Consider the following 138,254-nt stretch of genomic DNA (forward strand, 5'->3'; position numbering starts at 1 on the left):
TTGCAAATTATTCGTAAGTTGTCTGATATGTCCAGTAATGCCTCATAACCTCGTTCCGATAACGGTTTGGGGTTAGGGGGTGTTACACATAAAGATGATATTTCAAATACTTTGGTGAGTAAAGCTTAAATATGAAATAGTATGAAATCGAGACAAGTTGTTATGAAAATATATTTAAATTATCTGTAAGTGTTTTGTACTCCTCGGTAATGCCTCGTACTCTGTTCCAACGACGAATACGGGTAGGGGGTGTTACAATTCATTTGGATAATTAACTAGTTTTAATCTTATGAAGAGACATGAGACTTTTTATAAATAGGAAGAAAATTATATTTGTATGACACACCCAAAAGCTTAGAAACAAAGTTTTTTTTTTTTCCATTATCCTATCATATTTTATATTTCTAAATTGGTTTATAAAAAAAATACTACAAATTTTTTTATAAAAATTAATATTCTTTCTATACTCCGTTCAATGTTCAATGAATTGTTTTCGTCAATGCAAAGCGTAGACGGCCAAAGGTTTCATTGTATCATCAAGGTTCATTTGTAATAACTCTTTTATATACCATAATATAAGTAAGGAGAAAAAGAATCTTAAAAGAAAGTTATTTTGATACAAGCCTTAAAACCCTTCATTAATTTCTGATAAGTTACTTTCTATCCCACACACCAATAAATATGAGAAAGGATTATAGATATGAAATTGAAACTGAAATTTGTTTGTGTGCAAATATATTGATTTGACAGTTGGCCACAGTTCAATGGGAAATTGTATTTTTAATCGTAAAATTGATTCGTCACTGTTCAATGGAAGGTTATATTTTAAACCTTAAAATGGATCAATAAAAATCTATCTAAAAGAAAAAAAAATTAACGAATAACATCAATGCTTTAAAAATGGAATCCATGATTAGATCGTTTTAACGATACTTAAATAAATAATAAAGAATTTATAAAATAAAAATATTAAAAAATTATATATCAATTGGGTAAACTACAAAAATAATCACTTTTATTTGCCTCAGATTTCATTTTAGTCACTTATATTTGAAATGTTACGTTTTAGTCACTTATATTATCATTTTGTTACGAAGCGGTTACTCTACTATTAAACTCCGTTTCTTCCTTAACAGCAATCCTATATAATAGTCCAAATAAGTTTTAGATGCCAATTTGGATGTCCATTTGCTGAGATAAAAATATGTTTTTAATTAAATAAATTTAATTTGAACTATCATATAGGACTGTCGATAGATAAGTAATAGAGTTTAACAAGAGAGTAATTATTTTATAACAAAATACAATATAAATAACTAAAATATAATATTTTAAACATAAATCATTAAAATATAATTTAAAACAAATAAAATGACTATTTTTATAATTTATGATGAAATAATTCAATCCTCAATTTTTATTGGTTGGCCCAACGGGTCTAACATGCTGGTAAATGTAAACTAAACCTATCAAAGTTTTGTGTCTAATTACATTGAAATCCGCGGTTAAATGTAAACTAAAACTAAATCGTGCCGTGTTGCCACAACTGGAGACATTGTAGATGTCGCCCAATCTGAATGAACCCAAGGGTTCAACCATGATTCATAACGAAGCTTAGTACTGCAATGAACGACTCCCTTTCAGTCTTTAGCCACTCTCACCCACTCTCCTAAAGCCTGTTTCCGAAAGCAAAGAAATTGGTTCAAGCTCACAGTGTTTCCTTTATTTACTCCTCAAACCCATAAAAAAAACTTGAAAACGAAATGCATTCTTTCGCTGCCCAATCCCATCTCCTTCCCTCTTCCATCCGCCGGCAATGGCCTGCTTCTTCCTCCTGCGCTTCCCCACGCCCCACCAACCTTAAATGTCTCCTCCCTTCTCGAAACCCTGAACCCCAGAAGCCCACTTCCCTCTTCAGACCTCTCGCGCTTGCCTCCTCTTCCGCTGCCACTCTCTTTATCCGCATCACTCCCATTTCCACCCTTCTCAGTGTAGGCGGCGGGGGATACAATTTTGGCGGAACCGGCGGTGGAGGAGGTGGAGGTGGTGATTCTGGTGGCGGTGATGGAAGCAGCGGCAACTTTTGGGAAAAGTTCTTTGCGCCTTCGCCGGCAATTGCGGACGATAATAACCAATCCCAAGAATGGGATTCTCATGGATTACCAGCCAACATAGTAGTTCAACTTAACAAGCTCAGCGGGTTCAAAAAGTACAAGCTTTCAGATATTTCATTCTTCGACCGACGGCGATGGACCACGGTTGGAACTGAAGATTCGTTCTTTGAAATGGTTTCGTTGAGACCAGGAGGGATCTACACAAAAACCCAATTACAAAAAGAGCTTGAAACTTTAGCAACTTGTGGAATGTTCGAGAAAGTTGATGTGGAAGGCAATACTAACCCAGATGGAACCTTGGGATTAACCATTTCTTTTACAGAAAGCACTTGGCAATCAGCTGATAGGTTTAGGTGTATAAATGTGGGGCTAATGGCTCAATCCAAGCCTATTGAAATGGACCCTGATATGACAGATAAGGAGAAATTGGAGTATTATAAGAGCCAAGAGAAGGACTATAAGAGAAGGATTGAGAGAGCTAGGCCTTGTCTGTTGCCGATGCAAGTGCATAAAGAAGTGTTGCAGATGTTGAGGGACCAGGGGAAAGTGAGCGCTAGGTTGTTGCAGAAGATAAGGGATAGGGTTCAGAAATGGTACCATGATGAAGGGTATGCTTGTGCTCAGGTTGTCAACTTTGGGAACCTGAATACTAAGGAAGTGGTTTGTGAGGTTGTGGAAGGGGATATTACACAGCTTGTGATTCAATTCCAGGATAAGCTTGGGAATGTTGTTGAAGGGAACACCCAGCTTCCTGTTGTCAGGAGAGAGTTGCCTAGACAGGTAGAGTTGATGGCTATTGCTTGGTTTTTATTTTCTTCCTGTTTTGAATGTTTTAAGGGTAGTTTCTGAGCCACTAAGAAACTATTGAAGGGTCACATTTTGCACTCTGATAGTTGTTATGGTTTTTTACCTTCAATGCTAGTTGTATTAGGTTTGATCTTTGCTCTTCAATTATATAATTCTAGAAGCATATATTTAAATTTTTTTCTATATTCAGAAGCTGCCAAAAATCAGAGAAGAAAACTTGATATAGCTGAACAGAAAATAGCAGATCAAATGTAGACGCGCTAGGATTTATTTTCATAATAAAGTGAAATATGTCAATTTTTTTTTCCAAAATTATCTAATACAAAATAAATCTTCGACAGGAGGTTGATCGGTTAATTCAATAAGAAATGGGGGTTAGCGCTCGATTTCGTTGGTCCCATCCAATTCAAGTGCATGCAATTGGATTGGGAGGGGGGATAAGAATTATGTGAATAACAAGTAAAGCACTGGCTTTGCTGCTCATGAATAGGCTCTCTGAAACTATAGATTTGCTGATAAGATATGTGTCTTCATTTCAACTAGTAATGAGCGATCTTTTGTTGATTGGAGTGTTCAGTTTCGCACTCCTGTGGATGGATTGCTAGTTTATACCTTCAGTTATAGAGTTGCTAAATATGCCTGCTTATTCAGTGCCTGAAATATTGTATTCTTGGTTCCTCTTTTAAATTTTCACTGTTGAAGGTGATTAATTGTTGATTTATGTCTGTGCTTTTGATTACAGCTTCGACAAGGCAACGTCTTTAATATTGAAGCTGGGAAACAAGCCCTGAGGAACGTTAACTCACTTGCTTTGTTTTCAAATATCGAAGTGAACCCACGACCTGACGAGAAGAATGAGGGAGGCATCATTGTTGAGATAAAGCTCAAAGAGCTGGATCAAAAATCAGCTGAAGTCAGTACAGAGTGGAGTATTGTACCTGGACGTGGGGGTCATCCCACATTGGTATGCGATTCTAGTTATATTTTTTTACTCTGTGATTCCACACATAGATGATAAGCTATTGTGGCTTAAACTAAAAAGCTCTGACTTAAGTTGTTTGCATACTATGCTTTCGTTTTCTGTTCAGGCTTCACTTCAACCTGGTGGAACTGTCTCTTTTGAGCACCGAAATCTCAAAGGTCTTAACAGATCCATTCTTGGTTCATTAACCACCAGCAACTTTTTTAATCCTCAGGTGATTTCTCCTGAATATTCATGTTGTCCTCTCTCTCTAGGTTGAGGTTTTTTTAATTGAGTAGTTCACCTGTGATTAGTGGAAAATTTTCATCCTAGGGTGTTCCGCTTATTCTTTTCTTTTTTCAGGATGATCTTGCTTTCAAGCTAGAATATGTGCATCCTTATTTAGATAGTGTTTATAATCCACGCAACCGGACCCTTCGTGCAAGCTGCTTCAACAGCAGGAAACTGAGCCCAGTTTTCACTGGTGGCCCTGGAGTTGATGAAGTCCCACCAATATGGGTTGACAGAGCTGGTGTTAAAGCTAACATTACCGAGGTAATCTGCTATATCAATAACAGTTCCAGAAGTGATTTTTGGATTATATGTACCATTGAATCAGTTGTACTCAATCTGACTCTCGCAGAATTTCACCCGTCAAAGTAAATTCACTTATGGACTTGTGATGGAAGAGATAACAATGCGAGATGAAAGCAGTCATATTGCCTCAAATGGTCAAAGGGTGCTGCCAAGTGGTGGCATCAGTGCAGATGGACCTCCTACTACCCTCAGTGGTACTGGTGTTGATAGAATGGCATTTCTACAGGCAAATATCACACGTGATAATACTAAGTTCATAAATGGAGCTATAGTTGGTGAAAGGAATGTGTTCCAGGTTAGCCCATATATTTATATTGTAAATCTTTTGAGTGAACTAGGTAGTCTCTCGTCTCTCTTGGCTGATATTTTTCAATGTTGGGAATGAGGTGACAGCTTTGATAGTATAACACATTTCCTTGAAACATGTTGGTAAATGGACCTTAATATATCAGATTTATTCTTAGACAGGTAACAACATTTTAGCATTATAGCGATTCCTTATGGAATAAGCATAATTGCCCCAGTTTTCTGGTTGTTGGATATTGGCATTTTGAAATTGCTCAAATTTATCTCAGAAGTGACCTATTACCTACAAAAGTCGTCTATTCAAAATCTACTTTCATCTTTGCTTAAAATTTTGCTTCCAAGCTTATTGCTGGCATTTATTTACTCAATGCAGGTGGATCAAGGACTTGGTATTGGCAGTAAGTTTCCATTCTTTAACCGCCACCAATTAACACTTACTAGATTTCTCCAACTAAAGCAAGTGGAAGAAGGTGCTGATAAACCCCCACCACCTGTTCTAGTCCTTCATGGCCATTATGGAGGCTGTGTGGGCGACCTTCCAAGTTATGATGCTTTTACTCTTGGGGGCCCCTATTCTGTGAGAGGTTATAACATGGGTGAATTAGGTGCAGCCAGAAACATTCTTGAGGTATAATGCTTTCCTAATCTCTTCTTTATCTTTTGATGTCTTGATCCAGTGTTTTTCATGGGAAAATGTGAGCTGAAGGGGAGGATTCTGATAACAAAAGAACCGTGGGGGAGCTAGTTAACTATTTACATCACATGAAATGACTGTATTTATCTGAAATCCCTTTCCTGATGTTACCTGCAGCTTGGAGCCGAGATCAGAATACCAGTGAGAAATACACATGTTTATGCATTTGCAGAGCATGGGAATGATCTAGGAAGTTCAAAGGATGTAAAGGGGAACCCAACAGAGGTATACAGGCGAATGGGCCATGGTTCATCATATGGTGTTGGAGTCAAGCTAGGTCAAGTTCGAGCTGAGTATGCTGTTGACCATAACACCGGAACTGGTGCAGTCTTCTTCAGATTCGGAGAAAGACATTAATATGAGATTTAGGGTCAAATTTTGCAATGAGATGCAGGGAACTAGGTATACCATTTAATCGGCTTTCTTGTTTGAAATAATAATTTCTAGTTTTAGATCACAAGGAAATTGTTGGTTTGTGAGTAACACTTCCCATAATTCCCGAAGCCCCCTTTACCTATTATATGTATATATCTTCCAAAAGCAAACTCAGTAGAACTTGTCCATGGTGTGCTGTCATGGACTAAGTTTTGTCTCGATCCCCTTGTGTATTTGATTTGAATTTGTGATCTTGAATATCTTCTCAAGTAATAAGCAAGTCACAAGTTGGCCCAGAAAACCGCTCCCTGTTTTATCGAATTGCTTTACCTTTCTGTTATTTGCTTCTACTACTTCATCTATGCTGAGCTGTTTCTTCAGAAATTCCTCTTCAATAGCTTGCCAAGGCTGAATTCAACTAGTTAAGCAGGACTGTTCATTCTTGATATTTGATCAGAGGATCAAAGACGTATGAATTTGTAATCCACATAATTTACAGTGAACCAAAATTTTTAATCATATATTGGTACTGCAAAACACGATAACATCATGTGATAATTTCCTCTCCCAAGCTTTTTGGCTTCATGTGATAATTTCCTCTCCCAAGCTTTTTGGCTTTTCTCGTCAAGACACTACATAAATCGAATCAAAGTCAAGTCCAGTTAAAAAAAAATTGACAATCCATTTTTCTTTTTTTTAATATAAACGAATCGACTTTTTTCTTTTAAATGAAGTTTATCCGTATCCAAGAATAACAGAAATAAGCTCAACTCGTAGCAACTGATGGCAAAACATATAAACCGTGATCTTTGGATGCAAAGTGCTCTTGCTTTGGTTTGTAAGAGAAGTGAATGGCTTGAACCAAAAAAGAAAAACTGAAGTGATGGTGGAAGGTGGTCCATGGCTTGTAATAGCTTATATCAACGGTTCACTAAGGTTGTCTAATGTCTCCTTAGACGGTAAGGAATAAAACCCAAAATACCAAAGCACTCAATTATCCATATTTTTAAGTCCTAAAAAGATAGTTCTTTTGTACTAGGGACCAAGAACGCCGGCCATGGCGTCGATTTCTAAGATTTGTCTGTATAAACCCTTCTCTTTGTCCTTTTCTGGTTCTGTTAAAGATCAAACCTTGCTTCAAAGATGTAACTTTCCAGCAACATGCATATTAAGAGAACAAGTTCCGTTAAAGAATGAATGCAGGGTATTTGCTCGAATGCCTGAAAGAACTGGTACTGGTGTGTCAGCATATATTCGTGAAACTGGAACTGGGGAAAATGGTGATTATGCTAGAAATGATTTGGACATTAGTCATTTGATTAGCGTTCTAAAGTTTTGTGGTGGTGAAGGATGTTTAGAATTTGGAAGGACTTACCATGGTCTGATTGCAAAGACTGGACTTGATGGGGATGAGTTTGTAAATACCAGCCTTATTGATATGTATGCTAAATGTGGAGACATAGATAGTGCAGTTATGGTATTTAATCAGATGCCTCGTCTAGATGTTGCTTCATGTAATTGTTTGATTTCTGGTTATGCTAATTGTGGATTATTTGAAGAAGCTTTTAGGGTGTTCATGAATTATGAAAGCTGGGGTAACAGGCCTAATTCTTATACATACTCAAGTATGCTAGCAATTTGTGGAATCCTTTCGGCTATTGAAGAAGGAAAACAGCTTCATGCCCAAGTTGTGAAGATGCAGTATTTATCAGAAACAGCTGTGAGTAATGCACTTTTGACAATGTATTGCAAGTGCGAGACGATGGCGGATGCTGAATCACTGTTTGAACGGCTTCCGCAAAGGAATATTGTTTCGTGGACTGCAATCATTAATGGATTGTACCAACATGAGGGTTTTGAGAAAGCTATGAGGTTGTTCTGCTTGATGAGGGAGAGTGGGATTGAACCAAATGAATACACATTTACAATTGCCCTTGCATCTTGTGGAAATATGAAGAATATTGATTACTGCCGTTTACTTCATGCTTTAGTTATTAAAAAGGGGATGGCTTTAGGTGAATTTGTAGGGACCGCACTCATAGATATGTACTCTGAGCTCAGAGAAACAGATGATGCTGAAAAACAGTTCAAAGAGATGGGAAATTTGACCTCTAAAGTATCAAGAAATGCACTAATCAAAGGGTTAGTTCAGAATGGGAAAGCCAATGAAGCTTTGGATGCTTTTAGTGAACTGGTACGAAAAGATGCAGCATGTGATGAGTTTACCTTTTCCCCCATTCTGAGAGCTTGTGCTTCCTTGCCATCATTCATGAGTTGCCAGCAGATACATGCTCAGGTAGTCAAAGCTAACTTTGACAAGAACACACATGTCGGAAGCTCATTGATAGAAGCTTATACTAGATGTGGGAGTGTAGAAGATGCGGAGAAAGTATTCAGTCGTATTTCAGCACCAGATGTTGTATCATGGAACTCAGTGATCAAAGCTTACTCGAAGAATGGCAATCCAAGAAGGGCTATATCACTATTTAGAAGGATGATTATGAAAGGATTTAGACCAACAGGTTCTACTTTCCTTGCTGTTCTTTCAGCATGTAGCCACTCTGGCAAAACCCAAGATGGCCTAGAAATTTTCCAATCAATGATAAATGAATTTGGTGTCTCACCAGAAGAAGCACATTATAGTTGCATGGTGGACTTATTGGGTAGATCTGGACAAATAGAGAAGGCACTAGATTTCATAAACAACACTCCCATCAAGCCTACATCTTCAATATGGAGACCTCTACTTGCTGCTTGCCGGTGCCACAACAATCTACGAATTGCGGAATTTGCTGCAAAGCACATACTAGCTATAGACCCAAATGATGCAACCGTGTATGTTACCCTCTCAAATATGTATACTGAAGCAGGACTACTGGAAAACGCAGAAAACCAGAGAGAGCTGATGAAACTGAAGGAGATTACAAAAGAACCAGGATGCAGCTGGATAGAAGTGAACAACAAGATACACAAATTCTTTTCGCGTGATAGAACACACCCCGAATCTGAAAAAATATACGATAAGTTGAAGCAAATAATGATGCTAATAAAAGGCACTGCATATTCTACTAACGCAGATTCACTGCAGGTGAAGGAAGATTTTTGTTTATACCACAGTGAAAAACTTGCAGTTTGCTTTGGCCTTATAAGCTTGGCAGCAGGGAAGCCAGTTCGAATTTTCAAGAACCTCAGAGTTTGCACTGATTGTCATATGTTTATGAAGTTTGCATCTATGATTACAGACAGAGTTATAATATTAAGCGACAATTATAGGTTTCATCACTTTAATAAAGGTGGCTGTTCATGTGGAGACTACTGGTAATGGAAACGTTCTCAGTGCATTGTCATTGCTTCGTTGTATGCTTCTACTCCAGTTCATCCAAGTCAGTGCTATTATCAAAGTTCAAGCGGCTCATATCAATTAGATTCTGCGTAGTACGTAATAGGTCCCACTTCATGTCGAAGTATAAGTAATGTATATGATTGTCCGATCATTTTTTGTTTAATTTTAACGTTTGAGATTGTATTACCCAAGTGGATTAGGGGCTACATGGTTAAACCCTTAGAACGCATCTGCCCTTTTACCGTCTTTACAGGATATTGACGGCAAAGCATTTGTTCGGAACCTACGTATAGAAACATAGGCTGAATATCAAGAACAAACTCAGAAAATTTATTTAGAGGGCTGGAAATTAAATTGTAATTTTTACTATCATAAAAATATAATTTTTAAAGAGTTAAATCAAAATTTTATCATTTTAGAGAGTCAAAGTAAAATTTTACCTTTATTAAGTAAAAATTTTAAAAATTTAAAAAAGCTAAAATGATTTTTATTTTATTTTAGGGGGATCGGGGCTCTTATCAGCCCCTAAATTCGCCCCTGATCGAATGGTAAAATCATGAAGACTAACCCAGCTGCACCTGATCATCGATGGGTTGGCCCCTTTGATTTAGTTTGCCTCCAAAGTTCTTAACTTTTTAGCGGTTTGGCAGAACATCAGATGCCCATAAACTGTTGGATAAAATTCTGAAAACAAACGTCTACCGTCGGTGTCCCTCGTGCTCTAGTAAAGCATGTGAACGTCACATATTGTACTGACGGTGGCTGGTCTTCCTAGTGCTCTATATTATGGTTTTCTCAAGCTCGCTTGCCTCCCTTATCACCTGTTTGGCTTCGTGCATACAACTCATCCATGCCTTCCATTCACATGTTAAGGTATGATTGGAAGCTAAAGCAGAGCGCGAAGTCAATGCTTCTACTGGTTTCTTTAAGTGCATTTTATTTCAGTTGAGTTGCTCTGTTTGTAATCTGCTTTGTACAACTTGCATCCAGTTGCTACATTTACTTGAAAAAGCTTGATATTGCCACAAACTAAGTTCCATATGAAACTTGGGGATTCTCAATCATACCCATAAAAAAGGTAGAATAAAGTTATTCAGGATATCGAGTATCCATCATCCATATGTGTGGAGGGGACCATATAAAATGCCTGAGGATGTGCAGACACTCCAATGAACCAAGAAACTTTGAACTGTGGATAAGTCCAAAGGTACACATACTATCATCTCGGGAATAAAGTAGCTGAAATCTCAAACCAACAAAACTACATAAAACAATGGTATAAAGTACCCAAGCTCGATTTGTTAAATTCTTCATTGCTAAAAGTTTGGGTAGAAACACAAGTTGGAGGTTGGAGTGACCACTGGCAGAAATTCCTCATGTGGCATTTCTACTCCAGCAAAAGCGGCGGATCAACATGTGCTCCTTCCGCTATCCTTGTTTGGCACCAAGCTGTATAACTGGATAAACACAACCTCCTGCCACAAATTCCCCAAAATAGGAATATTAACAAAGAAACGGGAACTTGCCCAAAGTAAATCTATGCGATCCATGCCCAATAAGTCCACACAACTCGTAACTTTTGTATGTTTTCATAAATCTATGAATAGTGACTGAACACCAAGCAGATCAAAAGTTTTCTGAATCTACAAAAGAATAAAATCCATGATTGATTTTATAAATGCAACGGTTTAATCAAAATTCTGAAAACATAAGAAAGAGAGAAAGAAAGAAACAATAAAAAAGAGCTCCGCACATTTACTAAGATACAGGGGATGTTTATGGTTTTACCACCAGTATAGTCAAAGAGGAACCTGAAACAAACCAACTAAAGTTATTGAACCAATCCGGCTACGCTAACAGGGGAGAAAAAAGAGAGGCTCAAAGACGGTGCTGAGGCAAAGACAAGCTTCGATACAAACAGGAGGGGGTCAAACTATCACGCAAGTCGAGATTCTAGACTTTACCAACTAAACACTACACCCTACTTACTGTAACCTAAAAACAAAAGTGATTCCTTTCTTCTATTCGAGTGCAAATGCGAAATTATTGCTTCTTAATTCTGTTCTGCTTTAAATCATATATCTCTTTCCATTTCGTTTCAGGGAAAATAAACCAGTCAAGTTTGGGAACGAACAGTATCATATATCAGGGTATATCGCAAGATTACTTGACTTCGAAGAGGATGAAAATTCATATTATAAAAATGATATAAAAGAAAAGGACTGAACTTGGAACAAAAATAGAACTAATTTAACTTTTCACGGGGAGCTATATGATGGGGATACGACACTACTGACCAATCTCTCTGCTGCATCATCCCATACGAATTGGCTTCGTATCCATTCTGAGGATGATGATTTCCTCCTTGATGAACAGGTCCATACATCGGCATCGGCATTGGAATCATTGATGCCCCATAAGCCATCGGTAGAGTCATTCCGACATGCCCATTACTATTCACGCTACCACCACCGACACCAATTCCTCCTCCTCCTCCGACGCCGGCTCCATTCGCATGCATACTCTGCGGCACCGGCGTTGATGCAAACAGCTGATCGGAAGCTGATGGGCCTTCGTTGCTTAATCCTTGCATTCTTTTCAAGTAAAGACGATATTTTTGCAAATGACTGGCCACGTTCTCGCGGGTCAAGCCTTCTACGTTCATTAACTGCATGATTGTTTTGGGAACCGCGTTTTTTATCCCTAAATGGGCCACCACATCCACGAATCTCTTATGCAGTTGCGGTGTCCACACCAAACGCTGTCGTTTCACTGTCTTCCCTGATGGGTCGTCCGAATTCTCCGCCGTCCTAACCGCTGAATCCGCCTCCTCTGCAATCTCCATCATCCTCATTTTCTTCGGGTCCGACCCGGAACCCGAACCCGAGCCGTCCCCTTCCGATTCAACTACCATCGGATCATCAAAAGAACGGAAATTGTTATTATTGTTGTTGTTGTTATTGTTATTAGTAGTGGAAGAGTGGGCTCCGGTGGAGCGGAGGGAGGAGAGGGTATCCTGAGAAGCACGGTTAACGTCAAGAGCGGTCCGACGAGGCTCCGGAGAGATGCTGAAAACGGAGGCGAGCTCCGGTGGTACTAACAATTGAGATAACGGAGTTAAATCATCGGAGTTAGGCAATCCCATCTCCCATTCAAGAACTCTTTCGTTAACATCATCCTCTTCGTCAACGACGGCGTCTGTGGCTGTTGCGATGGCTTCATCGTCTCGGCCGTTAGCTTCAAATACACCAATCTTCACTTCTCCTCCCATACTTATTTTCAGCTTTTGACCTTAAAATTAGAGATTTTTAAAATTTTTGGAACAATTTTTCGGGTGTTATTTAGAACAGAAAGGAGGGTGAAAGCAGAAGATATTTTGTGCTAAAATGAGGGCTGTTTGTCAGGGAAGAAAAAAAAAAAGGGGGAAAGGAGAGAGATAAAAAAGTGCAATATCTTTCCAGATTAGTCTAGCGGTAGTGCCAACGTGGACGACTTAGCCAGATATATTTGATCTGCTAAATATGAAGGATCTACATCCTAATAAGTATCAAAATCAGGATCCTCCAATTAAATTCTGACACGCAAGTGATTTGTGGGTGGTACCAATTAAGTCGGTGACGCCGGATCGTCTGTCTTTTATTACCGAAATGGACATGGTTGGATTGGAAGAGAAGTGGCCAAGTAAGCAAAGTAGTTGCAGTTTCAAGGATGTTTTGGGGAATACGGTTTTGCCATTCGTTCTTTATTTTTAATCCGACTAACCAAGGGGAGAAGAAAATCTTGGTGGAACGTATTTGGAGAGAGACATGGATATGCATATGGGAGGAACATCGTGGAAGCCTGTGGACTGTTGGATGGAAAACGACGAACAATCCAATGGTGATAACATAGGATGTATACGAGAGTAACAGGGTCTACAACTTGAAGACAAACAAATGTCGATCATAACTTGGGATAAAAGAAAGAATGGCAGTATAAAATAAAAGAAAGGGTAAATGTCATTGAACATAAAGAGCTCTTCACAACATGCCAAGATTTTGTACAGTCACGTTATATTCATATAAACTACATTACCATTTTAGAAAATTTTTACACCTTTTAAGAAACTCGTATAAAATCTTTAATTTACTCTGGCCGGGGGGCAGGGGCATCATCAGTTGTATTTCAACAGCTGAAACTCTCAGCTTTGGCTCCATTTCTATGTATAAACCCTTAAGCTACACAATGTACAGTTCTTTTTCCTGGTACAAGGCAAGCAACACCTTTATTTTCATACAGTTCTTACTTACCTGTCTAAGAAGATAGGTAGAAGAACCATGGCCCTACATACGGGGGGAAGAAGGGAAAGCTTCACATAGATTCTGTTAGCTGTACAAACATGTTTCTTTCCTACACCGATTTAAGAAGGGTGCACAGACTGAGCAGCAATTCTCCTCTCTGAAAATAATGCAAAATCCTGTATTAGAAGACTTCGATGTACAGAGAAAAGAAGATGAAAGAAAAAGTTACGACAGCAAGGAATAAATTCTTGTTGATCAACACGAATGGGGAATGTTTAAGTTTTGCAGTAACCAAGGAGTCTAGAAGGCAACTTTGGAAGAGTGCTGAAAATTTTCGTATTGGAGCTGCTATAATAAGAAATTTACAGCAATAAGTGAACAGACCATGAAAGACAAGAAAGAATTAGTACCTCCAGCAGCAACAAGTTTCTCTACACGCGCAACAATATGCTTCCCATATGTGTACTTCTTCAATGCGTTTAAATGGACCTTAATTCGAGAAAGAATCAGCTCGCGTTGCTGGTCATCACAAGTCTCCAGTACTTTCTGTACAACGTAGTTTGCAAACTGATCCTTCATCATTGCCTGGGATGGAACAACAGCTGTCAGTAAATATGACATTGGATTACATGAATTCTACAGGAACTATTTCTAGAAACAATTAACTAAAGCTAAATCCTGAACACAATGCAATCAATTTAATACATACACTTATAATATATATCCTGGTCACAAAATATGACATGACAACATCCATGAGATAAGCACAAGTTTAAAGTTTCCAGAAACTTTAGCAGAAGTCCCAACCATGCAGGAAAGGTGATCGATCCCTCAAGCAAAATACACACTCAGATCACGATATGAATGTTCTCACCAACAAAAAGATCACCATAATCAGCCAAACCAAAACACAAATGAAGGCATCTTGGTTCATGACTTTTCTCCAAAGATTTAAAACCATATGGTATTCCTATTCAAATGATATATGGGCAGAAAAGACAAACCTGAAGAGGCTCATTCTCATCAGTAGAACCAAGCATTTCATTCACCAATAACTGACGTTCAGCAGGGCCACCAAAAGTTAAGCACTTCTCGACAACATTAGATGCAAACTTCTGCTGACTCATCTGGACAATCTTTCCAGCTAGCTCCTTAATGATAATTGACCGTTCATGAGGTTTTCCATGCTCCAGCACATGCTGTCGGGGTCAGTTAAAGTGCCAATCAGTACAGCAAATAATATAGACATGCTTAATAGACCTGTAAAAACATAAACATATACTACAAATATTGCAGACAGTATTTTAATAGACCTGAATTCAAAAGAGTGAAGACCCTCGATCAGGTTAATCCTAGAATATACAAACTATAAATTCCAAAAAAGAATGACAAACCTGGACAACGTAATTGCCATACTGGTCTTGGGCCAACAGGCTAACAGATCTTAAAATCTCATCCATAACCTTACTCTGTGTCTTTTGGTCCTCGCAGTGCTCCAATATTCTCTGCAGAGTTATAATAATAATAATACAGAACAGTAACACATTGCTCATTTACATGGAACAGTTCCAGAGGTCAAAATATAAGCCAAAAGGAAAAAATGTTCCTGAACCTGTATAACTCGGCACCCATAAGGATGAGTGGAAAGTGTCACAACTTGATCAAAAAATGTTGAGACTATAAATTGAATGTTTTCCTCAGGAACACATTCGATACATTTCTGGATGACATGGTTGCCGTTCTGGTCTCGTACACAACGTATAACACTACCATCAAGCTCATGCACCATGTTAATCTTCTGATCCAGATCAACAACCTCTATGGCCTTGAATGTTAAACAAAGCATATACATAATTGTCAGAATGCTGGGCAGTATTCTTCTTGTAACCATTCAAATAGCATGAGTGCTTTTAGGAAATCTATATACAACCAAGATAAGGCGATAACAAAGTTAAGCACAATTACCATGATTGAAGCATAGTTGACACATATTCACGATACAAACATATTTATATATGACTTGTAGAAGTTTTATACAAAATGGAAACCATAGCTCGACCAATGTGAACTTTTTCACTTAATCAATTATAAATTGGGCTCATGTTATTTAGAAAGAAACTGCAAAATAATTATGAGAAGAGTTTGATGAATGAAAAAACTCAACAGGAGAAGTTCAACAATGCAACTTAATGATTATGAAATGAAGTGTAGAAGAATAGCAACCATATACCTTCTGAATCACTCGGCAACCATACATTTGAAGACTGAGTGATAAAACATGACCTAAAAGCTTGCAAGCAAGTTCTCTTCTCTGAGCTGGAAGTCCATGCTCAAAAAACTGTAGCAGAAACATATTTACTTGGTAAATTAAAAAAATTAAATTATACAACTAAGCAGATGTGCAATGGATTAAGAAGCAGATACCTTTTGAATGACATAATTACCAAACACATCAGTCATCAAAGCAAGAGCTTGAGGCATGATTTCCTCATAAACCATATTTTTCTCTTCAGGTGTAGCAGTTTCAAGTTTTTGCTGAATAAAACGGCTTCCATACTGATCCGCACTATTCATAAGAAGAATAAAATTGTCAGGGCAACAATATGCAACGTAAAACATGATTTAAGTCAAGTAAATACCTGAACTCAACAACATGACCAGAAATTTCTGAAAGCTCAAAACACTTTGTTTTATTGCTCTTAAACTCTTCAAGTAGGGAGGAGGCAAAGCTCTCATCCAGGTTATATCCTGCATCCAAATGCCAGGTTCCCGTGACACCCCCAGGAAGATTCCTCGTCCCAGAAGGAAATCGCATATTCAGGTCAGTGTGTCTGATAGGACTACCAAGTCCAACTGGAGAGTTTGGAATAAACGTATTTGCTAAGGGACTTCCAGGATATGACATGCCAGCTCCAAAGGTGGAATTTCCATAAAAACCATGAATATTAGAACCACCAGATTTTGTTCCCAATGGAACACCATACTGAGATTTCTGTGGTGATAGCAGAGACCCGAAGTATGCCTTCTGCAGCTCAAGCAAGTTCATGTAGGAATCACCTAGGAAGTTCCTATCCATACAGGGATCATTAAAAGCTGGAAGCTGTGCTGCAGGATAATCAGATGTCCTCAAATACTGAAGATACATAGGATCAACAAAAGGTGCCTGCAGAGCATTCCCAGCTATTTGGCTTCCAATTCTCCCCAGATTAAGCGACTCAGATGCAGCACTTGAAATGTTCTGTCCAGAACCCAAATCTCCCCCAAACACTCTTGAGTCCATCCCAGGGACTGGTATAGTTGATCCAGCTGGCAGATTACCAGTCCCAAGTTGGCTAGCCATCATAGAGGCTAAACCAGGATTTAAAGAGAAACCACTTATTCCATAGTTTGGAAATGATGACTTTGCACCATCACCATGCTGATACTGAGCAGGTAAGCTGCCTCCGCCATTGAGAGTGGAAGTAGGAGATCCTTTCAAGTAAGAATTGTTTGAGGAGGCAGCAGATTTCTGGAACTCAGCTCGCCTATTATTCTTAGCCAAAGGCATATCTAAATGGCCAGATTCAGACTTCTTCAAGTATGCCTGCTGTTTGATATAATTCTGACCATCTTGCAAACTGAACAAATAATTTTGGCTATTTTCAGCATCTTGTTCAGTCTGGGATGGTAACCTATTATCTTCATCTGGTGCACCATTTGATGACAGGGTCATGCCTGACAAAGCAACAACCAGATCTGCAGACTCACTGACACCAGATGAGACACCACCAAACGTGCTTGGACTATTTAAGTTTCTTTTGTCTGAGTTACCGACTCTGCCTCCTCCAATTGGTGTCAAACAAGGACTAGGAGCCCTTGCAACAAGTTGGGGATCAGGAGTTGTACTCCTAGACAAGGAAGTGCCTACTGCAGCAGCATAAGTGTAAGAAGAAGGTGGCCCGGTGATATGGACTGCAGATGAACCTTGAACACTCACACTTGACCTTAAAGCATCCACAGAAGCTAGTTCATGGCGCAAATGAGCCAGATCAGATTCAGCAGAACCAAAATTCTCGCAGTTCTCATCAAAAGCATTACGACTAGAAGGACGAGACGGTATTCTTGTGACAGGAGTAGAGTGTCCCAAATCAGCCTGCAAAGATACTAAATGTTAGATCATTGCAGCAGCAGCCTATGAGTTATGGTTCATGAGTAGCTACTCATGAACCAGCGGCAAATTTGATAAAAAATATGCCTAATGAGTTTAGCACATGGTGATATAGCTACCTTAGGAATAGAAGAATGACAAATAATTGTATGTCATGCATATGATCATTTTACAACTACATGCAAATACAAACATTGAGACAACCGAAACATAAATGCTAACCGTGGACTTAAAAGAATTGACCCATGGAACTATAAAAACAACCACATTGACTGCTGAAACTTAGACACGGTTAAAGAAATCATGCTAATGAAATAACTTCCATTGTTCAGGGCTTAAGAAAGTAGACAAAATTAAAAAGGATGCTGTTATTGGCTTCTGCTGCCCAATTTACTTTCCTTCTTAAATATTCTTGTTCAACTAGAAGACAAATCATCACCAATTCAACAAGCCGAGAAGTCAACTACCTCTAACTCCACTCACATTTCCAACGAAATTAATGAAGTCCATACAACAGCATCAATGGGCAAACCAGTTATGAGCAAAAGACAAACAAGTCAATTTTCAACAACAATTAAAATTAGCATCTAAAAAAAAACAGCAAGGCGGCTGGCCACAATTTTTACCAATAGTAGAATTTCCTCATGCCATTTGCTATTTACATGAAAAAGACAAGCCGTATAGTGCACTTAGTACTCTCCAAACTCCACAAATGTCATTATGTAGATTTTCAATCCAAAGGCAGCATGTAGTCTAAGGACATGCCAAATTACAGCATGAAGGGGGAAAAGGTCACTACAAATAATCCATAAAGCAAGAACCATTGGATAAGCAAACTGTTACCACTTATCAGCAGCAAAAGGCAGAGACAAAAAGAAATAAATAAATAAATAAACATTAGAACAAGTGGCACTATGATTAAGATTAACCTGAAAATTTTCAGCGAGGCTTTTCTGTTTGCTTCCAAGTCCTATACCAGACAAACCAATCAGTCCATCACCACCCCAGTTTGCTGAGTTATGCACTTTCTCTGCTTCTATTTCATTCTCTAGTTTCCTGGAATCAAACCCTGGTGGCATCGAAAACAGCGACCTACCGCTACCATTATCAGCCCTATTCACTTTCCTCCTATCTCCAATCCCCCCTATCACTGAACTCCCTCCTTTCAACCTTTGTGCAAACTTCCAATCCTCCTTGGAAAGCAAAGGAGGTGGGAGCCTCGGGTTGAGATTCACATTTGAGTAATAGTATGAATGATAAGCTGGATCAGACCTAAGCTCTTCCTCAGATGCAAAACCATTTCCATTTTTAGCTCCAGCAAAAGCTGAAAAAGCAGTAGCCCCAGTACCAGCAGCAGTACCAGCAGCGATAGTGGCTCCACCCCCAAACAACCCGCCGACTGCACTCAGTGAACCCTCCACGGTAGGAGGTGCAGAGCCACTTCTATACAAATTCAGCTCTCGTTCGAGATCATCAGCGTCTTGCTTACTACGCTGTTCACGGAGCAATAGCCCCATCTCCGCCTCCAAATCATCCCCAAATGATCCTTCGCCACTTCCTAACATTGGTCTCCTACCCAATTCAGATAGCATTCTCAAATTCCTAATTGATCATTAACCTTTATCAGAACTCCCAAAAATGAGCACTACCCAAAATCAACAATTAGATATTGAACCGGGAAAACCAAAACTTTTCTACACTAATTCACCTAAAACCCATATTTACAAACTTCAAAGATGCTAACTTTAAGCTATCAAAAGGGTCAAAGGTCAAATTTTTAATCACCTTGAACTCATAAATAGCAAAAAGAACTCATTCCCCAATGTATCGGAACTAAGAAATCAAAAGCACCCAAAAATTAAAATTTCTTCAAGCTTGGCAACATAAAATTAATCAACAAAAAACAGATAAGAACACCATGTTTTCCAAGTAAAACCAGAAACAACAATAATTAAAAATAAAGTAGGATAGTTCGGAAAGGAGGAAATTTTGTTTTTGAAGCTCAGATCAAAGAAAAGAGTGAAAAGAAACGTGAAATATAGAGAGAAAGAGTTAACGGTTGAGATCAAATCCGGCGGCGGCTATTGGTTCTTACAAGAACCCTTTTAGGGTTTTTTACAATTAAAGGAAGCTGAGATTAAATACAGTGGGATAGTAACATGGAAAAAATGTTTTTCCTTCTTTTATTTCTGGAAATTGATTATATAACTGGTTTATAATTCCTAAAAATAAGGGATAATTGACCAAATGATAACTGACTGATGTAGGTGAAAATTTTTATTTTTGTTTACCTTGTGTTCCAGAAACAGCAATCTGTAACTGACACCTCAACACTTTAGATTCGATGCCACTTTAAGTTGTCTTAAAATTTTGACATTTGATGAACAAAATAAAAATTTGCATTTATGTCTGTAATTATCTTTAATTGTTTTATTTTCAGTGCAGGTAAAAAAGTCTTGGTTAAATATCAGAATTTACCATTTTGTTTACTTTTATTTTTACAATGGAGCTTTTACTTTTTTTCCCCTCCGATTACATTAACTCCTTCAGATTCCCCCCCCCCCCCCCAAAATCTTTAGCTAATGAAACTTTTCCACTTCAAAAACTCTTAAAGAACATACCAATCAAATCATACGTTTTCTTCGTTTCTTGTTTTAATCTGGAAATTGCTAGTTTTGAGCCAAATTTGCACTAAAATGCAAAAGATTAAAACATATTTCTTGTTTAAAAAATTTTCCATAATCCCAAATAAGGTTGGGTTAGGCCTAAGCAGAAGCAAAACCTTTTCAAATAACAAATTGAGAGTTGAAAAACAAGGTGTCGATTTATTCTTGAATGTAGAGAAAGATTGATTTGGCTGAATAAAATGACGATATGACCAATTTGACAAAAAAGTCTTCAATAAACTGCCACTTTGTATTCTTCTGGTAGTCAAATAAGTAATATGCATATGCATTAATGTGATGTTCATTTTATGTGGTTTGTCTATAAATATCCCATAGGATCGATATGTTATTTTGGGCTTCAATAAGTTCACTATATATATCGCGGGCTTTAAGAAATGAAAATGAGGGTATAGGTTGGTCGTGCTTAGCCTTCTAAAAAATTCCATATGATCTCATATACCATATATGTGTGTATTAAGTCATTTGTTCCTTTTGGATAGATTTGTAGCTTTATTTTCCTTTTCTTATTCCATCCAGCAGAACTCTTTATTCTACTTTTATATCAATTTCCTTATCCCATCTTAGTGCATGAATTAAAGAATTATGGTGGTGATTATGGAAGATCTGTCTTTACTTACAACATTAATTCATCACGTCACATATTCCATATTCTAACAGCATACACTTTTTTTTCTATGCTTAATCAGATGTGTTTGACATCCAACAAATTCAGGCTTAGGTAAAAGAAAAAACTCTGAGAATCAGCTATGATATTTATAAGATGTTCTGGAGAATAAAACTACAAGACTTTTGGACTAGAATATATAATAGCTTGCAATAAAATAATACCAGGTGATCTTGTCTCTCAGCACGAACTAGTAAAAAAGTTGTTTGAAGATAAGATTAATAGACGAACCCATGGAAAAAAGGGTCGGGGGTGGTGGAGCCTAGCCCGAATCCAATCCAGTCACTGCTGCCATTGACATATTGGCTTGAAAATGACGCCAAACCAGATAAACAAATTGATCGTTAATTTGTGTAGTACAATACTACAATCTTTGGAAAGTCAATGCTGTACTGCAAATCCGGAAGTGGCCAGCAAATCCATCGTTAATATATATAATTTTCTCTTCTCCGCGTTTAGAAGGGATAGATATATTCATTAACTCTATATCCATGGCTATAATTTCCACCACCGCAAAATTTAAGTCAACATCCTTGTTTATTATTCTTCTTCTCTTGCAGTTCTCCATAACGAAAGGTCATGGTGGAGACGATCACGACGAGAACAACGGCGACCATACAAACTTGCATGACAAAGGCTTAATCTTGGTGAAAACATGGTGTTTGATCATTCTTTTAGTAACCACTTTTGCAGGTGGAGTCTCCCCTTATTTCTTTCGATGGGACGAAAGTTTCCTCCTCTTAGGCACACAGTTTGCCGGTGGGGTTTTCCTGGCCACCGCCTTGATCCATTTCTTGAGCGATTCTAATGAAACTTTCGGTGATCTCACAACCAAAACCTACCCTTTCGCCTTCATGTTGGCATCGGTGGGGTATCTTCTCACCATGCTTGGTGATTGCATAATCGTTAGTGTTACATCGAGTAGTAAAAGAGAAGTTAGGGTGCAAGTGCAAGTGCAAGTGGAAGAAGGTAGGACAGCTGATGACGAGCATTCCAAAGATGTGGGAATGGATTCGAATAATCCAGTTTTCTTTAAGACATCGTCTTTTGGGGATACGTTACTCCTTATTCTCGCCTTGTGTTTTCACTCAATTTTCGAGGGCATTGCCATTGGTGTTGCAGGTAAGTTAATTTCTGTACCTTCCAATCAACAAAGAAGCAACGATGTTACCTGTACCTATTTCAATAAGTTTTTGTTTTTTTAAGGTACTAAGGGAGATGCATGGAGGAATCTTTGGACAATTTCACTGCACAAGATTTTTGCAGCCATTGCTATGGGGATTGCACTGCTGAGGATGATACCAAAGCGGCCGTTTTTGTTAACCTGTGGTTACTCTTTCGCCTTTGCAGTTTCTAGTCCCATAGGTGTAGGGATTGGCATCGCCATTGATGCCACAACGCAAGGTCATGTTGCTGACTGGATTTACGCAATCTCAATGGGACTTGCTTGTGGGGTTTTCATTTATGTTGCCATCAATCATCTCATCGCCAAGGGCTTTAAACCACAAGCTAAATGTTACATTGACACTCCTTCCTTCAAGTTTCTTGCTGTACTTCTTGGAGTTGCTGTTATAGCAGTTGTTATGATCTGGGACTGATAATTGTAGCCCTGTTGGTATAAAATTTGTTGCTTTTTAATCAATTGCTACCTATGTAATTCCAAGAATTATCTATATTGGAGTCTATTATGTACTTTATCATATCAATAATTGAAAAATATACATACAAGGTTGTTCATCAACAAAATGGTTTACAATGACTGCAAGTCTGCAACATCAAATATGAAAAATACCAAGCAATCAATTACAAGGATTTGTAAAATTACTCTTCATTTTTCATCAAAACCATATGTACTTATCCCACTGAGATTTTCTGGAAAGTGATCATCTATCTTAAAGGCAAATTTTGGTAACTTTTTATATAGTTTGGTAACCTTTGAGATAATTTTAATTGGTAATAACTTTGAAACATTAATTTTAAAAAACATTGATCCAACTTTGTTTGTGTAGCAGTTCATCTGCATTTGGATAAATAGAAAATTCAATACTATTTTGCCCCCCAATTTGACATTTCCAGTCAGGCTGGAAAACTGCGTCACCATCGCCTTAAAAATCATATCTCGAGATTCAAAACTCGGAAACTGGTTTCGTAAATTTTCCCTGAATTTAGACTCATATATCCATCCATGGATTTATTTCTAGAATTTTTGGTCGGGCCAATTGGTACAGTTTATTAGTTAAAGTCACCCATGTTACAGGGATCGACTGCTCTGACCTTCACGCGTTATAACTTGAATATCTCTCTGTACAGGGCTTTAATACTGGTGCCGTTTGTTTCTAATGAAACTAGACTCAAAATGGAATCTGTACATATAAGGCATGACTCCTAATTCTTTCTGGATAATTTATAGTAAATTTTTAAAGTTACGATATCCAAAAAGAAACTTCGATACAACTTTACACCAAAAAAGAACCATCTAATATAAATTTACAAAAAATCAAATATATATTTAATTGTAAATTACATATAATAAGTTAAACAATATTGAGATATTATATCATTCATGTTTAAAGCAAATGTACCATAAAATTAGAAAAAAAAAAAAGAATAAAAGTTTGCATTGGCAATAAGAATGAGACACATCATAGATTGATGGAGCAGCAGGTGGCCTAGTATGTAACTTGTTGATTTGCTGTTTCTTGAGTGACCAGTGATGAAACAGGAAAGTGATCATGCATATCTAAGAATGATAAAACACGGAAATTTTTATAACATCTTTAATAGTTTATTTAACAGTAACTTACGATTCTGTATCTGATAAGACATATACTCTATTGTTGAGTTTAATGATGATAATGATCAATTGATCATACAATGTTTCAAAATCCAGACTTTATGGAAAAAGTTGCCGTGTTACCTACTGGTTATCCAAAGATAAGATTGCTAAACTTAGTATTTTCTTATATTCCCCAAAAGTCTTTTCTGTCATTTGTTCTCAACCTCCCTGCTTTGATCCTGTTTTGGCTAAAATCCTTGATTTGGGTATATTTTCTGAATGCTCCACAAGATTTTGAGTTCCTACAAATGGACTTACCAAATTCCTTTCATTTTCTTATATATTCCGTCGTCGAGATTGTTGTTGGTCCTGCAGTAGTCAATCTATCCGTCTGGCCGATAAAATCAAACAGTTTGGAGGGGCCTTGTTCATAAGGTATGATTCTTACTAATTTCTTTTTGTATACCAAGTTTGCTTTTTAGAAAAAAGTTGTTTTGGTTGGTCTTTTTGCTTATATCTCTGACAAAATGCATAGGATTTTAAATTTGTTAATTCTAGATTCTCAAAGTGTATATACCACAGAATAAGATCTTAGTTTAGTTGAAATGATTTGAGAGCTTTTATAGCTTTTTTAAATTGTTTGACCCTCACAGTTACTTATACTAGTCTTTTCTCCTCGTAGACTTATAGATATAAAAGCTCAGGAGTCAAATGCTCTTTCAGGTTAGATCCTTATATTAAATGTCAGTTGCTTCCAGCTCTGTCAATGGTGGTTTACTTATGGTAATCACTTTTATGTTGAGCCCAGTTTATTTTTGGATAGCAAGAATATATCAATAATCTAATGGTTGGCTTTTCATGTAGAACCTTAATGTAAAAAATAAAACATCAGTATTGCCGAAGATGAAGTTGCAGGCTTGCAGCAATGGTGCTAAGAAGTTAGAAACATAATGAAAAACATATTAGTCTACTGTTATTAGACAGATATATCTCTGTGTTTGACAGTCATGTCGGATATATATTGGATTTGCGTACTGGAATATGATTCTCTAAGAACCCTTCAAAAAGAAAGAAAAAGAAAACTAACATACCCTATCCAACATTAGCACCAAAATTTGAGAAAATTTTATGTGAAACTAAGCTTTGGGGAGCTTCATTCCATTCAACTTGCTATTTCCTTAATGCTATTAGAACCAGAACACAACTTACAAATTTACTGTCGTAGACATAGTTGTGGTATCCCCTTGTTTTGAAGAATCAGAAGGCTAATAATATATTCATAGTGTCAGAAATTTTAGCTTAAGAAAAATGCTACTATTTGGTGAAGGCTGGAACTGAACTGATGCAAGCATGATGGAACAACATATGATTAATGACTATAATACATGCATCTCAGACACAATTCTTGATCCAAGTGTGTTTTTTTTTAGTTTAAAAATACTTTTTCTTGTAATTTGTTTCTCACGTTAAGAAGGCTTAGCAGTCAGGATTTGCTGCTCCTTCCAATTAAGTTTTAAAAGAAATGTTTTTCACTGATTCTCATGCTTATCATTCATCATTTTGTCTACGTTTGAAGAAATCAAATCCAACCCTCCAATGCCTGAAAATTTTAGAGAAAAAAAATTAAATATACCCTTGTCTAACACACACCGAGTCCGAGTATCTTATAGTCATTGCTACCCCAATTTGAAGTTCTTAGCACTAAGCCTGGATTGAAAAGAAAGATCCCACAAAGTAAGTTTTAGCTCCTCAACAAAAACCAGTTTCAGGGTTGAACTAAAAGGAAACGACCTAGACCCTAATTTAAGGATCAATCCATGGTTTTTGCCTCAACACTTTCAGCAGAACACTCATTTCCTACCTCTTTTTTTTCTGAAAGGGCAAAAAGATGGTTTTTCATTCCCAATGCAGATCCAATATCCAATGATTTCCTATTATTATAATGGTAGCTGCAACAGATGAAAGGAATCTCTGTACCATCAATCAACACACAAGAAAAGAAAGAAAATAGGAACAAAAAATGAAAAAAATACCAACCAAAAGCCACTGCAAAAGGATCAATTTTAAGTAGGCCTCCTGGTTTTTGAGATCTGCTTTGATTAAGATCTAAAGGGGAAAAAAAAGAATCACAGAGTTGGAAATGGAGGAAGAAATTATTATGAAAATACAAGAAAGACTTTGCTAGTTTAAGATTTGACAGAAATCTATTTGTTGATATAGTCTTTTCTTACAACTATAAAACTTCGTAGCAGCTCTTCTCATTTTATAATTACAAACTAAACTGAACTAATTAGAAAATGAAGGTAAGCAAGAAAAACTCGGTGACATTTATTTGTTCTTGATGCAATGGATGTAAAAATCCATGAGTTCAAGACAAACAAATCCAAAGAACCCATCCTGCATAAACGAGTGGAGAAAAGGGGAAGGAACCTTAATTCCCTACTGATCTATATATGATCGTATCTCCATTGATCTCTTTTGTTTTCCTTCAAGAATCTCCATGTTTATGCCAGCAAACAAGCATGGCAACACACCGCCTCATAATGTAGAACCTTGCCTTCTGCTCCTTGGCTAAGCTACTGCATTTACGGGAAATGGAAGTCTTTTGTGAATAACTTCTTGGTAGTGCACATTTAGATGATGATGAAGATGATGAAGAGGAACATGAGTTCTTCTGTGAAGAACTCCTAAGAAGAGGAGACTTGGAAGAAATACTCTTTGTTGAAAAACTCCTTGGAAGTGAGAACTTTGAAGAACTTGAACAATGGGTACCCGAAGCTTCCTTCTTAGATAGCTTCCACTTCTCATCCATGTAATAAGCTTGGAAGCTTCAACACTAGAGATAATGGAGCTCTCACCTCACCTCAGAGTGTGATCTCTTTAACTTAAAACTTGATAACCTCTTTGTCTGCGCGTGGGGAGAGATGAAGAAAGAAAAAGAGAAGTTTAGAATGAGATTTGACTGAGAAGGATTCTCAGGGCTGCAGACAGTAGTGGGGCTATATGTTGTAATATATATAGTAAAGTAGGGCCTCTTTCCTTAGAATTTGAGCTTTCTTAGTTTGATCTGATCAATGTTTATTTAGCATTTAAAGTGCCAATTCTCAACTCTCCCTGGGGGTTTAGAACTGAGTTTTGCATGTCATATTATAGCCTATAGGTACCGTTGTTGCTGGCCTGGCATTATAAAATTGGTCGGTTGATGAGGATTTGGGAAGTCCTCCTCATTCTTGCTGATATATTAAGATTTTGCCTGATTTATGAATCTCCTCACTCTGGGAGATCCATCATTTCTTTTTTTTTCTAGACACTATTGTCGTAGGGGGCTCCATAATCATGTCAGTATTTTAAGTTTACATCACAAAAAAACACACACATGAGAGTGAGAGAGAAGAACAAAAGGGGAAGGAGGGGTGGTGGGGTGGGGTCACTCTATTGTTAGCTGCTTCTTGTGATAAGGAGTGTGTCCCATTGTTGACAGGGTTTTTGAGGTTTAAATTTTCAAATACCCCCCCCTTTTTTTTTTTCCTTTTCTTTTTTGCAGTTTAGTGAATGGAACATACACTTTATACAGTGCCATTTTGATTCTTGATTGAGTTCCACAAACTATAAATGGGGGTTGAGGGGGGGCCTCTTTTGGTCTTCTCTCCACAGTTCCATGTTTGAGGCTCAAATTCTACATATACCTTTCCTGGTCGTAGTTGTAACACTTCTTTGTATTGTACCACAACTTCACTTTACTAAGCTGGACTCGTACACTTAGCAGACCCAACAGTTGAGAAGCTTCCAAGATATTAAGTTCCCATATTAAGTTCCCAATCCGAGTAGATACCGAAACCCACTATCATTCATTTGGTTATTCTTTGTCCTTAAAACACTTTGATGTTCTACTGATTTAAGTATCGAAGCACGCTTTAGAGGCATTTCTCCCAACATATGACAAGTACAGGAGTTTATTCAGTAAGTCTTCCATTACCAAATATTTTTATCTCAAGGATATATTAACTTTTAGCCTCACAACACATTGCATAAATGATCCTAAGAGACCCCATGTACTCGATTAATGTTGATGCCGATACATAAGATTTCTTAACTTCATTGATTCTCAATTTAATTAAAGAAGAGCAATCAGTGTAGTGAAGCAGAGAATCTCTTGCAATCCAATTTTTTTCTGGTCTGATTTCATTGTGTAACTTAGTAGATATTGTCATTTCTCCTTCCACAATGTTAGGTAAAGCAAAGAGCCTTTACCCCTTTTCTCTATAAAGTTTCCCGCAATGTGCAGGCATGATTACAAAGAGGATGTCAATTCATGTTGTGGTATTTCTTCTCCTTTTAATGAGAAATATTTGGCCCTTAGACACTTGATTGATGCATGAATGAAATTCGGATTTGAATCCCTTAAGCCAACATATAAATATATATACATATGTAGTCCCACACTTTTTTACCTTTTCATACATCAGAAAACAACGGTTGAAAAGTCTGATAAATGTGTCCTACTGACCAAACCCATTCAATCATAAAAACTTTGGGGCTTTTCAACTTGAAATTTTGGTCAGAAACACTTAAGATTATTTATAGTTGATATTCTAAATGACTAGTATATATTAAGGATCATAACAGCTGAATTAAAAGCATAAAATTATCTATGGGAATTAGGGATTCACATGCACATGCAACCTTCTGGATCAGCAAACACAAGCTTGAAATTTTCAAATATATATAAATAAAAAGATTATTCTTCAATATAAAAATAAATACACATCCTCATATTTAACTACTGTGCCCTGCAGAACTTCACCATGTGATGAAATTGATTTCTGCAATAATGCTTCTTCTGGTATGGGGACAACCTGCAAAGATTTTTCAACAAAAAAAAGGAGATTGCTAATCCTAAACACTTTCCATAACAATTTTCATTCACTTTGCTATTTATTATCTTAATTATACATACTACCTAGTTTTTAGTTTACAAAGGAATTACTATCTTAAAGACTAATATTATGCAGTTTGGGATAGAAAGAATTGAAGTCTTGCTTTTTAAGGTTTAAGTTTTTGGTGTTGGTCTAATTACAGAGTATGCAGTGTTTGCAATTTGCATTAAACTTTGATTGTTTTCCTTAAAAAGTGGTATTGACTGTCCAGAAGACTATAATCTGAAACAAAAGAAAATAATGGGGGAATCTGGAGAAAGTAGAGAAACAACATATTTTGTTAATGAGACAATTTGACTGCTCGATGTTTTTATAATGCAAGTTTTAGTCTTTTGCTTTCATATGTTTTCAAATCAATGCTGCCTTTAATTGCTGTCTATATTGGTATTTACAAAACTTAACATGTTATTGAAAATTAGTTATTAAAAAGATCATTCTTCTTTTTAATCCTATTGTATTTATTAAATGAATTATACTCGTATCCTATTTTTGTATTATATCTACAAACTACTAACCTAATTTCCTTTTTCTTTTACTTTATATTTCTTTTTTCTTTTACAGCCTTATGGCACTCATAATGTATGTGTAAAAAAATTGTAACAACCATATTTATTTAAAATATATAAAAAAATTAAATGATATTTTAATTGAAATGATAAAGCACATGAAAATTTTAATCTAAATTTCACGATATATAATTTTTATTGATTTATAAAACTATAAAATCAGGGTTATATTATAAAAAGAAAACCATTTATGTATACATATAAACTGTAGATTTGATTGGTCAACAAATTGTAAGGATGGGTCAAAATCAAATCACATGGTATGTTGTGGATGCAATATAATGCATCTTTTTAAACTTTTTTTTTTTTTGTTTTGTTTTAGTCTATTTAGGGTTTAGCTAAGTTTTTTTCCACTTTATTTTTATTTTTCCTAAATGATCATGTGGGCTTGAGAATATCACCATTTGGAGCCCCACATGAGAACATGTGAGCTGCATAAGAATGGGCAGAGGAAAGCCTGTTAATACCCTTCAATTTATTTATTTGAAAAAAAAACATCATGGGACCCTTTTTGTACCACAAGTGAATTAAAAAGAAAAAACAGGTCAAAAAAGTCATAAATTTATGTCATAAAGCCTCCATTAATATAAATCCATCAAAAACCTCAGTCAAAAAGACTTGCACATTTTCACATTGTTTGTTCACTGTCTATTTTCAATACCAAAGATTATTGAAACACCCAGATCTTCGTGATGTTCAGATTTCCCCATTGTTTTTTTTTTTTAATTACAGGGAAATCCAGGTCTGAGAATTAATTATTATTTTATTTGTTTTGAATTTGTTAAAAGTAACAAAAGCTTGGAAATGTAAAATGTGTAACAAATGCTTAGCACCAGTAGGACGCCACAAATAATTGTTTGGTAGTTTAGGTCCACGATGATTCAAAAGGTACACCAATGGATTTTGGCCCATTCTTTTTATCCTTTATGAAATGGCATTTCTTTAAAAAAATGAATAAAATAATTAATTTGCGGATATTAGAATTTGTATTCAAATTTTACATATCATTTTTTTTTTAGAAAAATCATAAATCAATCCAACTTCGGGTTTCATTCAAAAAGATTTGTATTACCTATGTGTACTTCATACTATTCGACCAATAAAACAGTATACTTCATCCTAATTCATAATTTTATTTTTTTTTTAGATTATTAGCCTCGCCTTCCTGTTCTAGGCCAGTATTTATCATCATCATATTCTACTCTCTTTTTTTCATGAAATCATCATGTTCAACTTAGGGTTTTTTTCTTCATTTCCAATTTTAAACTCAAAATGAATTTATGTTTTAAGTTTCTCTTTCCTTTATTGCAATAACAAAATAACCTTAGATTGGAGAGAGTCGAAAGATTTAAAATAGGGTTGCTTTTTCAATGCATATATATTTATATGATCACTAGAAGAAGTAGATCATATATATGCATGCAATGATCAAAATGCAGCCATATAAAGCAAAACTGATCAATAAATAAATGTAAACTAATTGTCCGTTTTTATATATACTAAAAAGAAGTGCTACTTTATATTATTTCATGTAGTACCAAATTCACAGACAAAAGAAATTGATAGTATAAAGTTTCTTTCGTACCTTAATTACCAATGTCCTGCTGGTTGCCAACAGTGTTCTGCTTTTTCCTATAATCTCATGGATGCATGCCTCTTGTCTTACTTGGATGCTGAAACTTGGTCCCCTCTTTCTATCTAAACCAATATAAAAATTTAAATAAAAATGTTTTTTTTCTGCGGATGCAATAAGAAATCTGTGTGCTTGTATTGTATTCGATTAGATTCGTAACTTTAATTCATTTACGGAAAAGTATCCAATCGATCAAGATGAATGGCTCTCCGATGTTAGTTCAACTGTTAGATGAAAAAGAGAATTCTCTCTCCCATATGTACCAATATCCATCCAGACGGTACCTGTTTATAAGTTGGAGACCAACATGGTCCACTGTACCAAATAGAGGTCGGCTCCCAGGGGTATTATTTGGATTTAAGATGAGTATCGTATTTAAATACATGCAGTACAAGTATATATACTCAGCTATCTAAAAAGGGTTTGTATTTCATACTTGTGTTCAAATATATACTCCATGGAATCCTGATAAGATGATGAGAACTTTCTTATTATTTCCCACAAGCTAAAGAATGAAAGTAGGAATGTCAAAGCCTTCTCGCTAGCTCTACCAGGCCAGTCTAATACTGTTTCTAAACCTTGATTAATTGACTAGAAATGCTGAAACCTCATTTCAACTTGTTCGCATTGACTGAACTCTAAGGTTAGCATACAGGCCTAAAGTTCACAAATGTATTAGGATTTAGATATATGCATGTGTTTGTGTAACTGTTTATACGTATGTCTCGTAACAGGACTGGGGATTTATTAATAAAATGATTTTGGGGGAAATTTGAGAAACTAATATTGATTGTTTGTATAGCTTTTGGCCTATGAGAAAGAAGATAAATATAGATGCTTGATGTGGTGTCAAAATCTATCTATAGATACACACACATATATATGTCTAGTTAAGCAATATATTATGTGACTGTCAGAAACACCAAGATGTTGTCTGTTGTTCCTACCTGCAGAATCAGATGATTTGGTCAGTTTTCTTCATCAAAAAGGCATATTTCATTACGAATTTTGCAGGCCTTTAGAAACTTCAAACCCATTCTAGCTTATATCTCTGTGTGTGTGTGTGTGTGTGTGTGTACACACACTAATTACATTCCCTAAATGAGTACTGGATAACCGCCAGTTCCATGCTGCCACCAAGTTAGAAATTAATAATGTTTACACTGATCTTATTAACTGGAAAATCTATCTAGCAGAAAACATATATAGGGCTTTCCATAACATATATCTACATATATATAAAGATGCATGTTGTGATTTCATATTAATTTTTCTTTTTCGTTCATTCAAATTGGGGGAAGGGGATGGGTTTCAATTTCATATTATCTGGGTACTCTTTGTTATTACCAAACAACATTGTTCATTCTCCCGTTACAAGCTTTAGATTGCAATAACCATTGACTAGATAAATAATCAACATTTTCAACTGTAAATTCATTCCAGCTTCTTGTTATATCTTTACAGAGAGCATAATGTCTATTCTTAATGATGTTTATATTGCATGAACTTATATACACACATATATATATGACACTGAAATATATACCAACCTGAGGAAGGATGTTCAGCTAGAAAGAAGCAAATAAACAGAAAATAAAATCTTTTTTCAAATGCACCACAATATTCACCAATTCCTGAAGAAAAAAGCTGCTACAGATTTCAGATAACTAAAAGCAAAAAGGATATATCCAGATCTTCAAGTTGGTCATTTTCTTTTGCTCTTCATAAAGTTTAAAAAGAAAAAGGAAAAAAAGAACAGCCTTCGTACCCTTAAGTAAACTTATTAATACATAATAGAAAGGGAAAACTAAACTAAACAAACCCTGATTGTTTCAATCGACTAAAGCTGCAATCAATCAGAATGATAGACTTAGATGGTAAAGATATTTATTACCTTTGTTGTATATATATGCGCATACATATTAATATTACATCGGTATGGTATGTGTAAAGGAGTTTCACCTTGATCAAAGTGGAAATAATCTCCCTTTATTTGCAATTGAAAGTAGCCCATACGTTCGCTGATGCAGCATCATCAAGATTCAAGATTCCATTTGAAAGGACACTTGGAAGAAGAGAGAAGCCCTTACCAAAGCTTGCGAATCTTGATGATGCCGCACCTGCAAACGCGGACTGATCAAAATGGTCTTGATGTGATGAGATCCCATCTCCCTCATGCAAAAGTGCTGAGGAAAAGGATAAAACCCTAAACCCTTTCTTTGGAAAACCCTAAAGGGAGAAATTAATTGGTAGAAGAAGAAAAGGAACAAGTATATATAGAGAGAGTCCCTATACTGTCAGGTTGGCTTATATTATGTGATCTGGTGTACCAGAATACCGATCCTTGAGGAGGGAATCATGAGTCATCCATACCTAGCCCACTTGCAAGTACAGGTGTCTAATAAACAACTGCTGGCTTTTGTTTAAAGGAGATAATAAAATAATCATGATTCTATTCTGCAAGAGACCAACACCCATGGGTTGGTTTTATGCCCTCAAATTTAATTAAAGGGTAAATTAATTCTGATATTACTAAATTATTAATAAATTTATATTTTAATTATTTAATTTTAAAAACTAAAATTAATTTAAATTTTTATTTAAAAGTAAATTTCATATTTAATCACTAATGTATTAGTTAGATTACGTTTTTTTCATTAAACTTTAAAAAGTTATGATATAAGCATCTGTTAATTTATTATATTTTGATTATATTATAACAGAAACCCTTGTGGCAATAAAATTGTCATTTAATACCAACGTATGATCCACATAAATGCCCATTTGGTGATTTCATCACCAGTTCCATCCTTTATTCACTGCCACCACCACCAACCATCATCATTCTCCCCATAGTTCATTCACACACAAACTAAAGCAATTTACAGTTTATTTCATCAATAATCCTCAACCTTTATCAGCTCCAATCACAAATTCCTTCCCTGTTTACCCAGAGCATTATTTATTGTCGCCAAAGCAACTTGGCTTTTCTCATTGAAATTTTATGTATAAATGAATAATTACGTGGAAACCAACTTCTTCAAAGTTGAGAAAAAGCTAAGAAACATAGTTACATGCCTTGAAAGAAACATAGTTACATGCCCTTGACATTGCAAGGTCACCCAATCGAAGCAATAAAATAACAGATCAAGGGAAATGGTAGAATATACACAACCAGAACTGTGAAAATAACACACTCACGTTAATTTGTACACTTAATATAAACTAACACACAAGTATTTCTTCCTTTTTTTTCCAACTAGAACTCTAGTAATATAAACTACGCAAAACAGCGATGCAACATCACCAAATACTAAAGCAACTAAAAAACATTCAACCGAAATATGTAACACGTATCGGAGATGGAAACTAATCTATTACGTACCTTGCGCCAGTGTGGAGTATTCCCGCAATTGCAGTTGTGATTATGCTTTTTACCTGGTTCATGGGTGTTCGATGGTTCAATGGTTGTGCTACTCAAAGAAGTACTTGAACCGACATCCTAATATTGGCTCATACCCAAGACCGTTTCAGGGTTTTCAAAGAATATAAGATTCTGGATTTGGTTTGGATATTGCAAATTGTTATAGCTTTTAAAGTTGAGATTTGAGATGAATAGGTGAAAAAAAAATTAATTTTCATATCTGAGATGAAAACAGAAAAAAGATTTGAAATGAAGAATAAGATGAAAAAATAGAGTAATAAAAGAATAAAAGTCAATTAGTTCAAAAGTCAAATTATCTAAGCGTTTATGTGGATTAGACGTGGGTATTAAACAACAGATTTATTGCTGTTGGATCAAAATATAAAAATTTGATAATGTTAATATCATACCGTAATTATTTAAAATTTAGTGATTTAAAATGTAATTTGAACTCTATGTAAGTAATTAAATTAATTTTAAGTGAAGATTCGATGATCGATACATGGATCAATATTTATCAATGAGTAAAATAACACATCTTAAATCTAAGTTACTCTAATAATAAATATTGGAGATAAAAAAATACTCTTTAAATTTTGATTTATATATTTTTAATATTTAAAGTTGTTTAATGAAAAAAACTAAACTATAAAAAAATAAAAAATTATTAATGTAAATAATACGAACAAAGAATACCGTAGAATAATAATAAATGAAACTTTTCAAATAATTTAACATCTATTTTTACAACTAGAAGGCAAAGCTATTAATAGTTGATAAACATTGCAAAACCTTACCCTGAACTAAATTAAGCTTTTCATGTGGATTACTTTTGTAAGAGATCCAAATCCCAGATTAAATTGAACCAAAAAGCTGCCTTACCTTGCCATCCAGGGGCCCACACCAACCAAGACATAGCAAGCTTTCCATATTTTCACCCACTCACATTTCTAAAATTCTTAAGTTTTTCTTTGTCCTACCCTACCCACAGTTTATACTTGCGATATTAGTTTGTACAAGCCATCCTCCGTTTATGCTGTTTTCCTTTTTCTTTTATTTATACAAATAAATAAATAAAAACAAGTATATTAAACTTCAAACTCTAAAGCTGCATAACTTAATCCAATTAAAAAAAAATCTTATTCATTAAAGTTCAGACTCTAACGACCACAAATTTATCGAATTAAATTAAATCTGTTTGTCTATTTAAGAAGGATATCGGACTGACGGAGGCTACCTGACTGACAAGACAAGGAAATAAACTATAATTTTAATAGAGATCACTCTTATCACAATTCTCCTACTCCTATTCCTTGTCATTTTGTTGTCTCCATCTCTATGTTTGGGAGGATGTGTGGAGACTCATCTATGCTATGCTTTTGGTTTCATGTACATTAATAATAGGATCTAAGCTCTTGACCGGTATTTATTTATGTACATTATAAGAAAATAATTAAATATGACGACCGGTTAAATATGCTTAAAATTTAAATTTAAAATTTTTTATTATTCATTATTTAAATCCGTATTTTTATTAATAAGAGTAAAACATATTCAAATAATAAATATCCTAAAATTAATATATTCGTTATATTTATATACCACATTTAGAGTTTTCAAATATTCTTATTGTTGCTGTATTCTTGAGGCTGTTGGTCCCTACTAGCAGACACATTAACTGTTGAAACCTTTGGTGCCATATACTTTTATATTATATATATATATATATATATAAAAGTGAATTTTGTTTATTTACCTTTTAATTATCAAGCTGTAATTGGTTAAAAGGGTGACAGGTCAGCATACATTATTGGTAGTGACTGCTCCACACCTGAACTCCCAAAGATTATGAAATTCCTATGACGTTAAGGCAACTTGGATACTTTCTCACCACACATTTTAGAGATTTTTGTAATGGCTCATAATGCTTGCAATCATATATGTTGAGTACGGATTCTATTTCTAAAACCATAAATTTACAAAGGTAAAGATTATGGATTAAGAGTACCACTTGCAATATCCCACGTTAGTGGAACCGTAATTAATGGGGAAAAAAAAAAAAGATAATGATCGTTACCCACTTTTTTTCCTTTTCCTATTTACACTTGATCTTTGTCCACTTCTTAATGAATTCATGGTGTGCCACATTACTTTTTAACCTCACCATTTCAGCCTATTCTACTTAATGAATCCATGGTATGTGACACTGTTTTTGAACAACACGATACCAAGTTACAACTAAGTTATAATTAATATTTAATTATTATAAATATTAAAATAAACTACATCAATTAATTAATCAAAATAAATTTAAAATTTATATATATATATATATATATATATATATATATATGTTGAGTTAAATTATAATTAAAGCACTCAAAGTCTCAAATCTCAGTGAAAACAATCAAGACCTTTAGTTTTTTTAGTAACTTTTGATTTGAAAAAGTTAGCACGTTAGAATATATATATTTGTATAATTAAAGTATATTTTATTTTTATGATCCATAAAAATTAATTATTTTAAAATTCGTAATTATTTTTTTAATAATATCATTTTTAAAATTGAATATGAATTTTTTCTCTAAAAGTACCATGTATCTTATTACTACTTTAATACTTATTGATAAATATCAATTTTTTAACCAATTGGCTGAATGAATTGATATAATAAATTATATCATTATTCTTTAAATATATATATATATATTTGAGTTTTTTAAGAAAACAATATTTTAAAGATAATCATAATTTTTAAGGGAGTGGTTTCTTTCGAGAGTGGAAAGTTTTTTTTTTTTACACGGTATGCATAATTTTTAATATAATTGATAGCATAGATATAACCAGAGGTGACAAGCATGAACTTGAAAAATCTAAATCCAAATTCAAAATTAGTAACAAAAATAAAATAACTAAGTAATAATTAAATATTTTATAAAAGTTTTATCTAATATTTTATTGATAAATTAATTGTTTATTTTGTATTTAATGAAAATCTGTTTTTATAGAAAGTGAGATTACCACTACCACCCAAACGCAAAATCTCCATAATATTGATATCTAATTTATTAAATTATTTTATTTAATTATTTGTCATTGTATTGTATTGTAGGGAATTTAATTGCATTACTTTAACTTCAATTATTTAAATAGAAATTCGAATCATTTAATTCTCAATTTTGATAAATTAAATTTAAAGAATATTTACTAGCTCTCCCTTGTTCTTAATGGTTAGCTGCTTCTCACTTAAACTTATTCGAGAGCTGGTAAATATAAGAAAAAAAAAACAAAGATTTAAAAGAATATTTATGTATTATCAAGTAAATTTTTACCAACTATAATAAAAAAATCAGGAAAAGTGCAAATTAAAAGAAAAAACAAAATCTACATTTAAGGTTGATAACTAAACTTTTATGTTATAAAGGAAAAGTTCAGGGTGAAATTAAAAAAATTAGAGTCGAAATTAAATTATAATTATTATGATAATAAAAATATAATTTTATCATTTTAATAGTTTATATCTTTATAACTTTTAGGAGATCAAAATATAATTTTACTTTTACTACTTTAAATTTTTTAAGTGTGAAAAGAAAATTTCATATTTATAATCACATATCAATATATGAAAGTATAGTCTATTTTAAAAATTAAAATAACACATTTTTACATAATTATTATGTTTTTATTATTTTTTTGACATAATCAAAAATTTTCATGTCTATTTTAGTTCCATGAAAATTACACTTTTCAAAATCCATAATCCCCGCAACAATATTGCCTTGTCCACTAGGAGTGAAATCCAAAAACAAATGGCCCATTTCAGTTTCCCATTTCTTCTGTAGCATTCACAACTTAGATATAATTCGGCCTTTGGATTGTTAGGCCGAATCTCTGGTCCAAATTATATTCTACTTTGTAAAGACACTACTCCTTCGGTTGGTTTTAATTTCGATATTAAGAATGCTTGATAAACAATTGGAAATTTTTTATTTTTTATATTTCAAATATATATGATAATTATTTTAATTTTTTATTTATTATATTTTTATAGAAAATGTTAAGAAAAATAAATAAGTAAATAACTATTTACCATTTAATATAAAAATATTAAGGTGATTTTATTTTATTAAAAATTTAAACAAATTATATTTTTAAAGGAAATATTCAGATTATCATATTTTTCATCTAAAACTATTCAAAATGATATAAAAATAAAATAAATAATTTTAAAGAACCTATAGTTACTTTTATTAAATAACATAATTATATTTAATACTTATATTTATTAATTTATTAAAAATAATATAAATTTAACACTTATAAAATTTAACGCTAAAAATTTAATACTTAATTTTCAATATTTAAAGTTTTAATTTATTAAACACAATTGATTGCTTAAAAATTATAAATAATTTAATTTCTATTAATTTTAAAAATAAAAATTGAAATCAATTAATCATGACATTAATATTTCTTGTCAATTATATATGTATTTTTACTAATGCAATAATAGATTTAATCAATTATAATTTTATATGTATAATATTTTATTAAGTTAGTGTTACTCTTAACAAAATTACTGTCTTAGTTATAAAATAAATTATATGAATATTTTAAGTCATTTCATTTTAAGAAAAATAATTAAAATATACCTATTGTAAATTTACTCGACGATTGAATTATTAAAACATTAAATTATCACTCAATTAAAATTTATTTTATTGTAATTTATACATTTTCATTTTAATATAAATAAGTTATTCTCTCAATTATTTATTTACTTTTAATTTCAATTTCAATATTATATATATTTAATGTGTTATTATAATTAATTAATTTCAAGCAATACATTTTATTATTTTCATTATTCATTATTTATTACATAAATATTTATATTTCAAATTTTAGCTTCCATATATATACATTTTAAATTTCCATACATATACATATACAATATATTTATATGCAATTTATATTTATATATTTAAGTTGATGCAATATATAATATTACGAATTAAATTAATTAAATTAAAACCACACTAAACTTTATTAAATTAAGATGTGAACTAAATTAATTTATTAAATTAAGATAAAATTAAATAATTAAATTTATTATTATACTAAAAGGAGAAAACTAATGAAAACGTTTAGTCTGATTAGAATTCTTTTTACCTATTATATTTTTAATTATTTTTGAAATATTTTTCAGGACAGCTTCTAATAAAAATAACAACACACCTAAATTTAACTAATTTACTGTTTGTTAGTTTTAATGAATGAACTAAATCCTTCAAAGTAAATTCCTTGGATTGAAAGGAAATTCCTTGAAATAAAAGATAAGAATAAAGATAAAAGATTTAAGTTTAGTTTATAATAATAATAATAATAATAATAATAATAATAATAATAATAATAATAATAAAAGACATCACTAAACATCAAAGTTTATACTCAGGCCAAAAAGAAAAGCATCATAGTTTATACAGATCTATTACATTGAAGATTTTAATTACAGACATTATAATATAAACATTTTTGTTTTTGTTGACCCGACAAACCAAAAAATAACCAAGTCAATCAACAAAAAAACAAACAAACAACAGAAGTTACTTCCAAATTCCCGTTAACTAAGAGCTACTACTTAGCTGCTACACTAATTAATCCCAAGCTTGCCTTCTAGTACCCATTGAGAAAATCATCTCAAGATCAGGCGGTTGAAAATACCCATTCTTCGGCGGCCCCGGCCTTTTCTTCCCAAAAGTAAACGGTTTCTTCTTCGGCGGCGGCGGACAAGCTTGCACAGCAGGTATCCGACACTCCCCACGTGTCGGCGTCGACCAACCTTCTTGAATCATCGACGTCACCACATCCTCGTACGACACCATCTCATCCTCCATTTTTCTCCTAACTTCAAACGCTGTTATGTGTTATTTTTTCCTCCTTTGTTTGAGAGATATAAAGGGTTTTTCTTTCCGTATATATATTTGTACGTGAAAAAAAATAGTGTGGGTGGTTCGGGAAGTTGCTGGGATTTTGTGGATAAGACAGTTACAGATAAGCAAGTTGAAATCAGTAGGTGTCACGTAATGGTTGCGCTTTGGTCTATGTGGATACGCACGTGGCGAGCTTTCGAGAAGTGTCTTCTCAGTGCAGTTTTAAACTATGGCGCCAAACTTGGTCGGTTCTAGCGCGGGAATTCCCCTGTACCAATAGTTTGAATGTACCTCACATCTCACAACCGACTACTATTTTTTTATTCTTTTTATTTAGCTTTTAGTTTTAAGTTCGAATTTTGGCCACTAGTTCTTTCCTCAAGTGTGTATTTATATAAGTTTCTCTTGAAGTCGGCAGAAATGACCAGAGAAGAATTTAACAACAGAAATGGTGAGCGCATTTTGCATTTAAATTTTAGACTTATGTTAAAAATTCCTTTAAAATTACAATTAATTAAACTTTTGTATTAAATTCACACTAAATTAAGTTTTAATTGTTAATTAAAATAGTCATTTAATTATCTCTCTTAATGATTTTCATCATTAGTTGTTCGATTGTTAAAATAATTTAATTAACCAATCGATAGTGACACTTGGTTTACACATAAAATTATTAAAAATAAAAAATATAAAAATTATTAATAAAAAATTATAGAAAATATAAATATTAAAAAATGAAAATTTGTATAAACTTATAAAATATTAAAAGATTATAAAAATATTAAAAATATAAAATTCTAATATATTATAAAATAATTTATATAATTTATAAAACATATTTAAAATTTTATAAAAGCATATTAAAATTCTTTAAAAATCGTAAAATACTAAAATTGATATAAACTTATAAAATAATCATAACTTGAATTGAACCCGATTAGTTGGTTGGACCATAGACCGTAATCGACAAGGATATTGGTTCGAGAGAAAGCCATTAGATCGATTGACCTGGAAAACAAATGGTTGAATCGATCTTTTTATTTTTATTGTTTTTTTTAATTGAACTAGACAGATCAATCAAATTGACAAATTTGTGACCTAATAGGTTATAATATTTTTAATATTTAATAAGTTTTAACATATAATATGTAATATATAATATTTTAATTTTTATGTTATTTTTAATATATCTTTTATTTTTATGGAAAGAATATTAGATTAAACCAGAAACTACACGTGTCACCATCTAATTATTTCATCAATTTGTTTTAACGGTCAACATGGTTAACGAAAAAACCGTTAATGGTGGGGCTTAATTGACTATTTTAATTGGATGTGAATCTAATATGGGGCTTAATTGAATTTTTTCTTACATTTTCTTAAGGGATTTATTGACATATAATCCTAAATTTTATATTTTAATTATAAGGTAAATATTAGATTAAAAATTTTGACAAATATTAACAGTATTGATGGAGATTAAAATTAGTTATTTTTAAACATAACCTAATCAAACCTAAATTTAAATTTAAATTTATGAATCTATAGTTTTGTAGGCCCAATTGAGATTCAAGTTACAAGGTAAGGCCCTAAACTTCAGTGTCGTCATGCGCAGGGCTCAATACCATAGTCCACCCCATTTGTGTCATAACCTGTTCTGGTTTGATTGAGACTTGACAATTAAATTATTAGAAAATAACACAAAAGGGAAAATGTGCACGATACATATATGTGGCATATATCATGAGAGATGTCTTGATGATTTATTTTTGGATTTCCCTGATGACGAACCATTCTCCAAACGCCACAGTGCAAACATCTAGAAGTCAGACCGGGACACTCAGAACGTACCTAATATTTTTAAATTGACAAGAAGTACAATTTGCTGACACCTGCTCATCTAGGAAGCTCCTGTACAGGGGATCTAAGCAAGCTAGTTGGTTCATACAGAATGTTGGCAACCACATCTCGGTTTGTGCAAATTTGCTCTGTATGGCCATTTGAGGAATACAAAGGATAGAATTTTCACCTTTCTTTTTTGCTCTATATTTGTGTTTAATAATAGGAAAGATAAAGATGGGAGCTCTTTAGACTTCAAATGATTTAAAAATAATATTCTTGCAGGATATCAAGACTAAACTATGGCCAGCTAGTCAAAAATCATGAAATTGCTGCACCACCGCTCATTGTCAAACAAACAGATCAAACTTATTTGAATTCCACAATGGTTAAGAATATACCTTTTTCCTCGTGTTCATAAAGTGCAAAACAAAAAAGAGGCACCTAAATTAATGAGTGTACATTAGTTGACTTGTAAAATGTAGTTTTCCTTTGTTGTTTTTAGTGCCTTCATAGCACTTACAAAAGCAATATCCTAGACGCAGAGCACTAAAAATACACATCTAACCATTCCAGAAACCACAGTGTAACATTCAGGAGGTTATATTTGTATGCAGTCTAATCTCATGTCTCATTATAAACGCTTTTATGGATCCTTACTGCTATATGAGGGACACTGATAAAAGTTGGTAAGTGGTAAGAATTAGCAGTAATACAAAGCAAACAACCTGATGTGAACCATCCTGCCTTAGATTAACCTTTACCTCACAAGACTCTCATCACACACACACACACATACACATATATATTGTCTTTTCTTGTGTTATGCATTGCTACTTATACCTGTATCAATATCCCAGTAGTGTTCATTGCTCAAATTTGTAGTAAGTTAGGAAAGTGGATCTTGTCTGACAAAACTTCAGTGCTTCACAAATTAAAACACCTTTCAGTAATTTTAAACTTGGAATTTCATAATTTAAAGTAACTCATGTTCCTGAGATCTTAAAATTGTAAAGTTTAGCTCCTCTAGTACTACAAATAAACCGACAGTATGTTCGGATTTCCTCAATGATCATTCTCTACTCAATGAATATGTCGAATAAAAAGTGAGCAAGACTCCAAATTCCTACATCTGCAGGATCCAGCCATATCCCAAATACTTGTTAGGGATATGCTTATTCGAAGATGGCTTCTTTCTTAAACACCAATCTAGAGATCACTTCCGTGTGCACAACCTAACTCTGCATAATGCACTTACAAAAGACTACCAGAACTAACTGAATTTTTCTAAAGAAATAAGATATTAAGGTGTGATTTCTCCATAATGAATACTAAATCAGATAGCTCCCGACCTTGGCAAACGTGAGAGAGCATTTTCCATAAATGATCATAATCAATAGGTCAATTCATTTTATTCAAGAAGTTGAAATATATATGTATCATTCAATGAACAAAGAGAGCTTCAACCAATATGAAAATAAACGGAAAAGCAACAAAAATTTCAGTAAAAGCATTAGCACTTACCTAAGTCCAAAGCTTAAATAGTTCAATAATTTCATTAATTGCATACCTGTTTGCCGCTAGTACACAAAAGGTATGAATTTGCACCTAACTTTACTTGCATACTCCAAATAACTCTCTCCAAAAGTCTCTACCATTAAAACCTCCTCAAGTTTTGCTTTCTGCTCATAATACATCAAACAAACTGCTACAACGAACATCAAACTCAGAGGTGCTCTAAGTGCAAGGCAATAAGTTGCAAATAAAAGCATTGTAGATGCATATACTGGATGCCGTACACATCTGTATGGCCCAAATTGGACAACAGCAGTTGGCACCACAACCTTCTCTGAATACTTTGCAAGATACAATGTTGAATTATATTGCATCAAAAGAGTTACCACAATCAATATCCACACTCCAACATTGCTCCAACCTCCTGGGATCCGATGAAGCTCCGGTGCTTCAAATGCAGCAAGCCAGTGCCCAACCATGACTCCAACACAGAACAAAAGGCGATACCATTTGGGTGGGTTCACATCCCACTTAGGATCATGTGGACGGGCATAATAATCCCCATACAGTCGTTTTCTAACACTGACGTTGAAGAAAAAGAAATAGTGGTAGACAAAGAAGAAGACAAAGGGCCAACCTTCAAGATAGCCATTGAAATAAGCAGGGGGTACTAGAGTTAGCCAAGCGAACACTGAAGTGACAATTGCAAGTTGCTCCACAATGCTTGCTTCACCAATCGAATGTTTTCGGAAACAATACAAACCATAAACAGCAAGGGCTATGGCTACAAACCATGGCCAGAACAACCAACTCCAGCTAAAGTACATCCAAAAGAAAGGGCTGAAAGCCAAATTTACAGTCCATTTGGTAGCTGCAATTCCAAGGGAAACAATAGTAGCCCATTTGACAATCTTTATAGGCGTTAACTCAGAAAGACTTGATTTGACTGAATCAAAAGAGAGGTTTTTGAAGGGTTTAAGCAAAGGGTTTGGAGAATCTGAGCTAGGAATGTCGGAAAATGAGCATTTGAGAGGCGAAAAAAACTGGGTTCTTGTTTTATGAAGTGGTGATGGTAAGAGACTGAAACTTGATGGGTTCTGGATAGATTTGAGGCTCTGATGGGAATAAAAACCCTTGCTTTGAAATTGTTTGTTGAAATGCCTGCAAGAAACAATTTGGTTGCATTTCAAGTTGAAGCCAAAAGGGATTGTTCTCGACTGCAACAGCACTGAGGCAGTTTCCATGGATTGGTTGAACAATGGGGTGCAAAAAACTATTATGGAAATCTACGGTGAAACATTTGTTGCTTTCTTTGAAGATAAAATGAAATCTCTTCTGCAGCCATTGACAATTCGCAGATTTCTAGCAGGGAAAGAAAGACCCTCGGCCCAATCACCAACTTGGGAATCTATTCACTGGCCCAATATTGTTTTCTTTGGTAACCCAATTGCAGTAGAACTAACTTTTTGCGTATAAAATATTATAGATTAATTTTCTTCTTTGATTTTTTTAAAAGCTTTGGTCGCATGAAATGAATTCTTTAAGCTATTTTTTTTTCACAAACTTGTCCCATTAACACAATATAATAAAAACAATAATAAATTACTCACACTAGCTTTCAACTAATCAAACAATTAAAAAAAAATTCACATATTGATGTACTTTTCAAATGTTCCTGAATACTTCACATTAGACATATATTCAGAGAAAAGAATAAAATTATGAATGGCTTGACAAAAATAATGTTCTTCAAATTTTTGAGGAAACATATTTATACGTAAGATTCAGATAATCGTATTGTTTAATTTATTTTTGTTTTAATAATTTTTATAAAAAAAATCAAATAGGAAAAGAAGACTAGAAATTTTGGTAATTATTGATACTTTTTTCATTTTTTGAAAAATTACAAATTGGATTGAAGTATTATGTAATATATATTTGGAGTTAATTTGCTATTAAATTAATTTTCTACGAGTTATTTTCCTATACATCATTGTCTTTTAAAATTTTATACAAAGGAAGAAAAATTACAAATTTTGTAATATTTTTTAACTTTATAAAATTTGTGTCATTTTATTAAATCCAAGATAAATTTAAATTACTATTATTCTTGTTATCTTTTTTAAAGATATTATTATTGAAACCATGGGCTGGTTGGTCTTGTGTCTTGTTTGCCAAGAAAGTGCAAGAAATGAACCTACCCATTTGGTCATCTTTATACAAATTCACGACCATACCAATAAATTCCGTTTTTAATATAACCCAAAAAATATCTAGCGCCCGTACTGATACACCCCACCCTACTTATCATCTTCCTCCCATTTCCCAAAAGAATAAGAAAAATTTCACGCAAATACCTCTTTTTTTGTCGATTTAAAATCCAACCCAAAAACCTGAAAAAACGAAAAAAAAAAGAAAACGTTAACGCTGTTTACTGGATTATTTCTTTGCTTAAAAAGCTCTTTTTTTCCCCAAAAAATCTTCTAATTGATATTTTACCTTTGATTTTTTCTTCCTTAAATCATCGAATTATGATATTTTCTAAGCTTGGCCGATCAGCTCCCCGATCTTCTCATTCAAGAGTATGTTTTCCTCTTCTTCTTTTTTTAATTTAAATATATTTTTTCTCAGTTCAATTTTTATTTTTTAAGGCTTATTTATCTTTTTTTTTCCCTCTAAAAAATAGAAGTTGTTGTACCGTGGCGGAGGAGGTGCCATTACCGGTGGAACGTCGCCGAGCTTGCCGCTTTTGAGCGGGAGCGTAGATCGAATAATTGGGCAATCAGGGTATTTGAGAGGATATCTAGCTTTAATAGGAGCTGGAAAGGAGTTTACTTCAAAGGCTTATTTGTCAGATTTGAATTTCGTTCTTGCTAACCCTAGAATTCGTCGCTTTTTCTCAAGTGAAGCCCCAAAGAAGAAGAGTAAGCCAAAATATCCCCTTCTTTATTTATTTCGAAGTTTATAGGTCATTAATTTGTTAGTAAGTGTTGATGAATGCTGCCATTATTAGTTTTTATTAGCAAAATTGATAGTTCTTGATAAATTGAGGCGATTGAAATGGAATAAAGTCTTCATTTTTCATTTTTCTTTGATATGAGACGTCTTGTTCTTAAGTCTTAAGCGTTAAGCAAGTTTAGAGTTTTAGCATTTGGGATGTTTATTTTGTTTTTTAATAATAACAGTTTGATGGGTTGGTGAAAAAATAACTTTAGAAAATTTTGATATTTGCATTGGCTTGAACTTGGAGTTCTTACTTTTTGCTATTGTCTTTTATTATTTGCAGATTATGAAAACTTTTACCCTAAGGAAAAGAAGGAAATTCCAAAGCAAAATGACCAAAAACCTGACTCCAAAGGTGATTTACGTATTCCCCTTCCCCTTTTTTTCTAATTAGTTTTTTCAATGTTATAAATTTGCAAGGACATCACGAAGATGTTAGTTTTAAATTCTTTTCTTAAAGAGAAATAATGTCATTGACATCTGATAGCAACAGTTAGCATTGAGAGAAGTGAAGCGTGGTGTCATTTTCTTAAAAGCTATAGGTGATGGTAGACTTATCTATCAATCTTTCCCTCTTGCAATCATGCAATGTGAGAAGCTACAAGATAGGATTTTGAAATGATATCTTGTCGGATGATTGTCTTAGCCCTGTAGGCTTTTACTATGTTGAGGGTGTATCAGAGTATAGCACTGTGACTACCTTTGTTTTTACTATTTAATGTATATAAGTGTTCTTTGAATCTACTCTTATATTCCCCGCATGATAGCTTGCATAGAACTTTAACATTTTTCAACTTTTTTTCTACAATTTCAGAGGATTCGAAGACAGATGACCAATGGAATTTTCAGGAAACTTTCCTGAAGCTTTTTCAAAATTTGGTTACCCCTTTGCTTGTACTTGCATTGTTTCTTTCTATGTCTCCCTGGACTGTTGAGCAGCAACAAGTAAGCGATACCCGAATTATTTCATCTTGTTGATTTTCTGCATGTCTAAGTGGGTTAATTTTTACTTTGATGTGGGGGGTGATCTTTTAAATGCTTTAGGACTCTTCATATTTTGAAGTTAGAGAGTAGATATTTCTAGAATGGATGTATGTTTATAAGCACATTTTGGCTGCATTTAAGAGATTTCTAGAAAGTAGATGTTTACTATGTAACTTTTAGGCTGCATTTAAGAATTTTCCTCCTTTTACAGGTGATTAATGAATTGAGTTTATCGAAATCTTATTTTAAAGCACGTCCATCTCTGATATTTTTGGTTTTGAGTTCTGGATTCTGGAATTGAGTATTAGGTGGATAAAAATTTTAAATGTACCTAAATGTATATTGAATCACACTGGCTATTGCCAATTTAGAATTTAGTTATTTCTTCCACGTGTATTTGGTTTCTAGATATAAGCAAAGTTCATCTCTTTTCTTGCAGATTAGTTTCCAAGAGTTCAAGAACAAGTTTCTGGAACCAGGTTTAGTTGACCATATAGTTGTTTCTAATAAGTCAGTTGCAAAAGTGTATGTGAGGAACACACCATACAATCAAACAAGTGATGATCTTATCCAAGGTCCTGCTAATGGTTCTTCTGTCAGAGGACATGGAGGTGAATACAAATGCTTCTTCACCATTGGAAGTGTTGAGTCTTTTGAGGAGAAGTTGGAAGAAGCCCAAGAAGCTTTAGGGATTGACCCACATGATTATGTTCCCGTGACATATGCCTCTGATGTGATGTGGTACCAGGAGTTGATGAGGTTTGCACCAACTTTATTGCTTCTTGGAACCCTCATGTATATGGGCCGGAGAATGCAAGGTGGATTGGGTGTCGGTGGAGGTGGTGGTAAGGGTGCCCGTGGAATTTTCAACATAGGAAAGGCCCATATAACCAAGGTGGATAAAAATTCCAAGAATAAGGTCAGTTTTCTGTTTCTTATCCAGGTGCATAAAAAGGAAAACCTGAACATGAAAATTTCCAGTCTCTATTACCTAAACTTATGGGCCTTCTTTTTCCTTTGTGTTGCAAGAATATGAGAAGGTAATCACCAAGTCATTTTCCTATCGTTTCTGTTTCTGGTATGTGTAGGTCTATTTCAAAGATGTTGCTGGCTGCGATGAGGCTAAACAAGAGATCATGGAATTTGTGCACTTCCTTAAGAACCCAAAGAAATATGAGGACCTAGGAGCTAAAATTCCAAAAGGTGCTCTGCTGGTGGGTCCTCCAGGTACGGGAAAGACTCTCCTAGCAAAAGCAACTGCCGGTGAGTCAGGTGTACCTTTCCTATCAATATCAGGTTCTGATTTCATGGAGATGTTTGTTGGTGTTGGACCATCCAGGGTGAGGAATTTGTTCCAAGAAGCAAGGCAGTGTGCTCCTAGTATAATATTTATCGATGAGATTGATGCAATTGGTCGAGCAAGAGGTCGTGGAGGTTTCTCAGGTTCTAATGATGAGCGTGAAAGTACGCTTAATCAATTGCTAGTAGAAATGGATGGATTTGGAACCACTTCAGGAGTAGTTGTCCTTGCTGGTACCAATAGGCCTGATATCTTAGACAAAGCTCTATTGAGGCCAGGGCGATTTGATCGTCAAATTTCAATTGATAAACCTGACATTAAAGGCCGTGAGCAGATATTTCTGGTCTACTTGAGAAAGATAAAGCTTGATCACGAGCCATCATATTACTCTCAAAGACTTGCAGCTCTCACCCCTGGCTTTGCCGGAGCCGACATTGCTAATGTTTGTAATGAAGCTGCTCTAATTGCTGCAAGGTGTGAAATGGCACAGATCACAATGGAACATTTTGAGGCCGCTATAGACAGGATCATTGGTGGTCTTGAGAAGAAGAACAGGGTAATTATCTCTTGTTTATGTGATTGTTTTATTGTTGCTTTTCTGTGCTTGTGTAGTTGTTTTGCTTTTGATGACTATATGATACCTATTATCCTTGAGAATATTGAAATTAAGTCGTCTTCATGTTATTGAAATTAAGTATTCTTCATGTTCACTTTTGTTTGGTAATGGTGAGAAGTACAACCTGCGACTTCTTTCAGTTAAACATTGCCTTTGTACCGGTCATTAGTATGAGATGGTGATTATTGCATTACATGTTATGTCCAGAGGAGTGATAATTGACTTCACATCATTTTTTTTATATATCCTTCTCATTTTGTTTTCTTCACCCTAATAACTAGATTCTTTTGGGTTTCAAACAGGTAATAAGTAAACTTGAAAGGAAAACGGTTGCTTATCATGAATCAGGTCATGCTGTTTCTGGCTGGTTCTTGGAACATGCTGAACCCCTCTTGAAAGTCACAATTGTTCCTCGTGGTACAGCAGCACTTGGATTTGCTCAGTATGTTCCGAATGAAAACCTTCTCATGACAAAAGAGCAGCTTTTTGATATGACGTGCATGACCCTTGGTGGTCGAGCAGCTGAACAGGTAATTTGAAATTTTCTTATGCCATGCATGGGTTGGTGCAAATAAAAACAAGAATTCAGGGAAATAGTTACTTGAATACTCCCTTTTTGGTTTTTGTCATACCTAAATATTCCAACATTGATGTACAAACTAGAATTCAAAACGTAAATCAAGTATTTCGGTTATGATGTCCATGCATCTAAACTAATATTTATTTTCATGATTCAGGTTTTGTTGGGAAAGATATCAACAGGTGCGCAAAATGACCTGGAAAAGGTGACTAAGATGACGTATGCCCAGGTGGCAGTTTATGGCTTTAGTGACAAGGTAGGTCTCCTCTCTTTTCCTCAGAGAGAAGATGGATTTGAGATGTCGAAGCCCTATAGCAATAAAACGGGTGCCATCATTGATGGTGAAGTGCGTGAGTGGGTAGCAAAGGCGTATGAAAAAACAGTACAACTTATAGAGGAACATAAAGAACAAGTAGCCCAGATTGCTGAATTGTTGCTTGAAAAGGAAGTTCTTCACCAGGAGGATCTGGTTCGAGTTTTGGGCGAACGACCATTTAAATCAAGCGAACTTACCAACTATGATAGATTTAAGCTAGGTTTTGAAGAGGAAGAAACTAAGAGCATGCAAACCCCGGAGGGTGGGATTGCGGACGATGATGGTTCCGCACCTCCCCTTGTTCCTCAGGTTGTCCCAACTTGATGGATCATTCAGGTTATTTTGATTTTGTACATTTGGGCTAATAAATTGTTACCTTTTTACTCGAATCTCTATTAATGACATGTCTTGGCTGCTTTTTAACATTGTATCATTTGTACATTATTTTAGTTGTCAACAATAGTTGTTAAATTCAGAGATGTTTCTTGAATTGAAGTTTTATTTCAAAATGCAATATGAAATATAACATGTTTTAATAAGTAAAACTTTTAAGGGATAAATTTTAAATTATACATGAATTTTGATTTAATTTGTAATTATATACATGAATTAATTTGGTGTAATTATACATGTAAAACTCAATTATGATTTAAATATATATCTAAAAATTTAATTTTGATTTAATCATACGCATTTAAAGAAATAAATATATCAATTTATTTTTATATTAGATAAATATAATTATTTATGTATTTAATATATAAACATAAAATGATGTTATAGTTGTGTTAATAATTTACAAGAATTAGATCAAATCAAAATTTTATATATAAAGTTGTATGTAATTAAAGTTTATGTATACAATTGCATATTAAATTATAGTTCATGTACAATTTTGAGATTTATCTTATTTTTAAAAATGCAATTTCTAAGAAAAATTAAGAGATTAGGTCAATTTTATGAAAATACTTCTATTATCTTTTTATTTTTATTTTTAAGGTGTCATTTCTTGTGAAAATAGAATTTATAAAACATGTTTTAAATAGACCCCAAGTCTCATTTTTTTCTTTTCTTAAGTGATGTAGGATATGAGTTTATGTAGGCTCATAATCCCATATATTTTAAGAAAATAAGATAAATGAGACTTGAGAGGTTTATATAAAGATTTGTTTTGAAATTTTTATTTTATAAGTGGTGACATAAAAAAATATGGTAGAAAAATGATTCTAGTTGATAGCGTATTCGTAAAATTAGCTTAATCTCATGATTTTTTAAAAAATAACTTAATCCTATAATTTTTATAATTTTTTTAAAATTGGCATTTTCATAAATTCACTCCATTCTTTCTTTCTTCTTTTTCTTTTTGGGAAAATATAACCAAATGAAAATTAGCTCGTGGATATTGTAAATAATTCGGTGTAATCATAGTAAGAAAATTGTGTAGAAAACCATTATTTTTGAAGTGTTGATTTCACTTCACTTTTTGTTGGTTACTTAATTTTAAATTTTCATCCATTAATTATGAGATTTATATTTGTTATATCTATTTTAGAAGTATTTATATGTTGAGTTTAAATATAATATTAATATATTTTATACATTTTCAAGTCTGTTTCATTTGAAATATAAACTTAAATTTTTTCCAAACTCATTTATATTTACAAAAGATTAATTTTTAGCTCATTTTAGATGTTAATAGTAATTTTTTTTAAAAACAACAACAATAAGGTGAGTATGTACCCAAAATTGCAGAATGCTTTGATTATTTGATGGGCCTTCTTTCTAAACCTTGAATCCGCAAATGGCTCATTTACATTGGGCCAATTTGTGCTGCTGAGCTAAAGTTTGAATTCGTCAGCCCAAGAATGAGCAATTGAAAGCCCTAAATTAGCTGTGATTAAAACAGAACCCAACTGAAATTGTGTTTCCCTAACCCTAAATTCTCGTTTTTCTTCCTCCTTTTTCCCTCATTCAAAATAGTAGACTGAATTTTCCCTTCTCCTGCCGTAAAAGAGAAATTACGCGATTCAGATAAATTTAATTCCGAGGTCCTTATTTGACACTGAAGGAAATTTCGGATCCTTAAATGGCGAAGCGAGAGCTATCCAGTACTTTGAGGGGCTTGAAGGTAATAATATAAGAGAAAAAAAAATTCTTTGTATTATTTTTCCCCTTGATAATTGAGGTGGTTTTTTGCTTTAATTTATCTGTTTTTTTTGTTGATTTTCTTCTTAATTTGCCAAAAAAAAGACGTTGTATATAGATTCTGGAGTTCCAAATATTTGAGATTTGAACTTGGCCTTGTTTTAATTCATAGGGGTTTTGTATATTTTTTTAATTCTTTTGAAGATGGAAAAAGTAAATAAACCTTTTAACTTTTTTGAGTTCTGTTTTATATTCTACTTCATGCTATAATAGTTCATGCAAAGGGCAGCTCAGAGAGAGGAGAAAGTGAAAAAGGAAGAAGAGGTTAAACCTGAAGGGATTAGTACTATTACTAGAAAATGGTATTAAAATTTCCACCCTTTATGTATGAATTATCTTAAATCTGTAAATTATTTTAAACATTATTCTTTTTTAAGCGATTGTTCAGATTGCATCCAATACGATTGTATGATCGCATATAGCGTATACTTCGTTTGTTCCATGAACTTATACTGTGAGAGAGAAAACAAAGAGTCCATCTATGTTTATTTCCTGGGAGTTAAAAGATTCTTGCAATGCCAATCATTGGACTAGATCCTTGATAATTATATTTTTGTGTAGGACAAAATTTCTAGTGTCCAGAATATAAAGAAAGAGGGATCTTTGTAAAATTGATTTGCGAGGATGTAATTACTTGTTGCATCTGCTCGCTTATGAGCTTTTCCTAGTTTCAATTTGTTTCAACTACAATTTATATTTGCAAACTTTCAGTGTGGTAATTATAGAAGGGGATCCTCGTCCTGGAGCAACTGTTGGGCGGATGTCATTTCGAAGTTTCAATCCTTCTATTGATGTGAGTGTATAGGTCATCTGAACTGATAATTTCTCTAACGACTTTTCACTTTGCTGGTCTCTTGTTGATTATGTCCTTACATGAACGCTATGTCTTGATAGAAACTGAATGAAGAAGCATCAAATGTGTCTCGGCCGGATGCCTCTGGTGGAAGAACTTTGTCTAGGTTGGTCTTCTTTTTTTTCGTTTTTCTTTTTTTCTCCAGGGCTGCTGTAAATGTTTTGTTATTTCCTCCAAGTTTTTGAAAATTATATTGCAGATTGTGTTGTAATTATATAAGTCTAGGAAAGGATCTTTAATTTGGATGAAAATCCAACATCAAATATTGGTAAGGAGCGTAGAGAAGAAATATGGGCATGTTGAGATGGAAATGCTAGTGGCATGTAGGTTTAGTTCGCTTTGAGTGCATGTGTTTGCACAAGATGTGAATTTTTATCTGACATTTGGTTCCTTGAATTGAAACAGTGAAAATGGATCTGCATCTGAAGCAACTCAGTCAAAAGTTGGCACTGATAAACACGAAGGTAATGGAGACCTTAAGAGAAAACAATCTGTCATGGTTTCCGAACCAGAGTATCCAAATAAATCACCAAAAAATGGTTATGGCATTCAATCTACCCCTAGCAGCGGTAAAGCCTCATCCAAAAAGCAGTCAAAGCGCGAGAAACTGGACTGGAATGTTCTCAGGCCACCAAAGCCTAATAGGTGATCTTAATTAAGAAATTGTCTTCAACATAGTGTGGCCATTAGTATTACTTTTCAGGGTTCTCGTGAACGTGTAACGTTATCTCATATTATTAAAGCTCAGCCTTGTTAACTTTCAAATTTGTTTATTGAAGATAATTTTTATCTCCATCCCTACTAAATTAAGCTTATTCAATTTATAGTCGACAAACAGCTTTAATAAGCTTCCAGCATTGCCTGCAGGTTGCAATCTTATGAATGCTATAATTTTCTTCAAAACATTAAACATTGATGAAGTATATTTATGTAACAACTTTAATTTTCAGTGGTGTCGGAAATAGTGGTTTGAGGCCACCAAATTCGGCACGTAAGTTAAATATGGTTTTAAAAAGATTTTTTAATTAGTAATTTGTATTTTATAATAATTTATTAAGTCAAGTAGTTTTAGAAAATGAGGTATTTATAAATATTTACGGAGTTTCATTAAGATGATATTAAAGTTTTTTAAAAATTTTAATGTTTTGATAATCAATTAATAAATAAGGGAGGACCTAAGTAATAAATGTAACTAAATTTAATGGAAGAGGCGGCATAAGTCAAAAATAAAAAATAAAGCCATTTAATGGTAAAATTGTAATTTTGGTGAAATTAAAATAAAACAAATTTGAAATTAGAAAGTTTCTAAACATTTTCTTCTTCAATTTTTCGTTCAAAACAGATATAGAAGAGAGCTTAAGCTGGTTTCTTCAACTTTTTCTTCATGTGAGTTCAATTCTTACCCTTTTCTTATAATTTTTATGTTTTGAGATTGTTACAATTAGGTCAAACTAAACATTACCCTAGTTTTTATTTTATTAAAAATTTTGGAAGTTCCCATTAATAAATATTAGATGTTTTCATGAATAACATGAATTTAAAGCTTTGATTATGTTGTATGATGATTTTATACAGTGATTTTGTTAAATATTAATTTTGGATTAAATTGTGAAAAGATTAAAAATACAAGGGTTTGTTGTGAAATTATTGCATAAATGGGATGTTTTGAATATCATGAACATTTGGCTAGCTTGGTTTTGTATTAAAAATGATTAATTTTCATGTTTTGGGTTTAGAGACTAAATTGAATAAAAGTAAAACTTTAAGGATAATTTTACAAAAATGACCAAATTGCATAAAATTAATTGTTTTATTGTCTAAATTAATATATGGAATGAAATTATTAATTTATATCAATGTCAAGTGGAAAATCGAGGAAAATATAAAATTATCAAAATGTCCCTAAATCTTGATATTTCTGCAATTTAACCAGGTAAGTTCGTATGAAATGTATTCTGTAAAAGTTTGATTAGAGTAAATGTTAATTGGTGATTGGTATTATATATTTATGTTCTGTTGTTGGAATTGAATTATTGTTGAAAACATATTCTCAAATTTAATACTCGGTTTGGATTGAACATGGGATTTGAGTACATTCGTAATTTGGTGTATCATGGTATTGGAAGGAGACAACGCATTTACCCAAGTAAGCCAAGATTCAACATTTTTTGTGAACTCTCGTGTTTTACTTTCTGTTCAGCTTTCGAGCTTCTGTTGGTGTATTTGGGAGGACCAGCTCTTATGAGCTTTTGTTAACGATGTACTTTTATCCGTAAGTCACTCTTCGATTTGAAAAATCCTTGGTAAAGTGATTTATTTAATGAATTTGAAAGTTATCTAACGATATTTTAAATAGTTCAACGGTTAATATTCTGTTACGAGAAGATATGAGTTTGATACAAACTAATACAAATATATTGAAATGGTCCATGATATATGTATATGAAGAAACAACTGTTGTTGTTTGATACTTAGACAAATGCCAAGCTGCTGGTTGAATAGTAATATGTTTAGTTATAAGTTGTATTGAAATGGTAAGTGTTCAAATGAAAATATGCTTAAGCTCATAAAAGAGTGGTAAGGTTTAAAGTTATTTAAAATCCTACTATGCTAGAGATGATATGTATAAGTGATGTTCTGGATTTTTTCACCTTGTGAGTTGTTGAATAGAGCTTCATGTATCTTGTGGTATCGATATTGGATTGTTCTTGATATGTATAAATTTCATATTTGAAATGGATTGATATGATTAAAGTTTATACGAGCTTACTAAGCATTCATTGGTTACGTAGTTGTTTTCCTATACTTTTAGATTATCGGAATCTCCATTGAGTTGGAAGCTTGTCGGAGTTATATCACACTATCCATCAGTTCTATCGGTACTTGGATGTTTTAATTTTGGTTATAATGTCATGTATTAGTATTTTGTTTAATGGTGGCCTGTATGTAATTTGTTGAGATTAGCCACTTATTTTGGCTTGTCCTAGTTGCCTAATTATGGCTTATTGATATGCATAATGTTAATTGTAGGTTGCACAAATTGGGTGAGAAATATGACTTGTAAAAAGGCTTATTTTCGTCCACACGGGCGTGTGTCTCAACCGTGTGTGACACACGGCCAGGTGACACGATCATGTGTCCCTTATATCTTTTAAAAAGTGCAAGTCAAGATATTTGCACTACCGGCACACTGGCGTGTGGCTTGGCAGTGTGCACAAGTCAATGAGTTACACAAGTTGGGACACTACCGTTTGTTCCTATTTTGAATGTCTACGGCCTAAGACATGGATGTGTGACCCTTGCAGTGTTGAAAATTTTAAATATTTCTGAATTTTTTTTTAAATTTTCGATTTAGTCCCAATTTGTTTATAATGTATAATTAGGGCCTTAAGGGCTCGTGTAAGAGACAATATTTATGATTTTGATTGGTTTTTAACATAAATGCTATGTGATATGAAATATTTGCATTTTCTGGCTGTTTGATTTGTAAATTCTGATAATACTTCGTAATCGTATTCCAATCGACGGATTCGAGTTAAGAGTGTTACAATATAATTATGAATAATGATCACAAAAAAAAGATTGTCAAAACTCCAAATTTCATTGTCTAGTTTCACTATCGGTTACCTACAAACATGGGAAAAAGGAAAAGACAGAAAAGCTTAGGATTGTTTGCTATCTACATGCTTGATGCGAAACGAGCTTTAAGCCACATGCAACGACCCTTCTTAGAGTTGATATTTTACAAACATTACCAAACAGATAGGTGACTAAATTTATACAACAAGCGAGTCTTCATATCAGATGACCCTTATTACGGCTATGATTTGCCAGTTTAACGGCCTTAACTTTTACTCCTCATCACAGATACGGGTCATTCTTAACTGGTTTCCAAAAAGAAAGGGCATAAATAACTCTCCCTTTCCATCCCTGTAGCATCCACCGGCCATCTACGTCTACAGCAAAATCCCTATGATAATTACATTGGACCATACTCCTCACCTTCTTCATGAGCTCTTGTTCCAATGGCGCCTGCTTGAACCCTGCCCTCAGAGTCTTCGCTTGCCATTGCTTATACGTCTCCGGTCTTTCAACCTCTCACTACCCTCGCATGCAACCACATTCATAACGTCCCTTCCAAGCACTTCCTTCTCATACATCATCCTTTCTGCATCTTCCCTACAAACATTAGCTTCAAATATATCGAACTGAGCAGAGAAATGGAAGAGGGCTTCTCGGAACCTAGTGACGAAGAAGGGAGCATTATATGTCCCATTTGCAACCCCGTGGATGAATATCGCTGGGTTAATGCTTTTGATCAGTTTCAGAACAGTGTCCCTCGCACTGGTCGGCGCCATTGTATCATCCGGAAGGTTCTTTAGCCGATACATGCAGTTAACAACAACCACTTCGTCGTAATTAATCTTTAGTTCTTCAAGTTGGATGGTTTCCCATTTCTTTGCTATCACGTTGTACTCAAACGGGACATTGAATCTCTCACAATACCTTTTCAAGCGACGGCCCGTCTCTTCCACCCTTTCTGCAGGTCGAAAACCTGGTTGGGGGAACTCAATACCTGTAATACGAAGCTTGGGAGGTCCACCGGCCCTTGCTGAGAGACGCTGGATAAGGCAAGGCCATTGGAACCCATAGCAAATGCCGAAATCAACGATGTGGAGCGTGGTTGCCATTTCTGCAACTTCCATTATCTTTTATTGGCGCAAAATTCGACATTTTCTTAAAAGGGCAAGCTAAAACATAGACGCCGTAAGCTTTTAAGACATCAGCAGCGGAAGTCTTGTTGCTTCCCAGATGTAAATACGATGGTGCTCCTTGCCAGCCAAACGCGTTTTAAGTGCATTACCAAAGTAATGTGCCAATCTTTGGGTTCCATCTCCATTTATGAGCTTTTGTTAACGATGTACTTTTATCCGTAAGTCACTCTTCGATTTGAAAAATCCTTGGTAAAGTGATTTATTTAATGAATTTGAAAGTTATCTAACGATATTTTAAATAGTTCAACGGTTAATATTACAGAAGATATGAGTTTGATACAAACTAATACAAATATATTGAAATGGTCCATGATATATGTATATGAAGAAACAAGCTGTTGTTGTTTGATACTTAGACAAATGCCAAGTCTTTGGTTGAATAGTAATATGTTTAGTTATAAGTTGTATTGAAATGGTAAGTGTTCAAATGAAAATATGCTTAAGCTCATAAAAGAGTGGTAAGGTTTAAAGTTATTTAAAATCCTACTATGCTAGAGATGATATGTATAAGTGATGTTCTGGATTTTTCACCTTGTGAGTTGTTGAATAGAGCTTCATGTATCTTGTGGTATCGATATTGGATTGTTCTTGATATGTATAAATTTCATATTTGAAATGGATTGATATGATTAAAGTTTATACGAGCTTACTAAGCATTCATTGGTTACGTAGTTGTTTTCCTATACTTTTAGATTATCGGAATCTCCATTGAGTTGGAAGCTTGTCGAGTTATATCACACTATCCATCGTTCTATCGGTACTTGGATGTTTTAATTTTGGTTATAATGTCATGTATTAGTATTTTGTTTAATGGTGGCCTGTATGTAATTTGTTGAGATTAGCCACTTATTTTGGCTTGTCCTAGTTGCCTAATTATGGCTTATTGATATGCATAATGTTAATTGTAGGTTGCACAAATTGGGTGAGAAATATGACTTGTAAAAAGGCTTATTTTCGTCCACACGGGCGTGTGTCTCAACCGTGTGTGACACACGGCCAGGTGACACGATCATGTGTCCCTTATATCTTTTAAAAAGTGCAAGTCAGTATATTTGCACGGCCTGGCACACGAGCGTGTGGCTTGGCCGTGTGGCACAAGTCAGCGAGTTACACAAGTTGGGACACGGCCGTTTGTTCCTATTTTGAATGTCTACACGGCCTAAGACATGGATGTGTGACCCTTGCAGTGTTGAAAATTTTAAATATTTCTGAATTTTTTTTTAAATTTTCGATTTAGTCCCAATTTGTTTATAATGTATAATTAGGGCCTTAAGGGCTCGTGTAAGAGACAATATTTATGATTTTGATTGGTTTTAACATAAATGCTATGTGATATGAAATATTTGCATTTTCTCGTTGTTTGATTTGTAAATTCGATAATACTTCGTAATCGTATTCCAATCGATTTGATTCGAGTTAAGAGTGTTACAATATAATTATGAATAATGATCACAAAAAAGATTGTCAAAACTCCAAATTTCATTGTCTAGTTTCACTATCGGTTACCTACAAACATGGGAAAAGGAAAAGACAGAAAAGCTTAGGATTGTTTGCTATCTACATGCTTGATGCGAAACGAGCTTTAAGCCACATGCAACGACCCTTCTTAGAGTTGATATTTTACAAACATTACCAAACAGATAGGTGACTAAATTTATACAACAAGCGAGTCTTCATATCAGATGACCCTTATTACGGCTATGATTTGCCAGTTTAACGGCCTTAACTTTTACTCCTCATCACAGATACGGGTCATTCTTAACTGGTTTCCAAAAAGAAAGGGCATAAATAACTCTCCCTTTCCATCCCTGTAGCATCCACCGGCCATCTACGTCTACAGCAAAATCCCTATGATAATTACATTGGACCATACTCCTCACCTTCTTCATGAGCTCTTGTTCCAATGGCGCCTGCTTGAACCCTGCCCTCAGAGTCTTCGCTTGCCATTGCTTATACGTCTCCGGTCTTTCAACCCTCTCACTACCCTCGCATGCAACCACATTCATAACGTCCCTTCCAAGCACTTCCTTCTCATACATCATCCTTTCTGCATCTTCCCTACAAACATTAGCTTCAAATATATCGAACTGAGCAGAGAAATGGAAGAGGGCTTCTCGGAACCTAGTGACGAAGAAGGGAGCATTATATGTCCCATTTGCAACCCCGTGGATGAATATCGCTGGGTTAATGCTTTTGATCAGTTTCAGAACAGTGTCCCTCGCACTGGTCGGCGCCATTGTATCATCCGGAAGGTTCTTTAGCCGATACATGCAGTTAACAACAACCACTTCGTCGTAATTAATCTTTAGTTCTTCAAGTTGGATGGTTTCCCATTTCTTTGCTATCACGTTGTACTCAAACGGGACATTGAATCTCTCACAATACCTTTTCAAGCGACGGCCCGTCTCTTCCACCCTTTCTGCAGGTCGAAAACCTGGTTGGGGGAACTCAATACCTGTAATACGAAGCTTGGGAGGTCCACCGGCCCTTGCTGAGAGACGCTGGATAAGGCAAGGCCATTGGAACCCATAGCAAATGCCGAAATCAACGATGTGGAGCGTGGTTGCCATTTCTGCAACTTCCATTATCTTTTTATTGGCGCAAAAATTCGACATTTTCTTAAAAGGGCAAGCTAAAACATAGACGCCGTAAGCTTTTAAGACATCAGCAGCGGAAGTCTTGTTGCTTCCCAGATGTAAATACGATGGTGCTCCCTTGCCAGCCAAACGCGTTTTAAGTGCATTACCAAAGTAATGTGCCAATCTTTGGGTTCCATCTCCAGAATCAGAAGAGTGTTGACTTATCTGTTTCAGCAGCTCATTGGCAGTTCTTTGGTCATTAATGGCTACAGATTGTGCACATTGAATTAGGAGACTCCACAAATCCACCACTTCACTTCTTTTACTGCTTTTCTTCCTGCGTGACCCTGTTCCGCCATTGATAGACCCTTTCAGCTGCCCATTCTTCGGGGAGTTCCCGTTAAGAGAAAACTTTGGAGAGACCTCATTTTCACCTTTGCAAAGCAGCACCTCGTCGAATATGTCTGACTGTTCTGAATCTTCAAGTGAAGTTGCAGATTGCTTGCTTATCCTACCTTCTTCCAAATAATCACCATCCTCACGCTGATAATTTTTCCTTCCCTTTGAACTTAATGGTGATTTATACCTTCCATCAGGAACACAAGGCGATGATAGGCTGCTTTGTGGAGGCAAAAGCACCTTGTCACCACTGTGAGGGGACTCAGTAAAAGGCTCAGATAAAGAGGTTCTTTCAAGAGAACCATACATCCCACTACTCAATTTAACCGAGTTGGTGCCAGTAATATTATAGCTGTCACTGGTTTGAGCGAGATTATCGTCTGGGAATGGAGAGATGGGGTGGAGTGAAAGTGGATATTGGTGGCCAAGGACTTCATAGAAGGATTTTTCAGCAGCTTGGAGAGCTAAACAATCCTGCAACATGCACGACTTTTCCTGCAGGTCTTCTTCCATTAGCATCTCATTTATGTACTTGAGCATCTCATTGGCGAAAGGGATATTATCAAGCGGATGTCCTTGGACACAGCTGCCTGATGATGAAGCATAACCATCAGGAGACTCTGGACTACCCTCTTTAAACCCATTAACTAGGTTGTGATTTGTATACGTTGGCTCTGACCCATTATCAAAGTTGAACCGAGGAAAATCTTGGAATAGTGTGTCCATCTAAAGCTAGAAATTAACTTATCTGATTCAAAACGATCCGACTGAAATCGGATTGAATGAAAAGAAGGAAAAATACTAAAACCCGACCTACCTGATCTTGTTGGTTGCCAAGAATCTTGAGGGTGAAAACAAAAATGACGAGAGAGATGAATGTTGATTCAAGAAGCTAACAAGGCTAAGAATTGAAGTGAAGTAAAACTTGGGGGGAAGTAGTCAAAGAGCTAAGTAAAGAAGCTATATAATTTTCGTAGTTTGAAGAAACGAAACTGAAGATGCACTCCACTTATAAAGCTCAACTTGATAAGCTTTGGAAAAGAAGCTTCGAGGAAACTACAGTTTGTGGCACAACAGCAGCCGCCTCCTACTCCGCGTTTTGAGACAAATTTTTTTGTGTCACCGGAGTCAAAGGAGAAAAATTGATTTCATTGGAGACAGGCTTATTTGACCCCCCTTCACTCACCTCTTGTTTTTATGATTTATTTTTTATAGAGTAAATGTCACTCATTAATCCTATATCAATTTAATTTAAAAATCATTAAGATACTAAATTTTTATAGAATAATAAATATTAATACATAATTTATACTTATATTAAATCATTATTGAATTAATGTGACTAATTAATTAAATGTAAATTCAATTTAAAAATTATTAAAATTATTACTTTTACAAAATAACAAATATTGATATAAAAGTATTTTTTTCCGTTTTCGTGCTTTTTAATAAAATAAAATTATAATAGAATTTCAACTACAGAGATATGAATTTTTAAAAGAATTAACTTAAATTTTTATAAAGATTTTCTTTCACAACAACAACAAGAGTGCAAAGCCGTCTGTTATTCTTATAACAATTACAGATATTTTTCATGCAAGAAATACAGACAATTTCCGGTAATAATTAAACTGTTAAAATAAATGCCTAACTTTATTAAAACCATTCGAATATAAATAATATTATTATGAAAAAGGAGACATCCATCTTAACCTCTATTAAATTAGGATAGTTTTATATTATTTCGTATATTTTTACATAATTAATATTTTAATGATTCATAATTTAATTTATAGATATAATTATATTTTTCATACATATAAATTTTGATTTGATCCGATATCTCTATCATATCAGTAGATTAAGGTCTATTTCATTACTTTTTCGTTCATTAATATCTAATAGAATGTATAGGACCATGTAAGGCGCATATATTAAACATAAAAATTAACTCATGACTGATGATTAATAATGATTTTTAAACCAGATCAAGCCGCCAGTTGATCAGTTCAATTAAAAACTATTAATTTTTTTTTAAAAAAAATCTGGTTCAATCGGCCTGTGATCTAACCGGTTCAAAGCCACTCTTTGGAATGATACCCTTATCGATTACAAATCTAATCAATCTGATCGGTTGGTCCGGTCAAATTCAAACAACACTGATGACTAAACATGCAATGGATATTAATGGATGAAAAGTAATGGAGTAGAGCCAAATCTCATATCGATCTAAAATAGTATATATATTAATATTTATTGAATAGTTGAAAGTTCTTTTATATAAAATTAAATGATTAAAAACTCTTAATTTATATCAAATTTGACATGCATCATTTATATGAAAGAAATATTTAGTAAATCACAATAAAATTTTAAAATAAAATAGATATATAAATGAATGGTTAAATTTTGTTTTTAGTCACCGTATTTTACAAAAGTTGTAGATTCAATCCCTATACTTTAATTTGATCAATTTTAGTCTTTATCCTTTTCTAGTTTTGAAATGTTAGTCTTGACCCAAACAGCAGCTGTTAAAATCTATTTGATTAAATTTAATTATTATTCATGTACTATGTGTATAGTTATAGATTTAGTCCATATTCTTCAACTAAATCATTCTAAATCTCTATATATTTTCCACTTTTAAAATTTTAATCTTAACAAAAATAAAATCATTAATCTATTAATTAATTTTTAATAAATAAAATATTAAAATAAAATTATACATATAATAATATATTTACCTCATCAAATTCATATAATACAATTAGCAAACGCAATTGTGGACCATCACCAGAAGCGAATGCTTCCCATTGTCTGGAACTTGAAGCAGAGGGAGGGTCCCTTCACGATTCAGTATTTGGAAAAGGGCATTTCGCTCAATTAGTAGAAAATTGTGATATCCATTGACCCCACCAAATATCATAAAACATAATGGCAATATTCCCATGGCCGAGCCTAATAGAAAATGGCTCTATCTGTTGACCCCACCAAATTTAAAACAATAATTTATGAAAGCGATCAATTAATTGAAAAATAATTTGTATAAAAATAAATTAATTTTTTACAAAATAAAATAATTAATATTGGGTCTTCTTAATTTGATAATAACATTTGTTTCTTTTCAAGCTTTATTAATTAATCTTTAAAAATTTTAATATTTGACTTTATTTGTAATAGATTAAAATTTTAAACGAGATTTACTTTTTTTATATATAATTATTTTGGAATGTTAATTTTGTATGACATTTTGATTGGGTAATAAATGGTATTAACTCAAAACCTTGCATAAATTAAGATGGATTATCTTTACAAGGTTGAATTTATTGAATATTGATTAAAATTTAACATTTTTATTTTTAAATTATTATTCTCAATATAATTATTTTAAATCTTGTATTTGTGTTTATTTTGTAGTTGACATATTTTATCCTTATGATACAAATACTTGCAAATAGAAAAATAACAAAAAGAAACATTAGTTTTGTAATAATTTTTCATTTAATTATATTATATATTAGTTGATCAAATATTAATATTATATATTAATATTTTCAATTTTTAAATATTTTATTTTTCAAACTTTGATAATATAGTCAAAATTTTCTAATTCAGACTTATTGCATGAACACATATTGATTTATTGATTTATATTTAATTATTGATTTCAAATAACACATCATCAAAAATTTAAAATTAATGTATTTATATAGATATTAATTTGAATATGAATGTATTAAAAATTCGAGTGAGCAGATTCCATGTACTGCCTTGATAATTAAAATATCTATTTGCGAGTGAATTGAATTTGAGTTGCGCTAATCGTATTATTGTCAGAGAAAATTAATGGCTAGGTTAAGAAGAATTTGCATAAAAAAACACCCACAGATTTCAATCCGCCAATGATTCTCTGTGCTCAAGTACACTAGAAGCACATGTTTGAAAAGTCTTTAAAAAAGTTTTATCTTCAATAAAATTGTGTTTCCTAACAATATTAACTTTTATTTAATATATATTTTATAAAAATATTAAATGTGATAAGTAAATAATTACTTATCATTTAATCTTGAAAAATATTAAATTGTTTTTATTTTTAAAAAAATATTTTTAAAATAAGCTATTTCCTCTTTTAATATAAAATATTTAAATTATAATATTTATCTTTTATCTAAACTATTCAAAATAAAATAAATAACATCATATTAAAAATATTAAAATTATGAAATAATGAATTTTTAAAATCAAAATTTACTATTATCAGACAAATTAATTGCTTATGTCAAAAAGTTTTTATAATATAAATTCGGTACTTATAATGTTTAGTGCTTATTTCAATATTTACTTTTCAGTTTATCAATCACAGACTTGCTTGAGGATGATAAAAGACTTGGACTCAATAAGTTTTCATTGGATCCAATTTGATAGAGTTGATTCTTTTCTAAAAGGTTGAGTTGAATAAAATGTAATTTTTCAATTAGTCAAATCAAGTTTTAGGAAAAACCCGACCCACACAAAATAATTATCAAAGTACACTTTTAGAAATAATATTAATTTTAATATATATAATAATATTTATATTAATATTTTTCTAGCACAATTATAGCTGGAAACTATTAACAGTCTCACTAAAAATAAAATATATAAATATATCATTCTATTTTGATAAAAGAAGTAATTAAAAATTAAAATGGTACTCAAGTATACTTTAACTTTTAAATTAAATTAAATAAAAAAATAAATATTTAATATTTAATTTCGAAAAAGATGGATTTATGTTAGAATCTAAATGGCATGATTAAAGTTGATGAAGTTAGCTAATGGTGATTGTCCGCTATTTATAAAATTAAGTTTCAACCATGTACAATGGATGAGGCACTGTAGTTTTGACGTTGGTATGATTTGGGTCAAAGTTCAAAAAGGGAAAGAATAAAATGAATGAAATCCAAATCCGATTCAATGAATCTCATTCACAAATCCATGCTTTCTTTGAAATTAAAAAAAAGGGTTCACGTCTAATTAAAGACTCAATACAGAAAGCAGCAGCAACAAAACAAATTTGCATTCGACTCTGCTTTCATGCTGATAAGGAGATGCATTAATGTTTGTTTATAGCCTCCAAGCAAGGAAAATTAGCTCATCTAGCTTTGCATTTTCACTCATTTAGGTTAGGTCAAGAATCTTAATTTTGGATATGCCTATACAATCATCGAAAAATATTTCTTTTTAATTTATTTCATAATCATAATAAAATTTCATTTAATTTAAATATTTCAAAACAAAAACAAAAATTATTGAATAGAATGATTATCACTTAATATAAAAAAGCTATAATAGAAATAAATTATCTATTTTTCAAAACTTTTTTATTATAAAATTTAGCATTTAATTTTGGGATAAACATCAAAATCTAACGTGCAATGTTGTACATGAACTTTGATTTTGCGTAATTTTATATATAAAATTTTGATTTAATTCAATTTTCACAAATCACTAATAATATTATCGAATTAACATCATTTTACGTTAATATATTGCATCTACAAACAATTATATCAATCTAATTTAAAAATAAATAAATATTCATTTCTTTAAATGTATACAATTGAATCAAAATTAAAGTTTTATGTATACATATAGTTCATAATTTAAGTTTCACGTGTATAATTATACCAAATCAAAGTTCGTACATCAAATCACACATTAAACTAAAGTTGATGTATCAATTTAATATTTAACTGCTTTTTAACTTTTGATAAAAGAACATAAGTACATTTATAAAATTCAACACATCATTTTTACTAAGAAACAATTCAAACAGCCTATAATATATCCAAATATAAAGAAAACAGACAAAATTGATCTGTTGTATTTATAGGCTAGATTCATGGCATCCTACCTGAAATGCAACTTTCTCTTGCATTACCTGACCAAGCCCAGACTTTTGTTATTATAATATCATTTAGTCCCACTACTACAACTTTGGGATTTTCTTATTATTACAATATACATTGTTAATGATAAAAAGATATTACCTTCTTTGAGAGTCGTTGATGCGTCCATACATTTAAAAGTTTACTGCTGATGAGTAATGCATATATAACTTGGGGATTTTCTTATTATTATATTATACGTTAGGGAATAAGAATGGTATGTTATTGAAGAGTGAAAGATTTGCTTTATTTGTATTGAACTGATCTGAAGTTCCCTTTCCTATCAGAAAGATGTAATCTGCACAAGTATAGGTTACATGAAGACTGCTACATTACAGCCCCAGCTATTTTGAATCATGTGCTTGAGTTACATTCCAGGAGTCATAGAGAAACAAGGCCTATTCTCAAGATTGTGGCATGCCATGTTCTTTTACTTGTCCTAAAAGTTTAGATTAAACTTCGGATACTGAGTTATTTCAGTTTGATGTATATGCAAGCAGATTAGTCCTTGACAGGTTTCCAGCAAGAAAGTGCATGGATAACTCTCCCTTTCCAGCCTTGAAGCATCCACTGGCCATCCACCTCAATATCAAAATCCTTGTGGTAGTCCGATTTCAACACTGTCCTTGCCCTATTCAATATATTCTGCTCTAATGGAAGCTGCCTGAAACCAGCTTTCTGGTTCCTCAACTGCCACTGCTTGTATTTTTCTGGTCTGTTAATTCTGTCCATCCCTTCATATGCTATAACATTAATGGCATCCCTTCCAAAAGTTTCTTTTTCAAGAAGCAATCTATCTGGATCTTCACCGCCTACATTGGCCTCCAGGATGTCAAACATTGCTGAGAAGTGGAAGAATGCCTCTCGAAATCGATTGATAAAGAACGGGAAGTTGTAATTCCCATTAACAACTCCCTGGATGAAAAGATCTGGATCCAATCTCTTGATCAGCTTTAAAACCATGTTCCTTGGACTGTTCAACATAACTGAATCATCAGGAAGGTGCCTTAGCCTCTACATACAGTTAACGACGAGCAACTCTTCTCTTTCGATATTTAGCTCCTCCGCTCGGATGGTTTCCCATCTTTTTGCTATGGCATTGAACTCGAATGGGACATTAACATTCTCACAACACCTTCTTAAACGACGACCTATTGCTTCAATTCTTTCTGCAGGACGGAAACCAGGTTGGGGAAAATCAATCCCCGTAATGCGAAGCTTAGGAGGCCCGCCGGACCTTGTTGAGAGACGGTGAATAAGGCAAGGCCATTGAAAACCATAGGCAATGGCGAAATCAATAACATGGACCGTGGTTGCTTTCTCTGCTAGCTTTGCAATGTTTCGATTTGAAAACAAATTTGATATCCTCCCGAAAGGGCATACTGAAACATATAAAATGTGGGATTTTAAGACATCAGCGGCCAATGTAGTATTGGATGGAATTTGGGTGAAAGGCGCCCTGGTACCATTTAAGCGTATTTCGAGACCCTTGGCAACGTATGAGCCAACCTCTCAGTTCCATCACCATAGGGCGAAGAATAGTACCTGATCTTACCAAGTAGCTCAGTTGCAGCTCTTTGGTCATAGACGGCAACAGCTTGTGCGCATTGAGTTAGGAGACTCCCAAAATCCACCATTTCCTTTCCATTGCCGACTTGTTTCTTTGCAGGTATTCTTTTACTATTATTTCTTTTCACCCCTCCATTATCTTCCAACTTGCTGTTGGCTGTTCTATTCTGATATGCTTCATAAAGAGGACATGACATGGACACACCATTCCCAGTCTTAACAAGGAAAACCTCGTCGAACATGTGTTCTTCAGACAAACCTTCTACGGCCATTGCTAAATGCTTGTTTTTCCTCCTTTCTTCCAACGAATCAAAGTCGTCGTGTGGATCATTATTCCAGGTTGATTTGTTTGGGACTTGTAAATTGTGATGGAAATGAGGAGGTGAAGAGGGATACTTCTGAGTTAGAACATCATGGAAAGCTTTCTCCGCAGCTTGGAGAGCTAAATAACCCTGCAACATGCAGGGTCAACACTACATCTTCTTCCATAAGCACATCGTTTATGTAGTTTAACACAGCGTAGGAGCAGTAGGCGTTTTCATTACCGTATGGACAATTTCCCTCTGAGTTGGAACCAGGATGGTTGTTTGATTTTGCTGAACCAGGATCCACCCTACAATTGGACCCATTAACAGGATTCTCAGCCATTGTTGAATGAAAATGTCGACCCAGGGCAATTACAATAATGAATATGTTGAACCGTTTTTGAAAGTCCCAAGGTAGGACCAAACCTTTAGCCGCCTGGTAACAACAAAGCTGGAGAGACGACATTCAATGGAGTTATTAAAGAAGCAAAAAAAAAAAATGTAATAAATTTCTACTTTGAAAGCTACCTAAAATCATTGTCTACACCACAGAAAGACTCCATCATTGAATATTATATTATGTTTCTATATGTATGCTGATAAAAGAGAAAGGTATTGCTAGGTTAATTGAGCCAGAAAAAGTGAACCAGTCTCATCTGTCTCTGATGTATTATATGACGTACACCTGAGTTTGCAGAGCTCTTTATTTAATTGAAAAGATAATTTTTCCATCTCATAAATCTGACTACCACTGATTCTAATTGTTTATCATATTCATTCATGACAAAAAAAATCAAATATGTTGATGGGGACACAATCTTATCGAATAAAGGTGCACATAAAATCAAATACAAACATCTCTTGTAGTAATTAATTTAATTTTCTTAATCATTGTAATGTTTTCAGTTACAAAAGTATAATGATTTATCATTTTCCTTAACCAAGATAATATAGTTTATAGCTACATAAATAGCCACCAAAAAAGAAAGAAAAACAAAATTATTGTGGGGGGAGACATCATTCAAACTAATTAATTATAGGATTCATGTTAACCAATAGTTTTCAAACAGAGTTTCTCATCATTTCTTGTCTCCAACAACAGTAATAATTGCAATAATTAATATTATAAGTGGATGTTATTTAGAATAAAAAATTTGACTTACTACTCATTAAAAGTAAAATATACTCATACCTTGGCTTATAAATCATTTGAACATGTACATTTATTAAGTATATTGGTGCTTTGAAAAGCCTTAGGCCGACACTATGGTTTGACAATGGGCTTATAGTGCTAGGACCTCAATTCTAGTCTGTTTGGGTTTATTGAATTAAAAAATAATCCAAGTCTAGCTGAAAAGGTTTAAAAAAAAAATCCAAATTTTGATTTATTCTCTTTTTTCATTGAAGGTAATAATATGTATGTTTTTGCTTGTCCAATGCCATATATGTTTTTTAAATTTGTCTATCAAACATTGCACAATTTCCCAGGTTTTATTACATATACTCTCTCTCTCTCTTTTTTTTTTTTTTTTATGTACCAAATTATATAAAAGTGAAACTTTTACCCTGTTCATTATCAAGTCAAACCAATGATACTTCTTAATTAACACGAAATTGTGATCCAAATGATCCATAAATAAACAATGGTAGAATTTCATTTAAGACCCCCATCTAAAATCTAGTCCACAAATATTTTCCCTTGGAACAAATCATTTGACATTCATCTACTTTTCAAGATGAGACATTTTAAAGACTCGGAAAATAAAAGAAAAGAAAGCCAGCCCAATTTCAATTAAGTCGAAGGAGTAGGAATCTTGTTTTGTCTTCATTATTTTCGCTTTTTGAAAATTTCAAACTCAAATAATGTATAAATAGCTTTTTGTGAAAGAGACTGAGGCTGACATTGCAAGTGTTAATAAATGCTACCACTAGGAGAATAAATGCCTGAAAATGCCACAATGTAATATTAATGACCTTAGCCTAACAAATAGTAGATGCCAAGTGAATCCATAATTTATTTTATATTATATTCACTTCTTCAATTAATTTTCTTTCTAAAATAATGCATAATCATTTTTTAAAAATAAAATTCAAATCACAATTCTTTCTCGGTTTTCATTTTACAGCACGCTATACATCATGTGTAAGCCAAATAACATGAATGGGAAATGATTATGTGAAGTTTAATACAGTCAGCAAGCCTTTATTTAATCAACCATTCACAGAAGGGCCAAATATTTTTGTTCCAAGAGAATAATCACATGCTAAGAGCAGACCATAAAATATTACATAGATTTCTTGGTACTTCTATTTCATCCTTGTCATACCTATTATTTTTTACATAATCATAATAAACATACAGGAAATTAATAATAATAAAAAATCCTAAACCCATAATCAACCTAAGATATTTTCGTCATCATCACATCGGCCACTACCTATCATTGTAGAGTTATAATGGGGAAGGCAGCTCTCTGGCAGCTGCTGCTGCTTGGCTTGCTGCTGAGACCAGTAGGTGTGGGCGTTTAGAACCCTGTCCAAGAGTTCTTGGGGTACCGGCTCTCCCCGCCTTTGCTGCAGGGATATTCTTGCAGTGTGCAGTAGTGTTTTCCACTTATCCTGCACGATCCCATTGAATACCATCACAACCACATGAAAATGCTTTTGATCTACCAATCAACAGACTACAAAGGAACAACTCATGCTGTTTGTTCCCCTTTTCCAACTGAAATACCAAAAGCAGCAGAAATTTCCAACTAGCCGAGTAACCGTGTATTATTCATGTACAATCATACATCTATATAAACACATATTTATTGGGAGAAATCATGCAAGATTAAGATTCAAAAGATTCCTTGTAGTGATCTTACAGATAAAGCTACAAAGTTTGTAAGAGCTCATATAAACCACCAATCAACCTGTTGTACAAACAACTATGTGCCCGAAACAAATCAAACTACGTACACTGGTGGGTCCAAGCCATAAACCAGACCTTTTAAATTTTAAAAAGAAGGGGTTTAAACAAAACCCTTTAAGAAACAAACAAAGGACCTTATAACGGGATCAAAATATAACATACAAGAAAATATGAAAGAGAGAAGCAGAATTATCAGCAGGTAAAGAGATTAGCCCAAAATAAGAACATAAGAGTTTTGCAGTTGCTTTATGAAAAGAAAGTAGAGTTTTGACTTACCTTCAAATCAACATAAGTGCGATGCTTCGCATTATCAAAAGCTCTTAGTTTAACATCACGCCACCTGCATATTAATAAAGTATAGAGTGAGTGGCAAAGAAACCAGTTTCTAAGTTACATACAGTATATTCCTGATAGTAAAGTATGGTGTGACAAGAAAACAGTATCTTCTGAGTTCTTAGTACATAGTTTTCCATAGAGCAAGCATTCATGCAAAGTTCGGATTGGGTATCAAGCTGAATCAAATTTCAAAGACACAGCCACAGTTCAACAGCCCCTCATAGTTTCTTCATTTAGTTCAAACATACCTTCCAGTTCCAAGTTTCTCAACGGCCTGAACCAAGGCTTCAACTTCAGCAATAGAGAAAGGTCGACGAATTCTTCGCTGCGCAACTTCAGATTGCTTGGATTTCTTATGAACGGGAACTGCTAATGTTTCCACGCTCATTGCTGGTACAGCTACCAATGCTTTAGATTCAGTTGTGCTTTTGTCAAACATGTCAGCTGTACAATCATTGTTGCTCTCAATAAAGTTGCCCGCATTGGGTATGCAAGGCTCAGTTGAGGGATGACAAGTAACCTGATTAACTAAACCAGGATTTGCCAGATACCTAGCAAGAAACAGTATTAAATCATAAACTGAATCTGCACAATAACCAAAATAACTCTTATTTGATCTGACGGTCAAGGCTCAAGAGTATTTAAGAGAGATATGCATAAGAACCTTCAATTCTAACATGTAAAACCTAGGCATTTTTAATTACATGAACCATGGGATACTCATGCTACAACTTTCCAGGACTGACAAGCTCCATGCATTTAAACCATGCAGCCTCATGAATGAGAATACTGTTATCAGACAAAAAGTTAGCCTCCTCTCCAAGGCTGTATTCAGGAGAACAAAGTTAATCTAGAATACCAAGATTCCCATAGTTGCAAGTAATAGCAACGTTTTCCCCTTTTTCCAAAAATAGAAAGAAACTACCTAATTAGAAATGACTGTTCTTTTCTATATGTTTTAACTCTAGAAAACAACGAAATAAGACCCTTATTTAAACCATCATGAGTAGATATCTGCCAAACTTGTAAAACTATTTTTATTACCTAGCTAGAGGTAGAGGTATGTCATGGGGAAGTGTTAAGGGAGAACCTCCAGGGCATAAAGAAGGGGAAGCATGTGATGGGTTAGGCTCCAGGCTAAAACCTAGAGCATCCATCTGATTATCACGAGAAATTCCCGTCTGCAGCAGAGTTTTATTATCATCCCTAACCTTCTTTCCTTGAAGCAGTACACCAACACACAATCCACCTCCAAGTATCGCTGTTACTGCCTCCTTAACAGTCCTCTACAGGTATTTCACATCATCAGAAGGAATGTAGTGATGAAGCCAGCCAGTAGATGAGACAAGTCACTGGAATTATAATTTAAAAAAGATACTACCCAAAGTATTCATCATGGACTGAAGATATATGCTGCTCTCAGAAGGACATAAAATGCATGCTGATAATGAAACAAATAGAACAGACATAATTTTTCAAGGTCCAAATGAAGCAGAATTGTAGTAAGTAAAATCCATAATAGCTTCACTAACAGCATACAAAAAATTAAATGCCAAAAGTATCTGAATGCATTCTGTGTCAAATTATGGAACAGCGGCCAAATGTTTTACCACAATAATCAGACTCTGAGATCATTATACCTTCAAAGAGCCAACAGTTGCAGATTCTGGAATTTCAATAAATAATTCTGGTACCCTGAAAGATTTGATCCTGAGCTTCACTGAGTAAAAGGAAAGATATCTTGATGTAAGAACCTCTTTGTATGCCAGACACCAATCAAGTGAAAAGATACATATGGATAGCTCCATCAAAGGCTTTCATACCATGAGGATCCCTAGAGTTGAATGATTTGCGTTGGTCTGCTAGTGAAGATGACTCTCCAGTGACTGCAAAAGGTTTAGAACCAATATGCGTAATACTGATGTTAGCAATAAACACCAAGAAAAGAGAACAATAGTGACAGATGAAAAGTACACAACTCACCTCCATGCATCTTTGAATATAGAATGGAAGCTTTTCCATTGATATTCTTCTCAGGTAAATCAGAAATGCCCTCACTGATGGTTCCTCCATCTGAGTTTGACTCTGAGGTATAGTGTAAAAACTTTCTTTTTTTGAAGGGGAAGTTCCTTCCAGACCTTAGGCGTTTATAAGTGCTCCTATTGCAGTAACCCGACTTCAAATTCTCATCTGAAGGATCAAGATATCCATTTAATTAAAAATTACATACTTGTCAATATCTGATGAATGGCATCCAGACAATATACTCAAAATTGCAATGATTTTGATTACAAGAAGCCACATACCATAATTGGAATATGTTGCATTCTTTGATCTCAGAGCCACTTTCCAGTATCTAGAAGCCAGTATCTTCCTAATTCTTCGGTCTCCAATCCGAGGGGTTGACCTAAATGGTTCTCTTATGGGGCTAGGGTGAGTACACCCTGAAGATTTTTCATCATCATCTCTACTAACTACATTTACATCATACTGCTGTACGGGAAAGGAAATAAAGGGGTCGTGTTCCCCAAATGAAGGTGCCTTAATACTACTGTCTGAGCTAACTACAGCAGGGGGTTTACCATCCAAGACAAGTGGATCCTCCAAGGGGCATTTATCAGCCACTTCCCCAGTTGAAGCCTTATTAGTTCTATCCAGTTCCTCATCCGTCAACACTTTATTTTCAGAAACTGGTTCAACACAATCACCAGGTGTCCTAGACACAAATGGACCTGTCTCTACCTTACAAGCCAAACTTCCCATTTCATTCTTGATTTTTCCATTTATCAACTTCTGAGAATCGAGTCTTTCAAAGCACTCAGAAGTTGTTAAGGCAGAAGTAACTCCAAATTGGTTGCCATTTTGTAGGCTACGGGATTCCCTAGAACTATAATTTGGGTCATTAGTTTGGGGAACAAGTTCAGAAACATTGCAAGTTTCTAGCTTCAATGACTGATCTCCATCCTGCCTTTCCTCTTTTACATTATTTTTTTCAACTGCAGACTGATCTTCAGCATTCCATGAGTTATTAGAAGCAGGAGAACTTTCTTTATCTAGCAATAACGTCCCAGCTACAGTGGCCAGTAAATCAAATGCACTAGTTTGGTTGCCTTCAACTCTCTTTCTAAATGGAACCCTTTTCTATAAAAATAAGTAAAAGTAGTAATTTAAAATAGATCAGCATTTTCCCAAACAGAACATGGAAATGGAGTAAATATGAAATACAACACCATCATACTAAAATATATTACCCTAGCTGATCTGGTTGCTCGAGGAATAGCGGGCACCTGATAGCCATTGAATCCATAGTCTAACCTCTTCTGCAACACCATGTCTCAAAGATGGAACCACATCGAACACATTATAAGCAATGAATCAATTTCCAAGAGATTGAAAGTATATGTGATTATATCAATCAATGTCTCGACTAAACTCAGATGATTGGACCCTGATAAGAGATTAATGTAAGAGTTAGTCTAAAAGACATATAATTAACAAATAAAAAATTACTACCATTTAAGAAATAATTGGACAACAGGATTTGAAATTCAAGACATGACAAAAGAAATCAAAAGAACAGAAAATTGCACTCCTATAAGAAAATAAACATAATAAAAAGTAAAAACATATAGCAAAGTAGAAATCATATGCCGCTGCCAAAGACGGGGAAACCCTCTAACTAATAAAAAGTAATTACAGATTAAAACTGTGCTTATGACTTTTAAGCTTTTACTGGTTATTTTCAAATTTTACATGGGAATTCAGGCCTCCAACTCCAACCAAACTTTCTGGGTGTCGGTAAGCTTCAAAAAGATCCACATGATCTGATAAGAAATGGAAAATTCCATACTCAGCAGTCAACCCTCCATCTCCAGGTGGCCTTCAATGAAACTCTTTATACTTAAAAATAAAATAAAATTCAAACACAAGCTTTTGCATCAAACCTTAGATGGATCAAACTAATAAACTTGCCGACTTAAAAAAAACGTCGAAAAGGAAAGAGAACAGATGGAGACATTTGAAGAAAAGTTTTCTTTTCAATTATTTTTTCAAAACATCTAAATTTTCCAAATTGAGAAGAGAGATGAAGAAGAAAGTAAAGAGAAATTAGCAATTTTTTTGTTAAAAAGGAAAACCCTTAAACCACAACAAAACCCCGAGAGATCAGATTGAGCCCCAAATAACTAAATCAGGCTTCAACGCTAGAAAATGGAAATTCTTGGTAAGTTCGATAAATTTTGGTTTTAAGAAGATCTAGAACCCTGAAGAAAAGATCTTTCTTGTAAAACCAAAATATAAGACAAAAAAAAAACTGAGAAAAAAAAATTCTTTGATCATCTCTTCGGCTTTTCCAATAGGTTGTCTCCAAAATCGCAGATCGAATGCGTTATGACCCAAAATTATCGACGAAAGAAGAATTTATCGTTAAAAAGTGGCAAAATTTTAAGAATTTTCAAAAGAAAACGAAAAACAGAGGAGGAAAAGAACGGACATTTGAATGCTTAAAAGTTGTAAGCTTAAAAATATTAAACCTTTGGGGTCATTTAGCAACTTTCTCCTCGCATTACCAGCCAAAATCGAATTTTCCCTTCCACTTTCTCACCGTTTCTAGGCGGCCAAACAGAACAAACCCGAGAACTTTCGGGGGAAAGATAATCAGGAAAAATAAATTATTTTCTCACCTATAAGCTATGAACTTTTCGCTCAAAAAATGAAACTCGAAACCAAACTTAAGATCGCAGAAACAACTAACCAAAATGAAAATTCTCTTACCAGACGAGAATAAAAATACTCACTTCCATTTTCTACCCCATATTTTCCCCAGAAAACAGAAGGGAAATCTTCTCTGTGCTTATCAAGCAGAAGCCATCTGGAATTTTCTCTTGAAATGTCAGTTTATTTTTCTCACCAAAAACAAAACAATTTGCGTTCTTTTTTCCCCCCTCTGATCGCCTAAACCCTCTGAAAACCACTCAATTTTTGCTTAAACCCCAGGCCTTATACCATTGACCCCTAGTTACCGGACCTATCGGTAGTCACCATGAACTTCACCGGTTATAACCGGTATGAAGGAACCACCTAAAGACCGGTTCTTCGTTATTGGATGACCCCACCAGTGTTTTAATCCTCTAAGATTTCGACAGGTGTATCAAACTTAAATCATGCGGCTATGGAATAGTTGCAGCATCGAGAAAACCGACGGGTGACACAGAGAGTGATTTATTTTATATTTAGTATTTATAGTATAATTTTGGGGATTGGGGTTTTGATAATTGCTGTTTGGTAAGCCATTGTCATGTCCACTTAGGTTTTGTTTCTTAGTAAAGTTAATATATAATAATATTATTATCCAGAATTTGAAAAACTTTTGGCTCTAAAAATCTACAATAATTTTATTATAATAAATAATATCATATTTAAATTTTAAAAATAATATGATGTTCTGCATTTTTAGCACTAAATTTTACTGTGTTAATAAAATTCGTAACTAAATTGATGTAATTTAACATCGTAGGAAAAATACAACTTAAAATAGAAAAATATATATTTATAAGAATATTCTCTTTTTCCCTTATCAGATTCTTGTGGACGTGGAATAGTAAAAGGAAGACGATGAAGAAGCTAATCATCACGTGCGTAACAGATCTAGACCATATATTTCTTCTTTGTTTTTGGGAACACATTTATTTATTCCTTCCTTTAATGATTTTTTAAGTATTAAAATAAGCCTCAATATTTGGTATATTGGTATTATATTTTTTAGTACCACAAATAGAATTGTAAATTTACTGGTATCCTATTTATTTTATATATTTTTAAAAAAATTATTATAGTTTATATACATTTGGAATTTTAAATTTCATTAAAATTTACCAAATATTTTTCTAAAATCAATTCTAATAAGTTAGGTATACGTTTTATATTATATTTTTTTACTTATCATAAATACAGTAAGTAATTCCATAAAAATAAACAAATATTATAATATATTAAAATTTAAACATAAATATAAGAAAAAATATTTTGTATACATTAGGATTTTTAAAAATATTTTGTATATATTAAAATTTTAAACTCTACACTAACTTTAATATAATAACAAATATTCTATAAAATATAATAAAATATGAGACAATGACAATTATTTAAGTTTACTTGTAAAATTTTAAAAATATACGCTTAATGTAATAAATATTAATCTAATACTTAATGCATTAACATGAAAAATGTTACCTAACTATTTAAAAAGAAAAAGAAAAAAAACGTTATCTAACTTCTTAAAAAATAAATTTGAGATATGTCTTTTTTTTAAAACAAAAGCCAAATGCCAGGTCGGAAAATGCACAATAATCCTACGTGGTAAATGGGAGGCTATCATTGGTCGCTTTTTAGTCCACGTTATCAACAACGTTGTGGCTGGGTTTTTTTTTTTTTTTGTTCTTAATTTTTTTAATTCCGTCAAATTTCAACGTTGACGGCGTGGTTTACTTGCGGAATCCGAAAAGGCAGGGGGAGCGTCCGTTAAATTCGAGGATAAGGGTTGGGGAAATCGTGGCGGGTCCTACACCACTTATGGACCCTAAAAAAAAATTTATTGAATAACGAAAAAAAAAAAACAATTTAGGAGAGAGCTATGGGAGGACACTTGGTGGGACGTGCAGAAAGAGCGATTAATTAGGAAATGTGATTAAAATAAAAATGATTTACTTTTTCTTTCTTTATTTCATAGAGCTACAAAGGATGTAGTAGGTGTAACCAATTAAACTAAGAAAATTTTTCCTTACACCTTTATGCATGCCTTCCATAAATTAAATGTTTTATTCATGGATTTATTTTTTAATAATTAATTAGATGAATTTAATATATTAATAAAAGAGTTTTCGCATTGAATTTGATAATTATTTTATATTAAAATTAAAATATTTTTTAAAATTAGTCTTTAAATTTAGCAATTACTTTTATATTATGGTTTGAAATTTTTTATCCAAATTATTTCATAAACTTAACAATCATCCCACGTTGAAGTCTAAACTTTTTCTTATCCAAATTACTCATTGATATTTCATTGAAAACTCTAAAGTTTAGATCCCGATGTAGAAACAATTATCAAGTATAGGCTTCAACATAAGAACAATTGTCAAATTTAAAATTAACTTAGATAATAAAAAATTCAAAACCCAATATGAATACTATTACTAAATTCGTGAATTGACTTAAACAAATAAAAAAATTAATCTCAATATAAAAATTGTTACCAAATTGAACCTTACTAAAAACATTTATGAGTAACTTGTTTACTTTTTATTAGTTGAGGACAAAATTCGTGTTGTCACTACAAGGCAAGAGATTTGAATGGCAATACTTGTTGTCCTGTAATTGTTTTCCTTGTGGAACATGTAAAACTATTAGAATGGAGGAGAAAAGAACAATGGTCGCAATTTAGATAAAAAGTAATTGGTATTTTAGTTGCAATGTTTGGGATTCTAACTTTTGTTATGATTTATTATATAAAACATAAAAATTAATTTAATTTATATATAAAAAGGTATTAGAGTAATTTCATAATTAAATTTTGTATTATATGAATCTATGACTTTTAACTTAATAAAATATAAAAAAAATTGAATAATAAAATTAGTTTAAATCCACATTATTAAAAACAATTCATGTGACAATGCCATGATAAGTCTATCTTTAAAAGTGTATATATTAGTTGTTCATTATGATAATAAAGCACATATTCTTAAGCACAAGATAGAAGCAGCTATTCGTTTGTATTTGTATGTGTATGTCCAGATGAATCAGCCGGATTATGATTAAAATAATATGTTTCAATTTTATCTATATTTACATTTTTATAAACGGTTCGACTTTTTAAATATTTTTCTTATACAAATTTTCGTTACTCTAGAACAACGATGCATTTTTGTTGAATTTAATAAAACAAGTATATATCTATCTAAATGTGTTTACATTATATTTTTTGGTGTGTATTAGTCTCTATTTCAAATACTTAACGATTAGATAGTATTCACATAATTCACACTTACATTATAAATAAATTTCTCAAAATTTATTATGTTAAAGATTATAGTTTAAAGTTATTTATATATTATTTTTATATAACAACATCTATTATTTATATACAACTTATACTTTAAATTCACACTTATCCTGTAAATAAGTGTCAATTTATTCACGATTTATGATCTACTCTATAATGTATATATATATATATATATATATTATATTGCAAGGTTTTGGCAAAATAAAGAAAAGAATATCGTGTTATCATTACAATTTTTGATACATTTATACATACCACAATGGTCAAAGAATACTCACATAATTTACACTTACACTATAAATAATAATATTAAATCAAAATATTGTTTTAAATAATGTAATAAATCTTTTATAAAAATATAAATTAATTAAATGTGCTTTTTAAATTAAATATAATGAACCCATATATCTATATATTACATTATTATTAATTAAATACATATAAATTATTTTATAATTATAATCAATATTATTACAATGTTAAAAAAAGAAATGTATTATACTAATAAAAGCATTAACATATTTAATTTTTGTCATTTTTTAATCATTACTATATTAAAAGAGTGGGAAGATGATACAATTTAAATTTATGATATTTAAGTGTTAAATTAAAACTCTAATCACTGCTTCAAATATAAAATTATACATGCAGATTGGATATTATTATTTAACACTTAACACATTTTGCTTATTTTCCTTTCTGAGAATTGTGATAAACTTGATGAGGTGACATTAATAAATACTTTACTCTTTTGGTTTTAAAAATTTTGCTTATATTAATTTAATTATTAAAGTCAAATTTGGATTAAAAAGTTAAATGGAGTAATTAATTTTATTTAAAATAATAATTTCAAATATTATATCTAATATTATGTGACAATTGATAAGATTTTACCAACACAAATAAAATTTCATTAACATAGAAAAATTGAATTACACTTGAACGGACCCGCTTTTTTACTCAACTTAGCAACCTTCTTTTAATATTGAAATATTATTAAAACCCTTGGCAAAAGTTGTGTTGTTTACTTGATGAGTATGCTGAATGGCAGCATGTAAGACGACAAGCTGCTGAATATATATATAGAGAGAGAGAGAAGGGCATAAAAAAAGGGGGTTATATATAAAGATAGAGATATGAGAGAAGAAGAATTTGGAAGCAAGTGTGGCATTTCTTGACGTAAAAGCAATGACCAAAGCTGATGGAATATTGATGGTCAATGAAAATGGTGTGAGGTTTGATTAGATGACCAATTCTGTTTCATTTCAACTTTCACCATACACTTCCTAACATTACATAATCTACGGAAATTAAAAAAACTTTAATTAATTTTGATGTAATTAGATGGTAAGGATCCCAGATTTAGCTTTGGTAATTCATCCCACCTAATAATCACTCTTAAAATACTAATAATTCATTTGAAACTCAAATGTCAAAACTAAAGAAATATAATCACTTTTAGAATCCAAGGTATTTTTTTTTTTGAAAAAAAAACCTACTTTTCTTTCCATTCGCTCCAAGAAAAGCTAATCGAAATTGGAAAGAAGAAAACGAAAGCTCCACAAAATTCAAAGCAAATTGGGAATCTGTAAAAGTAACGAACCAATTAGTGAATAGGTTTGGAGGCTAATGGGTTGTTACTTGTTCCAATCATCAATTATCTTTTCTTGTGACTAAACTCTAATCTCCAAGGAATTACAAAATTGAGAAACAACCCAAATTTTAAACTTCACTAGGACATATATTTAACAACTTCCTCTATAGTGCAATTCTTTATTTATTTGTTATATATATTATTTGGGTACACTTTTACTTATTTATTTGTTATATTATTATTTGATATGCTAGGATTTGGATCAACTTTAAGCGGTTTAACTAACACCTTTAGTGAAAGGCAAAATTAAAAAAAAAATGTTGAAAAAATGGGACGCAACTTAGTCGATTAAACTGCAATGGAAAACCTTAAAAATGGTCAGAGCTATCGGGTGTGGTTTTGGGGTCAAAGGCAACGTTGGATGCAAAATTATTTTGGATGATGACCAGATGAACAAGAAAAGTGTGCATATTAATTGGATCTCCTCAAGATGGTACAAAATAACAACAGTATAACAAAACCCACCAACATATGAACCTATACAAGCTTACGAGTTTAGAATCAAATCCTGGATAATGGCAAATTCCAGCATGCATTTTTTTTTGTACATGGTTTGGGCACATCGACGAAAACAACCATGCAAAAAGCCAAGTTATGACTAAAGTTGCTTTATCATCATGTCAATTACTAAAGCAAACAACACAATCCCAGCGAGTAGGAACTATAAATACTTCAAAATGCCATCTGGTAGATATACCCCATGATTGTAAATATGTACAGAAATTTAAATCTGCAAGATTGCCATGAAATTTCCAAGACAGTTACCCGGATCATCTCGGAAAGTAGAACCCAGCAAAAGAGCATATCCTTTCTATCCATCTATTCTAATGCTAGTCATATGCTGTCATCCGCTATGTTTATGAAAAACACAAGTTTCTTGAGAAATTTGGAAGAGAAGTGATGAAAAAGTGTTCTGAAACAGTTTCAAATTTCCCCAGGGGTGATTATGATGGGATTATGGAATGCGGTACACTGCACGCATGCCAACAACATATTGCTTCTAGCATATAACACCAAACGGTTACTAACTGCGAAGTTTTAGAAGTATACATTAAAACACCAATACCTATTCAGTTGACAAGTTACCATACTGCCATGGGTTGAACTCGATTGAAGCCATGTCAACCTCATCAATGCTGTCTGAGCTATCTACAGTAGCCCGATGCTCAGTGTATTTGCCATTGAAACTATAGATTTCCAGGTCACCCCATGGCGTGGCTGAGATTTCATCTGTCAAATCAAACCATCTAGGAGTAAACTGATGTCCCTTGCCTTCTCGTGTCCTCTTTTCCGCTCTCTGCCTCTCTTCCAACCTGTAAAAATTAGCAAAAGGTACAAATTATCTTGACATTGTAAGATTTGATGTTCTGAACACTATGAGAGGCAAGTAAACATTCTAAATACGTAATTCAATGATCTATAGCATTTCTTTTTAATTTAACCATACAAGGAATTAATAGAAGGGTCTGAAGAGAAAATAAAGAATAAAGTTTAATATCTTCCACTGCATTCACTATTTTCATTTCTTCCTGATCAAGGTACAAAGAAAGCAACTTCCTGTTGAAGAGCCCCTCCTATATTTATTTTGCTTTGAACATTTGTGGATGGTCAATCCAGATGGAGAGTTCATCTTACAAAATTCTCAGAACTACAACCCTTAAGGAAGCTTATGCATCTGTTGATCAAGGTATTGACATCAAAAGTATACCTGCAAGTATTGTTGCATCACCATAGGGTGCCAGGTTCGTATTTTAAATGGCATTGACAATGTGAGATTAGATAAGAATAGTGCATGGTTATAGACTAAGATCTAGTTTCTGGTATTTCATTAAATGAAGCAAGACGGAGACATGTACTAATTGCTACAAACCCTTCAATTCCATTTCAGAAGTTGACATTTTCGATGTATGCAAAAAACTGTTAAGCGTCTTTTTTTTTTTTTTTTCGTGTGTGTGTGTGTGAAAGAGAGAGAGAGAGTGAGAGAGAGAGAGAGAGAGAGAGAGAGAGAGAAGAGAAGAGAGACCTGCTCTTCTCAGAACCGGCCTTGGATAAATCACCCTTCTCAAGTGCAAATCTATCAGGCCGGAGACGAGAGTCTGATGCTAGCAACTTCTTAGGGGCAGTGTCAAAGCTATTTATTTTGTGTGCAAAATATGTAAACTGGAATTTGTCGTTTTTTGGAGTATCAGCAACATGCCACACCTACAGACCAAAAATAATAATAAAGAAGTCATAAATACAATTAGTTCACTGGTCACGACTCTCTTGATGAGATTTAATGTAGGGTAAAATTATCAGGGTTGAATTTCGCATTTATAACATTAAGGTAAATGCATGAAGACTCAAAGGCTTTGACAAAACAAAAAGCCAGCCAACCAAACATTAAACATGAAATGCATCAAGAAGTATTTCAAGGATTTATACAATATATAAGATAGCCAGCCATCACCATAGATATTTACAGAGGAAAATTAAAACCTGATGTCACAATGCATAATTACCTAGGAGAATAAAAAGATGCACCCATTCCACACTGTAAAGAATAGGTTAAATAAAGCAGATGGCCACTATTGTATGGTAAGGAAGGTCTAAGAAAGAACCTCTTTCAATTCTGTGCCCTGAAGAGGTTCTCCTTCCATATCACATGGCTGATAACTCATTGACTCATTCCACTTCCCTGTCATCAATATTTTAGGTTCCTCAGCAGCATTATAAACATAACCATCCACTTCATAACGACCAGCTCTGCAATGAAATAATGCCATAGACCATAAATCAACCTCCAGTTCGACAGTAATCAGTAGCCAGATGCAACTGATGTAAAAGTGAGCATACCAGAAACACATATAATTGTAGAAATAGATTTAGGGGGAAATGGACCAATCAATTATATAAAATGTACGTATCTGACTGGCATGAATTGCACGAATAAATAAATTAAGAGTGCAATTTTGCACACGTAGAAGCCTCATCCGAGACAGAGAGTACAAGAGTGGATGACACCGGAACACAACGTGGTGCAAGTCAAACCTTCAAATCAAATTTCATCTCAGGGCACTCATTTTAGAAAATCCCAGATATAATAATGCTATTACCTTCAGTTCCATGTGAAAGTACACTGCTTATAAAAAAAGAGCATATGCTTAAACTAGTCTAAAAGATAGTATCAAGTTGTTAACAATACCCAAACCAGCCACATGGTTGAAAATAAAGCACAACTTTGTCCCCAGTAGTCAAATTCGTCATGATCATCTCTCCTGGTGAATCAACCCAAGTTCGTCCAAAAATCAGATTGTTAACCTTTGTAGGAGGAGGCACCAAATCTAAAACGACCCCATCTCTTTTAAGAGTAACACGTGTTCTGCAAAGAATAACAGACATGAGTATTACCTTGCAATAGACATTAACCATTATACCAGAAAAACAAGAAGACATAAGGTGAAAAGATAGGTTACAGATAACAGCACAAGTATTACCTTCCAACTGGATAAACATCAAGAGAATTTCCTAAAAATTTTGTCTTTAACTTTGATGTGACATCATAAGTAAAATGTTCATTTTCAGCATGCCCAGCACTCATTGGAGGATGATGACTGACCTGAAATGATAATATAATAAATAAAGAAAACTTTGGATGAGCTCAAACTGATAAAACTGAACATATGTGATCCAGTGTTGCTTTTGGAACAAGAAAGAGAGTGGAGAGGAAGGCATAGGAACCGCTAGGCACTAAGTAGCGACCAGAAACATTAAAAAAAGAAAGAAAGCATGCTTAAAATAATCAAATAACTCGAAAGTAACCTGTTCAGAAATGAATGTAATCCCTCCATGATTAACCATCTCATATGTTTCCCCAATAATAGGATTAAAAGGTTTCCATGTACGTTGGTAGGCATGGTACACAGATATAGCCCATGATGCTGTACAGGATCAGGAATTCCATTAGTTGGAAACTAAAACTAGTACTTACCTCATTAATTAATTAAAATTAATAAAGCATACTCACAGGCGTATACCAGCCGGAGATAGGGGTCCTCACATTCGTCTGCTTGGTCCAATAAGTAGGAGTATTCCATCAACTGTAAAAGGCCTGGAATATCACATATTGAAAAAGAAAAATACTGCATACCAAGTAACAAACCTCTGCAAAGTTAAACAAACCTCAGCAATTTTTTGAAGCATAGTCATTGGTTCAAATATGAGGACAGGAAGAGTCACCATTGATGTAACATCTGAACCTATATATTTGTGCATCATTTTCCAGTAGCTCTCTCGCTCCTAATAATAATAATAATAAAGAAAAGAGTTGTCAAATTATCAGCTTCTAAAACTAGTGAAATTAACGAATGTCTCTCTTGATCTCCATCGCCCGTAAGAAAAGGTTACAAGTACAATTAACTATTCTTAAAAGTTCCCAGAGATAGAGAGAGCAAAGCAAAAACAAGAGCATCTGTTGAATTGGTCTATAAAAGAGAGATCTAAATAACACGGTTAAAGATGCATACCTCCTGCTTCCATCTTCCTCTATGAGCTTCCTCCTCAGCATCTTCTTTTCCTCCTTCTGGATTTATGACTTCTACCCCTTCATAACCAAGTAACCTGAAAGCCATGGTAAAAAGAAAAACATATAATGCCTCCTTCATAACAGGCAAATAAGAAACTTCATTAGAATTGAAACTAAAAGGTAAAAGGAATCAAAGCATACCAATTATTCCTATAATTCACAATGACAAGAGGTAAGCAAATAAATTGTGCAAGACACTTCTAAAGTTATAAAATAAACCAAATGGACGATCTGATCACCTTTCTCATGAAGTCCACAAAAGCATGCTTTACGATTAAACTATAATATGAATTATGAAGTTTCCAAACACAAGAGGCAGTATATTACTAACTGAAGCTTCTACACCTAAGCATACATAGAAACTGAAAAGATTTATTCAATCAGCGCTCTTAATAGCCCAGATGAAGCTTTTGATTAGTGAGAATTTTTGACAACTTGCCCAGAAACCATCTAAGTTTCCTAAGCAGTAATCAACCATGACTTCCTTTAACAACCTTTAGGCGTCCTATTTGAAAGGCTACACTAAGAAGGGGGGAAATGAAAAAAAAAAGAAAAAAAACACGCAAGAAACAGACTGAGTTTCCCCAAACAGGAGGACGCTAGGAAAAGTGAAGTTTGGGGGGGGGGGGGGGGGACCTGCAAAGGACACAATTTACAGACAAAATTTAAGAAATACAAACCTGTAAAATCAATAGATATTCCCTCTAGACACGTAAATAAACAAAACTAGGAAATCAAATACTTCAAGTTGATAGTATATAATATTTGACATAGCCCTCTTGTTTAAAAAAAGAAATGATTACATAACTGGATTGACTTCCCTAAAGAAAAAGAAGTAGAATTGAGCTGAAGAATATTGTATGAAACAAGTAAAAAGTAGATTTCAATAACCATTGCATTGCATACAAGTAAAAAAAGCAAAAGAGTCAAGGAAGAATCGTAAACATGAAATCAAGTGCAAAACCAACTCTTTTGTTGTTCAATTTTAAACAACTTTTTGTTAAAAAAGAGCAAAATTAAATTCAAACTATTTAATTTGGAATTTTATGCATTCAAATGAACTAAAACAACACCATATTAATTGCCAAAGAAACCCACAAGTTTTTGGCAAACTATTTCCAGACGAACCGCGTTATTTTAGTTTAAAAAACGATGTACATTGCAATTAAATAATGAACCAAATAAAAAAAATGTCAAATCACCCAAACTAACAAATCCTGGAACAAAATTTGATTTTTTTTTTAAAAAACATCGTGTAATTCGAACAATCAATTATGGAGTTGATACTTAATTGAACAATCTCATCCAATTCAATGAAGGGAAAAAGAAAAACGTCCTAAGTAGAAAAAGGGAATTTACCCGTTGACAGATCTGTGCATGGCGTTGCCAAACAAAGATAAACCCGAGGTCATCGCTGAGAAAAACCCTTTATTCTGATCTTTCTTTGGACTTCCCATATTGTAAATTCCTTTTTAAAATTGTTCAATAATTCAACTTAAAAGCTCAATTGAATCGTTATTTGTTCAGCGAATCGAAGCAAAGGGACGAATAGAGAAAGGGAAATCGGGTTTTGAGAATTGATAAAATATTTTAGAGTGAAGAAGAAGAAGAGGAGGGTAGGCTCTGTAATTTTAGTCCGATAAGGGGGGTTTCAAAGGCGGTATTTTATAAATACTATCTTTCTTTTTTTATTTTATGATATTTTTTATGGGATGATGTAGTAAAATCTCACGCTCTTCGTGGAGAATCCGAGATGAAATATATTTGAATTTTGGGTCAAAGTCAAACTGGCGTTTGTGCTTCACGCCTCCTGAATGGGGATACATCGGTCTAGAAACTTGGGCTGAAGAACTTGGCCCATCTCTACACTCCATATAGCTTTTTTCTTTTCTTTTCTTTTTTCATCTGTTAACTCAATTTTGCAGTGAATTTAAATCTTAAAAATATTTGTTTTAGTTTATATAAAACACAAGATTTTCAAATTTTTATTTTATTATTTCAAATAAAACTTCATTTATTTTTATAAATATTTTTCAAATAAAAACTTTTATCCAAATTGTAAATGTGTCATAATCTAATATTTAATTGATAAATATATATATTCATGTTTGAAATATTAAATTACTACTCTTCCTCATAGTCTGTGGTGAAAAAATCTTCTTTTAAAATATTTTTTAAATAATAATATCTAAAAATAAATTAAAACTTAAAATTTTGAAAAAAACTTTTTAAGTTATTCATTATTTTAAATAAATTAAAATTTAAACACAGAAAAGGTAAGTTTTTAATTATATGATAATGTTTAAAGTAGTTATTTGTAAAAATTTAAGTGTCTTATACACTCTTATTTATTTCTTATTATTGTAACTTTGATTTTGGAGACAGTTGATTCATAATATTAATTTAATTAGAAACTTAAATATAATATAAATAGTTATATTTATATAATTGGTGTAGAAAAAATACAAAATATTAATGCTCATACACAAACTACTAGTGTGTTTCGATCGTTTCATCATATTTTGGCAGTAGTGGTTTATGTCTGTGCTTATTAATACAAGATTTTAATATTTTAAATTAATTTTAATTTGGCACTTCACTCGTTCGGGAGAGTATGAGGTAAAATCGGGTTATGTGCTGCCTTTTAAATACCATGTCTATTATTATGAATTTGGCAGTTAATGGACCGTGGAACAGTTTGTGGAACATAAAAGTCCCTACAAAGGTGGTGATTGTTGATTTTTGGTGGCGTTGCTTACAACGGTTGAAACTGTTGAGCATGTACTGCTATATTTGAAACTGTTGAGCACGTACTGCTATATTTGCCCGATTGCCATGGAAGTTTGGGGGGAGGTAGGAATGACTCGTTAACGGCCGTTTCTTTTTTCAACAATATTTTAGCCATTCCTGTTGTGGGTTCTCGATGTCGACTGATGAATATTGCCTGGAGCTTATGGTTGCATAGTAACCTTCTCGTTCGGAAAGGTAATGTTGCCTCTTTTCATTCTATCATTTCAGCCGCTGATCAATTTTTACAAGATTAGTCTGATGCCCGGAGAGTTGGCGACGGAACGCAGCAGCATGCTGCTGTAGGTGGCATGAGCAGCGAGCATCGGGTTAGACCTGCAGCGGACTAGCTTAAGTGCTATATAGATGCAGCAGTCCCTAATGATCAGAGAGGTTCGTCTTTTGCTGCTATTATCCGGGCTCACTCGGGGCCTTTTGTCCGGGGAGTTTCCTGTCCACCACGGCTGAACTCATAGACATACCTGAGGCCTTGTCGTGGCTGAAAGAAGAAGGGTACGATAAATGATCATTGAGTCGGATTGCAAGCCGATTATGCTTGCATTGAATTATTCAACGACAGATTTATCTGAATTCGGAAATGTATTACGAGATTACCTTTTTTCTCAGTGCATCGTTTGAGCTTGTCTTTCCTTTGTACACATTTAACTGCCAATAAAACTGTCCATGAGTTAGTTCAAGTGGCTTTAATTCTCTCATGGTCGACATACTCGGGATACTTCGTCCCACTATCTATCATATTCTTGATTTAGATTGTCCTTCACCCATTGACTTTGAAGAACATAGAATTCTTCCTTTCAAATTTTTTTTCTATAACGATGATTACCAATAGACGACTTGATCAATTTTTAATATTTTATCTTTAACTATTTTTATTATATAATGACTAAGGTTAGTAACGTAATTGTCCAAAAAAAAAAACATAAAATAGATCTGAAGCGAAAGAAAAAAATTGCATCACGTGCAGTGCAGTGATAGAAGAAATAAAGTATCGTGGAAAATTAAAAAGAAAATATTGATAATCTTCTACCATTTTCTTCTTCACGACATCCAATCTACTCTTCCTTTTAGATCAACATTGAAGCATTTCGAAAATTTTAAATATTCTTTCCCATCCAAAATCCTTCTTCAAGTTTAACCTCAAATTAATCAAAATCTGGTTTCTTTATTTTACTTGTACTAAATTTGTATTTGTTTTTAAAAAATTGACTATGAAAGAATCGAAATCAGTTAAATTGAATTCACAGCAACATCAACAGCACGAAAACGGTCACTTCTCTCCGTTCAAATTCGCTAAGTTATTAGATCCAGAAGCTTCTTGGGACAAGGTTAATCTTCTTCTTCTTCTTCCTTTTTGTTCGTTAATTTTGTTGACTTTATTTAAAAGTTTCACTATTAATTTGACTCAGATACTCTTAACAGTAAGCTGTAATTATAGTCATTTATACTTTAATTATGCTCTTAATTGAGTTTATTTAGTTCTGGAAGTAGTTTAATTTAATGGGTTTTTGCTTTTCCTGTTAAATTGGGGGGAGTGGGGGTTAATTGGATGATCATGAGTTTTCGAAAAAGAAAATTATGATGGGTTTTGGTTGATTGTTGGTGCAGGATCAATTAGGAGATGTATTGCATTGGATTCGACAAGTTGTAGCTCTTTTCTGTGGCTTGTTATGGGGAGCAATCCCAGTGGTTGGAGGCATTTGGATCTTCATGTAAGTTCTTAGATTCAGGTTGCATGCATTAGTAAATTGACAACGCTTCGGATTTGTATCGGATTGTTCAATCTGTACCAAGTTCAATGAGTTCACTAGTTATGTAGATGTCATATTGTGATATGCGGTGTGCTCATGGTTTGACCCTGCATATAGCACTGTACCAAGTTAAGTGAGTTCACAAGTTATGTAGATGCCATATTGTGATATGAGGTATGCTCATGGTATGACGCTGCATATAGCAGGAACCTAGTGTATTGGGCTTTTGGAATTTATACTAGTGTAATTAGCTGGAACTATTGCTTTCCGTAGACAAAATTTTAGATTGGCTGAGGATGAATCGCCAATAATTTTTAGCTATTGACTTGGGTGTAAAATAAGGGTTTGAACATTCTCTTAAGCTATCAGACTGACAAAGGATAAATAAATTGCTTTGCTAAAACTATACCAGAGTGTGTTTTAGTTCATGTGCATACCCCTGGTTTGCTTTGATATATATTTCCTAGAAGGTAGTGAGAAAATTTTGAATGCAGTATCTGTCATTGGGGTTTTGAAATCGATAAGTTAAATACATAACTTTTCTACTTGCATTTATGGATTATGCAATGTCTTATGTCACCATCCCGTTTCTTTGAATATCTGAAAGGACTATGATGTTGTCTTCATGTGCCAACGATTTTTAAAGCTAGCTTACCAGTTTTGTTGAGGGTTTTATGCTGCCAACTTCCCGTATCTTGAATGTCTTGATATCCGCCCAGTGTTTTTGAAGAATTCATTCAATAAGCAATAGTAGTAGTATTTGTCGTTGTCCTGCCTTTTTTTAGTTCTTATTCTTTGCTGAACCTTTACTCAATTATTTGATGTTGTTATAATGCTTGCAGTTTTCTGGCCATATCCACTGGTATTATATATGGCTATTATGCAATGATACTGAAGATCGATGAAGAAGAATTCGGTGGTCATGCAGCCCTTCTCCAAGAAGGGCTTTTTGCTTCAATGACTCTCTTTCTGGTACTTGTTTAACTTTTCATTATTTCTTTCATGTTCAAATGACAGTTTTGCATAACATTCTCATGTTTATAGCTAACAAAACCATCTTTTCCTTTTCAGTTGGCATGGATTCTCGTATACAGCTTGGCCCATTTTTGATACGTATTTTAGCATCAACTCCGCTGCCCTCTGTTTCTAAATTCACATTTCAAGGATCTCTTTAGATGAGGAACAATTCATTATCTCTGAAAACAGTGCGAAACTTTCTTAGTTGAGAAATGCAAATAGCCTTTATTTCCTTTTACGACATTCCGATTTTGCAGAACATGAAGTTTTTTTTTTCCTTTTATCATGGTATGTGTATGTTTGATTTCAGTTTATGGCACAAAGCACCTGATGCTAAACTAAAACACCTTTTTCTCTTGCTTCAAAATATCTGTTACTGGAGAAATTTCTGACAATGCATGGAACTTGGGCAAATTTCAATAACGTTCAAATTGCCCTAGATTTTGTCATTGTTTTAAACAGATCAAGTACTGTGCTCTTTGTCCCCCCAAATCCACTGTTTCTTGAAGATTCTTATTATTTTCATTGTTCTTCATGAATGCTTGCTTTGATTCAATTGAGTTTAACTCCGATTTCTATGATTTTCCCTCTACAAGTTACCCTTTGTCACATTCCACTGTATTTGCCATCTTACTGAACTAGTAAATTTTCAAAACTCTAATTAATGAAATAATAAAAAAAAAGACTTTTTGGAGTTATAGATAACAATAATCTCCAATAATTACAGAATCTAAATTGGTACTACTACTATTTACAATAATTAAAATAAAATTCCTCTTTGTTTCTTCCTCTAGTTTCATTGCTAGTACCTCTCCCTACTTGATATTCGCCAGTTAAATTTGGTTTTCTTTCTTAAAAAAATTAAGGGAAATTAGGATCAAATTCAAGGGCCATGTTTCCCATTTTTTCTGGAGAAATAAGTATCCCATTCATGGGGCCCAAGTTTCCCAATAGCAAAATACTTCCAAGACTCTTCTTCCTCAAAGTCATAATTCACTAATCTCCCTTCATTCATTTGATTCCTCACTGTCTCAACTCTGTCAAGAATACCCTTAATTGTTAGATCAAATGCATCTTCAATTTCCCCCAATCTTGATGATGGATCTGCATATATCACCTTTGGGATCATCTTTATAATTTCATCCTTCATAGCTACTCTTCTGTCTCTAGAAACTCTTGTTAATATTCTTTCAATGTTGGCTTTCCCGGTTTTAACATCACTTTCCGGTATCATCACCGAGTATTTATTGTAATCCCTGGGGAAATGCCATATATATTGAACATAAGCTGAACCTGGATGGAAGAAAACTGGGATACAACCAGCTATAATTGAATCAAATATTGACCTCCTGGTGTAGGAATCTCCTGGTGGTTGTAAACAGAAGATGGAATTTTGAAACAATCTCATCACGTTAGCTGGCTTGTGGCACTTCTGCGTTTTATCACATTCAAGGAACCTGCATCTCCTTCTTGAAGCAAGACACTGTTCGATGAGCTCATTGCGGATAGATTCGTGGCGACCAGGCCGTCGTGCACCTGCGAAAGAGAACAAGAATCGTCGTTTCAGTCTTCTCATCTTGTTCTGCCATTGAAACACAGCGTCATCTCTTGAAGGATGGAAATATGTTGGATACGGTATCGCAAAGTCATTGTAGTTCCATGGACTCGACTCGAGTACCAACATCGTCATGTTCCTCGATTCATCAAAATTCAGAAGCTCATTGCCCCAATCAGACTCGTTTTTCGGGTCTCTCCTGAAATCCCAATTAATCCTTCCTGCAACCAAGAAATGGTCTCTCCCCCACATTCTTTTCCATTCAGGTCTAGATGCAAGCCACTTGACAAGATTAAGTGCATCATAGTCCCTCATGAACCCATCAGGATCCCAAAGGTAACGGCCAACATCAAGGCCGGCATAATACGGAACATAGATTGCTGAAGCAACCAATGGATCTTTAGTCAAGCACTTGTACTGCTTCATCCTGTTGTGGAAAATGACTTCTAGTAAGAACTGGTTTGTAGCAAACCAACCTGAGTTTGAATAAAGCTTTTCATCATTAGAAAGACGGGCACCTAGGCCTAGATTCGACGCACATTCACACATATCTGTCCAGAAACTAAGCGAGCGGCAGTTTTCGAGTAAATCTTGGTTAAATTTCCTAGGAAGATTATGAATATATATATACCGCCCCGAACATGAATCCGATCCAACTTGTACTGGATTTTGTCTTCTTGGTTCCGCAACAACTTTCTTTATCCTTTTCTCCATGACAGGATCCAATGAATCCGCAGGTTTATTCCTTTCTCTTCTCCTGGGACGTTGAGGCCTTTCGGTCTGGCTCTTAACAGCCGGTAACATTTTTTCAACAGGTTGATCCTCAGGATTGTCTTCCCTTTGTCGTTCTGAAACATCAGCATTCCCTTGTCGTTTTGCCGTTTGATCTTCAACATTCTCTCCCCTTTGTCGTTCCAAAAGATTTGCCGCCCCTTTCCGTTTAGCTGCTTGATCTTCAACGTTCTCCCCCCTTTGTCGTTCTAAAACATTTGCAGGCTCTTTTTGTTTTACCACACGATCTTCCTTTCTTCTTTCTTGATCCTCCTCAGACTTCTTGTCCCTTTGTCGTTCTGAAACATTTGTCCCTTTTCTTTGTTTGGTCGAACGACCTTCCTTTCTTTTGTCTTGCGCTGAAGATCGAACAACAGGTTTATCATCTTCAGCCATATTGTTAACCTCTTCATTTCTTGTTACATCTTCGTTATCTTTGGCAGAATCTGTGTCGGTGTCGTTCTGATCTTCAGACAACATGGAATCAATGACCTGATTAACTTCTTCGATGTAGGAAAACTCAGTAGTTTTATCCTCATCAGTTTCGGTTTCATCATCGTCAACAACATTATCTACAATATCAATATCTTCTACGTGAGAAGGATCTTGAGTTTCATCATCTCTATCAACAACATGAAAAGACTGGGATGAATCTAAAAAACCCGTATGGTTGTTGGCTACGAAACTATGTCCCCTCTTGCGAAATGTTACAGATGAAGAATACAAATAACACATGTACAGTGTGAACCACAAAAGGAAAGAGGCCAAAACAATGTACCAGGACTGGGTTCTGCATCGAAATTTTCCACTCATCGGTTTCTCCATTAACGTTTCACTGCTCATACCAATATGATGGTTAATTCAAAATAGATTTTATTCATGTGTGTGAAGAGATTGTATAAACAGAGGAAAAGCATAGGCAGAATCTGGAAAGTCGTGAAATGGAATTGCTTGAAAAGCAATTAAGGATTTTTGAACCATTCAAGAATTTTTGGTACTGAATTAAATGTTATTAAAGGAAAAATTCTATATATTATTATGCCTTTGCCGGGAAAAAAGAAAAATTAGTTATCTCTATTCTGAGTCAGTGTGAATTAAAGGGTATCGACTTCATCAAAAGAAAATTAGAGGACTGATTTAGAATATATGGTTTCCAACTGAGATCATTAATCTTATAAATTAAGCCTAACAATGAGACCTTGGATTTGATTGGGCCAATTTGCTTTAGACTCCATCCAAAATTGGGGTCTTAAGCTCTTTGTTTTCGTCCAAAATTGAGGAAAAGGGCAGCTTTCAGTCCTGTGGGCTTTATCTTTAGTCTCTTTCAATTATTTATCAATTTGCAAGTATAATTTTTACAGTTTACATATGTGCAAAAGTAACCAAAAGGAAGAAAAATCAGAAATTTTGTAATTTGAAATCGAAAAAATATATAAATTTTCAAAAAGAGATTAAAATTTTTAAAAATTATATTATGAGAGTCTAAATTAAAAATTTTAATAATATACAATTTTACTATATGAAATATATATTGGTGTGATTCATTCGGGTTTTTTAAAAATAAAAAAAAATCACAAATGAATCAGAAAAATAATTAAAGTAACTACCTAACTTATCAAAGTCAGAATAGAATTGATTTTGGTAGACAAGAAGGCTTTCTCTTTCTGGCAACTAAAATTGTAGCGTTGAAGAAGTGGTAGTACACAAATTTTCTATAATTTTTTGATAAGGAATACTTGTAACTATTAGCAAAATGTCTCCATCACTGCTTTCTTTCTTTTATGGATTTTAATAATCGCATGTTGAATTTTTTTAAAAATAATTTTATGATCATATATGACATATTTAAAATTATTTATAATTCTTTCCTAATAATATATTTTAATGCACTGAGATGAGATGAATGCCTGTAATTATAGTATGTTTGAAAATCTTTAAATTAACAATTACAAAAACCGACCAAGATTTGAGGTGTTGAGAAGTCAAAAACTATCTACTTGTTTATTACCTTTTCTTTTGTCTTCAATATGTTGTCAACTTTCCTAAATTAAATCTTCCAAAATCATGGTCCCAGCACGTGTCAACCTGAGATGATTTTAAAGGGCAAACACAAACTTAATTTCGAAAATACACCATAATATTTCTGTGTAATTTATGTTAAACCAACGCTTAAAAATCTAAACCATCAACTAGCACCAAATATTTGTTACAATAAATAATTATCAAAATAACATCACCGAGAGAAATTTAATACTATCAAATTAAGGACATCTGTTCCAACCAATCACAAGAAACAAAGATTCAATTACATATATTTTCTTTAATATAGATAAATATTTCTATATAAAGATTAAAACCTTGAAAATCATATACTGCAGAGCCATATAATTTTTATTTTATTTTTACATAACTCTCAACCTAACTTTCTCCTCAAAAGATTATGTTAACCATATGTCTATATACATATATAATTTTCTATATCAAATCAGTGATATTAAAGTTGCCACTCAATTTCTTTAAATATATTGAAAGTTCTGATTTATTCACCTTTATCGGGTTTTTAAGTTTTTGTTGTTAAAAAATATAGACATATAATAAGATCAATTACATGTTATTATTTACTATCATGAAATGTTAGCCTAAATTAAAAGTTAATTAAATTTATTAAGGTTTACTTGGATTTTAGTTATTAAATAAAATATGAGCCAAATATGTGTAAATATTCTAGTATCTAATTTTAATTAATGATGGGCTGATTAGAAATTATAGTTAATGTGTAAAATTTATATATTAAGGTTATAGACCCCAATTTACACACGAGATAATTTTCTAACATCCCATCTTTAGAAATCTTTAGAAAAGAGAGAGTAAATTTTCTTTAAATTTCTTATGCATTAATTTAGAAGATTCGAAAAATTTTAAGGAACCAATAGATTTAAATACGCTTCGCATCCAATTTTATTATTAAATCATTATTGATAAATTTACATGACAGATATTAATTTATTAAATTTTGTAACATTTGTATACTAGAAATATAAAAATTCAAAGGCATATAAGTTCTCACTAACAACATAATCTACGGCTATATATGATTTTCAAACATTATACTTTCCTTTATTGTTTTTGAGGGTTGAAGTTTCATTATTATTTTAAAACAATGTTTAATTCATGTGACATAAAATAATTTTACCATTATATTTAATTCCAACCTTAATTTAGTTTTAGTGTAATAACAAAATTGTTTGATAATTTTTATATGCAAAGAAAAGTTTCATTTAGTTTTTAAAATATATGTTAATCGAGTATTAATTGATTACTATTAATATTATTTTTTAAAATTTTCATTGAATAATTTATTTTTACTCTGTAATTACCACTCTACACTATATTATTTGAGATATTCAAGAGATTATTTATTCTTCTCCATTCTAATCTTCTCTTACTTGTAACGCATCAATCATTTTACTTTTTCCAATAACATTTGTATACTAGAAATACTCTTGTTACACTTGTAACGTATCAATCATTTTACTTTTTTCGACATATTTTTATTGATAAATTATAATATTTCTCTTTCACAAACCTCTTAAAATTAAAAGTCAACAACTTCAACATTAATTGCACCCTCATTTAATTTAAGATTATTCATCAATTGTTCTACCTCTTTGTCTTTTCCCTAAACTATTACTTGATTATCATGACCAGCAACTTAGAGAATCTCAAATTGTTAAAGAGTTGTATTTGGTCCATTTAATAAACATAATTTAATTCTCATAACAAAAAAAAAAAAAAAAATAAAAACAATAAATTTTTCATCAATACGATAAAGATCATGGGATGATAGGATTTGAACATATGTTATTTAGATGCTAAATAAGAGGTATACTCTCTCTCCTATTTTAAACAAGTATTAGCTAATAAAATGAAAGGCAAGAACATCTCTTCTATTTTTCTTAATTTTGATATTGAGAAAATTGATCATTCTTAAAAAATTGAATAATTTAATCACTATTATTTTTAAAGTGAACAATTAAGTACAATTAAATCTTAACAATATTGTTTCGGTCAATTATACATAATTGTGATTGATATAATAATTAAATAAGGCTTTAATGTTTATATATTCATCAATTTAACATTGATTCTAAAAATATATAAAAGAAAATTCAAAATGAATATATAAAAAGTTAGCTTAAAAATAAGAAAGAGTATGTAAATTTTCACAACAAAATTTGTAATTATATTAATTATGTAAAAATATTAATTAGATTTTATGTGGGAAAAGAAATTAAAAAAACAATGATTTAAAAACAAATATTGATAAAAGTAATAAAATGTAAATCAATTTATTAACTAGATTTTGGTTGTGTTCAATTTAACCAATTTTAGATCTTTAGGTAACTGATTATTTTTATTTTAAAATAAATTAAATAAATTATATAATTTTTTTGGAAGTTTGATTGTTTAATAACTTTACAACTTTTTATTTATGTTTGATTCACATGTGAGGTTAATTAATCAAATACTCAATTAACAATATATCTATTATTTAACTAAATTATTTAAGGTAAATTATTCTCTTGGTTTTATTTTAGTAACTCATTTATTATTATTTATTTAATCCCTTAATTTTCTGAAATTAAATAATATAATTATTGTCTTGTTAGTTGACTTGGATGAGTGATGGAAAGTTGGCTTGATAATAAATTTAACTCTATAATGTTTACATAATCTATCAATTAAATATTAGATTTAAAAATTTAATAAATTTTGCCTTCAATATTTTAAAAATTGGTCATTTTAGTCCGAGTTCTAAAAATTCAATAAATTTAGCTCTCAATGTTTACAAAATTAGAACTAAAATGGTAAATTTTATAAACATTGATTGCTAATTTTGTTGAATTTTCTATTTTATAATGAAATTGATAAAATATACAAACATTAGAGAGTTAAATTTGTTATTAGGTCAATAAAAAGTCCAGATCAGCTTTCTATTCCAACTTAATAACGGGAGAATGACTAAAATATTTAATTTCGAAAAGTTGAGTAATTAAATTAAAAAAGTATTAATTGAGTGACCAAAATAAAACCAAAAGTTGAGTGATTATTTTTATAATTTACCCAAAATTATAAGAAGAATTACCTAGCGAAAGCGAGGCCATGAAAACTTATACTGAAATAAAACCAACTGTATAGTTCCGAAAGCATTAAAAATGAGAAAACATAAAATAAAGAAAAAAAAAACAATAAAAACCAGAAACTGAGAGACAGAAATGAAGAGGTAGAGAGAATCCGTGTCATGTCAGAAAACCAAGGAACCCTTTGGGGAAAGAAAAAAAAAAAGCAGAATCATTCAAATTCCAACAATACTAAAACAACATTTAAACATTGGGAAGTCGCGTTATGTTTGTTTGCTTTTGCTTTCTCTTTGGTTCATCCTTTAACTAAAAACCAAATACAAGTATCCCAAAATAGTGAAAAAGAAAATCCCCATATGTTTTTTGTTTGTTTGTTTGTAGTGAAATAAATTTAAAAAAAAAAAAGGTTCTTCGTTTCCTTCTTGGAGGTGTTTTTGAATGGGAATGGATTCTAGGATCGAAATCAAGGTGACGAATCCAAAGAAAGTAGACAATGTGGTGCATCCGGTGGGACAAGGGCATGCCACATCAGCATCATCACCACCACAGCCATCCGCATCGTCTCCGCCGACTGATGGGCGGGGGAGGCAGCAGCAGCAGGCGCTGGAGGAGGGTCTGAGGCACAGCCACGGGCGAGGACGGCAAGGTCGAGGGTTGATTGATTATATGCCGTTCAAAAATTGGGTGCCTTGGCTGATCCCAGGCTTTGTAATAGCTAACGTAGTCGTTTTCCTAATCTCCATGTTTATTAACAATTGCCCCAAGCACTCGTCTTCTTGTGTGGGTCGGTTCTTGGGAAGGTTCTCTTTTCAGCCAATGAAAGAGAACCCTCTCCTTGGCCCTTCAGCTGATACGTAAGTCAAATTATAAGCTTTTTAGGGAATCTTTGGTTTTTTGGTTTTTTTTTTGGGGGAGGGGGGATTGTGCAAAAAATTCAATCTTGGTGGTTTAAAGGTTGATACGTAGCAGATGAAAATCATGATCATATGGTGGGAATACGTAAAGATAACTAATGTAAAAGCCATTTTTCGGAAATGAACATTAATTCAGCTCCTAGAGAATGAGTATGGGGGAAATTTGAAGTAATAAAGAGAACAGTTTAGATTTTTGGGACTGCCTTAATCGGTCTGTCAATTCTAAAATAGGTAGAGCTGGATTTATACAGATTAATATATGAAATCTATGGTCAGTCATGATATATTATAATCTACTTTTAGAATGAAATTTTTGATCAGTTTTTACAATTTTCTGCTTTAGCTATAATCTTGAAAGGTCATATAGTAAACAAATTATTTTACAGGATGATCTCTTTGAAGCTGTTGACTATATATATGTAGGCTACTTTAGCTAGGAAAATACATCTCTATGATTATTATGAGTTCACTGTTGACTTGTCCTAATATGCTTTTTCTTTCTTTTTTTTCCTTCTTCAGATTAGAGAAAATGGGTGCCCTGGATGTAATCAAAGTTGTCCATAAACATCAGGCATGGCGTTTGATTTCTTGTATATGGTTGCATGCCGGTGTTTTCCACATACTTGCCAATATGTTGAGTCTCCTATTCATTGGAATTCGGCTCGAGCAAGAATTTGGATTCGGTATGCATATTATTCCAGCTTAAACTTTGTCCTGTTGATAACATTGACCTTTATGACATTTTCTGAACTAAATACACCCTCATATCATGTAACCATTCTTTACAAAATCGAGACTCTGGTAGATTTCTATGACTAACTTTCCTAGATCACGCACTAAACCGGTCATAATTTTAACTCATTTTCCTTGTATCCACATGTGTCAGAACAAATTTCTTTTTTCTACTGTAGTATTTGTGTAGAACTGTTGAGTGGTCATATTAGGCCTTAGAAAATATCAGTACATAGCTTTATTATCTTAATTTTTGCCAATTTCTGCATTGAGTTAATTAGCTTTGCAGTAAAATAAAACATGGCTAATCCCTTAATATTTAATTCGACATAGTTATGACAATTACATACGTGTGTTTGCTCGTTATTGTTGTTAATTTCTGTGAGATCACAATGCAAAGTTTTAGAAGTGAAGGATGTGAATGAAGAAACTTAGATTACAAACACAATGCATTCTACATTGCTGCCAAGTGGTTGAAGGAACTTTCTGCACTTGGTTGATAAAGGTCACATTGTTTTGCAATGTGCTATACTTTCTAAATGCCCTTTCCTTCTTCGAAAATCAGCATTGTTGTAGGATAATGGTTAGATAAGGATGGAAAAAGCTCTGAACTTTCTTTGAGAAATGCTTGCAATTTACCTACTGAAAAGTTGTTTCACTAGTTTGAAGGTATTTGATCCTAATTCCTCTTTAACATCTTTCTGCAGTGAGAATCGGGTTACTTTATCTGTTTGCTGGTTTTGGTGGGAGTCTGATGTCAGCTCTTTTTATTCAAGCTGGCATATCTGTTGGTGCCTCTGGTGCACTTTTTGGTTTACTAGGTAGCATGCTTTCAGAACTCATCACAAACTGGACAATCTATGCAAATAAGGCGCGTAAGATTCCTGCTGTTATTTCATTCTTCAGAATCTGGTACATCCCTTAGCAAATTATCTTACACTTTTGGTTTTGTCTTTCTGCAGTTGGCAGCGCTGTTGACTCTCATTTTTATTGTTGTAATAAATTTAGCTGTGGGACTCCTCCCACACGTGGATAACTTTGCTCATATCGGGGGATTTATTTCCGGGTTTCTCCTTGGTTTTGTGTTTCTAATCCGTCCCCAGTTTGGATACGTTAGCAAGAAACATATTCCTACGGGATACATTGTAACTTCTAATAAACCTAAACACAAGCCATACCAGTACATCCTCTGGCTTGTCTCTATGATACTATTGGTTCTCGGGTAAGTACCTGGAAACCTTTGTTTTGAATTCAAGAAAGCTTGTATATGTAGTATATAATTACGCTATTCATGATCGAAATAGGCTATTGCTTTGTAAATGTACATGATTGATTTTTAAATCGATTCTTCTCCAAACTTCATGACGAACAATCACCTAGGGAAGACATTATTAATTGTTGTGACTGACGAGTTAATGTGAATTCTTTATTACTAGGCATATACCTTAAACACCAGTTTCGTTATTTATTTTTCTTTTCTTTCTAGATTCACTTTTGGCCTTATCCTGCTCTTTCGAGGGGTTAATTTGAATGATCAATGTTCTTGGTGTCATTATATGAGTTGTGTCCCGACCAAGTTATGGAACTGCAAATCACAGCAAGCGTATTGTGAGGTGAGTTGTGCTGCTCTCTTCGTTTACTTATGTCTTATCAGTTTAGTTTCTTAATTATTATTCCTTCTCGACCAGATTAAACCAAAAGGTCTTAATAAAATGTTAAACAAATGACTTGTTGAGATTCTTTATGAGAAAACACATTTTGATCTAATGCATGGGGAATCATCACATACACAACCAACTGCCATATTGAATGTGAAATATCACTTGATGCTGCCCTTTGACCTTTTTCTTTTCATCAAGGCACTCGCCATCCTTTACTAAGTTTAACTAATATTTTCTTGTTCATGATAAATTTTGCATATGGGCACGGTTCAATGTTCATTGTTTCTATACCGTTATCGCTAGTTGAAATGCACGGTTTATCGATATATTCGCTAATTTTATTGCAGTCAATTGAATACCAGAATCAACTGAACTTAACATGCATAAGCAATGGTAAAAGCAGCATCTACAATTTATCAGGTGAAAGCACTTCGCAGGTTCAACAGCTATGTACTAAACTCTGTAGTAGATGATGGATGCACAATCATGTATAGGATAAGATTTCTTTGTAGAAAAATATTTAAAGTTTCGATAGTTTATGTTGAATACATTACAGGCTCATTTTTAATACTCCATTGTAGACGAAATATTCTTCCAATGACCAAGTGTTATATATTTTCTTGGAGTACACTTGAATCCCTATCATTTATCCATACCTTATGTTTCATAACCTTTGGGGAACCCTGGATTTGTTTATGATGTTGAAATTGTAGGCAATATAGCTTTGATGTAAGGAAAAGTTAAACATTGTTCTGGGTCCGGGATGCTTACACTTGTTGTTATATTCATATCCAACGCTCATCTAAATTCGAGAATCAATATTGTATTCAACTTGACAAGTACACAAACTCGAAGCTTTGCTGAGTTTGAATCTCGGTATCTGCAAGTTGGGGTCTCGTGTGCAATTCTAACAAGTTTTGAGCTGTTTTCGAGCAGATTTGTTGAATTCGGACTGAATTTAAGTCTCGAGAGCCAAACCCGATAATCTTGAGATCCTCCTCTCCATGTACTCGTGTTATAAAAATGTTAGTGAAAATTTGTTTAATGGGTTATTAAATAGAGACGTTATACCCATCAAAATTGATGGTGAAGCTTTTAATGAAAGGATTCTATTACAAGAAAATGGATATGAAGAGCGCATTCAATAGCAGTTGAGCATAATAAATCGCTCTGTTTATGCAATTGTATTTTCTAATTCAAAGATATTTACAACCACCGCCCATTGCTCCAAACTCACATTTAAAATTTGCATATGAACAGCTCAACACAATCCAAGCTGTTCCTCCGAATTTAAAACAGTTTTATGTTTCCACTTGGCAAAGAAAAGGTATTGGTGGCCGTGATTTACTCCACACTTCTCTAACTCAATAGCAACTGTCCGATTTTGGTGGTTTTGGCCATTATTGTTTTGTCCAACTCATTATTATTATCTCAGAAATTATAGTTAGTGTTTGAATTTCCCGTTTTATAAAAATAATTATATTAAATTTAGAAGTTGGACTCTCCATACCTTTTCCTTATATAATTTAGGAGAGGTAGGTTAAGTTAGTTAGGGTAGTTGCTCTTTACTAATCAATAGAAAAATCTACGACAACATTGCCTTGTAAAGAACAAAAAAAGGAGAGGAATAGTCCAAGTGGTCAATGATTAAGTACATACATATGCATGATGAAGGTATATATGGGAAGAAAGAAAAAATATGATGCCGTGTTTTGCTTGCTTGTGAAACATTTAGAAAGCTTTATTATATATTCCCATGGGAGAGAGATTGCGTAAAGCTGAAAACTATCCCCCTCAAAGCATGCAAAGTTTCATCCGAATAGATTGCATGATTTTGGGAGGAAAAAAAAAAAAGAATGGCCCCTACACCCAACCAACGGTTTGACAAAGACCAAGCATGTGCTTTGATGGACATCCCATGCATGCCAGCTTTGGAAAACACTAATTATAACTTCATTTTAGTTCTTCAATCTTCTTCTTTTTTCGAAAAAAAAAATATGACATAATTAGTTGTTTTGGGACATAAAACCAGATTAACAGTGAGATGTTTAAGTTGTCCCAAACATAATCAATGAGTTTAAAATTTTACAATAAAATTAGAAATACAACAAACATAACCAAGTAATGATATGATCGACTCTTTTAAGCTTTACCTTTAATCCATTAGGTATTCAAAGATCAAAACCCAAACTTGTTCTTAATCTCAATTAATGAACTACGTATATTCCTTATGTACATATATGAATATGAAAAAAGGTTTATATAAAAAAGCATGAATTGCCAAATTGAACATGTTTGCTTCATGTCTAAGCCACACGCAAATGAATATATGATCATAATGTGCGAATGTGGCGAATTATATTCTCGATGATAGGCTATACAACCCAAGCTATATATTACATCATATATCTACCAAGCTGACAAATCAATGCCTCAGTATAAATGTATTTAGAATGTTGTTGTATTATAGGGAGCAGATCAAATTAATCGCTCTATTATTAAATGAATCAATTTAGTCTCTATATTATTAAAATGATTCAAATAAACCCAATTTGAAATAAAGTTAACATTTATTGTATAAAAATACGTTAAAAATTAGTTTTTTTTCAGTTGTACAGTAACTTTTGGATACCCGATATGTTGGAAATTGAAAGGTGGTTGATGGTTGTGAAAATTAGACAAAAGAGATGAAGCATCGAAGGGTTTATTGCTACATGGAAAGATGTCATGTAGTGAAAGGACCATAGACAAGGATAGGTACTGTGGGGGCAAAACATTAATTTGTCCCCTTGCCAAGTCTCCTACAGCTCAAACATGTTAACCCCTTTGTTATCCATCTTTTCGTCGACATGCATTCTCAAGTATCTCACCTCCGCTTTGCTACAGCTTCATGGCCTTTCCTTGTTCCTTCAGCTCAACTTTCTCATATATACGTGACAAATGCATGTGATTTTTTAAAATTATCCCCTTCTTCCAATGCCCTTTTCAAACCATCTTCTAAAGCATTGAAATTAATATTCCATGTGATTGCACGTTATGCACAGTTGTAACATATTGGCTAAGATAAACATGAAACTTCCTAAATCTAATCCCACACAAATGAATGAGAATATGCATCCGTATCACCTTACCCCTGTACTTCTCAAGTACGAATAATACAAATAATAGGTGATAAGCTTTTATTTTCTGCAAAAACGTGGAAGAAATTAATTATATACCTTGTTCTTTATAAAAAGGAATGGAAACATATAAATATATGTCCAAACAACTAAAACGTAAAATTAGATTAGTGTAAAACACAACGAATAAAAAAATCGAAAAGAACTTATCCACTACACATCCTTACGTTGCAATTAGAGACTTATATATCGCAATTGCGAACGATGGAAGTTGAGCTTTAGTACTAAAGATAGTTCAAAAAACTTAAAATATAATTTTACTATTATACTAGTTTATAATTTTATATTTTTAAAATAATTAAATCAAAATTTAATGCATAATTTTTAATTTTAAAAGCAGCTAAGGTCGGCTGCCCCTAAATGAAGGACCCAAAGCTTCTACTTTTAACCAACAATATCCATGCCTCTTTGGCAATATTAACAATGTTATTTAGATTAGAAAAGAGTGTAGAACACATACATACATCTACGTATGTACTCGTAAAATGGAAAAAAGTACAGCAATCACAATTCTTCAAAATTTCTTTAATGGAATATATATATATATATAGTAAATGATTTCAAAGTGTTGTTGAATGTTGAAAATATATAGTTTTTTTCTTAAAAGGGAATTTGAAATGTCAACATCTCTCTCTCTCCGTACATTAAATACAGGAACATGAGTAAGGAACAATTCACCAAAACAAATGAAAGGGGAAGGATGAAGAGGGCCAAGGCATTGTTGTTGTTTAATTTGAATACATGCACCGCAACTAATGCAAATGAATTCCAATTGGTCAAATGGCATTGCCACTAATTAACCCAAGACCAAGGGCATATCCCAATTTCCAGCAGCCAAAGCTATCTTAAATAAGAAAAAATATTCGAAGTTATGAATCTGGAAATTGGAAATTGGAAATCAAAGTCAGCTAAAGTGGCATGTTCCCAATACTATATATCCAAAAGTCCCACCTAATCCATTGTGTTAGTTATAACTGTCTCCCATATGACTCGAAGACATGAAAGTAAATTTTATGTAAACAATTTTAAAGGTCAATTTATATGTAGTAATGCCAAAACTAATTTGTTCACTTCCCACTCAACATATATGAAGTACCAACCTCTGACCCTTTCCTTCTTCTTCTTCTTCTTCTTACCTTAATTATTTAATTAGGTAATATTAATTTGTACGGTCGAGACGTAAATTTCCAAATATTAGGTAGGATACCTTCGATGTTTTAAAACGTATGTACACACACACAAAAAATCAATTATTAATAGACATGTATGGTTTTTATTTTGGGAACTTTCTCTATAAATTTTGACTTTGGGGAGGCGAATGAATCAAGAAAAGTAGAATTAGCAAATCCCATAGTGGGGAGTAGCGAGTGAGAAGCACGCTCTAATCAGGCGCAATAATGAACCCTAACATCAGGCCGGGTCTTGCCACTGTTCACGTCGAATCCCTACCATATTTACCCTACATTACGCGGAAAAGTATTATTGATCCACGTCAACGAAGTAATTTTTGAAAAAATAGGATCCTTTGTGGCGCGCACATGGCTGGGAAAATAAAAAATAAAAGCCGAAGCCGACTGCAAGAGTCATGGGATGGGATGTTGTCATGTTTTAGAAATGACTCACCTCACCTCCCAAAAGCTGCACTTCACGCATCCCTTACTTTTCACCCAATTTCATTTGGCCTTACTGACTGTAATTTGTGTACTTGAAACGATTCGATTAGTATTATAATATATAAAAAAATTTAAAAACACAAATACATATATATTATAAATGTATGAAACAAAACAAACGAAATTTTACATGCTAAAAGTAATTAATATTTCAATTTCTTTAAAGGAGTTTAAATAAAAGTCTGTTTTAATTTTATTTTCCTTTCTATTTGTCAAAAGAAAACAATTTAATTTTTGGTCAAAAACACTATGTATGGGCCTTTTTTTTTTTTTTAGAAAGTTGAATTCACACGTTCTAATTTTTTGATATTACTATTATTTGAATTTTAGAGATTTTTATTTATACTACTCTTTCGTATTCAAGATTATTATTAATTGTCTAGAAATTTTTATCTTTTTTTATATGATAGATAAAACAATAATATTACATCAAATTAATTGTTCGAAAATGTCTCTCGCTTTGCCTTGTTATAGATCCTTAAAACATCATTTGGAATAGCATCAAAAATCTATAAACTTAACTTCCATGCTAAACTTAACTTGGTCAAATGATCCGCAACTATGTTATCTTCTTCAAGTATATACTTAATTTACCATTATCCTTCAAATCTCAAAACTCATGGGACTCTCTTAAGTATTGTGATACTTAAATCCTCCAACCTATTATCAATAAAAATTTTAACCATATTTAGATTACCGGAATGAATTATGCCCGTTTATTACTTTAAAAAAAAATATTAAACATAGCAATACTATAAAAATTGCAGGCGAAGCTTTACGCATTCTTATTTTTAATATTTATTGAAATAACACATTCTTTTTTAATACTTAATCAAAATTACGTTTTCTAAAGTCATAAAAGTACATGACCATTTGAATTGCAAATTACAATAATGACCAAGAATGTTTTAAGAAAAATAATAATAATTAAGACATGTTGAGTGAATTGAGGTAACTTTCTATTCTCTTTTTTAGCAGACGGATGGATGCCTAAAAATAATTACTAAATAGAATATTAACAAAATACAGTTGAAATTTGGTCATACTTCACTCTAGCTAATTTGTTCAATAAGCATTCCATCTTTGAAATTTTTTAAAGCAACTTTATAACTAACAGATTACCAAATATTATATATACAATTGAATGTTCAAAAGCATTATGGTATATTAATAATACTAATTTCAAGATAATATTTATTATTTTAATATATTTTAAAATTTTTAAAATTAGTTTTAATCTAAACGAACATGAACCGACAAATGATCAAAATTACGTTGTGAAAAAAAAGAAGGTATTTTGAATCGTAATAAATTGCATGAGATTGACATTATCTCGTAGCTAACATGCACGTTGATTAGAAGAAAATAATAGGAATGAATTAATTAAAGGAAAAAGGAATTTATTGAAAAAAACCGATAGCACGGCATTAAGAGCAGGAATCAAGTGTGGGCGGTAGTGGCTCGAGATTTAGTGTAATATGGGCCGATAATTGCGGGATTAAGTGGGTCCCACTCCACACGTTGGATGCTTTGCTTTGCAATGTGTTTTCTAGTTGGGTTACATTAAATATTCGTTTTTTTTTTTTTTTGTTATCTGAATGGGTCCATCTCATACCCTCCAAATCTTTCTGTCGGGTTCTCAAATCACAGCCGTTCATCACGCTACTTCCTTTTTCGTATTTTAGATAGGGTTATTAGTTTATTTAGTATTTAATTTTTTAAAATTTTGATATTTAAATTTGATTTTAATATATATATTTTTAATTTGATACTTGAGGTTTTTTCTAAATTAAACATTTAAGTTTATTTTCAATGTTTAAATTGGTATTCAAATATTTTTCTCGTTATTTACTTATATTTTTAACGAATATCTATATCATATGATTATTGAGCCATATGATGCCTTTTGATTTAGATACTAAATTTAACATTAAAGTTATTTAATTACCAAATTGAAACAAAAATCAATACTAAATTAAACATTAAAATAAAACTCAAATAACAAATAGCACATTAACCCTTATAGATAGTATAATTAAATAACACCTATTTCCTTATTTTACTTTTAAATCATAAAATAAATAAACTTTAATTTTCATTATTTATAATAACTAATTATAAATAATAAAATATATCTATTTTTTAATACTACAATTTTTCGTGTTGTAAGTTTAGAAGAAGAAAATTTTGGCGTTACAGGAATTTTTATTTTTTTTTACAAAAGCAACATTAATGATTTGTTTGAAATTTCCAAATAATGGACCCCTCTATCTTACCCTCCTTAGAGGCTTAGACCCTCTCTTTAAGTAGAGCCCCCCTCCCTCCATCTGCCTTAAATCTCTCAAGTCTCAGCCCTATCTTCCTTTTTGTTTATTAGGAAAAAAAGAGTAGAGTTTGAGTAACTGAAGAAGGGAAAAAATGGGTATTGCAGGTGCAGTGTGCATTATTGTGGGTTTTATCTCATCAATGTGGATGGCTGAGGCAAGAATTCCAGGAGTTTACTCCGGTGGGGCATGGCAAAATGCACATGCTACCTTCTACGGCGGCTCTGATGCCTCTGGCACCATGGGTATCTTCCTTTTTCAGCCCCTGTGTTTGCCTTATTTCTTCCCCATTTTCAGATAATGCTTTAAAAGTTTCTGTGTTCATTTTAGCTTTCAAAAAGCGAACCTACATTTATGGCTATAATGAAAAACCCAAATCCTCATTTCACATTTCCTACTTGAAAAAGACTTAAAAGTAGCAACTGAGCTACATTATGACCTTAATTTATCCACTAATTATTTTTTAATAAATGATTTGCAGGAGGAGCTTGTGGATATGGAAACTTGTACAGCCAAGGTTACGGAGTTAACACGGCAGCCTTGAGCACAGCATTGTTCAACAATGGGTTAAGCTGCGGTGCTTGCTTTGAGATAAAGTGCGCAAGTGATCCAAAATGGTGCCATTCCGGAAGCCCTTCCATCTTCATCACGGCAACCAACTTTTGCCCCCCAAACTACGCTCTCCCAAACGACAATGGCGGCTGGTGCAACCCTCCTCGCTCTCACTTTGACCTCGCCATGCCCATGTTCCTTAAGATTGCTGAGTACCGTGCAGGAATCGTTCCTGTTTCTTACCGCCGGTATGTGCTCTGTTTCTTTTTCTCTTGGACCTCACTACATTTGTTTTATTTGTCAAAGTTAACTGATTTCATTAAACAACACCATGCCTACTGCAATGCAATTAATTAATTCCAAACAAGACCAAATGTATGTTTTGACCATGAAATCACAAAAGACAGCAAAGTTTACAAAGTCCGAAGAGTTTAAGGCTCTTTTTCCCAACATTGAAATAAATAAACAAATGTGGTCTTGTCTTGTTGACTAAATGTGTGTTTCACACTTACAATCTGCTCCGCTTTTTATGCTAACATTACTCTCTTTTTTTTATATTTTAATAAATTACGTAGGGTGCCATGCCGGAAGAGGGGAGGGATCAGGTTCACTATCAACGGTTTCCGTTACTTCAACTTGGTTTTGATCTCGAACGTGGCGGGTGCAGGGGATCTTGTGAAGGTTAGCGTGAAAGGATCAAGGACTGGTTGGATGAGCATGAGCCGAAACTGGGGTCAGAACTGGCAATCAAACGCCGTTCTTGTTGGTCAGTCACTCTCTTTCAGGGTCACAGGCAGTGACAGGCGCACTTCCACCTCTTGGAACATCGTTCCCGCCCATTGGCAGTTTGGTCAAACATTCACCGGCAAGAATTTCAGAGTTTGATAAATATGTGTTTTATTATTTTTCTTTTTGACGATTTGGAGGAAGGAAGAACCAATTTGCAAAAGAAAAACTTATTAACCCCAAGAGTGAAAAAAACTTTAGCAGTAAAAACGAAAAAAAATACAAGTTCCCCGCCATGATCCATTTCCATTTCTACTCTTCTTTCCTTTTGGGTTTCGACTTTTTTAACCAGTATTGACCCTTTTAAGTGGTAAAGAGACGAAGGGCAAATATGTAAGGGAAAAAGACTGATACGGCTGCACAAGACTGTAGCCCACAGCCAAAAGGTTACCAGTTAGTTTAACGAGGCTATATAATATTATATACTATTTGCCTTAGTATAGTTGAGTTGAAATATATATAAATGTTTGGTTTGTTTCCTATTTGAATATGTTAGGAAGTAGGGTTTTTTTAAAATATATTTACATAAGTCGAGATATCGTAACTTTCATTATGTTTGACGTCGTATATCTACAAATTCTTATACTCTCCAATTTCTAGTTAGCGCTATAATCCGAAAGTTAATGGCTTTACTGAATACGGAGTGTCGTAGCTTCATTAGCCATGGTCTTATGTAAAATGGAGCAGGGTTTGGATACAATCATGAAGCACTTTAATGGATATTATTTATGGATTCCCAATTATTGCCACTTTCTTGGGGGAATTTCTTGTTAGTTTCTCAAAGCAAATAGAGCATCTTGCTTTTTGTCATTCAATTATTTAACAACAAAAATATTGCTTTCTCGTTCTTATTAGATTAATGGAAATTAATGAATTTCCTTTTTCATGTACAACATCTGAAATTTTATGAACTTCAAATTATAATTTATGTATTAAAAATAATTTGGCTCGAATAATAATTATAAAATATAAAAGCCAACATTTTGGAAAGAAATATTTTTGGACTTACTAGAGCAAAAAAAAATAAAAAATTCCCTTATTTCATTCAGGTATAAAGAAAAGTTGCAAGGAACATTAAATTTTATTCCTTCAAGCAAAGAAACCTTGCCCAATAATTCCATAATTCATATTCGTCGGTCACATCAGTCAAGTGTCCAATGCATTTGCAAATCTTGGTAGAACCAAAGCTCGAGGACATGGGGTGTGGGCCTACTATATGTATGCCCTAATGGGGTTGGTTGTCTTTCTTAAATGCACCTGTTAGTATATAAAATATGTTGGGTAAAATAATTTATAGGATAAAATACATGAAGACCAGACAAATAGCAAAATACACCCTCCTTCTTCTTGTTGGTTTTGAGTGGAAAAGATCATTGGATTCTCTTGTCTTTTTAACCTAGAAATAAGGAAGAGAAAATTAACAAGGCAAAGGCTTTGGGTCCTTTTTTCTTCTAACTCTTGGTTTAAGCTTTATTTATGTGGGCTCCCTTTGGTTTAAAATTACTCACATTAATAATTCCTTTAATTATTTGTGCTGTGATAATGAGATGGTAACATGGTTTAATAAAGATAAGAACCTTGCAATTCATTTTTCATCTTACACGTTGGTTTACAATACCTAAATTATTGTTTTTTAAAAGAATTTTATATTTAATCTATCATTTTTTAGCAATTTTAAGTTACATTATTTTATCTATTTCTTTTCTTCAATAATATGTAAAGTTCTAATCATTGGGCCTATGGATACTTTAATTCATACGAAAAATGGGAGTATCATGAATCATTGGCCTGCTAATTTCAGAGCCCAACAACACAACCAATTATAGAAATTGCCTCTCGATCTGAGTTTTCTTTCAAAACTTTTTTTCTTATTATTATCTAAAATGTTTCGTTTTTGCAGATAATATTATCCTTCTAGCATAAAATTTGTTCAGTAAATTCAACGTTGCCTTACTTGAAATTCCATAGTTCAGGTACCATTTACCTTCTACTTGGTATGTACTCAATTCATCTCTGAAACGGCGGTGGTGAGTTGGGACAGCAGCCGATGTTCTTTCTGTAAGAATAAAGGCAGATGTTTGAACGAAGAGGAGCAAAACAAACTTGAAAGTTAAATAACAAGATAATACTAGCGTAAGTAGTACAACGCGAGAGACAATGTTGAATGTATTTGAGCTCACCCTTTCTTTGTTTTTACACCTTGAACAAAAGTGAGGAGTGGATACTTGGAATTGTTTTGCCAGCAAAACATAAAATACCTTGAAATTTCCATCATTTTCTGTGAATGAACATTGCTCTGCTACCTTCAGACTGTTTTGTCTTGGCTGCAATTTGGAAGGTGTGTGGTTGACAAAATCTTTCAAACTCTGAAACAAAGAGATTACTTTCCAAATACAACATACATGTATGCTATGCTCAGATTCCATGCATGATCAAGAAATCATGTTTATGCGCTCCAAATGAAAATTTACGGACATGCATTTTCTAAATCTCCTATCTCACTTAATTATCTACAACTATTTAAGCAATTCATGCAAGTAGTATTCAGTGTGTGTACATGTATATCAGTGTTACTTTAGACCTCATGCAACCCTGGCCCTGCATGGTTCTTTCTTTCAGTAACTGATGGGATATATTTCTTTCTAGCTTGAAGATGGGACTACGACAAGTGACCCAATGTTTTACGCATGCTACATTAACAAGGCAAGACCAAAAAAATAGTAATATATCCTAAGAAAAGGAAGAATATAACATATACTTAAAAAGTGATTAAAACCATTCGGGCAACCTTTAATTCTTCATTAATTTTGCCTTCCTTATACCTGTTCCTTGTTCATCCCATCCCCTTTCATATGCTGCATTAATTACTTCAAATTGCCCTTTCATTATGCTGTGTATCTTTTGCTCCAGCACTTGTTTAGCATCAAGCCAAGCTCAATGATTTGAGTGTGAGATTCTCCCGACATAGGAAGTAAATTAAAAAGTGGATCCACTTTCTTAATTAGTACTACTGATGAATATAAGGATAGAAAATAAACCTTATGCTAGCTCGTGTCAATCTTAAGATGCTTTAATTTCCTCCAAGGTTGCCCCTCTCATATTGTACGTAGGAAAGATGGCAAAATCAAAATAATGAAAAATGACAGAGCGACCTTGGAGCAAAAGAATGACATATTATACATATACCCATCAACTTTTCATGCTAAAGCATTCTTGTCTCAGCCTCAGATTGTAGCGTAATTGGTGTATTTATTATGATACGCTGTTAATGCAACTACCATATCAACTACAAATAATACAGGGCAGAGGGGCGATCTTAGTGGCAGAAAAGCAAGCAAGCTACACAATGGGAAATAGGGTGCTGGCAAGACAATAAATAAGGCAGGGCCTGGTTTCTGTCATTATAAGAGAAATGGAAAGGATGGCCCAATAAACCAAGCCTAATGAAGAAATTATGAGCCCAACTAGGGGCCTGGATTATAAGATTTTGAAAATGATACAGATCCCCCTAAGTTGAATCCCCCATAATTAGAAGGGATAAGGAGTGGGCTTATATTACACACCTCAAGCTGCTCCTTTCTAATGATGTTCTTCTTTCCTTTGTGTGAAGTTACCGGCTAACTGATTCACCATATATTCAAACATAATTTAGCTTCATCAAATCACTACCTTTCATCCATATAAAACTCACATTTACAAATCACGCAACTTTTATTGAAATAAATGTAAAATTAAAAGGTTTCCAACAATTGATTGAGCTCCCACTTTAGGTGAAATCGAATTATTATAAATGTCCCTTGCAACTATTATTAGTATATTCACGTCTCACACTTTTTCTTTTGTTTTATTTTCACAATTATTATTGTTAATTAATTATATTTTGTTATGAAATAAATGATAAAGAGATCAAAAGATAACGTATTTTTATTGATCAATAAAGATGTTACTTCAAAATCTATATTTATAGACATAAAAAGTATAAATGAAATAAAAATTTACTTTTAATGACTATTATGATCTTAAAATACATCAAACTTACCTTGATCTTAATTCTCAATTGACAAAAATATAATTTACATGATAAATTTTAATGATTTTTTAACTAGTGTTCGACAAAAACTTATTAAAATTAAATAAATTATTATTTATAAAAATAATGTTATATTAATGTATCAAAATACAAGACTTATCTAAAATTCGATTCAAGGGCTTTGCTTGTTTAAAAAGAAATAATTATTGTTTGCTTAAACAGCGGACCTATCGTTCCTCACATCAACATAATTCTTGCTTGCGGAATTCGTTTTTCATTACAATCATTTCCAATTAACTGTCCTACTTAATGAATTTTGAGACATGTCGTTCTAACAAATGTGAATCACAAGCTGCCGACTAAAAAAAAATTTATCTGAAAAATAAAATTTCAAACTTGGTTCCTACAATAGTGATGTATGTATTTGTCTTTGAATTTCTACAAAATAAAAAAAATGTTGTGATTATAAAATCTAATTATTAAATTAAAATAGTCAAACAAGTTAGATTTTGGTGAAAATGGCAATTTTTCTGTCAAAAATAGAATTAAAACATCTAAAAATTGAGTCCAAATTTCCAATAAATAAAAATTAAAAATATTTAAAATTCATTATGTTAAGCTAGAATTATTTAAATTAATCAAAAATTACAACGATTTTCAAATGGATTAAACACAGTTCAAAAAGTTAGGTAAAAAAGATCAAATTCCAATTACATAAAAAAAGAAAAATAACAGAGAAACACCGGCATTTTAAGTTTAGTAAATTAGCTGTGCGGCATCCTAATTTTTAATTCCAAAAACACAAGTTTAGTAAATTAATGAGTTTTCATTATGGTTTTATATTTAGTATACTGCTATTAATAATACTAGTTTGAACATTTAAGGTCCAAGTCTGGTATGGTGAATCCATTTTAAGTTAATAATTTTTATGTTATGTTATTTTTATATGTTATATAATTTATAACACATAAAAATTAAATTTGTTGTAGTATATAATACTAGTATTATAACGTAAACATTAAAAATTGTTAAAGGTATCTATATATAAAAATAAAAATAATATAAATATATATTTAAATTTTTTAAAAATAATCTGGGATGGATTTAAAATAAGTTTGGTTTAGCCATTTACAAATATTGAAGGGTTTGGACAAAATTTTAAACCGGACTTAGACAAACATAAAATGTGTTAATACCGAATTAAATCCATGAATACCTCTATATAGATGTGAACCCTTCATAATTGCATAATATTAACTATATAGTACCGATTAGGGTTTTTATTTGATATATTATTTGTGTATGAATCTATTAAATTACTTGTTTTAGGACCATTTTAGATGATCATTTAACTCTAGTATGATATGTTTAAATTTTTTCTTAAGTTACAATAATTAATTTCACTTGACACTACTATTTTTACGCTAATATCTCTTTGAATATATATATATATATATATATATGCATTAAATAAAATCTGTCTACTTGTGATAATTAAAAGATCATAGAAATCAAATTAGGGCAGCGAAAGTGGTTGAATGCAATTGCCAAAATAGTCATAGACATTTACTTTAGTGACAAAGAACCCAATCAAGGTGGAACACATGTAATTTGTTCAAAGAGAGGACAAAAGAAAACCATGTTTTCACATTAGCTATGTTCGGGTTTGACTCCTTCAATTTACTTCTTTTACAAATATTAAAATATTTAGTCACATTCATTCAATTTATGAATAGTTTTTTTACTAATAAATTAAAAGCTAACAAGTCCCAAACAATAACTTACACAATTTAATCCAAGCTTTCCATGTTCTACGCTTAGCTTCTTCTTCTTTTTATTTTTCTTGTTGAATATTTTTATTTGCTAAAAAATTTAAAGTGTTGAAAGTATAAATTTGGGTGAAAATGACGTAAAAAAGTAACAGTTTGATCATCAAGAAGCTATAAGAACAAAAAATTTGTTATACACAAATTTTCAATTTTTCTTTTCTTTTTAACATGGTACAGGGGATTGAGTTTAAAATACTATTTTCAACAACTTTTAGTGACGGTATCCATAAACCCTCGTAATTTCTTTTGGTCTTCCTACCATTAGTGGTCAAAGTAAATTGGAATTTCGATCGACTTCATTTTAAAGTTTAGAAAGGAAAAAGAAAAAGGAAAAGAAAAATTTTCTCATAAGCAAGAACAGAGATTTTTATTAGAAAATTTATTTTATTTATCTCAGATTTTTATAGATATTTACTTTTGGTTATTAATGTTTCTATTAATAGTAGTTTCGAGAGATTTCATTTTTTATAGGAGTATTTTTTGAGAATAATTATCATTTGAAACAACACTATGTTGAGAATGCTTTAGAGCTAACCTTGAAAGATTAGTAGGATTCATGGGTTGTCTCACTTTTAGAATGTCTTAGAGAACATAATTTAAAGACTTAGGTAAGGATATTGTTAAGTTGAGTTCTTTAGAATACAAGTGCTTTTTCTTTTACCTCTTTATTGAACAAACAGTGTGTTTGCACTTAAGACCATTGTTGCCAAAATATTTTATGTGAGTGTAACATTGTGTAACTATCATTATACCTAGCGTCTTTATAACTTACCTTCCATTGTCCACATTCATCTCTCCCACTTCCATTATCCACTATTTTTGCACATATTTTCTTATGGTAACTTTTTCCTAAAGTTTATTAATAGAGAGTTGAACGTTTAATTTACCACATTTTTTGATTATTTGGCAAACTCAAGTACGATAAAATTTATCTTTGCAACTCTCTTAATATTATTTCTACAACCATTGTATTTTTCACTTTCATCACCAACACTTAATCACTACACTTGTTTTCTAAAATCTATTCCAATCTTCTTTTTCACCGTCTCTTCGCAAAATCTTGTTTCACTATAGTATAACACCTTTCCACCCTAACGCAATTAACTTAACACACTTTTTTATGGGTTTTGGTGGGGTGATATGGACAACGAACACAAATTAACAAGGAAAAAAAAAGTGGAGGCATGGGATTTAAAGACTTTTAAGACTTTAATAGGACATTTCTAGGGTTTTTCTAAAAATTGACTTAAAATTTTTTATTATTTACGAAAATAATCTATTTATAAAATTATATACGTAAATGATCCGTTTTAAATAGTAAACCTCATTGCTGTTATTGTCAGTAGTAGCACCACCCTTCATAATAGGCCAATCATTGGTAGGTTTTAAAAAATATATTTTTTTTGGGTGTCGTCGTTGCCATTGGTGGTATTGAATTGAAGTGTGATTATACAAAACGTTCAGGGACCTAATGAAGCAATTATCCTTTTAGATTGGATAAAAATGGGTGGCACCCACTTGCGACACCTGATTAATCTTTTAAAATTTTCATTTACTTACATGTTAGTTTGTCTCCTTTCAGATTAAATTTAAATAGTTCTTAAAAATATAAAAAAGCAAAAACAAATTCTTCTCTTTTTTTTATTTTTTAAAAATAAACTTAAAATTATATAAAATTCTTATTCAAATTTAATATATATTTGGGTAATTTGAATATGAATTTTATATAGTCTTTTAAGTTTATTGTTTTAAAAAATAAAAAAATGAGAAGAATATTTTTGTTTTCTTATATTTTTAAGGGTTATTCAAATAAACCAAAAGTTTAAAAGGATTTAATTGGTTGAGCCAGCATTTAAGGCACCACCCTTTTTTGCATCTAATTTAAAAAAATAATTTATTTATTAGTTTCATGAATGTTTTATATAATTATACTTCAGTTTGATATCAACAATGATAACAAAGATATCAAAATTTACTATTTAAGTTCATGATTTTAAAAATACTCATTTTTATAATATATAAAAACTTTTGAATCAATTTAAAAAAAAAAAGCCACACTTCTAGCTAAAAATGTGGAGAGTCATAAAAACTTGGATGCCCCAAGGGCAAGTCTTATGAAAGGAATCTATTTTAAGGGCTTGGAATAGTGTCAAAGAGGGGATTTCGCTTATTAAATGGGTTCTCGATGGAATGCTAGAAATGGAAACCTAATCTCTATTTGGGTGGATAAAATATAAATGGATCCCATCTCTTCCTAGTTTTCAGGTATCCTCTCCCCTCCCTCGAATCATGATGTTCTTTTGGTTAAAACATTTATTTGACAATGACGAGAGGGGATTCTGCTATGAAACTCTCTCTTAAATTCCTTCAAGATTCAAGCTGTTAAACAAATCCTAATTAGACCCTTTTTTGTTATTTTTAAATTCAAGAGAATTTTAGTGGGAATTAGGGATAATGGTTCAATTCCATCAATTTTTAAAATTTTTAACCATCTATCATCATTTGATACAGTTGGATTCAATTTTTATTTTCATATTAATTTTTTATTTTAAAATTTTAGATTTATTTTAATAAAATAAGTTTTATTTTATAACTTTTAACTTTTATTTGACAATATAAAATTTTCATTAATAATTCTAAAAAGTATTTCAAAAATTTACAATTATTTTCACTATTTTAAATATAAATTTTTATTTTATATCACAAAATTAAAATTTATTGTAAAATAAATAAAATAAAATTCAACTAAATTTGAATAATTATCATTTTAGACTTATATTTCATAAATCTTCAAACCATCTCCAATCGAATTGATTTTGGATTTTTTGAAGTATCGAAATAGTTAAAAGAATAGTTGAGCTATCAAAATTAAAAAAAAAAAGAATAATTAAGAGTGAGCAAAACTCAAATTGATTTTAAAATTGAAAAATAAATTCAAATATTGAATTAATCGAATCAAGTTATTCAAATTATTATAGTTAACTCGAATAAATAATTTGAGTTTTGAGTTCAAATCGAGTTGAATTTTACAAATTGAATAAAAAATTAGTGTAAATACCTTTTTGGTCCCTGGCAAGTTTGAAAATGAACAAATTGATCTCTCTCAACAAAAATTAAAAAATCAAAATAGTTTTCAAAAATTCAAAATATTTATAAAATTTTCAAATGTTATATTTTAAAAAAAATATAAACATTTCCAAAAATTCTAAAGATATATAAAGAAAGTTTAAAATAAAAATTTTAGAAATAATAATTTTAGGACCTAAATAAGTTGATTAATAATTAAGTTTATCAGTATTTTTTATTTTAATTTGAAAAACTTTCAAATATATATTGTTTCAAATTTACGTGGTCTAAAATGATATTGATTATATTTAATTCAACATATTTAATTTTTAATCTAATTTAAATATTTTACTTGATTCAATTCAATTCAATTCGACTAAACTCAAATTTTATTTTACCTCACTCAATTTAAAAAAACAAATTAAATTTAAATAATATAATAAAATTTATTTACTCAAATTTTTCGCTCAATTTCACCCTATTGTAATAAATACCCACTGCTAAAAATAATACAAAGGATAGATAAATCGTGACTTCAAAAGAAAGAAGTCAAACTCCAAAAACAACACTATAAATCCCAAACAAACTCCTTTAGGACTTTCAAGTAACGAAGCTTCAATGGACAATGGGACCGTTCCCTCTCGTACTGTCTGATTCTTACAGCTCTCTGCATCTCCTGGTCTCATCCCCACACTCTGCCATCGCCCTCGTGATCTCTTCCACTTTGGTTTCTTATTAATCCATGCCTAAACAACAACATCCTTAACTTCCCGAAGAAGAACACAAACCCAACCCAAAAGATTCAAACTTCCATACTATCTGCTCATCAACTCCCGCCCCTCCCATTTCACCCCATAAAATTTCTCTTCTTGCTCTTTCGTTTTCCAAACTCTACATCTCTTATAGTTATGAAGTGTTTTCATTTCACTAACGGGGAGAGGCGAGACGGGGGAGACGATGGCGGCGGCGGCGGTGCCGTTTCCAGGGTGTCGTCGAAGGTAACGTGGACGAGGTCATTTAGCGTGGCGTCAAGCAGCGTCGGCACGAGTCGTTCTGAGTTCGACTCCGAGTCGACCAGGGACTTGGCCTCTGACTACTCGGCAGTGGGTGGTTTCTACGAGTTTCTGACTCAGCGTCGAGCTAACGATCTGCGGGTGTTCTCATTCGCCGAGCTGAAATCAGCTACCCGCGGGTTCAGTAGAGCTCTTTTGATCGGTGAAGGTGGGTTTGGGTGCGTTTTCAGAGGTGTCGTTAAGGTTCCTGATGAAGCAAACGACAGTCGTGATTCAAAGCTAGATGTCGCCATCAAACAACTAAATCGTCACGGTTTCCAGGCATAGTTCCATCCCTTTCCATTTCACATATTATTATCTGGTTGAAATGTACAACTTTTTGGTGTGTTCAAATTAATTGCAAAACAAAGTGTATAATCCGTAATTATGAGATGCTTAATCTTGCTTATGAACTGCATAACAATGTAGTTGTACAAATTAAGTAGGTCGAATCATTAAAATTTGTTATTATCAGATTATGAATCATAGTTTTATTTGTTCTGCTTTGCTAGTATTCAGGGGCATAAAGAATGGATCAATGAAGTGAGATTTCTAGGTGTAGTTAAGCACCCGAATCTTGTAAAATTAGTGGGATACTGTGCAGAGGATGATGAGAGAGGGATTCAGAGACTTTTAGTCTATGAACTTATGCGCAATAAAAGCTTGGAAGATCATCTCTTATCTCGTATGCATGCACCATTGCCATTGCCATGGTTGATAAGATTGAAAATTGCTCAAGATGCTGCCCGGGGCTTGGCTTACCTGCATGAAGAAATGGATTTCCAGGTATACTGTTTTAAGGACAAGCAAATTCATTTTCATTCATATATTGTTTAATTCATTGGTTTTGACAATATGCCTGTTTTTGCTATAATTTTGCTTTTATCATATTCTTAATTTGCGTTTCCCTTCATGATTTCTGCAGCTAATATTTCGAGATTTTAAGACATCGAATATTCTACTAGACGAGGACTTCAATGCGAAGCTCTCAGACTTTGGGTTGGCTAGACAAGGACCTTTGGAAGGATTTGGCCATGTTTCTACATCAGTAAGATATTCCCTTTGTCTATAAATCCGTAATACTCTTTTTCGATGTCATGATAACGTTTTAGTTGTTTATGCCCCAGAACTAAAGTGGCAAACTATCATGCTGAGATGCCTTTTTAGGTTGGATCGATTGATTTTAATTGTTTATTTTGCTGTTTTGGACATGTTTATAAGGTTGTTGGCACGGTTGGTTATGCTGCCCCTGAGTATGTGCAAACTGGTAGGCTAACCGCTAAGAGTGATGTTTGGAGCTTCGGGGTGGTTCTATATGAGCTCATCACCGGAAGGCGAACACTAGAAAGAAATCTACCTCGAAGTGAGCAGAAACTCCTGGAATGGGTGAAACCTTATATATCCGATTCAAAGAAATTTCACCTTATCATAGACCCTCGCCTTGAAGGACAGTATTGCATAAAATCTGCTCAGAAGCTAGCATCGTTGGCAAACAAATGTCTAATGAAAAACCCCAAGTCCCGTCCTAAAATGAGCGAAGTGGTTGAGATGCTAGGCAACATCATTAGTGGGACATCGACTCAAGATGAAGGTATCTCTCAATCAATGAGTGAAAGTGACGATGTAAAGGAAGAAACCAGAGTGGAGGTCGAGGTCGAGGCCGAGTCTACCAAGCAAGGGCACAATTACCTGAAGAAGGTTCTGGATATCAGAGAAATAATGAGCTTAAGAAACAGATCAATTGGGAAGTTAGATTGGAGAAATTGGACACCTGGGCTGGTGAGGACTTGGTAAACGAGGAGCTTGCAGCTTGCAACTGAGAAAGAAATAGATAAGCCCTTTCATACTGTTGAATGAATGCATTCCCATAGTCAAATACATAGTAGCATGAATATATTGATACTGTTTTTATTCCTTTCTAACTCCATATCACTGTGTAATGAATGCATTTCCGTTTGTCAAATACGTAGCACGGATTAGTCAATCGATTACGTTTTCTTAGCAATAGACTTTTCGAGATTTTGGCATCACGGCACAACAGCTTATACAGAAATTTGAAATGGTCTAATGAAGATTCTCCAATAAATTTTCTAATAATAATAAAAGAACACCAGTCTATGGTGGCTATACACATGTTTTGACAGATGAAATCTTCGTAGGACCAGTATGTATATTACACCTATATTTTGCTCCAGCTGATGTCTAATCCAACAAATTACCTAAAACAGCTAAAAGCCTTAACTCACAAGCCAATGGAAAGCAATACTTTTTATTAAATTGAACTTTTCCCAACGACTCCTGTTTAATTTTAACACAAATTCCTGTTTAATTTTAGACCAAGTTTATATAGTCATCATCCGGAATGACCTTTCTTCTTTTCTTTTTTCTTACTTTTTTTTCATGGCCTACTTTTGAGGCCTTTGAGTAAACTTTTTTCCATTTCATAAAAGGAATCAAAAGCCAATGATTTCCAGTCAAAACATTGCATACTCTGCTATTCAAATGCTCTCTTTATCATTCTCAGAAAGCCACAATTAACACATCAGTACACCGAGAATTGACAGATTCATCCGGAAAAAAGATATATACATATATATAATTATAATTATAAATCACTAAACCTGGTTGTGGTCATACATAAGCAATCACACCCTTTTTCTAAGTTGGCTCATAATTGTTACAAACAACACTTGATCATCTCTAAAGATATACAGCATTGCACACATTCCCCTTGTTATGGGTTAGATCTTGCGATTTTGTCAGATTGGTTTTCATTACACTAGCTAAAATGACTACTGTCCAGTCACGGAGGCTGACAAAAGAAATGGATAGCTGAGCTGTGAAGATCCACCTGAATATACCTCAAAAGAAAGCAGCTTTCATGGTGCGGACTTATGCTATTATCAGGCATAAAGAGGGGAAGCAGATGGCCGAGGGTATGCAGCAGTGCTCCTTCCATTGTTAGTATCACCAGTACTTCGCCTGCGTATCCGGGGTTTGCTGCTAATGTTGTTTGGATTGCTTCCACATTCACCAGAATCCTGGAGCTGCTCCAATGCTGTTACGACCTCGTTCATTCTCGGTCTGAATTTGGCTTCAGCAGACAAGCATCGCAAAGCAAGGGTTGCGGCCTTGAAGGCAGCTTCCATTGAATACTGGCGTTCAAGACGGTTATCCAGGACACGGAATATTTTGCGTTTGTTGGCCAGGTATGGTTTGGCCCATTCCACCAGGTTGTGTTCTCCGGATGGTCGATTCTTGTCAACTGCTCTGCGCCCAGATAACATCTCCAGCAGCACAACTCCGAAACTATAGACATCACTCCTAGCAGTCAAATGACCTACGTTGGAGCAAAAATAATGAATAAGTACTAGAAGCACTGAACGTCTACCAAATCCAACAAAGACCAGTAGGCAAACTAAATAGAGCACTTCTAAGTGATATTAGTAAGTACCTGTGGCTAAATACTCAGGAGCAGCATATCCATAGGTTCCCATGACCCTGGTAGAAACATGGCTCTTATCACCTGTTGGCCCATCCTTGGCCAACCCAAAATCAGAAAGCTTTGCATTGTAGTTCTGCGGTGACATCAGAGTAAGAGGTTCTCAAAGGAGTCGATGATGGACAGTTTTTTGAGAAAATCATCAAATGAAACAATGGAAGGAGCACACAGAATGTTGGCCTAACAAGTCACGTACCGAATCAAGCAAGACATTGGAAGTCTTGAAGTCTCGATAGATCACTTTTGTTTCAGCACTGTGAAGAAAGGCTAGCCCCTTTGCTGCACCAAGAGCAACCTTCATCCGAAGGCTCCATGAAAGAGGCTGGAAATACGTACCTCCTGGTACAGATAATTAAATGTTATGATAAAAAGAAGAACCATCCAATTTCAGCAGAAAAATGGCAGAGAAAGAACTTACTTCTGAATAAATGATTCTCCAAGCTGCCACGAGGCATGAATTCATACACCAAAAGACGGTGTTCATCCTCTAAGCAATATCCAATCAATTTCACAAGATGAGGATGATAAAGCTGTCCCAGATAATTCACCTCCGCCTATAAGGATAAAAAAAAAAAAGGAGTAAATCTCTGCAGTAATGCACTTTGATTACAAAGCATCATTTTAAAACTTTTTAACCATTAGCAAGGCCAACGTGATGAAAATAAATCAATAAGCTCCCAGATAAACATCTTAAAGCAAGCAAGTGAATCTAAAATGTCCGAGGAAACTACAAAATATTAGCTGTCACCGTAACTATAACCTGAACCTTAAGCTTAAGGCTTCCTCTAATCTGAAAAAACAATGAGGTGAACGTTGACTCACCAACCACTCCCTATGACCTTGGAACCCTTCCTGGTTAAGCCTTTTCACAGCAATAACCGTCCCAGTTCCAGGCTTGGAAGCAGCTAATGAATTCTCATCGATCCAAGCCTTAAACACCGAGCCAAAACCGCCTTCTCCGAGCACACTGTCAGGACGAAAATTCCTAGTGGCCATTTTGAGATCGGCGAAACTGAAACTCTTCAAATTGGGGGACTGTAAGATCTCACCCTCACTGCGGGGAGTCAAAGGTGCTGAAAATGATGAAGCTTTGCTGCTTGTACTACTCGTATCTTTCCCATCACTGCTAACATACTTCGAACTCAGCCCTGTTCAAAGATGTAATGCAGGCATTAGTTAATCCAGACAAATCTAATTTTTGAAGTAGAATTCCCACCCTCCTGTCAAACTCATTCTTCTATTATTTCAAAGCAAACAAAAATGTTAACCAAAATAAAATAAACCAGGATAGAATTTAACTATAGCACCCTATGCTCAAAAACGGCAAATTTTAGTTTTCTAGAGAAAACTAATGAATATAGTTTCTAGGCGGATTAATCATATATTAACAACAATCCAAAATGTGGCACTCTCAGTCTCAGGGTCCCAAATCAAGCCAGACAAAGAGAAAATGTATGTTTGGTTGCCAAGAAAACTATCAGAAGAAAATTTTTTACTGGAACCGAGACTTTCTAGATTGCAGCTTAGAAGTTCAAACCATCCGACAAAACCTGACCCAGCCACCACCCAGAACCCCAAAAGAGGAAACAACATAAAACGAATGCCAAAAAAGTCGGAAAGGAAAACATCAAAGTACTTAAGTAACCCAATCTAAAGTCCAAAGCAAGTAAAAATAAGAGAATGGTGCAAGGATGTTTTAGAAACTCAAACTACCTGTGTTGCTTGGACTCTCATTAATTCTGGCACTTAAGCAAATCCCCATCAGATCAAGTCCTGGAAATAAAAACCACGCTCTTCAACTCTTCTTCTGTAGATCTCAAAACACATAAAAAATTGAATTTTTGGGTTATAAGAGACCAGAATTCAACGATGAAATGAAGCAGATCTACGTTTAATAACCAAAACTTATCCCTGCTATCAAACAAAGCACCCCAAAACGATCACTTTTCATTACAACATCAAGTTGTCATACTCTTTAAAAAAAATGAACAAGAAGATTAAAAATAAGCTAAGCCACCCAAAAAAGATGAAAAGGAACACCTTTTTCTGTGTAAACCAACCCAACCCAACCCAACACCGAAGCAGATTAAAGCAGGAAGGGTTTTCAGAGGAAGGGAATTGTCGAAGTTGGAGTGAAAGCTTGAATATTTTTCTTGGATAGTAATAATGGGAACTAGGCAAGTAGAGAGTGAACAATGAACATGATGATGGGTTGCAAGTTTTTGAGGAAGGTGCGAAGAATTGCATTAATGGCGGGCTGGTCCCTCCTTTTTAAGCGTAGACTATTATAGTAGTATATATCTATCTGTAAAGCTTGTATATAGAGTCAAGGCAGAGAAGAGAAGATAAGCCTTTCACAGCACTCCCGTCATTTGTCAGCCGTTGGATTGTTGCTATGATAGTGGCTTTAGCTTCTCTCCCAGAGCTTTCATTCACCAGATGGCTTCTTCTTCTATCCAGTAGCTTTCAACGTACTGACTGTGTGTCCTCAACCTAAACTATTCAACAAAAAAAAAAAATAAAACCCTGTTTTCTCATTTTCTTTATTAAATGGATAATATAATCGGATTGGACATTGGATGGGCAATTTTAAAATATCCTACATTCTTCAACTTGCTTCTTTTGGCTATATTGATCTTTAGATCGTCTTTTGCCCCCACTGAAAGGATTTTTTTCTTGTTCGCATCTATTTAATTACACAGGGCATAACCAACCATTAAACTGAAGTTAAGACCTGGACGGATGACTATATATATATTTTTAGAAATATAATTTTAATATAACAAGGCCATGACATCAAATGATTTATCAGCTGACATTACTGGTTCTTGAATATTTGGGTATGAATCTTTTCATATGCATATTGTAGTTTGAATTGTGTTTGCATTTTGTATTAATATTTTAAATATTGAACTAAATATATAAAATTCAAATACTCCAAAGAAAATAAAAATAAAAAAATGTAAAGGGGTATTGTTTTTGCAGCCTGTGACATAAATTAATTCCTGGAAACTCCGGATGAGCAAAATCATTGATGCATCAATCATTTCATTTTGTTGTTGTTGGGTACTATATTGATGATAACTTCATACTGCAGGCACTCACTTAACCTGAGCTTCTTCCTCACCTGCCTCGAAACTTCAGAGCTTTGGACACTTATTCTTTGAATATTCCGAATTTGCATAAAGGACGATACGTTAAATGACAAAACATCGAGTCATTGCTTCGCAACTTTGCCAATAAGAACAAGATATTCAAAACAAAGAAATAAATAAAAAGTCAGTTGCTTTGCAAGCCCCAATTGATTGCATTATTTCTTTCCTTAAACAAATCATTTCTATATTTATATTTTTGGATAATTATAAGTAAAATGGATAGAAAAATGATAACCTAAAAGAATGAGCTCTGAAAAAGCATACACAACATATGGACGGTGAGTAAACGTATAAGGCTTTTGTGGATTAACAAATCTAGGGTATTTTTTTTTTATATTTTAAAATAAACCATTTCAGTATGAGAGAAAATGTTATTATACTACCGGTCTTAAACGCTATTATTACATGAAAGATTCACCAACTTTTTTTATTAAGCTTTAAATCACGGATATAAAATATTTAATGTGTTAAAATTTTTTCCCGGGATTTCGTAAATCTCGGAAACCAAACATACCGTGACAGCTTTCTAACCAAACAGCTTTTGCTTTCTTCAAGTAATGCCCAAATGACGTGTGATCTTACTTCTGAATTTGCTTCAGCAGATGACAGCCGTTTGATTGAAAGACCTTATTTGGTCATTTTTCTTTTGACTCCTTTTTGTTACGGACCCAACAACTCTTAGCTGTGAATTGATTAGACTGTTTTGACCTTTTGATCAAATGTGGGACCCTTTCCCCAAATTCTTAGCTTCACTTCACTAGGCTCGGCTTTAAAGGGGCTCTCCACTTTCGTTACTGAGCCGTGAGCCGAATCGTTGCTTCGAGAACCTTGGTTAGTTGGTTTGAGAGTTAATTAATTTAGTGGTGTTTTTTTTTTTAATAGTGACATCTATTACAGTGTGGTTGAAATAAAATGAAACATTACTTATATCGTCTAAATTTAAATTAACAAATACCTATTTTTCATTTGTCCTTTTCCAAAAGGGTTTATACCCTAAAACCAAATAAATTAACAATCAGAACTTTATTTAAGAAACCAAAATAATTGCCTCTATATTAATAATCAGTTTTTGTTTTGAGCTCATGAAATTAAATAATGTTATTATAACTTAGGCGGTTCGATTGTGTGGATTATTATAAATAAAGATATAAATAATATTATCTGCTATTAATTAAATATTAGATCTTGGCCCAAAAATATATATTAGTTTAATAGACCAATTCAATTAGAATTGGGAAAAATCTAATTAGAATTATAAATTTAAAAATTATAATATAATTTATCAAGTATTTTCATATAATTTTATTATTTTAAATAAACTAAAACGAAAAAAAATTCATTTTAGAAATTGAAATATAATTTTAGAGTAAACAATTAATTTTCCCTCCTTGCCGTCTATTCGCCTCTAAATATTTATACGACTGGACCAAATCGGGATGGAACCAAATTTCGGAAAAATTAGTCCATTCATCGTTTTTGCCATTAAGTTTGGGTTAAAAGGGGGTCATAATTTGGCAATTACACCCAGAGCCGAAAATAATTTTTAATTGACTGTACGTAAGAGATGTACTTTGGTTTTTTCTGATCATAAATTTCCTCAAGTAATCAACCACGATAATTCATAGGGATATTTGACAACTTTCCACGGCTTTACGGAGTCAAAAGTTAACCCCATAAACGGCATACAGATAAAACTTATAGCGACACAACTATAAATAAGAGAAAAAATTATGCATTTTTATAAAAATGAATGATGCCATCACCAGATATTTTATATTTATAGCTATTGATTAAAAATTATATAAATTCAACAATAATGTATATTTCATTAACCAGATTTTTTCCTTAATAAACAAAGCCTTAACATGCATCCGTGAATGAAAATAGGCAATTCAAATGCAAAGATCAAAGATTAGAGCAATAGCAATTTGTGAAGTAAATTCAGGGAAAGTCCGAAATGAGGATCAATGCCTCAACCACCGCAAAAAAAAAAACACATAGTTAAATTTGGCTTATTACATCGGGAAATTTTCAACAGACATTAGGTTCCAAGGAAAGATCTCAACTACAAAAATTAAAGTTTCCCAGAAGGTTGTTTCTGTTTCACCTTTATTCCTGCTTTTCAACTTCTAATTCTTTTTCACCATCGCGGCCTTGATGATATCAACAAACTCGGGCTGATGGAGGAAACGTAAAGAAAAAAATTGGCAGTTAAGAATCACTGCAGCTTGCAGATGAGAATGCATTGCATAAAATGAACCACCAGAGGCACAAGGAAAGAAAGAAAATCACTAACCTTTAGGGAAGCTCCACCAACCAAAAAGCCATCAACATCGGGTTGTGCGGCCAATTCCTTGCAGTTTGCTCCATTTACGGAACCTACATAGTATTTGTATTCGATGCCAAATCAGATTTTCTGGTTTAGGGCTTGATTTAGTGACCCTTTACCCCGGAATTGAAAGTTGAAACTAAAAATGTTTGGAGAGGTCAAGCAAAGTTCTAGATTAGTTTCAAGAACAGCATTTGGAGACAGAAGAATCCAATATGAATAGTTTGATCTAATTAGTTCAGTTAGGATGGATGCATCTAGATTATCCACTTTCAGAGCAGCAGTTAACAACCACCATTGTATCATGGTTTTACATGCTACCAAGGATCACGGTAGAGGAATAAGTAAAAATACCTCCATATATAATTCTAGTTGATGCAGCAATGTCACCGCCAACATTCTCATGAAGCCATTTCCTCAACTCGCAATGAACCTGGACATACAATCGCGCATTTCTAAGTAAAACAAAGGAGGATAGGATTTCTTTAGGAACAAATTAAAAGCAATGCTTAGAGATGCAAAAACAAGCTTAGAGGCATGATATTGAAATTCATGAAGATAGGTTGCCCTAAAACAGTAACGCAATCACACATTTGTAAGTAAAATAAAAGAGGATATGATTTCTCTAGAACGAGTTAAAATGCAACGCTTAGATGGAAACACGAGCTTAGATAAATGATTTTTGACAAGGATAGATTGCAGACCTGAAACAGTTATATAATATCACTCAACATTCATGGGAGGACAAAACAAATGAAATGCAAAAGTGAAAACTCCTATCACATTATATAGGCATAAAACTCAAACTTACTTCCTGAGCCTGAGCAGGGGTTGCAACTTTCCCTGTTCCAATGGCCCAAACAGGTTCATAAGCCAAAACAACATTGTCCCAATTTGTTACTTTTCCTGCAAAAGACAGATAACAGTTAGAAAAAGATATATCAAAAAAGAAGAAAATAAAACAAATAATTACTTTGGGTCTTTATATTTTAAATGCGAGTACCAGCAATTGCTTTGGTTTGTGCAGCAACAACAGCCATGGTAGAGCCAGATTCTCGCTCTTCAAGAGTCTCCCCAATGCAGGCAATAACCTTCAAGCCTTGAGAAAGTGCATACGCTACTTTGTCTCCAACAAACTGCAGAAACAAGCATTCGGATAAACAAATGGACATGAAGTAATAACAAAGGCAAAGACTTGATTCATTCAAGAAACAACAAAAAAAAGCCCTGAATTTCGTCGACAATAACAACAACCTAACCATATTATTTTTACCTCATTGGACTCATTCAAGAGAGCCCTTCTTTCAGAGTGACCGATGATAACCCATGGAATGCTCAGATTAACAAGCATCTCAGCACTGTTCAAAGAGAACAACATGATGTTAACAGCCAAATACACAACCGATAGCAGATCAAAATCATGAGCTGTAAAAAAAAGAGCAAATGATAAAACGATACCTAATTTCTCCGGTAAAAGCACCACCTTTGCGAACCCAACAGTTCTGAGCAGCAACATGGAAATCAGACCGCAACAGACTTTTCACAAAGGTAAGGAAAACAAATGGAGGGCTCACAACAACCTCTGTCACAACATAAATTTGAATTTGGTAAATCTTTCAACTTAATTTAAAGTATGACGTGTAATGAAGCAAATTTTGGACTAAATAAAAGAAACTAACCCACAACATCCTCAGAAGGAACTTCAGCTTCATTCAATGTTGTAATGATCTTTTTAACCTCCTCAGTTGTCCCATTCTGCAACCAGATCAAATCTCGAAATCATTAAATTTTCTTTAGTAAATTGTTATTTACTTGTAAATATGCAGTGACCACAACTGTTTACTAAATCAGATCTTAAAACTTAAGAGCTGTTCGAGACTACAGATCAGCTTAGTTTTTCAAAATGAAATAAGATCTAATAAACGTTTTCAGAAATCGAAAATTAATCAATAAAGAAATAGATCACTAAATGAAGAACACAGCACGAGATCAAAAACATAGATCAATTGATTTTGGATAAAAATAACAGATGAAAAACATACGCATTTCCAGTTGCCACCGACAAAGAATTTCCGAGCCATGAAATTTTTGTTTTTTGACTTTTCTTCTCCGATGAAAACGAGAACTAAGAGAATCAATAAATAAAACACTGCAAAAAGCTCACTGTGTAATAAGAGTGGACGAGAGTAACTGTGGGCTGTCGCCCAAGGTAATTATAATGGTAAAGCTTTCTTGTAATTACTATAATGCCATTTTCATTTCCCCAAATGTGGTAAATTTAAATCCCTAGTTTTACGAATCACTTGACCTAAAAGCTCTTAACTTTTGCTTAAATCACCTGTCTCAGGAGTCAGGACATCCTTTTATTATTAATCTACCATTTGACTGAAATAATGAATGTCTTCCGTGACAGAGTCAGGATTTTCTTTTAGCTACAATTAAATTATATATTTTTATATCATAAAAATAAATTTTTATAATTTTAATAATCTATATTTTTATAATTTTTAAATTATTAAATTAAATTTTGCCAAAGTACAATCTTAACATTATTAATATAAATTTTTATAAATTATAAAAAATTTAAATGAATTTTTTTTTATTTTAAGAGAGTCGGAGCCTTGCCAACCCTCTTAGGCTCCGTCACTAAACATGAACTCAACTTAGATCAATTTTAACATTTAAAATATTGAATTTTATTATTTTGCTAGCAAAAAAAAAATTTACGATTGTCTTTAATTAAAATAATCAATTAAGTCTTTGTTAAGCGATTTTCGTTATTGGTCACGTTAACAATTAAAATAAATTAATGGATCAATCAAATGGTGACACGTGGTAGTTATTGCTTTAATCTAATATTTTCCCAATAAAATGATTAAAAATCAGAAAAATTATAGAATAATCAGAAAATCCGAAAAATGATAAAAATATTAAAAATATAATATTTTCTAATAAATTATAAAATTAATAAACATATTTAAAATTTTATAAAATCATATTAAAATTCTATAAAATGAAAAATATTAAAAATGTTAAAAATGTTAAAAATATTAAATATTGCTATAAACTTATAAAGATTATAAAAAGAATCATAAAAAAATTCATTTGGACTGGATTGGTTGATAGACCAATTAGATTGAAATCAACAAGGGGATCAATTCAGAGAAAGTCATTAGATCAGTTGACTTAAGAATAAGATGATTGAACAATTTTTTGTTCATTTTTTTATTTTAATATTTTATTTTATTGAACTGGACAATCCAGTCCAACTAGCTTTGATCGGTTTGGCCGTTAGCCTAAATCTGAAATCCTTGATCAGAATATTTCATTTTGGCATATGTTAATAGTTGAATGATTAAATTTTAGTTTAATAAAATTTATTAAAAATTAAAAAAAAAAATTAGTTCAACTGCTTAGTTGCCAGGTCAACCGGTCTAATGGCTTTTTCTTCGAATCGATACCCTTGTCGATTTTGATCTAACCAGTCCATCCAACTGATCCGGTTTAGTTCTAGCTTTTATGATAATTTTTATAAATTTTATTTTTTTATGATTTTTAAAAAAAATTTATACATTTTATAATATTTTGATATATTTTATTAATTTTATAAAAATATAATTTTTATAATTTATTAATTTTATAACTTTTATAATATTTATAAGTTTATATCGATTTTAATAATTCTTTTATACTTTTATATTTTATATTTTTAAATTATTTTATGGATAAAATATTAGATTAAACCAAAAATTGTTAATGTCATCTTCTAATTAGTCAATTAATTGATTTTAACAGTTAACTTAATCAATGATAGAAACTATTAATAAAGGAGCTTAATTGGGTACAAATTTAATACAATGATTTAATTAAATTCTTTTAATTTTTTAAGGGCTTTTCTGACATGTAAGGAAAAAAAAAACCTTCGAAGTTATAAAAACTAAACTTTGGCTCACAGTATTGGTTTTGGCAGCGATCAAGTAGTTTTCCTCTGTCCGATTTCTAAAACCATTGGCCATTGCTGAAATTAAAGTAGATGCCCATATTTACTTGTAATGAGAAACCCAATAAGAAAAAGTTCGGCATTGTCATTATCTAAAAATTGACACAAAAACCAATCTTTTGTAGTTTTGAAACAACAAAACTACTTAGAAAAAGAACGTGTATGTCTAGCTACAAGTTACATATAAACAATAAATTACACGAGTGTATAACAAAATTACGACCTAGAACAAGAACAGTCCCAATTCCTGTCGAACCAAAGATAAGACATGAGCGAATTAGAGCTGAAACAAAAAAACAATTGGAGTTGAACAAAAAAGGCCTACTGCTGGTCAGTAAGAAACCATCTGATTAATCAGATGCCAAACGTATTCAATACATAGTTTGACCGCTTTTGCTGGCTATTAGGGATGCAAATGCAGCAGCCCAATCTTGTTTAGTAGGTCCAGAAACTTGGTCATCCCCAAGGAAGGGAGTCCACGAGTCTTCAGAGGCATTTGTCAACAACCAATCAACTTTCTGCGGCACGTTAATGAAATCAAAGTTCAAAGGCTTCAGCTTTTTATCAGGCTTCTTCTGTTTGTTGCCCCCAGAGTACCCTGTACCCTGCAAAACACAATTCAAGCATTCACCAAAAGCCGGAAGTTATGAATTAAGAAGTAAAGAATTGGGAAAATATTCAGCATTGTCAAGTAATAAGGCTTTTTAACGAGGTCTTACAACTTCTTCACTTCCAGGAGCCTCTGCTCCTTTCTTCCTTTTAGAAGGGGGGATTCCAGTTTCTAGATAGTAAAGCACTTCTTTCTTCGATCTGAATTTCCGGCCAGATGATGGATCAAAATAATACTGCAGAAGAAATGTTATCATGTATGTTACATTATCATTGCACTGCCAAATATCTCCACATACGAATGCAACAATAGAATGCTAATTACATTCTATTATGTCCTACATGAATGAAAAACCTAATACAGATGCGACAAATAAACTAATCTCAACCCGAAAAAAACACCACTAATGAAATGAAAATTTCTCATTTCAATGGTTTTCTACAATCCTCTAAAACATATATGTAAAATACTAGTCTATCAACAGGGTTAGGAGATCCAAAACATTGAGTATCTATCACCTTCAAATGTGTAAGACCAACTTGTGAATGGTGATTAAACATGTACTAGATAATAATGGACGCAAAAGTAATGGAAAGGAGTCAAACCCCTCCCAACAATGCAACATTCCCCAACTTGAATCCATTTTAATGAGCTAACCTCTATTCTTACATTCATTCACCAGATTTTTGCAATGCATCGTGTTTCGACAAAATCTCTTATATGCGTTTATTAGCCTTTCGGGCTAGCTTTTAGTCCTTGGCCACTTAAAATAAGATCAAAAGATCAATAACCACAAGAATTATTGTAATTTCTGATACCAAGCAAATGAATATAAGCTGGAAATTCATCACCATTTACAACTAATCCATCATTTAGTAGAATAGAAGCAATGAACAATAAAGTTGAGTGTTTTTTTTTCTTAAGTCAAATATGGGAAACCTAAGAACACACAAGAATTTTCACTAGTCTCTATGTATGTATGGATTTGACGGCTAAGATTATTTAAGCAGCAAAATATGTATATAATTCAATTTCAATCCACCAAATGAGAAAGACATAAATGATATATAGGTAAACTGTTATCAAATAATCATCGAAACACAAACGGGCAATTCAATAAAATTCTAATTGATACGCTAAGGTCAAACTTGACAGAAAAAGAAATCATGTTAGAGCTGAGATTTAACCCTATCAACAGTTCCAGCAGTTGCACCGGAGCTCCGAACCCTATCTTCGATCGACCATCCAGCTGGTAACCAAGTCTCCGGAGCTACCAACACGCGCCGCTTACCCTTAGGCTCCGCCGATGACGACGAGATATCCGGCCCTTGTGCCGGCGTCTCGGACTGAGCGCCATTTGGAATCGAACCATTTGAAGGTTCTGACAGCTCAGCCGATTGATTTTGGTCGTTGGCGTCGATGAAGGCTCCGGGTTTCAGGAGCGGATCGGAAGGTAAATCGGTTGTGGAGGATTGAACCGGGTTTGACATTGAGAAAGGCAAGAACTGAGGTGAAAGTACTTCCCAACGTTTCAGAGAAAACAGGGAAGTAAAACAATATGAGACACGCGATGGATTTCGATATAGGATATGACGCCGTTAGACCATTCCCGTTAATCTTGATTACGTGTCAGTAATTTTGCATACCTGTAGTCATGTTGCCATAAAGTTAATAAAACCGTGCCAAAATGTTGGGAAATTTAGTAGCAGCGTTTTTCTTTTAGTTTTTCAATTTGCCAAAAACCGAAAAATGTTAATACTTACAACTTTGAGGTCTACTAGTATTAGATATATTTATAGTTGAAGTAAGAGAGTAAAAAGAGTTCATATTGACATTCCAGTTTTAATATTTATAATGTTCTATTTAAGTTTTTTATATTAAAATTATGAGAAAGAAAATTAAAATTTCAAAACAATATCTAAAATGCATATAGAAAATCAAAATATGAAACACAAAATTATGTACAAGTCTGACCAATTCAAAGAACCGTATAGCCTACAACTATGAAATCTTGTTTATCAGAACATGCACATGGATTCCATGAGGAAGCCACCTTTTACGAATGATCTAGAATTTCTTTTTTAAAGGAAAAAAAAAAGGAAGCAGTCTATTTGGCCTAAATTATTTGTCTAAATAACAAACAACTTCATCTAAAAGCTCATGAAAAACCAAATCTTCTAGCTCAAGTGCCAAAAATTCTGAATGGGCTTGAAGGTTCATCCAAGCGGGTTTGTCCAAATCTCGAGCAATAATATCATCCAATGACTGGTCATGTTCAGCCTGGGATGCCAAGTTTTTGCTGACTTTGGTCCACACTTGTTGAAAAACATTGTTTCCCTTGAGCACTAAACTAATGCGAGAGTTGAAAGAGAAGGGGTTGGGGAAATATTCAGGTGACATTTCATTGATCTCAAGTAGTGCCTCATTAACTAGATCAAAAACCAGTTGGTGATCACAGTTGCTTCCGACTTCATAAAGGGTGGATCCCATTTCAGGGTGCAACAGTCTCTCCAATTCGTTGAACACTGAAGGGTTCAATGGTTGGTCCAGTGAGAACCATGTTTGGAGCCCCTTGTTTTGTGAGAAACCTGAGAGCTCAAGAATGTCTTTGACGTAATTGTAGCAAGGATCAGCCTCTGTATCTTGTTCAAAGAATAGGATCCGACGGCTGTTTCCCATGGTTTTATAATCAACACTTTCCTGCCGTATTTTGCGCCTTTCTTTTGTAAAAAACTCCGCTTCACCTAAACCTGATAAAAGTTTAAAAGAATTTAGCTTAGCAGCCATTTCTCCAACAGTGCATCAAGAACAGATAAAGAAAAGTTCATTAATCATTCAACTATATTTGAGAAATACCCATATTTCCTGTTTGTTCAAGTTAATATTGTAGATATATTTACCTCCTGTTTGCTCAACTGCATCTTCATTGAATTCACAAGATTTAGCAATTTCTTCACCATTTTTATCCACTGATAAACCGGTTGAATCGCAGTTATCTGATCCTTCCCTCATTCCTTCCTGTAATTCAGTCTCTATAACAGCTTCTACTAGTTCAAATTTATCAATATCTTCAGGGGAATTAATTGATTTTTGTTCATTATGTGGATCGGTTTTCTTGTCTGCCTCATGATCTTGGATATTATTGATTGGGAGCTCTGAAGAAACCTCATATAGAAGAGAGCAAAAGGATTCAAGTTCAGATAGAGAGGAAATCCTTCTGAAAAACTTGGGAGCATTCCCTATTGATGGAATTCTATCTTCATGGCTCA

The 138,254-nt window shown here is 33.2% G+C and overlaps 21 protein-coding genes, 2 long non-coding RNA genes and 2 pseudogenes across 35 annotated transcripts in view; 11 read left to right on the top strand and 14 right to left on the bottom strand.

The window, feature by feature from the left end:
• The first annotated feature begins 1,488 nt into the window (after nucleotides 1-1,488).
• Nucleotides 1,489-6,155, top strand: LOC108453641 (protein TOC75-3, chloroplastic-like). The gene is made up of 7 exons (XM_017751869.2): nucleotides 1,489-2,894; nucleotides 3,664-3,885; nucleotides 4,010-4,117; nucleotides 4,246-4,437; nucleotides 4,526-4,774; nucleotides 5,159-5,413; nucleotides 5,597-6,155. The coding sequence occupies exons 1-7, from the start codon at nucleotides 1,764-1,766 to the stop codon at nucleotides 5,834-5,836; spliced, it is 2,397 nt and encodes a 798-aa protein (XP_017607358.1). The 5' UTR covers nucleotides 1,489-1,763; the 3' UTR covers nucleotides 5,837-6,155.
• Nucleotides 6,156-6,408: 253 nt separating this feature from the next.
• Nucleotides 6,409-9,602, top strand: LOC108451757 (pentatricopeptide repeat-containing protein At2g03880, mitochondrial-like). The gene is made up of 2 exons (XM_017749411.2): nucleotides 6,409-6,813; nucleotides 6,894-9,602. The coding sequence occupies exon 2, from the start codon at nucleotides 6,912-6,914 to the stop codon at nucleotides 9,174-9,176; it is 2,265 nt and encodes a 754-aa protein (XP_017604900.1). The 5' UTR covers nucleotides 6,409-6,813; nucleotides 6,894-6,911; the 3' UTR covers nucleotides 9,177-9,602.
• A 629-nt stretch (nucleotides 9,603-10,231) lies between these two features.
• On the bottom strand, nucleotides 10,232-12,919 carry LOC108453013 (transcription factor PCL1-like). Of its 3 annotated transcripts, none has more exons than XM_053028328.1 (2): nucleotides 11,495-12,919; nucleotides 10,232-10,840 (listed from the first exon to the last, which is right to left on the bottom strand). In XM_053028328.1, coding segments are annotated over exons 1-2 (975 nt in total). In that variant the 5' UTR covers nucleotides 12,469-12,919; the 3' UTR covers nucleotides 10,232-10,839. The 3 variants fall into 3 exon arrangements, with proteins under 3 accessions (XP_052884288.1, XP_052884287.1, XP_017606371.1); XM_053028327.1 differs by having other exon boundaries at nucleotides 10,232-10,672; nucleotides 10,951-12,913; XM_017750882.2 differs by having other exon boundaries at nucleotides 10,232-10,672; nucleotides 11,495-12,729.
• On the bottom strand, nucleotides 10,232-20,031 carry LOC108453012 (pumilio homolog 2-like). 3 transcript variants are annotated; one of them, XR_008283110.1, is made up of 11 exons: nucleotides 19,410-19,868; nucleotides 18,554-19,226; nucleotides 16,117-17,609; nucleotides 15,902-16,043; nucleotides 15,708-15,815; nucleotides 15,090-15,302; nucleotides 14,872-14,982; nucleotides 14,482-14,676; nucleotides 13,888-14,062; nucleotides 13,487-13,634; nucleotides 10,232-10,672 (listed from the first exon to the last, which is right to left on the bottom strand). XR_008283110.1 is itself a non-coding variant. In XM_053028326.1 (10 exons), exons 2-10 carry the CDS (start codon nucleotides 19,214-19,216, stop codon nucleotides 13,597-13,599), a joined length of 3,138 nt encoding a protein of 1,045 aa, XP_052884286.1. In that variant the 5' UTR covers nucleotides 19,217-19,226; nucleotides 19,916-20,031; the 3' UTR covers nucleotides 13,355-13,596. The 3 variants fall into 3 exon arrangements, 2 of the variants coding, with proteins under 2 accessions (XP_052884286.1, XP_052884285.1); XM_053028326.1 differs by lacking the exons at nucleotides 10,232-10,672; nucleotides 19,410-19,868 and adding an exon at nucleotides 19,916-20,031 and having other exon boundaries at nucleotides 13,355-13,634; XM_053028325.1 differs by lacking the exon at nucleotides 10,232-10,672 and having other exon boundaries at nucleotides 13,355-13,634; nucleotides 19,410-19,867.
• A 1,178-nt stretch (nucleotides 20,032-21,209) lies between these two features.
• On the top strand, nucleotides 21,210-22,721 carry LOC108452208 (zinc transporter 2). Its single transcript, XM_017749975.2, has 2 exons — nucleotides 21,210-22,097; nucleotides 22,182-22,721. Exons 1-2 carry the CDS (start codon nucleotides 21,467-21,469, stop codon nucleotides 22,571-22,573), a joined length of 1,023 nt encoding a protein of 340 aa, XP_017605464.1. The 5' UTR covers nucleotides 21,210-21,466; the 3' UTR covers nucleotides 22,574-22,721.
• Nucleotides 22,722-23,829: 1,108 nt separating this feature from the next.
• On the top strand, nucleotides 23,830-24,791 carry LOC128292771 (uncharacterized). Its single transcript, XR_008282683.1, has 2 exons — nucleotides 23,830-24,186; nucleotides 24,434-24,791. It is a non-coding gene; the product is annotated as an uncharacterized LOC128292771 (long non-coding RNA).
• A 1,264-nt stretch (nucleotides 24,792-26,055) lies between these two features.
• On the bottom strand, nucleotides 26,056-26,762 carry LOC108452103 (small polypeptide DEVIL 13-like). Its single transcript, XM_017749849.2, has one exon. The coding sequence runs from the start codon at nucleotides 26,561-26,563 to the stop codon at nucleotides 26,240-26,242; it is 324 nt and encodes a 107-aa protein (XP_017605338.1). The 5' UTR covers nucleotides 26,564-26,762; the 3' UTR covers nucleotides 26,056-26,239.
• Nucleotides 26,763-43,492: 16,730 nt separating this feature from the next.
• LOC108450337 (uncharacterized) lies at nucleotides 43,493-45,055 on the bottom strand. Its single transcript, XM_017747906.2, has one exon. It carries the CDS (start codon nucleotides 44,840-44,842, stop codon nucleotides 43,664-43,666), a length of 1,179 nt encoding a protein of 392 aa, XP_017603395.1. The 5' UTR covers nucleotides 44,843-45,055; the 3' UTR covers nucleotides 43,493-43,663.
• A 717-nt stretch (nucleotides 45,056-45,772) lies between these two features.
• Nucleotides 45,773-50,887, top strand: LOC108453315 (ATP-dependent zinc metalloprotease FTSH 10, mitochondrial-like). 2 transcript variants are annotated; one of them, XM_017751341.2, is made up of 8 exons: nucleotides 45,773-46,180; nucleotides 46,285-46,522; nucleotides 46,885-46,956; nucleotides 47,416-47,546; nucleotides 48,025-48,504; nucleotides 48,674-49,441; nucleotides 49,804-50,031; nucleotides 50,239-50,887. In XM_017751341.2, the coding sequence occupies exons 1-8, from the start codon at nucleotides 46,130-46,132 to the stop codon at nucleotides 50,719-50,721; spliced, it is 2,451 nt and encodes an 816-aa protein (XP_017606830.1). In that variant the 5' UTR covers nucleotides 45,773-46,129; the 3' UTR covers nucleotides 50,722-50,887. The 2 variants fall into 2 exon arrangements, with proteins under 2 accessions (XP_017606830.1, XP_052884296.1); XM_053028336.1 differs by having other exon boundaries at nucleotides 45,823-46,180; nucleotides 46,288-46,522.
• A 1,420-nt stretch (nucleotides 50,888-52,307) lies between these two features.
• Nucleotides 52,308-54,220, top strand: LOC108451845 (uncharacterized). The gene is made up of 5 exons (XM_017749534.2): nucleotides 52,308-52,525; nucleotides 52,816-52,904; nucleotides 53,314-53,395; nucleotides 53,497-53,561; nucleotides 53,861-54,220. Exons 1-5 carry the CDS (start codon nucleotides 52,484-52,486, stop codon nucleotides 54,102-54,104), a joined length of 522 nt encoding a protein of 173 aa, XP_017605023.1. The 5' UTR covers nucleotides 52,308-52,483; the 3' UTR covers nucleotides 54,105-54,220.
• A 2,817-nt stretch (nucleotides 54,221-57,037) lies between these two features.
• Nucleotides 57,038-58,788, bottom strand: LOC128293205 (scarecrow-like protein 11; annotated as a pseudogene).
• Nucleotides 58,789-59,811: 1,023 nt separating this feature from the next.
• Nucleotides 59,812-62,396, bottom strand: LOC108452332 (scarecrow-like protein 33). Its single transcript, XM_017750106.2, has one exon. The coding sequence runs from the start codon at nucleotides 61,932-61,934 to the stop codon at nucleotides 59,970-59,972; it is 1,965 nt and encodes a 654-aa protein (XP_017605595.1). The 5' UTR covers nucleotides 61,935-62,396; the 3' UTR covers nucleotides 59,812-59,969.
• A 4,982-nt stretch (nucleotides 62,397-67,378) lies between these two features.
• LOC108452542 (scarecrow-like protein 14) lies at nucleotides 67,379-69,685 on the bottom strand (annotated as a pseudogene).
• Nucleotides 69,686-71,184: 1,499 nt separating this feature from the next.
• Nucleotides 71,185-77,571, bottom strand: LOC108453412 (telomere repeat-binding protein 5-like). 6 transcript variants are annotated; one of them, XM_053028077.1, is made up of 11 exons: nucleotides 77,062-77,501; nucleotides 76,798-76,903; nucleotides 75,517-75,713; nucleotides 74,572-75,406; nucleotides 74,249-74,455; nucleotides 74,089-74,151; nucleotides 73,906-73,985; nucleotides 73,310-73,551; nucleotides 72,514-72,816; nucleotides 72,206-72,269; nucleotides 71,185-71,631 (listed from the first exon to the last, which is right to left on the bottom strand). In XM_053028077.1, exons 3-11 carry the CDS (start codon nucleotides 75,595-75,597, stop codon nucleotides 71,410-71,412), a joined length of 2,097 nt encoding a protein of 698 aa, XP_052884037.1. In that variant the 5' UTR covers nucleotides 75,598-75,713; nucleotides 76,798-76,903; nucleotides 77,062-77,501; the 3' UTR covers nucleotides 71,185-71,409. The 6 variants fall into 6 exon arrangements, with proteins under 6 accessions (XP_052884037.1, XP_052884035.1, XP_052884036.1 ...); XM_053028075.1 differs by having other exon boundaries at nucleotides 77,039-77,501; XM_053028076.1 differs by lacking the exons at nucleotides 76,798-76,903; nucleotides 77,062-77,501 and adding exons at nucleotides 76,019-76,089; nucleotides 76,210-76,270.
• Nucleotides 77,572-82,843: 5,272 nt separating this feature from the next.
• LOC108453513 (oxysterol-binding protein-related protein 3C) lies at nucleotides 82,844-88,288 on the bottom strand. The gene is made up of 10 exons (XM_017751652.2): nucleotides 87,911-88,288; nucleotides 86,493-86,586; nucleotides 86,149-86,265; nucleotides 85,994-86,066; nucleotides 85,789-85,907; nucleotides 85,464-85,585; nucleotides 85,172-85,348; nucleotides 84,588-84,732; nucleotides 84,011-84,189; nucleotides 82,844-83,300 (listed from the first exon to the last, which is right to left on the bottom strand). Exons 1-10 carry the CDS (start codon nucleotides 88,006-88,008, stop codon nucleotides 83,054-83,056), a joined length of 1,371 nt encoding a protein of 456 aa, XP_017607141.1. The 5' UTR covers nucleotides 88,009-88,288; the 3' UTR covers nucleotides 82,844-83,053.
• Nucleotides 88,289-89,338: 1,050 nt separating this feature from the next.
• LOC128293247 (uncharacterized) lies at nucleotides 89,339-90,036 on the top strand. Of its 2 annotated transcripts, none has more exons than XR_008283397.1 (2): nucleotides 89,339-89,536; nucleotides 89,629-90,036. It is a non-coding gene; the product is annotated as an uncharacterized LOC128293247 (long non-coding RNA). The 2 variants fall into 2 exon arrangements; XR_008283398.1 differs by having other exon boundaries at nucleotides 89,632-90,036.
• Nucleotides 90,037-90,313: 277 nt separating this feature from the next.
• LOC108451948 (uncharacterized) lies at nucleotides 90,314-92,468 on the top strand. The gene is made up of 4 exons (XM_017749664.2): nucleotides 90,314-90,684; nucleotides 90,965-91,068; nucleotides 91,950-92,079; nucleotides 92,179-92,468. The coding sequence occupies exons 1-4, from the start codon at nucleotides 90,568-90,570 to the stop codon at nucleotides 92,215-92,217; spliced, it is 390 nt and encodes a 129-aa protein (XP_017605153.1). The 5' UTR covers nucleotides 90,314-90,567; the 3' UTR covers nucleotides 92,218-92,468.
• A 464-nt stretch (nucleotides 92,469-92,932) lies between these two features.
• Nucleotides 92,933-95,559, bottom strand: LOC108451513 (xyloglucan galactosyltransferase KATAMARI1 homolog). The gene has a single exon (XM_017749196.2). The coding sequence runs from the start codon at nucleotides 95,291-95,293 to the stop codon at nucleotides 93,008-93,010; it is 2,286 nt and encodes a 761-aa protein (XP_017604685.2). The 5' UTR covers nucleotides 95,294-95,559; the 3' UTR covers nucleotides 92,933-93,007.
• Nucleotides 95,560-99,656: 4,097 nt separating this feature from the next.
• On the top strand, nucleotides 99,657-103,534 carry LOC108453566 (RHOMBOID-like protein 1). The gene is made up of 6 exons (XM_017751736.2): nucleotides 99,657-100,445; nucleotides 101,025-101,188; nucleotides 101,945-102,108; nucleotides 102,200-102,459; nucleotides 102,724-102,850; nucleotides 103,246-103,534. Exons 1-6 carry the CDS (start codon nucleotides 100,030-100,032, stop codon nucleotides 103,369-103,371), a joined length of 1,257 nt encoding a protein of 418 aa, XP_017607225.1. The 5' UTR covers nucleotides 99,657-100,029; the 3' UTR covers nucleotides 103,372-103,534.
• Nucleotides 103,535-110,043: 6,509 nt separating this feature from the next.
• On the top strand, nucleotides 110,044-112,200 carry LOC108453567 (expansin-A4). Its single transcript, XM_017751737.2, has 3 exons — nucleotides 110,044-110,319; nucleotides 110,556-110,874; nucleotides 111,202-112,200. The coding sequence occupies exons 1-3, from the start codon at nucleotides 110,169-110,171 to the stop codon at nucleotides 111,509-111,511; spliced, it is 780 nt and encodes a 259-aa protein (XP_017607226.1). The 5' UTR covers nucleotides 110,044-110,168; the 3' UTR covers nucleotides 111,512-112,200.
• An 8,656-nt stretch (nucleotides 112,201-120,856) lies between these two features.
• Nucleotides 120,857-123,352, top strand: LOC108450617 (serine/threonine-protein kinase PCRK1-like). Its single transcript, XM_017748324.2, has 4 exons — nucleotides 120,857-121,671; nucleotides 121,909-122,175; nucleotides 122,315-122,437; nucleotides 122,611-123,352. The coding sequence occupies exons 1-4, from the start codon at nucleotides 121,246-121,248 to the stop codon at nucleotides 123,181-123,183; spliced, it is 1,389 nt and encodes a 462-aa protein (XP_017603813.1). The 5' UTR covers nucleotides 120,857-121,245; the 3' UTR covers nucleotides 123,184-123,352.
• A 504-nt stretch (nucleotides 123,353-123,856) lies between these two features.
• Nucleotides 123,857-128,149, bottom strand: LOC108453411 (probable serine/threonine-protein kinase PBL9). 2 transcript variants are annotated; one of them, XM_053027932.1, is made up of 7 exons: nucleotides 126,932-128,149; nucleotides 126,605-126,664; nucleotides 125,714-126,039; nucleotides 125,310-125,445; nucleotides 125,088-125,230; nucleotides 124,844-124,967; nucleotides 123,857-124,729 (listed from the first exon to the last, which is right to left on the bottom strand). In XM_053027932.1, the coding sequence occupies exons 2-7, from the start codon at nucleotides 126,651-126,653 to the stop codon at nucleotides 124,293-124,295; spliced, it is 1,215 nt and encodes a 404-aa protein (XP_052883892.1). In that variant the 5' UTR covers nucleotides 126,654-126,664; nucleotides 126,932-128,149; the 3' UTR covers nucleotides 123,857-124,292. The 2 variants fall into 2 exon arrangements, with proteins under 2 accessions (XP_052883892.1, XP_017606985.1); XM_017751496.2 differs by having other exon boundaries at nucleotides 126,605-126,698; nucleotides 126,932-127,772.
• A 1,809-nt stretch (nucleotides 128,150-129,958) lies between these two features.
• On the bottom strand, nucleotides 129,959-132,710 carry LOC108449994 (triosephosphate isomerase, cytosolic-like). The gene is made up of 9 exons (XM_017747404.2): nucleotides 132,418-132,710; nucleotides 132,055-132,130; nucleotides 131,834-131,957; nucleotides 131,649-131,733; nucleotides 131,379-131,511; nucleotides 131,187-131,281; nucleotides 130,730-130,808; nucleotides 130,343-130,425; nucleotides 129,959-130,223 (listed from the first exon to the last, which is right to left on the bottom strand). The coding sequence occupies exons 1-9, from the start codon at nucleotides 132,454-132,456 to the stop codon at nucleotides 130,176-130,178; spliced, it is 762 nt and encodes a 253-aa protein (XP_017602893.1). The 5' UTR covers nucleotides 132,457-132,710; the 3' UTR covers nucleotides 129,959-130,175.
• Nucleotides 132,711-134,492: 1,782 nt separating this feature from the next.
• On the bottom strand, nucleotides 134,493-136,576 carry LOC108450679 (methyl-CpG-binding domain-containing protein 5-like). Its single transcript, XM_017748407.2, has 3 exons — nucleotides 136,173-136,576; nucleotides 135,095-135,220; nucleotides 134,493-134,980 (listed from the first exon to the last, which is right to left on the bottom strand). The coding sequence occupies exons 1-3, from the start codon at nucleotides 136,473-136,475 to the stop codon at nucleotides 134,747-134,749; spliced, it is 663 nt and encodes a 220-aa protein (XP_017603896.1). The 5' UTR covers nucleotides 136,476-136,576; the 3' UTR covers nucleotides 134,493-134,746.
• A 313-nt stretch (nucleotides 136,577-136,889) lies between these two features.
• Nucleotides 136,890-138,254, bottom strand: part of LOC108452089 (protein TRM32) — a 4,534-nt gene continuing 3,169 nt past the window's right edge. Inside the window, exons 4-5 of the mRNA XM_017749829.2 lie at nucleotides 137,886-138,254; nucleotides 136,890-137,735 (exon numbers count right to left, since the gene is read on the bottom strand). The exon at nucleotides 137,886-138,254 is cut by the window's right edge and continues 1,102 nt beyond it. Coding sequence (XP_017605318.1) covers nucleotides 137,107-137,735; nucleotides 137,886-138,254 — 998 coding nt within the window. The 3' untranslated portion in view covers nucleotides 136,890-137,106. The remainder of the gene's footprint in view (nucleotides 137,736-137,885) is intronic.

The sequence above is a fragment of the Gossypium arboreum genome, chromosome 5, assembly GCF_025698485.1.
Source record: "Gossypium arboreum isolate Shixiya-1 chromosome 5, ASM2569848v2, whole genome shotgun sequence".
Lineage (NCBI taxonomy): Eukaryota > Viridiplantae > Streptophyta > Magnoliopsida > Malvales > Malvaceae > Gossypium > Gossypium arboreum.

Excerpts from the sequence above, each read along its gene's own strand:
- LOC108453641 (XM_017751869.2), top strand. The coding sequence starts at position 1,764 with ATGCATTCTTTCGCTGCCCAATCCCATCTCCTTCCCTCTTCCATCCGC. Across the intron at positions 2,895-3,663 it reads GGAGAGAGTTGCCTAGACAG|CTTCGACAAGGCAACGTCTT; the intron begins GTAGAGTTGATG and ends TTTTGATTACAG. Across the intron at positions 3,886-4,009 it reads GTGGGGGTCATCCCACATTG|GCTTCACTTCAACCTGGTGG; the intron begins GTATGCGATTCT and ends TTTTCTGTTCAG.
- LOC108451757 (XM_017749411.2), top strand. The coding sequence starts at position 6,912 with ATGGCGTCGATTTCTAAGATTTGTCTGTATAAACCCTTCTCTTTGTCC.
- LOC108453013 (XM_017750882.2), bottom strand. The coding sequence starts at position 12,468 with ATGGGAGGAGAAGTGAAGATTGGTGTATTTGAAGCTAACGGCCGAGAC. Across the intron at positions 10,673-11,494 it reads ATGATGCAGCAGAGAGATTG|GAGGTTGTGTTTATCCAGTT; the intron begins GTCAGTAGTGTC and ends AATTTGTGGCAG.
- LOC108453012 (XM_053028325.1), bottom strand. Across the intron at positions 16,044-16,116 it reads GGTCATGTTGTTGAGTTCAG|TGCGGATCAGTATGGAAGCC; the intron begins GTATTTACTTGA and ends TCTTATGAATAG. Across the intron at positions 13,635-13,887 it reads GAAACTTGTTGCTGCTGGAG|AGAGGAGAATTGCTGCTCAG; the intron begins GTACTAATTCTT and ends CATTATTTTCAG.
- LOC108452208 (XM_017749975.2), top strand. The coding sequence starts at position 21,467 with ATGGCTATAATTTCCACCACCGCAAAATTTAAGTCAACATCCTTGTTT. Across the intron at positions 22,098-22,181 it reads CATTGCCATTGGTGTTGCAG|GTACTAAGGGAGATGCATGG; the intron begins GTAAGTTAATTT and ends TGTTTTTTTAAG.
- LOC108452103 (XM_017749849.2), bottom strand. The coding sequence starts at position 26,563 with ATGGATGAGAAGTGGAAGCTATCTAAGAAGGAAGCTTCGGGTACCCAT.
- LOC108450337 (XM_017747906.2), bottom strand. The coding sequence starts at position 44,842 with ATGGAAACTGCCTCAGTGCTGTTGCAGTCGAGAACAATCCCTTTTGGC.
- LOC108453315 (XM_017751341.2), top strand. The coding sequence starts at position 46,130 with ATGATATTTTCTAAGCTTGGCCGATCAGCTCCCCGATCTTCTCATTCA. Across the intron at positions 46,181-46,284 it reads CCCGATCTTCTCATTCAAGA|AAGTTGTTGTACCGTGGCGG; the intron begins GTATGTTTTCCT and ends TCTAAAAAATAG. Across the intron at positions 47,547-48,024 it reads GGACTGTTGAGCAGCAACAA|ATTAGTTTCCAAGAGTTCAA; the intron begins GTAAGCGATACC and ends CTTTTCTTGCAG.
- LOC108451845 (XM_017749534.2), top strand. The coding sequence starts at position 52,484 with ATGGCGAAGCGAGAGCTATCCAGTACTTTGAGGGGCTTGAAG. Across the intron at positions 52,526-52,815 it reads GTACTTTGAGGGGCTTGAAG|TTCATGCAAAGGGCAGCTCA; the intron begins GTAATAATATAA and ends ATGCTATAATAG. Across the intron at positions 53,562-53,860 it reads GGTGGAAGAACTTTGTCTAG|TGAAAATGGATCTGCATCTG; the intron begins GTTGGTCTTCTT and ends GAATTGAAACAG.
- LOC108452332 (XM_017750106.2), bottom strand. The coding sequence starts at position 61,934 with ATGGACACACTATTCCAAGATTTTCCTCGGTTCAACTTTGATAATGGG.
- LOC108453412 (XM_017751498.2), bottom strand. The coding sequence starts at position 75,597 with ATGGTGTTGCAGAAGAGGTTAGACTATGGATTCAATGGCTATCAGGTG. Across the intron at positions 74,456-74,571 it reads TGCAACATATTCCAATTATG|ATGAGAATTTGAAGTCGGGT; the intron begins GTATGTGGCTTC and ends TTGATCCTTCAG. Across the intron at positions 72,270-72,513 it reads GAGAAACTTGGAACTGGAAG|GTGGCGTGATGTTAAACTAA; the intron begins GTATGTTTGAAC and ends ATTAATATGCAG.
- LOC108453513 (XM_017751652.2), bottom strand. The coding sequence starts at position 88,008 with ATGGGAAGTCCAAAGAAAGATCAGAATAAAGGGTTTTTCTCAGCGATG. Across the intron at positions 86,587-87,910 it reads ATGCACAGATCTGTCAACGG|GTTACTTGGTTATGAAGGGG; the intron begins GTAAATTCCCTT and ends CATGGCTTTCAG. Across the intron at positions 84,190-84,587 it reads AGGGCACAGAATTGAAAGAG|GTGTGGCATGTTGCTGATAC; the intron begins GTTCTTTCTTAG and ends TTTGGTCTGTAG.
- LOC108451948 (XM_017749664.2), top strand. The coding sequence starts at position 90,568 with ATGAAAGAATCGAAATCAGTTAAATTGAATTCACAGCAACATCAACAG. Across the intron at positions 90,685-90,964 it reads CAGAAGCTTCTTGGGACAAG|GATCAATTAGGAGATGTATT; the intron begins GTTAATCTTCTT and ends TTGTTGGTGCAG. Across the intron at positions 91,069-91,949 it reads GGAGGCATTTGGATCTTCAT|TTTTCTGGCCATATCCACTG; the intron begins GTAAGTTCTTAG and ends TAATGCTTGCAG.
- LOC108451513 (XM_017749196.2), bottom strand. The coding sequence starts at position 95,293 with ATGAGCAGTGAAACGTTAATGGAGAAACCGATGAGTGGAAAATTTCGA.
- LOC108453566 (XM_017751736.2), top strand. The coding sequence starts at position 100,030 with ATGGGAATGGATTCTAGGATCGAAATCAAGGTGACGAATCCAAAGAAA. Across the intron at positions 100,446-101,024 it reads CTTGGCCCTTCAGCTGATAC|ATTAGAGAAAATGGGTGCCC; the intron begins GTAAGTCAAATT and ends TTCCTTCTTCAG. Across the intron at positions 102,851-103,245 it reads CACAGCAAGCGTATTGTGAG|TCAATTGAATACCAGAATCA; the intron begins GTGAGTTGTGCT and ends ATTTTATTGCAG.
- LOC108453567 (XM_017751737.2), top strand. The coding sequence starts at position 110,169 with ATGGGTATTGCAGGTGCAGTGTGCATTATTGTGGGTTTTATCTCATCA. Across the intron at positions 110,320-110,555 it reads TGATGCCTCTGGCACCATGG|GAGGAGCTTGTGGATATGGA; the intron begins GTATCTTCCTTT and ends AATGATTTGCAG. Across the intron at positions 110,875-111,201 it reads GTTCCTGTTTCTTACCGCCG|GGTGCCATGCCGGAAGAGGG; the intron begins GTATGTGCTCTG and ends TAAATTACGTAG.
- LOC108450617 (XM_017748324.2), top strand. The coding sequence starts at position 121,246 with ATGAAGTGTTTTCATTTCACTAACGGGGAGAGGCGAGACGGGGGAGAC. Across the intron at positions 121,672-121,908 it reads TAAATCGTCACGGTTTCCAG|GGGCATAAAGAATGGATCAA; the intron begins GCATAGTTCCAT and ends GCTAGTATTCAG. Across the intron at positions 122,176-122,314 it reads ATGAAGAAATGGATTTCCAG|CTAATATTTCGAGATTTTAA; the intron begins GTATACTGTTTT and ends TGATTTCTGCAG.
- LOC108453411 (XM_053027932.1), bottom strand. The coding sequence starts at position 126,653 with ATGGGGATTTGCTTAAGTGCCAGAATTAATGAGAGTCCAAGCAACACA. Across the intron at positions 126,040-126,604 it reads TGAGAGTCCAAGCAACACAG|GGCTGAGTTCGAAGTATGTT; the intron begins GTAGTTTGAGTT and ends ATCTTTGAACAG. Across the intron at positions 124,968-125,087 it reads CCAATGTCTTGCTTGATTCG|AACTACAATGCAAAGCTTTC; the intron begins GTACGTGACTTG and ends ATGTCACCGCAG.
- LOC108449994 (XM_017747404.2), bottom strand. The coding sequence starts at position 132,456 with ATGGCTCGGAAATTCTTTGTCGGTGGCAACTGGAAATGC. Across the intron at positions 132,131-132,417 it reads TCGGTGGCAACTGGAAATGC|AATGGGACAACTGAGGAGGT; the intron begins GTATGTTTTTCA and ends ATCTGGTTGCAG. Across the intron at positions 130,809-131,186 it reads CCCCTGCTCAGGCTCAGGAA|GTTCATTGCGAGTTGAGGAA; the intron begins GTAAGTTTGAGT and ends TTGTATGTCCAG.
- LOC108450679 (XM_017748407.2), bottom strand. The coding sequence starts at position 136,475 with ATGTCAAACCCGGTTCAATCCTCCACAACCGATTTACCTTCCGATCCG. Across the intron at positions 135,221-136,172 it reads CTGCTGGAACTGTTGATAGG|TATTATTTTGATCCATCATC; the intron begins GTTAAATCTCAG and ends TTTCTTCTGCAG. Across the intron at positions 134,981-135,094 it reads CTCCTGGAAGTGAAGAAGTT|GGTACAGGGTACTCTGGGGG; the intron begins GTAAGACCTCGT and ends TGTGTTTTGCAG.